At 34.7% G+C, this 144,179-nt stretch overlaps 1 long non-coding RNA gene and 1 pseudogene across 1 annotated transcript; both read left to right on the top strand.

Moving 5' to 3' along the window:
• Positions 27,336 to 27,465, top strand: RNA5SP34 (RNA, 5S ribosomal pseudogene 34; annotated as a pseudogene).
• LINC00559 (long intergenic non-protein coding RNA 559) lies at positions 43,460 to 102,930 on the top strand. Its single transcript, NR_047489.1, has 6 exons — positions 43,460 to 44,404; positions 54,516 to 56,594; positions 56,975 to 57,230; positions 83,915 to 84,050; positions 96,367 to 96,449; positions 102,565 to 102,930. It is a non-coding gene; the product is annotated as a long intergenic non-protein coding RNA 559 (long non-coding RNA).
• Positions 102,931 to 144,179: the final 41,249 nt, after the last annotated feature.

Here is a 144,179-nt window from a genome sequence, read left to right as displayed (position 1 = left end):
ATTTACCTCTGATATGGTTTGCCTGTGTCCCTACCCAAATCTCGTCTTGAATTGTACCTCCAATAATTCCCACATCTTGTGGGAGGGACCCAGTAGGAGACAATTGAATAATGGAAGCGATTTCCCCCCATACTGTTCTCATGGTCGTGAATAAGTCTCATGAGATTTGATGTTTTACAAGGGGTTTCCCCTTTTGCTAGGCTCTCTCTCTTGCCCACTACCATGTAACAAGTCCCTTCGCTCTCTTTTCATCTTCTGTCATGATTGTGAGGCTTCCCTCGCCATATGGAACTGAGTCAATTAAACCTCTTTGCTTTATAAATTACCCGGTCTTGGGTATGCCTTTATTAGCAGCATGAAAACAGACTAATACCTCTTAATGCAAGTATTTTCTAGTTTGATTACCTTATCTTGAATATCTCCATGTAAAATAATCTCATGATTTAATTTTTATCTTTTTTTTTTTTTTTTTTTTTGAGGTGGAATCTCACTCTGTCACCTGGGCTGGAGTGCCGTGGCACAATCTTGGCTCACTGCAACTTCTGCCTCTGCAGTTCAAGTGATTCTCCTGCCTCAGCCACCTGAGTAACTGGGATTGCAGGAATGCACCACCATACCCAACTAAATTTTTTGTATTTTTAGTGGAGATGGGGTTTCACCATGTTCACCAGGCTGGTCTCAAACTCCTGGCTTCAAGTGATCTGCCCTCTTAAGCCCCTCAAAGTACTGGGGTTACAGGAGTGAGCCACCATGTCTGACCCTAATTATTCTTTACATGTGTCACCGCCACTCCTGAAAGTTTCTAGGGGCTGCAAGATAAAGTGTCCTACGTGTTATGGAAAACTCATTCCTGCCCATTCCTGCATTGTATAGGCTACTAAATTTGATCTTATTTCTTTCTACTAGAACTTTACAATTCTTTATGTTTTTTATTTTATTTTGTACATCATCACAAATACTTCACTGACACCTCAGTTTGTGTTTGCCTTCAGATAATTTCTATATAAATGGAGCTTGTGCAAATATGTGTATTTTACACTTTTCTAACTATAATTTACATTTTAGGATTCCATATGCCATATTTCATTCACATTTTTTTTAACTTTTAAGTTCAGGGGTATATGTGCAGGTTTGTTACATAGGCAAACGTGTCAAAGGGGTTTGATGTACAAATTATTTCATCGCCCAGGTATTAAGCCTAGTGTCCATTAGTTATTTTTCCCAATTATCTCCCTTCTGCCACCCTCTACCATATGAAAGTTCCCAGTGTCTGTTATTACCCTCTATGTGTCTATGTTTTCTTATCATTTAGCTCCCAGGTATAAGTAAGAACATGTGGTATTTGGTTTTCTGTTCCTGTGTTACTTTGCTAAGGATTATGCCTCCAGCTCCATCCATGTCCCTGAAAAGGACATATTCCCATTCTTTTTTACGACGCATAGTATTCCGTGGTGTTTATGTACCACATTTTCTTTATCCAGAGTATCACTGATGAGCATTTGGGTTGATTCCATGTCTTTGCTGTTGTGAATAGTGCTGCAATGAACATACACATGCATGTGTCTTTATAACAGAACAATTTACGTTTCTTTGGCTGTATCCCTAGTAATGGGACTTCTGGGTCAAATGGTATTTCTGCTTTTACATCTTTGAGAAATTGCCACATTGTCTTCCATAATAGTTGAACTGATTTACACTCCCACCAGCAGTGAAAAGTGTTCATTTTTCTCCACAACCATGACAGCATCTGTAACTTTTTGGCTTTTTAATACTATTCATCTGGCTGGTGTGGGATGGTATTTCATTGTGGTTTTCATTTGTCTTTCTCTAATGATCAGATATGTTTAGCTTTTTTTCATGATTGCTGGTTGTATGTATGTCTTCTTTTGAGAAGTGTCTGTTTATGTCCTTTGCCCACTTTTTTAATGCGGTTGATTTTTTCTTGTATATTTGTTTAAATTCCTTAGAGATGCTAGATATTAGACCTTTGTCAGATGCATAGTTTGCAAAAATTTTCTTCCATTCTGTAGGTTGTCTGTTTACTCTGTTGATAGTTTCTTTTGCTGTGCAGAAGTTCTTTAGTTTGATTAAATCCCATTTGTCAATTTTTGCTTTTGTTGCAATTACTTTTGGTGTTTTCATCATGAAACCTTTGCTCATGCCTATGTCCTGAATGGTATTGCCTAGGTGGTCTTCCAGGGTTTTTATAGCTTTTGGTTTTACATTTAAGTTTTTAACCCACTTTGCGTTAATTTTTGTAGATGGTGTAAGGAAGAGGTCCAGTTTCAATTTTTTGCATATGGCTAGCCAGTCATCCCAGCACCATTTATTGAATAGGGAACCATTTATTGAATAGGAAAAACTTTTCCCACTCCTTGTTTTTGTCAGATTTGTCGAAGATCAGATAGTTGTATATATGCAGTCTTATTTCTGAGTTCCCTATTCTGTTCCATTGGTTTAATGTGTCTGTCCTTGTGCAAGTACCATGGTGTTTTGGTTACTGTCATAGCCCTGTAGCATAGTTTGAAGTTGGGTAGCGTGATGCCTCTAGCTTCGTTCTTTTGCTTAGGATTGCCTTGGCTATTTGGGCTTTTATTGTTGCATGTGAATTTTAAAATAGTTTTTTTCTAGTTCAGTCTCATTCACAGAAGTTTTATGGTACAACAATTTTGTACAGTACTTCTTAAAATCCCATTTGTAGGAAGGCATTGATATGTAAGACTTACAAATACTTACTTGTTATGTTGTTGATATAATAGTTTTTAAAGGATGACATATTGAGCTCAATAAAACAGCAGCCTTATTCTGAATTTGAGGAAAAATGGAAATAATTAGAATTATTAAGTTATTGTGCAAATGACTTTATTGAGACGTGATTGTTATACAAAATGCTGTACATATTTAATGTATACAACTTGAGTTTGGAGACAAGTCTATACCTGAGAAGTTATCACAATCCATGCTGTAAACGTCTCCTTCACTTCCAAAAGTTTTCTTTCTCTTTATTCATTATTATTATGTTTTGTCATGAGAATACTACATAAGAAGTATTATTTCATTAAAATGTTAAATATATGTTATAGTATTCCTAACTAGAGGCACTAGGCTGTACAGCAGATCTCTAAGACATTCACCTCGATAAAGTGTCCTTTTTAAGGAAAAAATACTGTATTAGTCTGTCCTCACACTGCTAATAAAGATATACCTGAGACTGAGTAATTTATAAGAAAAAAGAAGTTTAATGGGCTCACAGTTTCACATCACTGGGGATACCTCACAATCATGGTGGAAGGTGAAGGAGGAGCAAAAACATGCCTTACATGGCAGCAGGCAAGAGAGCATTTGCAGGTAAACTGCCCTTTATAAAACCATCAGATCTCATAACACATATTCACTATCATAAGAACAGAATAGTAAAAACCTGCCCCCATGATTCAATTACTTCTCACTGAGTCACTCCCATGAAACACGGGGATTTTGGGAGCTACAATTCAAGATGAGATTTGGGTGGCCAATCCATAGCAAGTACCATATGAACTTTCTAAAATATAAATTATTACTAATTTCATTGCATTCTTTTTAATAAGTAAGATAGTTATCCTATATTTAAAACATAAGAATCATAAAAAGCAAGGAACATATTTACATGAAATCCATATTTCTTGCTCAGTTTGTACTGCATATTAATATATAATATTAGAAATCATAGCTATCATTTTATAAAGTAGAAATTAATGTAATAAGATCATTTAAATTTTACATAAGTAGAGACATGACTCTACGAAATTCAGAAAATTTCCAACTCTATTATAATGTATTTTTCTCAATGAAACAATTTGGTAAATATAGAAATATTGTAATATAACATTGTATAGATTAGCAGAAATTAAGATTTCAAGTCATATAAGAAAAGTACTAATGTTTGTGATTTGGAAAATATAGCGTAAACTTATAAACCAAAATGAATATATTCAGTGCTACCTTAATTTTTTTGGTATTTTATGAATGTCTTTTTTTTAAAGTTTTGCAAAATTGTCATTCCATTCATGGAAGTAATTTTTTTCTTAAGTAGCACTCAAGTAGCAAAATTTAATATTTATGTATGTTAAAAATAAGAATGTCAGATGTCAACAGCTGTGATACAATTAGAGGTTTTCTTTTTGTAAGCAATTAACATATGCACATGCACACAAAGACAACTCCTTCTATTAAAAGCATGCTTTCTTACTAATAGTTAATGGCTTACATAACTGAAAAAAAATTCTAAAACTCTTCTCATTTGAATCCTTTCTGAAGGTTAAGTTTGTTTTATTTTATTCATTGTATTTTTTGTTAACTTTCTCTCTTCTAAGGAATAAAGCACTTAATATTTTTTCAATAGAGGTCATCATCACGGAGCACCTCAGGAGGTAAGAAAAGTAATTCATACATTTCTTATACAAACAGACTCTTCAGAGACCTCCCACGGGTACAGCCCAGTTAAAATATGTTTAATTTCATCCTCAGGTGATTTTAGCAGGAAACAATTTCATCTCTACAAAGAGCTAGCAAAGCCATATCTGCAATTTAAAGATAAATTTACAAATACAATCTTACACTGCTCTACATGACACTGTGTGCATTTTAATTTCAAAATCTTAATGGATAAAGTAAACATTATTGCAAATATATTTTAACACAAGTAATCCTTTATGTATTAAGCAATTCCAAATAATATCAGATATTCTAAACAAGTAACTTCTCAGCTCTCCATTGAGAAATATTTCATTGTAAATACTTTACATTACAATAACTACTATTACTAATATTATTGCTACTATTTTAAAAACACACACATTGTCTCTACTAAAACCATAAAAATAAAATTAGCTGGGCGTGGTGGCGGGCACCTGTAGTCCTAGCTACTCTGGAGGCTGAGGTGGGAGAATGGCCTGAACTCGGGAGGCGGAGCTTGCAGTGAGCCCAAATCGTGCCACTGCGCTTCAGCCTGGGCGACAGAGTGAGACTCTGTCTTAAAAAAAAAAAAACTAAAAAAACTAAAAAAACACGCATATATATGTTTAGTATTTACCATCTTCCAAGCACTATTTAAATGCTTTATATGTATTGCATGTATCAATTTTTTTTTAATCCTTTCTCTGCAAACTTTTCGGAAATTTGTCTGCGTCCCAAATCATCAATTTCATGATGGTGTATCCTAGTTCAAGACCGTTTTCATTCATTGTGTATGTTCCTAATAATGCCCTTTCTACTTTTCATATTCTTCAGTTTGAAGATTTTTTAAAAAAAAATTTAAATTATTTTCTTATCTTTTTTTGTTTCCTATTATTTGGAGTCTAGACTTCATGAATTGAAGGTTATAAGATTATGTTACACTTTTCAGAATTCTAGCAGTTGAGTCAGCAAAGAGGACTGAAAGAGTTCCACTTTCAATCCCAGAATTTCACTCAGTTCGCCTTGTCAGAAAATAGCAAAGACTTGGAACCAACCCAAATGTCCAACAACGATAGACTGGATTAAGAAAATGTGGCACATATACACCATGGAATACTATGCAGACATAAAAAATGGTGAGTTCATGTCCTTTGTAGGGACATGGATGAAGTTGGAAACCATCATTCTCAGCAAACTATCGCAAGGACAAAAAACCAAACACGGCATGTTCTCACTCAGAGGTGGGAATTGAACAATGAGAAAACATGGACACAGGAAGGGGAACATCACACTCTGGGGACTGTTGTGGGGTGGGGGGAGGGGGGAGGGATAGCATTTGGAGATATACCTAATGTTAAATGACGAGTTAATGGGTGCAGCACACCAACATGGCACATGTATACATATGTAACTAACCTGCACATTGTGCACATGTACCCTCAAACTTAAAGTATAATAAAAAAAATAAAGAAAGTTTTCTGGACTTTGTTTGATTCTATCTTTTCAGAGTCCTTCTGATTCACTCTTTTTGAAAAATTAATCTCTAATCATCTGCCTGGTTAGGACAGAATCAGTTACTCAGTTATGAGGATTGAGAATGAGATCTGGAGAAATAACTGCTTCTTAAACAAAATTTCACCTAACTCTTTGGGAAAAACAAACAAACAAAACAACTTAGTTTTTCTTTTACATTCAAGATATTACCCCAATTTCTGATAATGGTGTTCTGCCAATCAGTTCGCTTCTTGATATTTCTGTGTTGGATTGATTAACGTTCGTCATATGCTTTTTACTTTCTCTAAGTGCGTCACAGTTTCGTCTCATTTTTGTGCTGTTCTGACAAATTTAGTTGAGTTTTTGAAGGCAGTAGAGATATATTCGGTTTACTGTTTAAATGATTCTCTATACTTTTTTATTTGAAGGAGTTGATCAACCATGCATCTGTAATGTCCTAAAAATATAAAAATTGGATAGTCATCTTCTATTAGCATTATTACTCTTAGAGGCTAATTATGGTCAGGAAAACAAGTTTTGTTTCTGTTACTGTTGCATGTTTGTTTTCTTCTTTTGCTTTGTTTGATTTGATTTTGTTTTGCCCTTATTCTCCATTTAGACACCATTGTTCATTCAGGCTGCTGCTAATTCTTATCTGTACATTCAGTGTCCACAAAGTAAACACTCTCTTCTGTTTTCAAATGTCAACAACTCATTATTAATAACTTACTACAGTGTTACATTTTGTTTCTTCAAGGCACGTGATGGTTAATACTGAGTGTCAATTGACTGGATTGAAGAATGCAAAGTATTGATCATGAGTGTGTCTGTAAGGGTGCTGACAAAGGAGATTAACATTTGAGTCAGTGGGCTGGGAAAGGCACTTAATCTGGGTGGACACCATCCAATCAGCTGCCAGCACAGCCAAAATACAAAGCAGGCAGAAAAAAAACGTGAAAAGGCTAGACTGGCTTAGCCTTCCAGCTTACATCTTTCTCCTGTGCTGGATGCTTCCTGCCCTCAAACACTGGACTCCAGGTTCTTCAGCTTTGGGACTCGGACTGGCTTCCTTGCTCTTCAGCTTGCAGACAGCCTATTGTGGGATTTGTGATTGTGTAAGTTAATACCACTTAATAAACTCCAGGATATTTATATATCCTATTAGTTCTGTCCCTCTAGACAACCCTGACAAATACAGATTTTGGTAAAAGGCGTGTTTCTAGAGGAACAGAATATTAAGGATGAAGTTCTTTTGTTGGTTTTGGGGTTTCTGGAGTTGGCTGCTTAATATGATTAGACCCCAAAATGCTAATGACTCTACTTCTAATAGTATGGAGAACACTGATTTTCCTTGGTGTGAACTGTTTAGAGTTATGCAAAATAAATGCATTTGACACTCCCAACTCACTGCTTATGAGAGGCAAGGAGTTTAGTAACCCTATACATAATACCTTTGACTACAGGTGGAGAACAAATGAACATAATGAAGTTGGTTGGTTGCTCCTAAGCTCACTGGGGAAAGTGATGAAGAAAAATGATGAACTCAGGAATTATAACTCCAGTTTCAGAAGCAGATATTGAGCTTCAAATCTGCTAAGATTGCCATGAGTGAGAGTCTTATCTCCTGTAGAGAAAGAGCTGAAATGGTGGAAAATCAGACACAAGCTCTTATCATGTGAGTGGCTGACCTGCAATGAAAGGTGCATGCACAGCCTCACCAGGTGTCTACTGTTAAAGTGAGGGCATTGATTGAAAAAAAAATGGGACCCTGCTACTTTGAATGTGGACATGAGGGAGGACCCTGATGAAGCTGGGGACACTGAGCTTGTAAACTCTGATGAATCTTTTGATCAGAAGAAACAGCTTCTGCATCCCTAGTAGTGGCAATATCCCCTCCCCAATCCATGCTGCCATCAGCCTTTCCACTTTTGTCTGAGAAGATAAACCCTGTGCTGCCTGAGGCAACAGTGATGGTGTCCCGTGAGGCAGTTGCCAGGAAAGATAATGTTGATTCTCCTCAGGAGCCACCCCCCAAACCCCTGTTGGCTCCTAGACCTATAAATAAAGTCCCGGTGGGCCCCTAGAGGTGAGGTTGAGAGTGTGACCCATGAGAAGATGTGCTACACTCAAAAAGAACTCCTTGAGTTTTCTAATTTATATAAACAGAAATCTGGAGAACAGGCATGGGAATGGATATTAAGGGTGTGGGATAATGGTGGAAGGAATATCAAGTTGGATCACGCTGAGTTTATTGATTTAGGTCCACTAAGTAGGGACTCTGCATTTAATGTTGCAGCTTGGGGAGTTAAAAAAGATTCTAATAGTTTATTTGCTTGGTTAGCTGAAATATGGATTAAAAGATGACCCAGTGTGAGCAAGCTGGGAATGCCTGATCTCCCTTGGTTTAACGTAGAGGAAGGCATCCAATGGCTTAGGGATATTGGGATAGTGGAGTGGATTAGTCACTTTAGATTAGTCATTTCAGCTGGGAAGGTCCAGAAGATATACCCTTGACTAAAGCTTTGCAAAACAGATTTGTGAGTGTAGCACCTGCATCTTTGAAGAGCCCTGTAATAGCTCTTTTCTGTATGTCAGATGTAACAATGGAACTGTAGTCACTCAACTACAAAATTTAAATACAATGGGAATAATTGGATCCCGAGGTGGCAGGGGCCAAGTAGTGACTATCAAAGGCAACTGTCAAAGGCAGTGTGGGTGTGGCTACCTTAATGGATAGCAGAGGCAAGGCAGCCATGAGAGTAGTCTGAGTCATGCAGAGCTTGGCATTGGCTAATTAATCACAGTGTTCCTAGAAGTGAAATTGACAGGAAATCTAAAGCATTCCTACTTAATTTATATCAGGTCAAATGGAAAAAAAGACTAATTTGAATTATAAAAACAGAGAATCATGCCCCCTCAATCAGTTTCCAGACTTGATCCAGTTTATAGAACCAGAACCCCTTGAACGAAGGGGAGGCCTGATCCCCTTGAGGAAGGACCCCACCATACTACTGACAATGTATGCTGTTAATCGTTCTTCCATCCTTCCCCAAGAAGACTTCTGGCCTTTTACCAGGGTAACTGTGCATTGGAGAAAGGGAAATGATCAGACATTTTTGGGACTACTGGACACTGGCTAGAGCTGACATTGATTCTGGAGGAACCAAAACGTCACTGTGGTCCTCCAGTTAAAGCAGGGGCTTATGAAGGTCACATAATTAATGGAGTTTTAGCTTAGGTCCGACTTACAGTGGGTTCAGCAGGTCCCCAGACTTGTCCTCTGATCATTTCCCCAGTGCCAGAATGCATAATTGGAATAGGCATACATAGCAGCTGGCAGAACCCCCACATTGGTTCCCTGACTGGTAGGGTGAAGGTTATTATGGTTAGAAAGGCCAAATAGAAGCCATCAGAGATGCTTCTACCTAGAAAAATTGTAAATCAAAAACAATATCACATCCCTGCAGGGATTACAGAGATTAGTGCCACCATCAAGGACTTGAAAGACACAGGGGTGATGATTTCCACCACATCCCACTTCAACTCTCCCATTTGGCTTGTGCAGAAGACAGTTGGATCATGGAGGATGACAGTGGATTATCATAAGCTTAACCAAATGTTGACTCCAATTGCAGCTGTTGTGCCGCATGTGGTTTCATTGCTTGAACAAATTAACATATCTCCTGGTACCTGGTATGTAGCCATTGACTTGGCGAATGCCTTTTTTTTCCATTTCTGTCTATAAGGCCCACCAGAAGCAATTTGCCTTCAGCAGGCAAGGGCAGCAATATACCTTTACTGTCCTACCTCAGGGGTATATCTTCGGCCTTCTGTCACAGTCTTACAAGGAGAGACTTTGATCACTTTTCACTTCCACAAGATATCACACTGGTCTAATACATTGAAGACATTATTCTGATTGGATCCAGTGAGCAAGACAGGCCCTGGTGTGAAGCTGGAAACCATCATTCTCAGCAAACCATCGCAAGGACAAAAAACCAAACACTGAGCGTTCTCACTCATAGGTGGGAATTGAACAATGAGAACACTTGGACACAGGAAGGGGAACATAGTGTGCATTCTTACTGTCCCACTGATAGGCCATTCCTTTTCTCCCTCCCTCTGCTCAAGCCACCTTATTCCCTAAGAGACAATATTGAACTTAGGCCAATTGATAACCCTATGATGACCTCTAAGTGTTCAAGTAACAGGAAGATCAGTCTGTCTCTCCCATTAAATCAAAAGCTAGAAATGATTGAGCTTAATGAGGAAGGCATGAGATGGGCCAAAAGCTAGGATTCTTGCATCAGATAACCAAGCTCTGAATGTAAATAAGTTATAAAATGAAATTAAAAGTGTTATTCCACGTATGCATTGCAAGAAAGCAAAACAGCCTTATTGGTGACATGAAGAAAGTTTGGTACTCTGGATAGATCAAACCAGGGATAACATTCCCTTAAGCCAAAGCCTAATGAAGAGCAGAATGGTAACTCTTTAATTCTATGAAAGCTGGGAAAGCTGGTGAAGCTGCAGAAGAAAAGTTGGAAACTAACAGAGATTGATTCATGAGGTTTAAGTAAAGAAGCTGCCTCTATAACTTCAAAGTGCAAAGTGAGGCAGCAACTGCAGATGGAAAAGCTGCAGCAAGTTATTCAGAAGCTCTAAATAAGACAATTGATAAATATGGCTATACTTAAGTATAGATAAAACAGCCTTCTATTGGAAATAGGTGCCATCTAGAACTTCCACAGCTGGAAAGAAGGCAATGCCTGGCTTCAAATCTTTAAAGAACAGGCTGATTCTCTTGTTAGGGGCTAATGCAGCTGGTGATCTGAAGTTGAAGCCAGTAGTCATTTACCATTCTGAAAATCCTAGGGCCCTTAAGAATTATGCCAAATCTAATCTGCCTGTGCTCTAGAAATGAAACAAAGCCTGAATTAAAGCACATCTGTTTTCAGCTTGGTTTACTAAATATTTTAAGCCCGATGTTGAGACCTAATGCACAGAAAAAAATATTAATTCCAAAATATGACTGCTCATTGACAATGAATCTGTTCACCCAAGAGCTCTGTTGTAGATGTGCATGGAGGTTAATATTGTTTTCATACCTGCTAACACCATATGCATTCTGCATCCTATGAATCAGGGAGTAATTTTAACTTTCAAGTCTTATTTGATAAATAAATACCTTAAGGTTATAGCTGGCATAGATAGTGATTCCCCTGGTTGATATGAGAAAAGTAAATTGAAAACCTTCTGAAAAGGATTCACCATTCTAGGTGCCATTAAGAACATTCATGATACATTGGAGAAGGTCAAAATATCAACATTAACAGGGGTTTGGAAGAAGATGATTAAAACCCTCATTGATGACTTCGAGAAGTTCAAGATTTCAGTGGAGGAAGTAACTGCAGATGGGGTGGAAATAGCAAGAGAACTAGAGTTAGAAATGGATCCCGAAGATGTGACTGAATTGCTGCAATCTCATGATCAAACTTGAGTAGAATGGGGAGTTGCTTCTTATGGATGAGGAAAGAAAATGTTTCTTGAGATGAAATCTTCCAGTAAAAATGCTGTGAACATTGTTGAAATGACAACAAATAAAATTACATAAACTTAGTTAATAAATCAGTAGCAGAGTCTGGGAGGATTGGCTTCAATTTTGAAAGTTCTATTGCAAGTAAAATGCTGTGGTAAAAGCATCACATGCTACAGATAATTCTTTAGTGAAAGAAATAACCAAGTAAGGAGGCAAACTTCATTATCATCTTGTTTTAAGAAATTGTCACAGCCATTTCAACCTTCAGCCACCACCACCCTGGTCAGTCAGCAGCCATCAGCATCAACAAAAAATTATTACTTACTAAAGGCTCAGATGATTTTTAGCATCTTTTAGCAATAAAGTATTTTTAATCAAGATATATACATCATTTTGTTTAGACAAAACATAATGCTATTGTGCAGTGAATAGATCACAGAATAGTGTAAACATCCCTTTTACGTGCACTGGGAAACCAAAAATTTTATGTGATTTGCTTTATTGCAATATTGAGGTGGTCTGGGGACAAACTCAAAATACCTCTAAGGTATATCCAATATCCTGTACATACTTTCTTTTCTGTTTACTTACAAGATCTAAAAGAAAAATTTTGCAAAACCTTTATACCTTTGTATAATATATATATTTTTGAGACAGAGTCTTGATCTGTTGCCCAGGCTAGAGTGCAGTGGCACTATCTCTGATCACTGCAACCTCCGCCTCCTGGGTTGAAGCGATTATCCTGCCTCAGCCTTCGGAGTAGCTGGGATTACAGGCATGCACCACCATGCCTGGTTATTTTGTATTTTTAGTAGAGATGGGGTTTCATCATGTTGGCCAAGCTGGTCTCGAACTCCTGACCTCAAGAGATCCACCCGCCTTGGCCTCCCAAATTGCTGGGATTACAGGCGTGAGCCACTGCGCCTGGCCCCTGTAATTTTAATGATCCAGGATATTTGACAACTTAAACTTGAGAGAAAATAGATGATCCATTGTACTATCATCTTTTGTATTTCATCCTTTGAGATTTTTAGTTTTATTATGATATAAAGAATGTATTAAACCAAATAAAATTCTGTCTTTTTAATGATCAGGTAATATTTTTACATAGTAACTAAATTCGTATCAATGTAAAACATTGTAGTAGGCTGAATAGTGTCTCTTCAAAATTCATGTTCTCCTGAAACTTCAGAATGCGACCTTATTGGAACATAGGGTCTTTGCAGAGGTAATTAGTTAAAGGCCTCATGATGAAATCATCCTGGATTTGGGTTTGATTCTAAACCCAGTGACCGTATCCTTGTAAGAATAGACGAGTATATAATGAGACTTAAAGAGAAAGCAAGACCAAGTGAAGATGGAGGCAGAGATTGGAGCTGTGCTGCCACAAACCACAGAACACTAGTGACCACCAGAAGTAGATGGGGAAAAAAAGGATTCTCCCCTAGAGTCTTAGAAGGTACTATGGCCCTACTAACACCTTTATTTCAGACTTCTGATCTCCAGAACTGTGAGAGAACAAATTTCTGTTGTTTTAAGGCATCTACCTTATGGTACCTTAATATGGCGGTGCTAGGAAACAGATACAAAATGTGAGCAGAAGAATGAAACACAATATGTTGGAGATTGAGTTCTGCAAAATGCCTTATATGCCTTATTAAACAAATATTTAACCATCAGCTATGTCATAAGTGCTGTTACATATTTGAAAGATAAGTTGCACTAATATGCAATCAAATAATGTTTCTGCTGATAAAGGAATTATAATATAGTAAAAGAGAAAGACAAAAATAATTGCTGTGCAATATGATGAGTAAAATGAAAGAAACTAGATGTGTTTGTTAATTAGAGAAGGACGAGATGGAGCTGTGAATGAGAGAGGTTATAAATTAGAGCAGTAATGACAGGAGATTCAAATACTCCTTGAAGAATCAAAACATGAAACTTCATTAGGTTATTACGAATGAGCTTTTCATATTTAAGAATAGGAGAGTGTTCTTCCGTCTGTGGGCAATAGAGGTATAGGTAGAAAAGGCTACCTGTCAATTTGTACGAACAGTTTTATTTGTTAAGGATTAGTAATTTCAACAATGAGAGGCATATAATATACTGGTATTCTCTAATGTAATGACTAAAAATAAATACACAGTTCCTTTAAAACTGATATGTTCTATGAAATCTTTATAAAAAGTTTCTGAGATGAATACGTTTTACTGGATATTGGATATTTTCAACCATGCTAAAGTAAGCAGTTTTAAATTTAATTAAAAACGAATATATCAATAAGGAGTATCAGCTGAGTATAGAATGTATCAGATAAGTATATAATGAGACTTACAGCAAGACCAAGTGAAGATGGAGGCAGAGACTGGAGCTGTGCTGCCACAAACCACAGAACACTAGCGACCACCAGAACTAGATGGGGAAATTAATTAAATTCAAAATCATATGCATTTAATCTACTCCTATTATCCTGGGATTCTGAATGTTTAATCTAATTCAGTAAAAATACTAATATTGTAATTATAGTGGAGCCAGAAATTTAGCAGTTAGAAATTTGCATAATCTCAAATGGAATAATTTGAAAATTGTTGCATTCAGGAAAACCTGTAGCCTAAACTCTTCAAGATATAAGTGAATTAAAAATGTACAAACTACAGTAATAGGGCAATATAGTTAAAAGTGTAAAAGTAAACGATGCAAGAGAATATATATTAAAAATAGAAAATTAAGGAATGCATATCATAAAAAATTTCATATATTTATAAAGTCATATTATACACATCATGATTATATATTTTAAAGCAATTTAGAAAGACAAGCAAAGAAAAAAACATAAAACACTGAAACACATAATTGATGCTTGAATATTTTAGTAATCATTGACATCATGTGATATCTACTACTCAGAAAAGATACACAAGAGTGAACAACACAAAAATGCGTATTTTAATCTGAAGGCTTGAGGTGAAGAAATAAAATTTATTTTCTCTTTCATTACTCATTATTTTCTATTCCAAGTAATATCCAAATATTTTGTCATCATATTCTTACCTTCTGTTTCTCACACGTGCTTAAAGAGAAAATAATTGTATATAAAATTAGTTTCTTACTAATTTACCTGTTTAATGGATTCATTTTCAGCAAAGGAAGACAGAAACTTACTTTTAATCACTCTTAATCACCTATCTTACGTTAGATGATGTTTAATAAAGTACATTCATATGCATTTGGGCAGAATTTTATTGTACTATAGCTTACACATTGCTTTGTGTTTAATTCCTTACCCATATAATGATCTGATAATCTTATTAGTAAAATTAAAACGTGAATAAACTATCTTTCCTCTCTTCCTTAAGTAATCACATCTCCTGAAGTATAAATTGTGACACTTGATTGTGTCACCAATTCTTGCTTTTTCATTATATTTTTAAAATAATTTGCTGGAGACATGGGGCTAAGGAATTACTACTAAAAATGAATAACTGTCATTTTTATTGATATTTATGTCCGAAAACATACTTTATTTATTTATTTAGAGATGGAGTCTTGCACTGTAGGCTGGGCTGGAGTGCAGTGGCACGACCTTGACCCACTGGAAACTCCGCCTCCCAGGTTCAAGTGATTCTCCTGCCTCAGCCTCCTGAGTTGCTAGGATTACAGGTGCCCACCACCACGCCTGGCTAACTTTTTGTATTTTTAGTACAGACAGGGTTTCACTATGTTGTTCCGGCTGGTCTAGAACTCTTGACCTCCCAATCTGCTCACCTCAGCCTCCGAAAGTGCTGGAATTACAGGCGTGAGCCACCGCACCTGGCTGAAAATATGCTTTTTAAGTATTTTCAATAATTTATTTACTAATTATTTGTTATTAAGTCTAAGTGTTCTACTCCTGACCAAAACAACTGCAACAACAACAACAAAAACTTACAAAAATCTCCATTGTGCCTAACAACATGGTCCTCGAAGCAGTTAATGTGTACCTGGAGAGCCCGACAAGACTAGTAATTGAGTTTTGGTCAGAAAAAAAGAACATTCATATTTATTTAACATTAACCTTTATGCTTTACTACAATTTAATATGCAAGTTGATGAAATAGTTTTCACATAGAACATATATAAGATAATCTTTTTAAATAAGGAATATTCAAGAAATATTGAAGGAAATGTGGAAATTTTAAAATGCAGAGCCAAGTGCTTAAAAATTTGCCTTCATTTGTTTATTTTTCTTCAACATATTTCAGACAAATTTCAAGTCTATTTTTTGGAAGGATATCTTTTTTGTTATAAAATATATTTGGCCCTAGAAATATGCTTAGACTTTGTATGGTATATATATTTTCAACCTTTGACTTTCCAAATTACTGTACAGTTTACTCATGGACAACATGGATTTGAATAATATGGGTACCCTTACATGTAGATTTTTTCCAAGAAATATATTGCCAAATTATTTGAAGATTTGTTACAATTATAGAAAACTTGCAGATGAATCACATAGCCAAGAAATACCATAATACCATAAAAATTAAGAAAAGTTAGGTATGTCACAAATGCAATAAATATATATAGATCCTAGTCTATGTATGTGTTTATCACCTGTTTATGTTATCAGTAAGGAATCCTGTCAAATATTAGTAGTTAAGGTTATTAGTAGTAAAGTTTTGTAGGAGTCAAAAGTTATATACAAATTTTCAAAGGCACGGGGCATGGTGGGGGATGAAAGTCACTAACACTTGTGTTGTTAAAGTGTCAAATGTGTTAATGCAAGTCCCTTTAATTGTTGCAGTATAGTCATTATTGAATTACCAAGATTAAACTTTTCTTTTGAACTTCATTTTTTGTCGGTTTTCATTTAACAATTGTTAAAAATATGTTTGTTAAAACTTACTATTTTACGATTTGTTTTTTTACCTTACTTTTCTATGATGTTACCTCCTTTTTCATTTATACTTTTATTAACTTAGTATTTTTAATATCCCTTTTTTTCTATTTGAATGTCATATTCACACATGAATCATACCTATCAGTTATTCCAGAAATTACAACATGAATTATTAAAGTACAAAAATCTAATGTAATTAGTTATTTTACCTCTTTGAAAAACAACAGGGTACGTTAATAACTTTAACTCAATTTGCCTCTTAAAAATTCGAAGACATTAATGTTATATATTCTTTTTATAGCTTTGGATTTTTATCTGGATTTTTTTCCTGCTTCCCTGGACTTCCTTCTTTATCTTTGGCATTTGACTATTTTAAGCAATAGCTCTCCAAAGCGGACAATTATATATAATGTAGAGAATTTTAGAATTCATAGTAGTCTTGGACAATAATATTATTCCACATACACTGAAATTTTCTACTTTGTCACTATGACAGGAGCATAATTTCTTCTTTTTATTTTTAAAATTTAAGAGTCTTACAGCAATGTAGTTTTCATTTTCTCACTTTCACTGTTGTGGCTTATTATTGTGAGGCTTATACAATTATTATTTTATTTTAAGCAGTGAATTGTCATTTACAGAATCTATGTCTTTACCACTTCTGAGTCTTTTAATTTATGTACTTCAAGTTTCCACCTGTTATCATTTTCTCTAGGATTTCTCTAATGGGTCTAGAGTAGCTTATATTCGCCAGTGCATTAAGCCCTACATCTAAGTAAAAGCTTTTCTGACACTTTGAGTATTCAATAAGGTTGATCCACTCTGGCTGATAGATTTTCAATTTCTCACTAACCTGAGTAAGATCTATTAGTTGCTAAGGTTACAATTGCTGGCTAGTTGCTTTTCTTTTGTAGTTATATCTTGATCAGATGTATGGAGCCTTACCCTGGGTACGAAAATCTTTATCTCTATATGAAGTCTGAAACTTTTTAAAAAAAATTTCCAACCTCTCGTTTATTCTCCCCCGACTGTTCCAGAAACATCAACATTCCCAAAGTCCGTGACATGTTGTGTCAGACCAATAAGACTATCACAATCTTCTTTGTTTTTCTGTTGCTGTATTACGTCTGGAAAGTGTCTCCAGGCAGAAATTCAAGGAGAATTTGTGTTTCAACTTTTGTTTCCTATCTCTTAGGGAACACAATACATTCTTTTTAAATGTCTGACTACAGTTGAATTAAATATTTTTTTCTACTTTTCTAGTTTGTATTTTGTTTGTTTGTTTTGCTAGAGGGCTAGTCTTGTACATATTACTTCATGATTGCCGGACAAGGACTCCTTTCACTTTTGTTTTGAGACGGAGTCTCCCTCTGTCTCCCAGGCTGGAGTGCAGCGGCATGATCTCAGCTCACTGCAACCTCTGCCTCCAGGGATGAAGTGATTCTCCTGCCTCAGCTTCCCAAGTAGATGGGATTACAGGTGCCCACCAACACACCCAGCTAATTTTTGTATTTTTAGTAGAGATGGGGTTTCACTATGTTGGCAAGGCTGGTCTTGAACTCCTGACTTCAGGTGATTTGCCCGCCTCAGCCTCCCAAAGTGCTGGGATTGGAGGCATAAGCCACTGCGCCCAACCCCTTTCACTTATTTTTCAGCAAATTTATGCTGTGATAACTGCTCCATTTTTGCTTTATTCTTATTCCTAATATAAGTCCTTATTATGAGTCCACTATCAGAGGCATTTTCCAGCACACTTTGTTTGACAGGCCCAGGGGTCCTAAATTTCATCCCAGGAGTGCAAGTCTAAGAAGTGTACTCCTTCACATCCCTTGTAAGTTGGATTTCTAGGTATTTTATTCTCTTTGAAGCAACTGTGAATGGGAGTTCACTCATGGTTTGGCTCTCTGTTTGTCTGTTATTGGTGTATAAGAATGCTTGTGATTTTTGCACATTGATTTTGCATCCTGAGACTTTGCTGAAGTTGCTTATCAGCTTAAGGAGATTTTGGGCTGAGACAATGGGGATTTCTAAATATACAATCATGTCATCTGCAAAGAGGGACAATTTGACTTCCTCTTTTCCTAATTGAATACCCTTTATTTCTTTCTCCTGCCTGATTGCCCTGGCCAGAACCTCCAACACTACTGTTGAATAGAAGTGGTGAGAGAGGGCATCTCTGTCTTGTGCCAGTTTTCAAAGGGAATGCTTCCAGTTTTTGCCCATTCAGTATGATATGGGCTGTGGGTCTGTCATAAATAGCTCTTATTATTTTGAGATATGTCCCATCAATACCTAATTTATTGAGAGTTTTTAGCATGAAGGGCTGTTGAATTTTGTCAAAGGCCTTTTCTGCATCTATTGAGATAATCATGTGGTTTTTGTCATTGGTTCTGTTTATATGCTGGATTACGTTTATTGATTTGTGTATGTTGAACCAGCCTTGCATCCCAGGGATGAAGCCCACTTGATCATGGTGGATAAGCTTTTTGATGTGCTGCTGGATTCGGTTTGTCAGTATTTTATTGAGGATTTTTGCACTGATGTTCATCAGGGATATTGGTCTAAAATTCTCTTTTTTTGTTGTGTCTCTGCCAGGCTTTGGCATCAGGATACCACTGCTCAACCAAATAAAAGAAGACACAAACAAACGGAAGACCATTCCATGCTCATGGATAGGAAGAATCAATATCGTGAAAATGGCCATACTGCCCAAGGTAATTTATAGATTCAATGCCATCCCCATCAAGCTACCAATGACTTTCTTCACAGAATTGGAAAAAACTACTTTAAAGTTCATATGGAACCAAAAAAGAGCCCACATTCCCAAGTCAATCCTAAGCCAAAAGAACAAAGCTGGAGGCATCATGCTACCTGACTTTAAACTATACTACAAGGCTACAGTAACCAAAACAGCATGGTACTGGTACCAAAACAGAGATATAGACCAATGGAACAGAACAGAGCCTCAGAAATAATACTACACATCTACAACTTTCTGATCTTTGACAAACCTGACAAAAACAAGCAATGGGGAAAGGATTCCCTATTTAATAAATGGTGCTGGGAAAACTGGCTGGCCATATGTAGAAAGCTGAAACTGGATCCCTTCCTTACACCTTACACAAAAATTAATTCAAGATGGATCAAAGACTTAAATGTTAGACCTAAAACCATAAAAACCCTAGAAGAAAACCTAGGCAATACCATTCAGGACATAGGCATGGGTAAGGACTTCATGTCTAAAACACCAAAAGCAATGGCAACAAAAGCCAAAATTGACAAATGGGATCTAATTAAACTAAAGGGCTTCTGCAGAGCAAAAGAAACTATCATCAGAGTGAACAGGCAACCTACAGAATGGGGGAAAATTTTTGCAATCTACTCATCTGACAAAGGGCTAATATCCAGAATCTACAAAGAACTCAAACAAATTTACAAGAAAAAAACAACCCCATCAAAAAGTGGGTGAATGATGTGAACAGACACTTCTAAAAAGAAGACATTTATGCAGCCAACAGACACATGAAAAAATGCTCATCATAACTGGCCATCAGAGAAATGCAAATCAAAACCACAATGCGATACCATTTCACACCAGTTAGAATGGCGATCATTAAAAAGTCAGGAAACAACAGGTGCTGGAGAGGATGTGGAGAAATGGGAACACTTTTACACTGTTGGTGGGAATGTAAATTACTTCAATCATTGTAGAAGACAGTGTGGCAATTCCTCAAGGATCTAGAACTAGAAATACCATTTTACCCAGCAATCCCATTACTGGGTATATACCCAAAGGATTATAAATCATGTTGCTATAAAAACACATGCACACTTATGTTTATTGCGGCACTATTCACAATAGCAGAGACTTGGAACCAGCCCAAATGTCCATCAATGATAGACTGGATTAAGAAAATATGGCACTTATACACCATGGAGTACTATGCAGCCATAAAAAAAAGATGAGTTCATGTCCTTTGTAGGGACATGGATGAAGCTGGAAATCATCTTTCTCAGCAAACTATCCCCCGGACAAAAAGACAAACACCACATGTTCTCTCTCAGAGATGGGAATTGAACAATGAGAACACTTGGACACAGGAAGGGGAACATGACACACCAGGGCCTGTCGTGGAAGGGGGGAGGGGGGAGGGATAGCATTAGGAGATATACCTAATGTAAATGACGACTTAATGGGTGCAGCACACCAACATGGCTCATGTATACATATGTAACAAACCTGCACGTTGTGCACATGTACCCTAGAACTTAACGTATAATGAAAAAAAAAAAAGTGTACTCCTAGTTTCTCAAACTCTCTGCCATGTATCTTTGACAGGCAAACGACCACAGAGGAAATAAGCCACAAATATGGGCTCTACTTTCTAAACTTCCTTCTCCTTCTAACTAAGAAATTACTTATTATCTTGTTAAATAAGTTGTGTTTTCTACTTTTTTTAAAAAAGTACAAACTTCCTCATTATTTTTAGTAAAAGGGTTGACCTAGTTTATGTGGCTGATTACGGTCAGCAAATATTTTCTGTATATTTCCTCATTAGGAATATGTGTGGACCTCCTCCTCCTAATAGTCATGTTACTCAAATCATCCTTAATATTTCCCATGTTTTTAATTTCTGGCTTACTGGATAATTTCTCAGATCTCTATGCATGTTTATTAATATTTTATATGGATGTATAACCCCTCATTTTTATTAATGTTTTTATTTGAGATATATTTAGAGTCACATGAAGCAAGAAATAATACAGAAAGTTCCCTTGTGATCTTTACCCAGTCTCCCCCAATGGTAACATCTTGCAAAAAGACGAAGATATTGACATTGATACAATAGAAATAAAGAACACAATAAGAATCCCTCATGTTATCTTTTATAACCAACCTACTTTCCTCTAACCTGAACCCCTGTCTAAATTTTGTAATCTATTAATCTATTCTCTACCTCAACAACTTTGCCACTTCAAAGATATTACATAAATGAAATTCTAGAATAAAACCTTTTATGAGTGGTGTTTGTTGCTTAGCATAATTCTCTGGAATGTTATGTGTTATCTGTCCCAGTGATTTTCCTTATTACTGCTGAGAACTCTTCCATGGGATGAATGTACTAAATATTGTTAAACCATTGACCTATTGAAGAGCCTCCAGGTTGTTTCCAGATGTGGGTTATTAATAATAAAGATGCTGTATGCATTCATGTGTAGACTTTGTGTAAAAATGCATTTATTTCTCTCGGATGTATGCCAAGGAGTATAATGCTGGTTTGTACTGTATTTGCATGTTTAGTTTTTTAAAAAACTGCCAAAATATTTTCAGAGCATTTTTGCTATTTAACATTACCATTAGCAAGGTAGGAGTAATGTCATTTCTGCGTGTCCTTGTTAGCATTCGGTGTTGTCAATATTTTTTACTTCATCCATTCTGATGGGTGTAGGGCTATCTTCTGAGGTTTTAATTTGTATTGCTCTAGTGGCTAATAATGTTGAACATCTAATATGCTTACTTGCCATCTTTAGATCTTCTTCATTGAAATGTCTCATTATGGTTTTTTTTCCTATTTTCTAACTGTATTATTTGACTTTTTAGTGTTGAGATTTGAGAATTTTAAAATATATTTTAGACAGCAGTTCTTTGTGGGATGTGAATTAGGAAAATATTTATTTTTTCTAGTCTGCTGTTTGTCAGTTCCTTCTCTTAACAGAGTCTTTCACAAAGTGAAAGTTTTTCATTTTGATGAAGCCCAATTTATCAATGTATCCTTTTAAGGATCATGTTTTTGGTGTAAACTCTAAGCAATATTTGCCTATTTCTGAATCCTGAAAGTGTTTTCATCTTTTTTCTAAAGGTTTCATAGTTTTACTTTGTTGTATAAGTTCATGATAATTTTGAATTAATTTTTGTAAAATATATAAAATGTAGGTCAAGTTTTTAAAAATTTTGTTTTGTTTTATAATTTTGTCCTGCGGATGTCCAATTACTCTGCCACCACTCATTAAAAACTCTATCTTTACGCACTAAATTGCTTTTATTTATCATAATTGGTTGGGCACTTTTGCGTGGGTCTATTTATGGGATCTCTACTATGTTTCGTTGATCTATGTGTCTATTCCCCTAATTATACCATACATTCTTAGTCTGTAGCTGAGTAATAAGTCTTGAAATTGAGTATTGTGACTCCTTCCCATTATCCTTATTTTTAAAAATTATTTAGGCTAGTCTACTTTCCTTGTCTTACTATACAAATTTTTGAATAGTCATATCAATATCTAATGTAAATCTTGCTGGGATGTTGATTGTGATTGTGTTAAACACACATACAACTTTGGGAAATTGCCATCTTTATTTTATGTTAAATCTTTCAATCTGTGAGGCCGTATGTCACTCCATTGATTAAATATTTTCTAATATTTTTCATTACTGTTGTGTATTTTTCATGCAAAAGTCCTGCATGGTTTGGTTAAATGTACAGCTAAGCATTTTATTATATTTTTAGTGATTGTTAATTTTATTTTTTTTTAAATTTAACATCTGTGTTCATTTTAGTATATATAAACAGAATAAATGTTTGTATGCTTATCACTGAGATTTATCAAGATAGTAAGTGATACAATAAAATGTTTTGTTAGTAACAAAACCTAGTCATGCCACCATTAGTGTCTTATAAGTTTTTTTAAAAAGCAATGTATTTTTCTTCTACAATATTTCCTGTTGTTTTCTATTTTTCACTGTCAATATATTTATTTTTACATTAATAACATATTATTTGCTGATCAAAGAGCCAATGCCATTTACTTTTATTAAGATCCTTAGTATTTTAATATATTCTGTTCTCAAGTATCCACTGACTGCTCCATACTGTCCTCTCTTTCAAAATTGCATAGAAATTATATGGAAATAAATAAAATTACAGAGTTAAAAGTGTAGTCTATTAATCCAACCACTTAGCCAGATGTCCATTCATCATTGTATTTATTTATTTATTTCGCTAGTTAACAGGTGTATCAAGCACGTATAATGTGCCCATCATGGTCCAGGTGCTGAGAATGCAATGAAAACAACATAGACAGAAATTCTTGCACCCTGGGAAGTATATACTTTTCATCTTGTCTATGAAGCATAAACTTTAATTTCTACTACATAAAAGGTATTCCTAAAGTTCCATCAAAAGATTTATTTAATTTTCTAACCTACCATGAAGTTACATTTTAATTTTAACTTAAATTTCTCTTCATTTTAATTACTTAATTTCTCTGTTGTGATGTCTCAGTGTGAGAAAACAAGAGTAAATTACAGATCGACCGAGAGCACATTGGCAATTTGTGTTTTTAAAAGACAATTTACCAAATGGATAATAGTAGACTGAAACATTCAAAATAATTTCATGTTATTTTCCTAGTAAAATTATCCACTTCATTTTTTACTTGAAGTAATGAAGATAAACACTTCATTTTTTAAGAGAAATGGTTATTTACCTGAGTGATAGTTTTTGCAGTGAAATTGAATTAGCGTGCCTTTGTTATGTCTCAAGAAAGCAGTTTGAAAAATTGAATACTTTTTCGGAAACCTTTGGGTACTCAAAGGCATTTCAAAAGATGGGGAAGGAGAATTCTAATAACTAGGTACACACAGAGAAGACAATAGAAATGTTAACAGATCAATATAGACTGAAATATGGTTCATAATTAATAATATCAAGATGTTTAATATTAGACTGTTTCCATTTTCATTCAGATTCCATTCATAAAGCATCTCTTTAGAAAAACTGTCATTATTTTATCTCCACCCTACATGAAAGTGTGACTGACAGTGTATAAAAACCTAAAAATGAAAGTCAAAACAATAAAGATATTAGAAGAAAATATGGTGAAATGTCCAATTGGGCATGAAAGTAGTTTCGTTTAGTATTTAAGTTGCAATTCTTTAATGCTAAATTAAAAATAGAGATTAAAATCTTCTGCATATTGATGGAATTTAGTGCAGAGGTGTTTTTAAATCTATGAATGATGAATGATTTCAGATCTCCTTGGCATAAAATATGTTTTCCTTTAGCAAAATAATAATATACATAAAGTGCATGATCAGTGGGTGTTTGCTTTCATATCATTTCCTTCATTACTATTTTGCAAGAAAAATAAAATACATAGGTCCTGAAACCTGCTGAGAAGCTTGTTTTGTCCTGAATATATAACAGTATATTTAGTGCACTATGGCTTCACTATTATTAATAGTACTGTAGAGTGTGTAAGACTTATAGTATCTTCTTAAGTCCTTAACTTACTACCAGGTAGTGCCTTAGGCCACCTGGAGATAAAACTCCCCATGGTGTGATACTACAAAATTTACTATGAACCATCATATTTTAGGAAATACATTACAAAATTCCAAATGCTTGAGATTAAAATGATAAGATGGGAAATCAAAGATAACAAAGGAAATTGTTAGATGCCTTTAGCTGATCTAACAATAATGAACACAATACAACAAAATACTATCAGATAGGATTGAAAATCAGCAGAAGTGATAAATGATGGAGGAAAACTTAGATGAAACTGAGAATTGTGTCTAGGGTAAAATGCTTGCTATTCAGACCAACCAAGTGTGCTGATTAAAATTGTGATAAGTTGGGCATGGTGGCATGCACCTGTAGTTAAAGCTACTTGAGAGGCTGAGGCAGGAGGATCACTTTTACCCAAGAGTTTGAGGCTGCAGTGAGCCATAATCATACCACTGTACTCCAGCCTGAGCAATGGAGCAAGATCCCTTTCTGAAAAATAAAATAACATAAATTATGGGAGCAATTTGGTCCTGCAGTGTTAAAGATAGAGGTAAAAAAAAAAAAGCTAGCATGAATAGTTAAATGATTCAGCATTTCCATTAGTTTCCTATTGCTGCTGTAACAAATTACCACAAATGTAATGGTTTAAAATAACAGAAATCTATTGACTAACGGTTCTGAAAGTCAGAAGTTTAAAATGGATTTGATGTGTCCAAAAACAAAGTGTTAGCAGGACTGCATTTTCTTTGGAAGGCTGTAAGGAAAAATCAATTTCCTTGACTTTTCAGCTTCTAGAGTTACAGCTGTTACATTCCTAGGCTCATGGCACCTTTCTTCATCTTCAAAGACAGCAGCATAGCATCCTCAAATCTCTCTCTTTTTCTATCCCTCTGTTTCTGTGGTACCCTCGCTTTCTCTCTTCTGTGGTCAAATTTTGTTCTGTTTTCCTTTTATAAGGACACATATGATTACATTTAGAGCCCACTGGGATAACACAGGATAGTCTCCTCACCTTGAAAGAATTTAATCACATATGCAAAATTTCCTATGCCACATAAACACACATTTATAGGTTCTGGGGATTAGGATCCAGATATTTTGGGGAGCTATTTTTCAGCCTATCACAATTCCAAGACAAAATCATTTATTTAAGATAAAAACAGATTCTTGTGTCGAAACTAAGGAGAACATGTCTGTTAACCCACACAATGAACACATGACAAAAAATATAAGATCTTTAACTTGGAAAGTATCCACAAAGTAAAAGCCAAAAAATTTAATTAACCTCTTTTATAAAGTTTACCTTGTGATACAATGATTGTGGAATGTCAAAGAACAATGTAGGTTTTAAAAAATCATTTTAAAGGTTTCTGTCTGTGCATATATCATATATATTGCTTATAAGCATATATATTGGCTTAAGTAAGAGAAAGTTTGGTAAGGATTCTTCCAAAACATAAATTTAATAAATTAAGTTAATAATTAAATTAGAGAAGAACTAAAGGTATTCTTTCTAAGGTGATGGCCACATGCTTTTAACATTGGAATGAATGTTGAGCTAAATATTATTTAATGATACTTGGTTTTATTATAAATATAATTGACATTCTCACTCAGGAATGAAAGGAACATGAGCATATTTATTATAAGACTGCATAAACAGAATATAATTTCCAAATTTCCAAATCCTAAAAATATGAGAACTATTTATTTATTGTTCTGTTTTCATTTTAAGTGGAATATTTTGACTTTGTATAAGTCATATTCTCCTGTGCTTGATATGTAACCATGTCTTAGAAGCAACATACTCTAAGGTTAAGGTCTTTTCCTAAGGAAACATTTAGGATAACAATATAATAGACCCACAATTTCAGACACTTTATTGAGATATATTTTCCATATATGCATGTATGTTTTGTGCGTGTCTATCTATAGATGATATTAATATTTTCATTTTTGCTTCTCTTCAATAAAATTACAACCCCAAATTTTACATGACACAACATAGGTGAGTTTGATTCAAGAAAGATTATGTAGAACACCAGTCATTAAATCAATATTTAAGCAAAATTGCCTCTCTGCATCTTGCATAAAAGGATTGACAAGTGGGAATAAAATTGTATGGCTTCATGTCTTTGGTCGTAATTGTTCTAACAACTTGTTACAAAAGTGAAAATAATAGATGAAGATCCCATTATTTTTGTAACTTATATTCTACTGAGGCAAAGGAAAATAAGCAAAGTAAATTACATACATTAGCAAAATAATTGCTGTGAAAGAGAGTGGAGTAAAGAATGAGAAAAGGGATCAGAAATATAACTACTTTGTTGAAATTTTAAACAGTTTGGAGAGGGTAGACTTCATTGAGAAGGTGATATTTGAATAAAATTGTAGATGTCATTAAATATCTGAAGGAAGAGTATTCCAGAGAATAGCCAAGGCAAAGACAGGATATTGTTAGTTGTATCTGAAAAACAGCAAGGAGGTCAATGTAGCTGGAGCTAAAAGAGAATTGTAGGAGATGGTTTATGTTATGTCTTAGTCGTGTGAGCTGCTTTACAAAAGTACCATAGACTGGGAGGCTTAAGCAACAGAAATTTATTGTTCACATTTCTGAAAGCTGAAATCAGTGTGCCAGCATGGTCAAATTCTAGTAAAGACCCTTTTCCAGGATGCAGAATGCTGACATCTCATCTATGGCCTTACCACCCTTATGTGCCTGATGTTGTCTGACCTCAGAAGCTAAGCAGGGTTGGGTCTGGTTAGTACGTGGATGGGAGAATGACTGCACCTCCTTGTGTTCTCACGATAGTGCAAAGAAAGTGAGAGAGCTCTTTGTGGTCCTTTGTGTAAGGGCATGAATCCCGTTCATGAGGGCTCCAACCTCATGACCTAATTACTTCACAAAGCCCCAGATACCATCATATTGGAGAATGGGATTTCAACATGTTAATTTAGGATGCATGTAAACATTCAGTCCATTGAAAAACATAAGTTTTAAGATATACTTATATCATTTTCAGTTTTCCTTATGTAGGATATTATTTTTGGACATATAGGCTATTCAGGCTTTTTGTATGTTTGTATCGTTTTGTTTTTTAGATGGAATCTCTGTTGCCCAGGCTGGAGTGCAGTGGCACAATTTTGGCTCACTGCAACCTCCACCTCCTGGGTTCAAGCAATTCTTCTTCTGGAGCCTCCCAAGTAGCTGGGATTACAGGCATGTGCTGCCATACCCAGCTAATTTTTGTATTTTTTAAGTAGAGATGGTGTTTCGCCATCTTGGCCAGGCTGGTCTTGAACTCCTGACCTCAGGTGATCTGCCTGCCTCGGCCTCTCAAAGTGCTAGGATTACAGGCTTGAGCCACGGCACCCAGCCCACTATTCAGTCTTAAATACTTTTTTTTTTTTTTTTGCTTCTCTGTTCTGTTACTTTAAGTTTCTAGAAAAAAAAGAGTGTCATAACATTTTTTTTTATCCTCAACAGGTAGCATAGAGATGGATGAAAAATACACCTCAATGCATAAGGGTTGCCAAATGGAATAAATGAAAATATAAAACTTACCAGTAAGAACTCAAGGAAAGTATTATCTTTCAATTTGTTTTTTACCAACAGTTTAGCAAGAGCAATCATGTTTCTACATTCTAAATTTAAGCAGAGTCCACTGTTCATTTTCCTCATTGGGATAAAATTACTACAAACTTGACATTACTTAAATGTATTTAATTTATTACATACCTTCCTGAAAAGGAAGGTACACTTGGCTGTGTAATAGTAATTATATTTTAATATCAAAGTAGTTTCTTTTATGGTTCACCAAGTTAAGAGCCAAGTTCAGTAACTCATAGGTAAATACAATCTCTGTCTTAAGTTTATTGAAGTTCTTGTAGATAAAATATTTCTACTTATATACCCACCTAGTATCATTTCTATAATATTTGTTAATAGTAAACTTTTTTCATAAAATATTGTATAACAAATAATAAATTAGTTATTCATATATATTCAACATTGAAGAACAGTTGGTTTTCACAAATTCTGGTTAGAGTAACTTTCTACTCATGAATGCTGTAAAATATTTCATTTCACAATTGCAACAAATTTAACCTTTTTTTTACTTTATCTGCAAACATACCTGAAGCTGAAATTGCATTCAATATGCATTTTAGGTAGAATGTGTGATAAAAAGAACATATAATTTAAACCTAGAAAGAGTTGGATTCAAATGTTTGCTGTACTACTAATTTCTATTTGAAACGGGAATTTGTATATGTGTGTATTTATTTTCACAATGTAAAATAAGAATCATGATAATCAACATATTGGAAAGTTTTGTAGGCTAGCATGACAAAATTGTTTATATAGCACATTTTAAACTAATATTACTGCATTTTCTAACTACGTTTCTATGAAGTTTTCAGTCTGGAAGCTAGAAGAACTTTAATATCCTAATATATATTTAGTGATACACTATTTCTATATTCTTAAATTATTTTAAATAATTGAATACCCTTTAACAATCTACCCAGTTATTAGAATACTTTGTTACTTTGTTTTCTTATTTTGTATCTTAACAAATTATATAGCATGTTTACAAATAATGCTACCCACATAGGTGGTGATTCATTAGTTAGACAAATAGAAACGAAAATTATAACATTTAACAAAGGTCTTACATATTTGAAAGTCTTGGGCTCTTGGGCATTTTGGGAGACAAGGGCTTGCAAATATAAAACTAGAAAAAAATTAAAATGAAGAAAACACTCACGTTCTTAGGTGATATATTTAACTTACTGGTAATTTGCTTTATTTATTTTTTGTGTGAAGGGGGATGAGTAGGACATTTTAAAGTAGGGAATTTTTGGCAGTAATTTCTGACTTTCTAAGCAGTAGATATATTGGATTATTTTGTGTGAGAGCTCATACATCATGAAAACATCTATGGTTCATATAGAACATTATTTAAATTTTCATGATAGAATATATTTTAATAGGACAGTTATTTTGCTCACTTTGAAAGTGATAATAAGCTCCTTATGTTATTTTTAACTCTTACCTTTTGTTTCTGCAATACATGTTGAAAAGATCTTTACATATAATACTATCTTGATAATATAAATACAAATGTGTCATAATGTTCTAAAATGGTACTTTGAAGAAACAACTCAATCAATGTGATACATTATTTTAATGGAATGAAAAAAAATCTGTATGATCATTTTAATTCAAGTTGAAATATCATTTGATAAAATTTAACACCCCTTAATAATAGAAAAACAAACAAAAACCAAACAGAAGCAAAAACAAAAACCTGTCAAAAAAATGGGTAAGGCTGAGAGCAGTGGCTCACACCTTTAATACATCACTTTGGGAGGCTGAGGCAAGTGGATTAATTGTGTCCAGGAGTTTGAGATCAGCCTGGTTCTAACGGTAAAACTGCATCTCTATAAAAAATAAATAAATAAATAATTAGGTGTTTGTGGTGGTGCGTGCCTAGTCCCAGCTCCACGAGGGGCTGAGTAGGGAATATCACTTGAGTCTGGAAGGGTTGAGGCTGTAGTGATCTGAGATCGTGCCACTGCACTCCAGCCTGAGTGACAATGTGAGACCCTGTCTCATAAATGCCCAAAACTAGCAAACCAAACAAACTGGGTACAAAAGGACCATACCTCAACACAATGAAAACCATTTATGACAAGCCAACAGCTAGTATCATTTTGAATTGGTAAAACCAAAAGTCTTTCCTCTAAGATCTGTAACAAGACAAAGATGTCCACTTTCACCACTCCTACTCAACACAGTACTGGAATTCCTAGCTAGAGCAATCAGACAAGAGAAATAAATATAGGGCATCCAAACTGGAAAGAAATAAGTCAAATTATTCTTGTTTGCAGATGATCTTATATTTGTAAAACCCTAAAGACTCCACCGTAAAACTATTAGAACTGAAAAAGAAATTCAGTAAAGTTGCAGGACACGAAGTCAACATAAAAAAATCAGTAGAATTTCTATATGCCAACAGCAACCAATTTGGCAAAAAAATCGAGAAAATAATACTACTTATAATAGCTAGAAATAAAATACCTAGGAATTAACTTTAACCAAATAAGTGAAAGATTTCACAATAAAAACCATAAAATAGTGATGCAAGAAATTGAAGAGGACACAAAAAAATGGAAAGATATTCCATGTTGGAAGAATCAATATTGTTAAAATGCCCATACTACTCAAAGTAATCCACAGATTCAATGCAATCCTTATAGCAAAAACAACTCTTTTTTTTTTTTTCTTTTTGAGATGAAGTCTGGCACCATTGCTGGGGCTGGAGTGCAATGGCGCGATCTGGCTCACTGAAACCTCCGCCTCCCGGGTTCACGCGATTCTCCTGCCTCAGTCGCCTGTGTAGCTGGGATTACAGGCGCACACCACCACACCCAGCTAATTTTTTGTATTTTTAGACGGGGTTTCAATCTGTTGGCCAGACTGGTCTTGAACTCCTGACCTCGTGATCTGCCCGCCTCGGCCTCCCAAAGTTCTGGGATTACAGGCATGAGCCACTGTGCCCTGCCCCAGCAAAAACAATTTTAAAATTTATATAGAACCCTCAAAGACCCAGAATAGCCAAAGCCATCTTGAGCAAAACGAACAAATCTGTGGGAATCACGCTACTTGACTTCAAATTACGCTACAGAGCTAAGTAACCGAAAATCATAGTACGGCCATAAAAACAGAAACATAGACCAATAGAACAGAATAGAACAAATATATTTATATACAGTAAACTCATTTTCAACAAAGGTGCCAATAACATACATTGGGGAGAGTACAGTCCTTTCAATAAATAGTGCTGGGTAAAGAGGTTATTCATATGCAGAAGAATAAAATTATACCCCATCTCTCACCATTTAATCTATTTTGATTTTATTTTATTAAAAAATCCATTTTGATTTTTATTAAAAAATTATTAAAGTTTTTAAATAAAAAATCAAAATCAAAATGTATTTGAGACTTATATCCAAGACCTAAAACTATGAAACTACTAAAACAAAACAGTAGGGAAACTCTCCAGGACATTGGTCTGAGCAAAGGTGACAAAGCAAAAATGGACAAATCAAGTTAAAAAGCTTCTACATCACAAAGAAAACATTAAACAAAGTGAAGAGACAACCCACAGAATGGAAGAAAATATTTGCAAACTATATATCTGACCAAAAGTTTAATAAGTAGAATACATAAGGAGCTCAAACAACTCAACAGGAAAAAAAAATCTAATAAGCCAATTTAAAAATGTGCAAAAGATCTGAATACAGATTTCTCCAAAGAAGACTTATAAATGCCAAGCAGGTATATGAAAAGGGTGTTTAACATCATCAATTATCAAAGAAATGCAAATCAAAACTACAATGAGATATGAACTCACCTTAGTTAAAATAGCTTTTATTCAAAAGACAGACAATTATGAATGCTTGCAAGAATGTGGAGAAAGAGGAACTAATGTGTTGGTGGGAATGTAAATCAGTACAATAACTATGAAGAACACTATTGAGGTTCCTCAAGAAACTAAAAGTTGAACTCCCATGTGATCCAGAAATCCCAATTTAGTTAGATACCTAAAAGAAAGGAAATCAGTATCCCTAAGATACATCTGCATTCCTATGTTTGTTGCAGCACTGTTTACAATAGCTAAGATTTGGAAGCAACCTAAGTGTTCATCAACAGATTAAATCAATGGGTTTACAATGCATAAAAATATAAAAGGATATTTTATATTTATAAATGTTTATCTTGGCAAATCCAAAATTTTCAAATATAAATGAAATAGAATAATTTACATATACAATAGGATTCAAATGCAATATTGTAAATTAAACATTTCCAATATTTTGAATTACGGTAATCATATGTAGAAATTACATAAATTTTCTATGTAAATTCTAGTTGCGTCTAACAAAAATAAGCTCATACTATACATCACAATGCAATATGTTTTTAAAATTATTACATAATTTGTAACAGAAAATTCAAATTTATATATGTATGTATATATATTTAATATATAATTTCTCTATGCATATTATGTGTAAGTTACATCTATATGATTTATGTATTTATAGCATGCATTGTCTTCTAGTGGTTTAAATGAACTCAAGTTTTATTAATATATATTTTGTGTTAGAATGTGAACTTCACAGATTTAGTTTTGTACATTTTACATTGAACACTACTATTAAAAATATTAAAAATATGTTTGTAGACTGCAATTACTAGAAAACTCTATTTTAGATGCAAGCAGAAATGAAACAACAGGCTTCTAGGGGGATTTTCTTAATAATGCTGCATGCTTCTAATATCATATCCTAAAGCCAGGAAAAGCATTATGTTCTCTTTAAATATTGTAAAAATGAAAAACTTTCCAATCTTTAAATTCACACGTGGCTCTCAAAATCCCAAACAAATTCTTTATTATGAAGCATTAAATTCAGATACAAGCATATTTGTAGGGATTCTTGGAAGTAAGATTTTTTTTTCATAATTGAAAATTATCAAGTGTTTTCAACTTACTTTATCATCTGTCCTTCTGCTTTTGACCTACTCTGTTGGTCATTTGGGCTCTGTCGAGAATCTTCCAGAAGGCATCATCATCCTACCAGATGGGGGTCAGCTTGAAAATCCCAATTGCAGCTGTGTTCAAACAGACCATGGCAGACACTGTTGACAAGTCCCCTCTTTTACAAATTTCATGGCATTCTGATGACTCTGACTGCAGCTGCTCTTTGGCTTATACTTTCAAGAAAGATATGTCTCACATCTTTATAACATAATATTATTGTTATAGTCTTCTACATACTATCAAACAGGCATTTTCATTTCTGCACTGATGGCTTTCAAAGTTTTTGTTTTCTAAGCATGTGCATCTTATTCATTTTATAATATTTTATAGTTGCCATTTAACAAAACACACCAAAGAAAATTATGTTTTCATTTCTATGTGCAATTCAAAGCTGAGAGTATGAATCTCAGTTCAAAATTCTCATTTGGTTACATATATTTGATGAATTTTTAAAGATGGAATTTCTCTGGTTTGAAAAATTGATGCCAAAAACTAAAGTATACAATTTCATAATCACATAATTGTGATAATAGACACATTTTAATGGAATGTTTTATAGTTATCTAGAACTACATTAAGCATATAGTTAGGCTATAGTTGTCACATTATTTCTAACTTAGTTACAAAAACAAGATAACAATGAAACAAAGGAAAATAACATGAAGAAGCATATGCTATGTCATAAATTATGTGATATAATGAGTGAAGTAACAATGCTGAGAAAGTTTGATGATGTAAATTCTAAAAAATTATTTCATATATGTATTTTATTGAATCCCATCATATCTGCTCCATTATATTATTTGAGGTTTAATTGTTGTCTTTCTTGAAGATTTTCATATTCTTAGGATGAGACATTTTATTTTCATCATCATAAATATTGCAAATGATCTGGTAAGAGCTGAATGACAATCCTACAGAAGACAATGGCTGAATGTAGCTGTGGAAATCAGTATCAAAGACAAGAAAAGGAATAGGAGTAAGGAGAGAGCCCCAAATCTTAAAACAGAAAGTAAGCATAGATTGATTTCAAATGTGAAAACAGGGATTAGACACAAATGTAGATAGGGAAGTTACATTCACAAAAGTTGTAATATATCCAAGATAGAGTAAGAATTAGAACACATCAAAAAAGACAAAATATGACATATGCAACAAAGAAGGAAGACTGTGGGATGAACCTGTATTATATCTTACCCTGCTTTACTTCTTACCAGCACTTAGAATGTCAACCACCTTCCTGAATATCTGCTTGCCTATCTCCAAATGAAATTATAATATTTTAAAATAGGTTTGTTGTGAAAATTAAATGATAGTTAATATAATGAGCAAGAAAAAAACTAAATATATAGAAACACTACAATGCATATTAGTTAAAATTGTTTAAGTAAATTGGAGATTTCAGTAGGATGCAAGACTCTTCTATGAAAATAATCAAGTTAAATAAAGAAAAATAAAAAGTCCTTCTATCTGTGCATCCATGAAGAAGGGACTGAATAAGCCAGTGCATGGCCCATGATAGTAACTTAATATGTGTTAAATAATAGTTGAACAAATGAATAGTAGGGCCGAATTGCCATAAAAATCTTTGTAAAAATAGAGTACTATCCTGCTTCAGATCCCTCCAGGTTATCTGGGAATATTGAGGATATTGTGGAAGTATGTTTTGTTTTGGATTATTGAGATATATAGATACACCTTGCATTACTGAATGAAAGGCACAGTAACCCAAAATCTTCAGCACCATAACACACCTCATTGAACTATTTATGAGTTCGCATGTTGTGAGTGGCCTCCCACCTCTTTATACCCAAACATTTTGGATTTCTCCTTAAATTTTCAGAGTTGGATGAGGGATGTTGTGTGAAATGTGGTATCTATGTATGTTGGTCCATTTTAGCCACTTGATTCCAAAAACAAAGGAGCATGGATGTTGCATTGCATCTTATGGACAAATGTTAATTATTTCCAAGGCTTGGAATGGCCCTTACAAGTAGCATTCCCATTTCCAGCTTGGTAGAAGGTGTAGATTTTTAAAGGAGAGAGAGAGATATGGACATCAGATCTTACTTGGAGGATCTCTATAGGATCTACACACTATCAGTGTATTTTGAAAATATTCTGTGTATTTTCATATTAAGTATTTCATTGAAGCACTCTAAATTACAAATGTTCAAATGCTGTCTATGTCCTATGTGGTGCTTTTGTAGCTTTTTATTCTTAACATACAATGTGAGAACTAAAATAAACTTGTCGTTTCTTTCTACTTTTCCTATAGACCATGTATGTGTCCCTCACAGACGGATCTGAGATCAACTCCTCCATTTGTTGCCTCTTGCTGGAAGGCAGCCCTTTTGAGTGGGGCCTTTTCAAGACATTTCCAACTTGAGTACTTTGCAGAAGACCCCAATAACCCTCATGAAACGGACCCTTGCCCCATGTTGGTCATCCCATATTGATCCTCCCACCTCTGTTTTTACAGGGAACTGAAGCTCTTCTGACACCTTTCTTTAAAATATACTGGTCACTTAATGTTCTCTATTTAATCAACCTCTTAAATAATCTACAACTATATAAACGTCTCTCCATTCCAGATGTAATGGGTTGAATCCAGCCTTTCCCAAAAGATTTGTTGACATCCTAATGCCCTGTACCTGTAAATGTGATGTTATTTGAAAATAGAATATTCACAGATATAATCAAGTTAAGATGAGGTCATTAGGGTGAACCCTAATCCAATATTACTGGTATTCTAATAAGAAGACAAAAGACATAGACTCATTTGGGCATGGGACTAATTCTGCCCTAGAGCCTTCAGAGACAGCATGACTGTCAACACCTTGATCTCAGGCTTCTTCCCTCCATAGTGGGGAAAGACTAATCTCTGTTGTTTTAACCCATCCACTTTGTGGTACCTTGTTACAATTTTTCTAGTAAACGAATACATGTACCAACTTCTTATTGTCTCTTTCTGGGACACTAGTCCCCTTGCAGATAGTTCACTATACCTATTCGGGCTCCCATATTAGACACACTCCATTCTCTAGACCAGCACTATTCAGTAGAACCTTCTGCAATGAGGAAAACGCTTTAAATCTATGCTATCTAATATGATAGCCAATATCTACATATGGCTATTAACCACTAGAAAATGGACCATTGCAGCTTTATTGGCCAGCACAGTGGCTACAGTATTAGAAAGCACAGTTCTAGAGACTGTAATCATTTCAACCAAATCTGATCATCTCTGCTTATGCTATGCATAGATATCTGCTTATGCTATGCATAAAGGACAAAAGGTATATTGACCCTCCAAGCATTTCTAACAGATGTCCCTCTTTGCCAAGTGTTAATCCACCTCTCTGTCCTTCTACCAGATTTTAAGTACACAATGCTCCATTCCATCTTCAGCTCTTTACCCATCCATACTTATGTTGACGATCTCTCTTCCCTACATTACTTTGCCCCTCTTTATCCTTTAGATATCAGTTTATTGTCACTACTCTGATATCTCAAACTAAACCATATCCATTCATAATATGCTGTCATCTACTACCCTCTTTTATTGTACTTATCAAAGCTAGTTTATCTTTGGTGTAACTGCATTTTTAATGCTTCCCTCAATAAATATAATGCCACATTATCCAAAAAAAATTTCTGTTCTTGGTCCACCATAAAAATGAAACATGCCTGTCATATGGCAGGCATTTTAATTATTGGTTGGGAAAATTAGTGAAGTCATCTTGACATGACATGTAATTAATAATAATTAATATTATTACATTGAATAAGTAATTATCCAACTTTTAAAATCTAGAAAGACATGGTGCTCAGGTTTAAAATGGAATCTAGCTAATTCATCCACTACTGATTGTCACTACAAAAATCTATGCAGATACAGAGAAAGGCACACATCTCAATAGCATTGGAGGCTAAAACACATAAGCAATTAATATCAAAATCTGGGAAGAATTGCCACTAATTAAAAAGCAGATGGAATGGGATTGAGATAAACCCAAACTAGGCATTTGCTTTTGGCATACCCTGGCTTTACTTTACAAAAGACAGACCATATTAAATAGGTATGAAGGTACTTCATGCCTCTTCAACCATCTGTCCACTGACTCTAATATCTGGTGTATTTCTATGTAGAAAACCTGACCTATTTCATTATTCTGTGATGTAGATAACTGCTTTCTCTTCACTTCAAATGTTATATTTGATATTGGATAATCAAAATGTTGCTTTAAATATAATAACTTCATTTAATCAGTTAATTGAAAAACTGATGATAACATTCAGCATTATGGAAATTTGTAGCAATAAACAGTAATTTTGCGGGTATGAAAATATTTTGAGAGAAAGGTACTATATGTGGTCTGTGGTGTAGGGATTACAGAGGAAGAGTAATGGAAACAGTAGTAAAAGTTATGGGTCAATATTTTCTATATGTTCTGCCTATGAAGAGTAAAAAAAGATTCATGAAGTGAGGATGGAAACAAGACACAAGTGAATAGAACAGTGGGTGAAAACTGCTATAAAATGGACATTAGACCAGGAACTACTTACATTTACTGTCAAGATGAAAATATGATTTAAATAATACAGCAGGCATTGAGCTTCTCCATATTCATATTCTCATATTGTTTGTTACTTGGACTTAAGTGACCAGGTAACAAACAATATGAATTTCATGAGACAAAGAGCTTACTATACATTTCATTTCCCCCATGAACCTTTTGTCTTGAACATATTCATCAATTTTGGCAACCCTGGCCTTATTTAATTGTCTTATATTACATGCTCTATTATTCAAAATAAACTGTGATATATAGTAAGTACTTGGACACATGTTTTGAATTCACAAAATTGGCAGTAATGATAAAAGAAAGTTGATCAGAAAAAAACAAGTAATACGTAAAAGGGAAGGGTAAATGAGTCTGAAAGAATCAGAAGACGCAGATACTTCCAAAAGTCATTGGACACTGGAGACTGTCATAGTCAAAATAGTACAGAAGTATTTTATCTCTGTGAAAATGCAGTATGTTGAGAAAGAGAGATGACTGAAGGGAAGAAAGCTTGTGAGTGATCTGAGACACAGCAGAAGCTGGTAGAAACAGCAGAACTGAGAAAACTAGTCTTTAGATTGAAAAGAACTGATTTTGTGGAAAAAAATCAAGTGAATGCTATGAAAGGCAGATTGGAATAGTATTTTTAGAACAGAGAGGAATAGTACAAAGGGAAAATTATGATGAGAAAGAAAATTATATACAAGAACAGGAAACAGGAGCCAGTATGTAGAATATTATTATTCAGATGGGAAAACTCAGAAATAAACAACAACAACAACAAATCAAAACATTCACAATATATGTGGTATGAATCCTTTTCATGTGTAATGAAAACATTGTATGCCGATTACTAGGTTGTAATTAGATAACCATAATCCAAGCAACTATAATAAAAGGCAAATAAACTAGGCACACCCTAGGAATACGACAGATTATAACCATAAAGTAAAAAAATACAAAAATTGAAAATCAGATAAAGTTGCATCCAGAGAGATAAAAAATATTTCTAATTTGAGATTACACTGCGACACCAAATGCTACTAAAGTGGAATTCTGAGGGAAAAATTTTACAGTTTCAAGGGCTAATTTTGCAATTCCCCAATTTCTTATCTTATTCAGTTATAAGAATATTAAAATATATTTTAATGAAAATATCTTCAGATGTAAGACCTCCTGAATGTATATGTTATAAACTCCAGAGTGTCCATTACAGAAATACAACATGAAAACTAAACGTCTACTTTTGAAAATATCCTATTTTCAAATTATCTTCTCTGTTTTTTTCTTTTCTTTGTTGTTATTTCTTTGCTTTCTCTTTTCTGTCTGTTCTTGGAAAGAAAACTAAAATAAACACTGTAAATTTGATGAAATATTATATAATTTGAACGCTGACTGTAAACTTTCTAAAATTATTTGGTGAGTTTTCCATTTATACTGTGCTCTAATTCAGTCTAAATTCCAATCAATGATCATAAAATTTGGCAAAACTACAAGCTGTCCTTATAATCATTACATGTAATACACAAACTTACATGATAAAGTTAACAAGAAAATGTCATAATTTTAGTTTCAGTAAATCATGTTTTAAAAAAGAATAAGAAGAAAGACTCAAAAAGAGGTAAAATTTTGCATATACTCATATATTTACCATTTCTGATGCTTGCTTCTCTTTTCTGGTATCGGAAAAGAAAGTGTCTTGGCAACAGATTTTCTTAGTTTATTTCTATTAAAAAAGTCTTTATTTTGCCTTCAATCATGAATGATATTATCACTGAGAACAGAAGTCTGGGTTGACAGTTTTGTTTTGTGGGGGTTTTTTCCCCCTTTTTGTCTTTGAGCAATTTAAGGATGTCCAATCCTCTTCTGTCCTCCATCACTCTCATTTCAGTCATTAATTGCATTGATGTTTCGTTGTATGTTATAGGTCATCTGTCTTTTACTGCTATCAAAATTCACTCTGTATATCTAACTGACTGGCTTGACTATGCTGTGTCTGGGTGTGGCTGATTCTTGGGGTTTATTTTCATGGTCTTTAAAAATATCTATGTAAAAGTTATGGATTTTACAAGTATGGGTAATTTTCAGCCATGATATCTTTAAGTTCTTTGGTTTTTTTTCTTCTGTCCTATTCTCACAGCCATTCCTGTTTCATGTACTTTTGATCATATGTTACCATCTAACATCACCTTGATACTCTAGTTATTATGATTATTTGTAATATTATTCCTATTATTCATTTTGGAAAACTTATATTGTTCTACCATTGTTTGTTTACTCTTTCTTCTGAAATGTTCATACAGCTATTAAGTTGAGCCAATATATATTTAATTTCATGAGTTTATTTCTCACTTCTAGGGTCTCCGTTTGTTTTTTAAAGTTTATATTTGAGAGAAAATATAAAGTACTTGATTTGGAAAGATAAAAATCTAAACTTTTACTTTCCTGTTTTTCTTTAAAAAAATTGAAATAAAATACATGCTCATGTATGATCTTCAGAAGAGGTTATGAGTGGTTGCTTTTCATACATTGATGTTTTTATGTTGGTAAATTAGAAAAGTCCTTAGCTACATAATCGAAACCACGGACAACTTATTCTAGTAAAATCACCTGGATTCAAAAATGAATACATAAATTCATTATGTACTTTGATATCATGAATCCAGTTATGATTGTCTTCTTGATTCCTCTCAATAACTCCCACCAAATATGAGATTGGAAAGTATCTAACATTTAATAAATCATAATCTAAGGCAATTTCATATGATAATTCAATGGGTTGTAGAAATTTTCTCCTTTCATAGAGGAGAAAGTTATTACTTCATAATTTGAAGCAACATTTTGTTAAGACTATCACACACACACACGCAATTTCTGTGGGTTGAAAACATTAAAAGTTATTTATAGCAGGATTCAGGGCTACCAAGAGTTATAAATAAGTAAATATGAATTATATTTTTCAAGCTTCATTAATCAAGTATTTTTCCAAGAACATTTAATGATGGGCCTAGTATAAACACAGCTTTTCTTTGTTGAAAACTAGTTAACAATCATTTCTCCTCTTATAATACTAAAAATGGAAGAAAAACACATGAATCACTTTCTGAAAAATTACCAATGACTTAAAAACAAGTATTTCCATAATAATAGATATTTTGGTGTCTTTTTTCTGGTTCTGTGGATTGTTTAGCTATTTGAAATGTGTGAATACTTAGTTTTAGTTCATATTCTGAAGACAAAATACCTTACATTTATAGCTTCTTGAGTCTAAAGTAAGAAAACCTTCCAGTAATATTGCATGCGTAACAGTGACATTTATAAGAGAGCATTTAAAAATATCCTCTTTCAACTTGTTGATATTGCATTGTAAGGGTATGAAGCCTGTCACTGTCACAACCATATTTTGATAATGAGAGTGGTAGGAAGAAACACAGTAAGAAGGGCTGAGCTGAAAGCTAAAAATCCCTTGTTTTCTTAAAGTCATAATTAAGCCATTGATTTGGTTGAACTTTGAAATATATTACTTTAGGGCTTTAGAGTTTTCCTAATTTTTTAGGCCATTTTACTTCAGAGTTTCTCTCTTTAAAGTCAAAACAATCAGATAAATTTGACTTTTTAAAAATATTTTGCCAAATAACACAGACCAGCAGAATAAAACAAGGAAAATAGTAGGAAAAAGCAGGAGATTATGCAAAATAGATAGAATTATCAGAGAAAAACTGTGTGGGTCTATCCGTCTGTGTGTGTGTTAGAAAAAAATAAAAAGAAAAGAAAACTATAAGACAAGCCACTTTCTCTTCTCATTCATTAATATGATTGAACAGGCCTGTTTATGACTAGAGTCTTTTGCTAAGGGCTGCAACAAATGCCTAATAGCCTTGAGATAGGACTCTTAGGTATGTTATTATTATTATTATTTTAAAGCTATTCCCCTTCATTGCGCTGTTGGCAGTGGTGTCTAAAGATTACCTCTGTACTTATCACCAAAAATTGGATTCTAAAAATCAGACTTATCTTTGTTCATATTACGGGAATAAAACAAAGGATTGCATGTTGCTTGCACTAGTAAATGTTCACTGTACTTAAGTCCTCTATACTTGATAGTGCCATTCAATTATTTCTTTTTGTCCTCTTTCTATTTAACCAGATAAATCCCTTCTTATATACAAGTAATATTATGAGTATTCATTCATTCACTTAACAGAGGATTTCTTTGGTCTTTGTGTGTGTGTGTGTGTGTGTATATATATATATATATACACACACAAAATAAACATATATATATATACACAAAACATTTATACACACAAAATAAACACATTTGAAAGACATATATATATTTCAATATATATATATATCACATATCCCACACATATATGGGATATGTATGTATATATACATCTTTAAATGTTCAATGAAAGAATATCCTATATGACTTTTAGGTTTTGCAGTCTTAGACTTATGACTTTTTATTGTGTCGGTGTGATATTAATACCTCATACCCTTAACTTTATTAAAATTGACAAACAGGTTTTTCTTCTTTATGGCTTTTTTAAACTTTTACTTAAATTTCCATACAAAGTGTTGGCAAAAAAGGCACAATAATTACGTTGCCATATCCATTCACATAATCTCCATTCTTAGAATGTTCCAGCCCAACATGATATCCTTCAGGATTTGACATCTCAGGGAAGCAAAGGGCTGCATTCATCAGTGAGATATAGAAAATGAAACTTTTAATCAGTAAATTGCACTTCAGTCATCCACTCCATCATTTCTAAAGGGCTGGGCTGCTAATTTACATTTTGGTGTATATAGTATTATGATAAAGCAGCAGATAATGACACTAATTATTATGTGCATAAGGCAGAAGGAATTTACCACTTGCACTAGGAACAAAAATCAAAATACATAATGAGTTTCAGCTCAGAGTTTATAGTCACTTGTGTCCTTCTTGAAGAAGCCAAACTGTTCTTCCACATAGGTAAATTAAATAGCAGCTCTTTTTATTTCATTTAATTAAAATGTTAAAAATAAACATATTTGAAATGGTAAAAACTGAAAAAATACCAAAGCACAGTGAGAATTGTATCTGTTTACTACAGATTTTGCTTTGGCACCCTGCCTGCATAAATTAACTAACCTGCTTTCAGGAAAATTACAAAAGGGTTAGATTATATTACATGCATGATTCCTATAAACGTACACAGTAATTATAATGAAACTGGGGAAACCAGCCACTTTGGCTGATAGTATCAAGTAATATTAAACAAGTGATAATTTTCTTAAGATGAAATTCATATCTGACAATTTAAATTTTTCAGCATGTTATTTTAATATTTGGAAAAAGAAACTTGAAAGATAAATTGTTTTTTTTTTCTTGATTTCAAGTATAAAGTTTAATGCTGTGTAGACTCTTTAAAAAGGTGAAAATAAAACAACGATGTCTAAAATGTTTTGTCTGCAAACAGATTTAACATTGTGTTCAATAATTTGAAGAATAAAGTGAAAATCTTGCTCAGAATGAGAGACAAATACAAGGATTCACTTAAACAGGTATTTTGATGGTTCCACTTATGCATTTGTTTATATGGTGTTTGGGGTTAGATTATGACACCACAAAATTCTTACATTGAAATTCTAACCCCAACTACCACACAGAGTGACCTTATTTGGAAATAGAGTCTTTATGAAGACAATTAAGATGTGGTCATTACAGTGGGCTCTAATACGATTTGACTGGTGTCCTTGTAAGAAGGGGAAATTTGAACATAGACACATACATAGATAGGGAAGGAAATGCGAAGACACACAGAAAGATGACCATCTTACAAGCCAACAAGAGAGGTCTTAAGCAGATCCTCTCACAATCTCAGAAGGCACCAACACTGCCAACATTTCACTCTCTGACTTCCAGCCTCCAGAAGTGTGAGACATAATTTTCTGTTTAAGGCGCCTGATTAATAATAATTTGTTGCAGCAGCCACGGCAAACGGAAACATTTGGGTTTCTAAAGACGGAAGCAGCTGGGCGCGGAGACTCAGGACTGTAATCCCAGCACTTTGGGAGGCCGAGGCAGGCGAATCATGAGGTCAGGAGATCCAGGACCATCCTGGATAACACAGTGAAACCCCATCTCTACTAAAAATACAAAATATTAGCTGGGCATGGTGGCGGGCGCCTGCCTGTAGTCTCAGTTACTCTGGAGGCTGACGCAGGAGAATCACTTAAACCAGGGAGGCGGAGGTTGCAGTGAGCTGAGATCACACCACTGCACTCCAGCTAGCATGACAGAGCGAGACTCCGTCTCAAAAAGAAATAATAATAAAATAAAGAAGGATGCTCTGAAAAGGGAAAGGAGAAAAGGGAGGCATTTGTGGAGTAGGTGCTCATCACTTTCTCAAGGATATTTACAAATGTAATCATATTTACCGCACAGAATCCTCGTAAAAGTGACTTAACTTCCTGACAGAGCATGAGCACCATCATCTCTGACAAACACTCCCTTTCTAGCCTCACGCATTTCAAGGAAATCACTTCTAACTACAAGCAGCCAGAAAAGAGCAGACAGTAAAACACAGGTAAGACAGGCTCAGGCACAGAGGAAGGCAGGGAGGAAGTCTCTTGTGTAACTGCCAAACTTCACCCTCATACAATGGGGCCCCAGTAAAACAGTGGGCCTTAATAAGCACATTCCTTTCTCTGCTGGTGCACTCAGATAGGGAAGCTAAAGGCAGACTCAGGGGATATGCCTGAAGCTGCAGAAAGATGTATGGGAACAGACACACAACTCTCCCTCTCAGATAAGCACAACAAAGAGACACAGAAGCAGTCGAAGTCTCTGATAAACTCTCCCACCCTGAATCCTTAAAAACTCTTAGTCTGTAAGAGAGTGCAGCTTCTGACCTAACTTGGTCAGAAGTCCCTCCCAGGTTTGAAATAAACCTGTTGACTATCGAGCCACCCTTCGTGTTTCTCTCCTCCTTCTTTAGTTCTTACTCTTCCACTTTTAAATAGGAGGAAATTGAGGCACACAGAAGGTGAAAAGAACTAAGGTTCAAGCCCAGAAATGACTAATACCCACGCCTGTGTTCTTCCTGCTTCCATTCTGCATCTGCACTCTATCTTAACACAAAGATTGCAATTCCATTTTATTTCCAAAACTAAATAGTATAAATATTAAGAAGGAATTATAGTTCCAGGACATTTTTTAGGCACATGAAAAGTTTTAGAAACACTACATTACTGTATATATTTGTGACTACTATTTGCTACTATAAATCCATTCTTCCCTAAGTGCTAAGTAAAAAAGATCATTAATAAGAACTTTCCTGTTTATGAGGTTATTCTGATGAAAAAAAAATAGTATACACAGTAAAAGAAAGTTACTATTTCTAAGCCTTTTTCTTGTTTTTGAGATGGCGTTTCACTCTTGTTGCCCAAGCTGGAGTACAATGGCAGGATCTCAGGTCACTGCGAACTCCACCTCCCAGGTTCAAGCGATTCTCCTGCTTCAGCCTCCTTAGTAGCTGGGATTACAGGCATGTGCCACCAGGCCCAGCTAATTTTGTATTTTTAGTAGAGACAGGGTTTCTCCGTGTTGGTCAGGTTGGTCTCAAACTCCTGACCTCAGGTGATCCGCCCACCTTGCCTCCCAAAGTGCTGGGATTACAGGCATGAGCCACCGTGCCCGGCCTTCAAAGACACTTTTAGTGAGATAATGTTGAAGTTGAATTTATCCTTCTAAAATTTATATGTTGAACTCTTACACCCCCAGAGTGATTTATTTTGAATTAAGGTCTTTAGGGAAGTAGTGTAGTCACAAGGCTAGCCCCTCATCTGCTATGCCTATTGTCCCCTTAAAAGAGGAAGAGACCCCAGACAGCTCTCTCTCAGCACAAACACAGAGGGAAGGCTACATGAGCACACAGTGAGAAAGTAAGTCAAAATCCAGGAAAAAAAAAAGGTCTTATCAGAAACCAATCTTGATGGCACCTTGATCTTGGACTTCTAGCTTCCAGAACAGTGCAAAAGTAAATTTCTGTTGTTCATAACAGCCAGTCTGTAGCGACTTGCTATGGTGACCCTAGGAGACAAATGCAGCTAGTTATTATTAACCTGTCATATTTAGAATCGTTTATAGGATAGCTGTGTATATCTATATCTGTATTTGTAGCTCATTCTCTCTGTGCCTTTCTCATGGGCTCTATTGTTGGCTTTCTCTCTGTTCCTTTCTTTCTCCTTGTCAGTCTCTTTTGTCCCTCATGTACTGGTTGCTTCGAAGAGGGAATACAACATAAAAATAGGTAATTTTCAGCTTTTTAGGGTAAAACTATATAGTCATCCCTCCGTATCCAGGGGGAATTGGCCACAGAAACCCTTGTGGATACCAAACTCCACAGATGCTCAAGTCTGTGATATAAAGTGGTGTAGTATTTGCATATAACCTATGCACATCCTTCCATATATTTTATATCATCTTTTGATTATTTATACTTAATACAGTGTAAATGCCATGTAAAGAATTTTTGTCCTGTATGATATGTGAAATAATGGCAAGGAAAACAACAGTGTGTAAATGTTCAGTACAAACACAACCATCCATCTGTTTTTAATAATTTTCATTTGCAATTGGTTGAATCTAGGGATGCTTAACCCACAGATAAAGAGAGCTGACTATAGATACTACAGATACTACAAATGATTAGGAACTTCTTCCGTTCAGGGACTACATTTGGGAATCCTAGCAACAGAAATCCCTAAACCTTAATGGGGAATAGCCTATATGGCAGATAACCCTTCTTTATCTATTGTGGTTTAGAACTCATAGAGGCTGCAAAAACCCATATCTAAAATAAATGTAAGGTGTATCTAGACAGAAGTTCCCAAGACATTCTCAGCAAGCTCTACAAGTTTCAACATAGTCACAACAGAGTGACTGGTGTGTGTTCAACTGTAGCATGAAATGTTTTCTGACAGCCCCACCAACTTTTCTAAACACCAGAAAGATTCAAAGAAGTAGCATTGTGAGCATGTACTGAGAGTGACTGAAGAAGAGGAACATCTGGATTCAAAGACACTGTTAAAAAACAAGACAACAATGACTTGTGTGGCTGTCCTAGCAGATGCCAGCTTGACAACATAATGATTGGGAAGAAGATCAGATGCCTACCTTTTTCCTTTCTCTACATATACACAAGCCTGTTATCAAAAGTGAAACAATAGACTGAGATCCAGTTTCCAGCAACTGAAGAAATAGAAACTACAGACATAGTTGGGCTATAGAGCACTGAAGAAAACTATGTTCCTTGCACAGCTGAGTTTGTTGTTTGAGGGTTGTAGGAGAGAAATGGGGAGAGATTTTGCGTATTAATACAAACTAAGATATTAGTATATGTTCACCTGATACGATCTATTTTCAGATGCTTTTTAATATTTTATGTTTTCAGATCTAAGATCTTTTTTTTTTTGAAATGGAGTCTTGCTCTGTCGCCCAGGCTGGAGTGCAGTGGCGCGATCTGGGCTCATCGCAAGCTCCAACTCCAGGGTTCATGCCATTCTCTTGCCCGCCACCACGCCCAGATAATTTTTTGTATTTTTAGGAGAGATGGGGTTTCACCATGTTAGCCAGAATGGTCTCCATCTCCTACTCTTGTGATCCACCCGCCTCAGCCTCCCAAAGTGCTGGGATTACAGACATGAGCCACCACGCCCGACCCAGATTTAAGATCTTAAATTTAGTGTTTTACATCTTTTACCATATCATCTGGTACTGCTATATCTTATCTCCTTCTTAGTTCTCTTTTAACATTTTTTTCATTGTTTCTTATTTGAATTTCTCCATCATGGTCTCTTGTCATTCTAATTTACTTGCAGATTCATCTTGCTAAACTGGACTTCTGAACACCCTTCTAGACAAAATGTTTAGTGTTTATCCTTTAGCTCTAGGTTTAAGTTTTGTAATGTGTGTCATCTACACTTACCTTTGCATGGTAGCCAACACTAAGTGTCCTGTTGATATTCATGCCACAACCAAACTAGACATATCAGGGGTTCTCAAAACTAGGTTTCTACTTTCACCATTTTGAGAAAGCTGTTCATACATTCCTCATGTCTATTTTTTTTCTTTTTCCTGTTTTAAGGCCTAGTTTTAATCATTTGTTCCTTGTAAAACTTTTCTGATTGACTTCTTGTTCAGGATTTCTCTGACCTCACTGTGTTGGACCTGCCTTCCTTCCTGATCTATCAAATTCAAGTTTTGTATTTTTTTCTTTGTACTATACGTATATTTTCTCTCATCTTTTTTCCCCCAGACAATCAATCTCTTTACTTCTTGCAATTACGTATGATTTACCTTGTAGGTAAATTACCGTGTAGGTTTGGATGATACATTTTATTATAAATACATGTTTTTAAATTCATAGATTAATGTATGAGCAACAATGAAAACATTAACTATTCTTTAAAATATATATCGTATATCACACAACACACTGTGCTTTTTTTCTCCTAAAGTTTTTTAGGCGTATTTTTTAACCTATCTAGTTATATCAACACCATTCTACCCAGCGTGGAAACAAATAATGCCAAGTGGTCATTCCACAGAGAACTGCCATTCTATGAAATTATATCATCAATAATAAGAACATATCATATATCTTTGAACATGATTATTCCTGAGAAGTTTTTCTGCCAAGAAGTTACATTTCATAAAATTTCTGCTTTATTGCTTTAATTGGATAAGAAAACTTTATAGTGTTTTATAATGTCAAAAAGAAACACAAAGCAGTACCTCATTAATACCTCTAGCTTTATGAGCAAATATCTACAAATTCCTGACATTTCCTAGACTTTATCCATAGTTCCTTATTCTACTTTCTACAACTCATTCCCTTTATATTTGCTGAGTCTCCACTCTCCTTTGATAGGCAATCCTTGTTACTCCTGGAGCTTTTTTGTGGCTGACCAAGCTTGCAGTGCTTCTTTAAGCAGGCACATGTTATTGTTAATGGTCTTAGTCTTGAAAGTTGAGTTCAAACTCACCTAATTCACCACATTTAAACTTAGATCAGCTTTTCTTGACTTGTAGTATGGTCTCCTGGAAAATTCCATGTTTTATTCCTTATACTTAGCCTTCAGCATTATTTCTCCAGCTAAGAACTGTAAATTTTTCTCTGAATAGAATTTTTAAAAACCTCCACTAATGCTAGATGTGACAAACCATTCTGATCAGGTCTTAAATGTCAGACTGGAAAATAATGGGTCTATGAAAATGGAGAAACTCTTTTTTTAATTATAGTTTAAGTTCTGAGATACATGTGCAGAATGTGCAGGTTTGTTACATAGGTATACCCATGCCATGTTGGTTTGCTGCACCCATCAACCTGTCAGCTACATTAGGTATTTCTCCTAATGCTGTCCCTCCCCTAGCCCCCCACCCCCTGACAGACCCCAGTGTGTGATGTTCCCCTCCCTGGGTCCCTGTGTTCTCATTGTTTGACTCCCACTTATCAGTGAGAATGTGCGGTGTTTGGTTTTCTGTTCCTGTGTTAGTTTGCTGAGAATGATGGTTTCCAGCCTCATCCATGTCCCTGCAAGGGACATGAATTTATCCTTTTTATGGCTGCATAGTATTCCATGGTGTATATGTGCCACATTATCCTTATCCAGTCTATCACTGATGGGCATTTGGATTGGTTCCAAGTCTTTACTATTGTGAACAGTGCCACAATAAACATACATGTGCATGTGTCTTTATAGTAGAATGATTTATAATCCTTTGGGTATATACCCAGTAATGGGATTGCAGGGTCAAATGGTATTTCTTGTTCTAGATCCTTGAGGAATTGCCACAGTGTCTTCCACAATGGTTGAACTAATTTACACTCCCAACAGTGTAAACGCATTCCTATTTCTCCACATCCTCTCCAGCATCTCGTTTCCTGACGTTTTAATGATCGCCATTCTAACTGGCATGAGATGGTATCTCACTGTGGTTTCAATTTGCATTTCTCTAATGACCAGTGATGATGAGCTTTTTTTTTCATGTTTGTTGGCTGCATAAATGTCTTATTTTGAGAAGTGTCTGTTCATATCCTTCACCCACTTTTTGATGAGGTTGTTTGTTTTTTTCTTGTACATTTGTTTAAGTTCCTTGTAGATTCTGGATATTAGCCCTTTGTTAGATGGATAGATTACAAAAATCTTCTCCCATTCTGTAAGTTGCCTGTTCATTCTGATGGTATTTTCTTTCGCTGTGCAGAAGCTCTTTAATTTCATTAGATCCCAATATATTACAGGTTTAGTTGATCCACATGTTTGTTAAATCTTGATTCTGCCATTCTGTTTAATTCAAACAATTGTAATGTTCTCTCCTTATAGTTTTAGCCACCATTTCCCTGATGATTAATAATGTTGGCGAGTCATAGTGCCTTTGTTGTTGATCTCTTAATACTAATTTTTTTGTCTGTTTTCAATTGGAGTGTTTGACATAATATCATTTTGTTGTGACTGTTTATAAAATTCTGTCTTTCTCCTTTTCTCTCTCTTCCTCTCTCTCACACACACACACACACAAACACACACACACATACACACACAGACACAGACAAAACTAATACATTTTCTGCCAGACTATGGTTAGTTTATTTCGTTTATTTTAGTATTTTTTTAAAAGTAAAAGTTTTTCATATCTACCAAGTCCATATATCATCTTTTTTTCTCATTGTCTGCCTTTTTGTATTCTATATTGCCTAATCCAAAGCCATAAATTATTTTGTCCTTTATTGATTTGTGGAAGTTAGTTTTATAATTTTTGCTCTATAATTACTTAGTGAAACAATCTAAATTAGTTTTTTGTATAATGTGAGATAAAAGATGAGCTACTTTTTTTTTACTGATGGGTGTCTAATTATACAAGCATAATTTTTTAAAAAGGCTTGTTCTTTTTTGAAGTATCCTCTCAGAATTATTAAAGAAAATTGAATATACATATATGGACATGTTTCCCAAATCTATTCTGATCTTTTTATGTATACATCTATATTTAAAGAAACAGCCCACTATGTTGATAAATGTAAATTTAAAATATATCTTGCAACAAGGTAGGTTAAAACTTCTAACTTTGTTTCTTGTAACCAATCTCTCTGAAATTCTGTATAAATTTTAAAATCATCTTTTCATTCTCTCTTATAAATCCAACTATGATTGTAATTGGGAATGTGTTTAATGTATGCATCAACATAATGAGAACTGACATAATCATACATTACTTTCAGGACTATGAACCTGAAATAAGTTTACCCATGTATATTTTCTTGAATTTTTCTCTATAGTTTCTTAGTGTTTATTATATAGCACTTTTATATATGTTGTCAAACTGAAATATTTCATATTTCCAATAGTACTATAAAATATACTTACAATGCTACTATAAAATATTTTTTAAAATTATTTCATTTTTAAAATTTTTCTCAGCAAAGTTTTATGGTTTTTATTATATAGCACGTAAGCATATCTTATTTAATTTAAACATAAATCTTTCCTATTAATAATCCTAATATAAAATATTTTTAAAAATTCATTTCAGCTTTTTATTGTGCATATGTAGAAATACAATCAATTTGGTACCCTATTACCTTGCTAAATTCACATATTAGTTCCAACATCTTTTCTATAAATTCCTTTACAGTGTCTGCATAACTTTCATGGATTCTGTAAGCAAATATAAACTTAATTTACTTTGCAAACATATTTGCCATTTATGTATGGATTTTTTTGTTGTTGTTTATTGCACATGCTAGGACCTCCAGTATAATGTTGAATACATAGGTGCTAAATTTTATCAAATGTTTTGTGTCTTTTGTCATGATTCTACATTTTCTCTCTTTTAGTTTCTTAATATGTTGGATGTTATTGCTTGATTTGCATAACAGTTAAACTTACCTTTTATTACTGAGATAAAATGCAATTTACTTTTATATATTATCCTATTAACATGTTTCTCATTTCAATTTGATAGCTTTTTAAAACAATTTGTGAATCTATGTTCACAAGGAATATTAATATTTAGCTATAATTTGTTTCTTTGATTTTCATCTTGAGGCCTTTCTGCTTGTGACATCTTACTCTATCGAGGTAATATCAGGTTGACACTACTTTTGTAAAACAATCTGGAAAATATTTATTCCTCGTTTATTTTCTGGAAGAGTTTTTCTGAGTTTTGCTGGTATTAATTATTTCTTAAATAGCTGGTGTAATTCACTGTTAAAGTCATACAGGCCTGCAGTTTTATTTATAGGAAATATTTTAAATGATAAATTTAACTTTTTAACTTGTGTAGGTATATGCAGGATACCTTTTTTCTTAATTGAGTTTATAAAGATTTCTTGGAAAGTAAATTTTATACTGTTGTTTCATAAATAACTAGCATGATGAACATGAGGGCTTTGAAGGGTTATATATTCTTATTCTTTTTTCTAAGATAAAAAAAAAACTCTGCCATATATTAGTAATCAGGCTTCTTAATCTTGCAGGCATACACTGTTCTGAAATAGAGCTGCTTCTTTTGGGATAGACTCAGATGTACACTGGCTATTAAAGTGGAAAATATCATTTTCCTTAAGCCAGATTGTAGCTATAAATTGCATTTATATTTTTGAACTGAATTTTACAGAAAATCTTATACATTACTATGTTGTTTGGAAAGTACTTCTTCTGATCTTATTTTCTTTATTTTTACTTTATGAGAACTATCCTCCATTTCAAAACATATTTTTGCTTTTTATAACATCCAATCGACGATACATGTATCCATTTTCTCTTTCTCCGTCTAATCCCTAATATAAAGATTCTTATTCCAATTCAACACTATTGCCTATAACATTTTCTAGGCACTTTTGCATATATTGCATCAAATTTCAGTTAGGTCCCCTTGATCAGTTAAGCAACTCCTCAAATAAGTTCATTTCTTTCACTTGTGAGATCATAACTCTAATCAATGGTTGACAATGCCTGTGCTTTAAACAATGTTCCAATTCATGTTATCTTATCTGTTTACATTATGTAGCCAGTTACTTAATTTTTGCATCTATTTCTATTCTAATGTCTAATTTTGAACATTGATGAAGAAATTGCATTTTCAAAATTCTTCCATTATAAATAAAATTTATTCTACCTGCTTTTCAGCCTCAAAGGTTTTGACGTATCAATACTCACCATTCATGTCCACTTACCAGAGGAATTATTAATTTGTACTAAAGTGTGAACCATATGTCGTGCATACTCATTATCTCTGGACCACAAACTATAATCCATTTCAAGTCTCTTCTCAAGATTATTTTAGTTCTTTTCAACAGGGAGTCTGAAATTACTATTGTATATATTTTTGTTATTGTTAGTTCTTTAACTGTGTGTTTGAGAACATCTCTGATATTCAATTTGGTTTCAGTTATGTTTTTCCTCAGGGTTTTTGTGAATATTATGCAATATATTGATTGATACTTAAATGTAAAAATGTTTGAGTTCCTGGTATAAACTCAAATGCAAATAATGTATTTAATCTTTTATATACCACTGGCTCAAGTTTCTTTTTGTTTACTTGTTTTTCTTCAGAATTTTTGCATTTATATTCAGGAGAGGGATTCACTATATACTCTTCAACTTAATCTATTCTTGTTAGGTTCAATTTTCAAGGTTATACCAGCCCTAAAATATGGGCTAGGAAATGTTCCTTTTTCTTTTAAAAATATGGGTGACTTTGATCAGTGTTTAATTTTTCCTACAAAGAGTATGGAAATTTCACCAGTGAGGAAAACTGTTCTGGTCTGTGGGAACATTTTAAATTGTGGATGTACACACACACACACACACACACACACACAATCTCTTATTATGTCAGTTTTAGAAAGATAAATGTGTGGGTGGTAATTTATGGATTGTCCATTTTTTCCACATTTTAAAATGTTTTGTATTCAGCTGTCCAACATATTCCAGGTTCTATTGGTTTCCGCTTTTGGCAAACATTTCTTGACAGGTACTGATATTCAAAATATCCCACCCATGATCCTACACGAATATCAGCCTTTCTTCCGTTTGTCAGCATCTCATTGTCAATTCTGTTAAAATTCTCAGACTTGTCCCAGCTTCTTTAGAATTTCCCGGTACACTGAGGAGAAAAGAGCTACTTTAAAACTGGTGGGTGCATGGAAGAGAAGAATGCTGCTTAAAATTAGCAGATGTGTTGAGGGCAAAAGCAGCACTCAAGTTTGGACTCCCCTCTCTGCTTCATTTTTTTCCTGAGATCTTAGCCCTAACAGCGCTTTGTGCTTTGATAGATTCTTATGCTTTCCGACATAAATTTTCTGTGTTTGGTTGACATCACCAGGTGTGGTGGTCCCAAATGAGCTAGCCCACTCTGGTGGTCTTGCATATACTACTGTGAGGAAAGCAAAGGGATAATGTTCCCAGCTGCTGCAGTCTAATTCATCTCTATAGTGGTGCTGAACATGCTTCTCATGGTTGTTCCAACTGATAACTGAGTATGACAGAGATTCTCAAGCTAGCCTATTCCTATGAGCTGTGAGAATCCTCAGACAGATGATTTTTCCTGTAGGAATTTCCATTGGCCTTGCCAAATTTTCTTAATACTGCACTGCAATTGAAAAATTTATTTCCTTTCTCCTTTTTTCACAGAGATCAGGATAGAATTGCTGTTTGACATCTCTCCCAACTTCCTTATGCTCTCCGGAGCAGAACACTTCACAGCAGTTATCAATCCCAGGGGGAGGATCCAAACACTTCTTCCTATTGCATCTTGGAACTGGAGTCACTAAGAAAAATGCAACATGGTCAAGCACTGGGTAGAACAACACACTTTACTTACAGAGAGAAGAAACAGAACAAGATAAGCTTAATAGAGTGCTGTGATCCCTTATGGCTAGCACGTCACCCAGGCAGGTCACCCAGGCAGGTGGCTGAGAATGGGCAATTGGCCTACACGCACCCCTGTCGGGCTGAAGCAGAAGAACCCAACCCCTCCTCCATGGAGTCTGAAATAGTAAAAACTGGGTATGTTCCTGAGGACCATTGACTTACGAGCTTAAACGGAACAAAGGAGTGCACCCTGAGCTTATAAGAAAAGATACTTGCATATAAGACAATAGGCCCTGCAGAGGCTATCTGGGCTTTTGATGTTTTGCAATAAAAAATTTCTAGGATCAAGGCCCATTTTTATGCAGTCAACTGGGGGTGGAAAGACCCCACAAACTACCTTTCCCAACAGCCTGTCTTCCTTGTTGAGAAAATTCTCTCAAGGTATTTACCAGCAGTAAGTTGTTTGATCCTCTAGAATGTCTAATGTCATCTTGATGTTGGATTATTGTGTTACCAAGCTAACACAAGTGATGCCAAGAATAGCCTGAGAAATGCAGCAGTAAGATGGGGATTTATGACTGACCCACCCCCTTGCTGGCGGGTGAGAGGATGCCATCTCTGTTGGAAGGTGAGGCTCGAATCATTCTTGGCACAAAGTCCCAGGTCAGTCATCTGCCAGTTGGTGTTAGCCAGTGTCAAAGGACAAGACTACAATACATTTAGTTAATGATATAACTGGCTTTCTTTCATGATTCATGAATTGGGGTAGCATTCTATTCTGTAGAATAAGAGCTTCCCTGAGCTGAGCAGAAAAGGATGGCTTCATAGGCAGAAAAAGACTGAAGAAAGAAATAATGAATGGAAAGTGAATTGCTTGTTCCAGGGTTACTTTCCTTACAGAATTAAAACGAGGGGACTTCCTTATTATGCTAAATTGAATTGACTGGAATCTTGCTTGTTTTTCTTCTTGAAATTTTGCCCATTTCAAAGTTCAGTTTGATTAAGTGGCACTTATCAGGAGTGACTCCATTCTGGTTTGGTCTGGTCTACTGAGGCCTAGTGCAGGAAGGCAGTTCAAGACAATGACCTCCCATAAAATTTGGTTAACATCATGCTTTATTATCAGTCACATGAAAACTGCCTGAATTGTCACAGAATGGAGTGGCAAAGTTGGAGACTACATGTGGATCTAAGAGCTTAGACGCTTAATTATAATAGCTGATCTAGCTACTCCTGCCTCTGAAAGACCAACTTGTCAACCTTTAATATGAATATCCCTTAAAGGAACCTAAAGGACACTTGGTGGTAAATTGACTATATTGAGCTTCTCCCTTCCACGAAGGTCGTGGATACCCATTCTGGTTATAAGTCTGCTTTGCCACCCTTGAGTCTGAGCCAAAATCCTTCACTGGTGCTTATGGTATGCCTGATACACAGCGTAGCTTCTGATCAGGAAACCCTCTTGACAGTGAAGGATGTGAGGGGCAAAGCCCAAACCCATGGGCTTCAATCATTGTATCACACACAGACCCATCCATAAGCAGCTGGTATCACAAGGTGTTGGAAGAGCTTCTAAATGCACCCTCCTCAAGTCTCAGGTGTAAGACAATAATCAAAAAGGATGTGGTATTTCATAGGAAGAAAAAAGTTGTTCATCATTAGAAAGAACAGAAGGTCTTGAAACCAAGGAGGAGAAAAACGAGTAACTCCACTTACTACACTTCCTATTGATTTAATGAAGGATTTGCTTCCCATCTCTGCAAATCTGGGTTCATCAGCTTGAAGGTCCTGTTCCTCAAAGCTGGTGTATTTTGGTGACTAGAAGCAGCAAGTGTCCCAATGGACTACCATTTATGACTACCAGGGAAGTTCAGACTCCTTGTGCCCAAAGTTTACCAGGTGAAAAGAATTGTCACTATACTGGCAGGAATAATTGATCTTGATCAGTAGGAAGAGATAGGGCTGCTTTTAGGGAGGAAACAATCTTTGTGATGTCCAGTTAATTCATTTGAGTTTCTCATAGTAATTCTGTGTTGTACTATGTTTGTGAATAAACATATGCAGCAAACCTAGACCAAGAAGCTTAAGATTATTAAGCATTCAGCAGCCACACAAGAAAAGCCAGTGTGACTTGCCAAGTTACTAGCTGACAGTGAGAAAAAAATTTAATGTATAACAGGGTGGGGGAATGAGTACCAACCAGTTGGAGCCCTGGGGGCATCTGCAGCCTGGGCCTATAATTCATCCTACTAACTTTCCTCTTCTGACTTTCCTCTCAGGAAGAAAGGCCTGCAGATACAATAGAAAAGCCTTCACACAAATCTGCTGGAGAAGTAGATCCGGGTGAAACAGCAGGAAAACTGTCGTAAAAATGCATATCTCAGATCTCCTACTAGTAGGGTCATAAGCAACCCATGACTCCAGCTGCTGAGGTCTAAATCTGTCACTACTTATGCTCGGAGACTATTTCCTGTGGAGGAAGTATTCTTAACCAATTACTGCATTTGGCTGTGATATGAAAGTTGGCTCAGTCCTGTAAGTTTCCAGATTCTTCTAAGAGTGAACTGCATTGTAATCTGAGAATTTATGTTTTCCCTTCCTTTCATTCTTCTCTTTCAAAGGGTTTAGTACTACATTGTAGTTCGATGGTTTTCCAGCCTCCTCTGGTTTCTCAATACACAAAAGTTCTTCCAGTAAATCTTTTACATACATAATGCTTTCTTGGTCTCTGCTTTGTAGAGAACCTGGAGTAATACCTCTTATTCATACAAGCTAAATTTAACAACATAATTTATTTTATTTAAGGTACTAGGGGAACACAAAAGGAAATTTTTAAAATAAACTTTATGAGGAGGATGCTCTGCTAGTACAGTAAAAAAAAAAAAATGAGAAGTGGTTTCATGATGACTAACCAAAGAAAACTCTACTAGCCTCCTCTACAAAGAAGAAGCAAATTATGAGTAATCACAATTTGAATGGATCATCCAAAACAAAGCATGCAAATTCAACAGAGAAGTGATAGGAAACACCTAAGCAAGGAAGGAGGGAGAAGCCTGGAAACCTGTTTGGCTGGGATGGGCTGGAGCCTAGAGAAACTCCCCACTGTGGAGGAAAGGTAAGTGAGAGAACAGACTACTGCAATCTTAGCCATGGTAGAGCCTCTCAAACTTTGCAGGTTCTAAAATAGGGAGCTGCCTGAGACTGTACGATGGCACTTCTCCAGAGAGAAAGCTGACATTGAGTCCCACTCATGCCCCAAGTCCTAAGAAGCTCCAAAAAGGCACTATTTTGAGAACCCAACCATGAACAGACAGCACCTTACACTGGGGCCTAACCACACCTGCAGCTCCACATTCCTGGGGCCCCACTGAGTTCCCTTGCCTGCAGCCACCACCATGGCTGGCTGCTGTCACAAGGGTGGAAGAATGGGGTGTTGGCAGCAAACTTGCCTCCTTGAGCAGCAGAGCCACAATTCATTTTCATGAGCCCACACAGAGTTCCCCACCCATGGCTGCCATCACTGCAGGCTGCTGCCACTGGGGCTAGAGTGCAAGTGAAGCGCACCTTCCCCACCTGCCTGCCACTGACTGCTGCCCACCATCTTCAGTAGCAGGACCTCAGTGTACCCACTGCTACTCTCCACCCAAGCATTCTGCCAGGGTCCTGCAGATAATTTCAGCCCTGCCTACGACATCCAGTACCTACACACACCTTCAGGGGACCTAAGGACAAGCCTGCGCAGCCTGGCTTCACAACCCTCATGCAGGAGCATGATGTCCAGGGACCTGGTAATTGCCAAACCCCTGTCCACCACCATTGGCACCTGAGCACTCCTCCTGGAAGCCTGAGGTTGGGCCTCCCTTACCCTACTGCTACCACCACAGCTGGCACCTACCTGCCTGTACCACATGTAGGCCTGGAGACTGGTCAGCTCAGCTCAATACAAATATCACCAACACCAGCCTTCACTGCTCAGAACCGAGAGGATTGTCCCAATATAGCTATCATCATCTTCCACACCAGGCCTGCTGCCCAGGAGCCGAAGAACCCTCCCACACCCGTGGCCCACAACTGCCACTACTAGCTTCCAAGCAAGCCACCTGGAAGCCGAAGTATTGACCAACCTGGACCAACTTATACCAGTGCCAGTGTACATTGCTCTGGTGCCCAAGAACAGGCATGCTCATCCCACAGATGCCACCATGGGGCCCAAAGACTGGGATACAATTTATCCCTGTCCCCAGCAAAACTTCACCACAGCCTCCACTAATAACCACACCTTCAGTCACTGAGGATAATACAGATACCACTGATGCTGATTTATAGTCAAAGAAATAATATAGAGACTACATGACTGCACAAGTGCAGAACCCTACCCAACCAACTCCATAGATATATCCCCCCCAAAAGTCCTCCCATACTAAAGCCACTCCAAAAAAATCAGAAAAAGCAACTGTTACACCATATTTGCAGATATCAACATAAGGACACATAAAATATAAAACAGCAAGGAAATATGACACCTCCAAAGGGACACAATAATTCTTCAGCAATGGATCGGAACAATAAAAGGATTAAAAGGATTACAACCCAGAAAAAATTTAAAACACTGATTTTAGAGGTGGCAGACCAAAATGCCAAAATAGGACCTTCCAGTGATCATCCCTCCTGCAAGAAGACCAATCTGAACCACTATGCACACAAGATAGCACCTTCATAAAAACCAAAAATCAAGTCAGTAATCATAGTACCTGGTATAACATCATATAAAGGAAAGAGACACTGAAGAAGGTAGGAAAGTCAGTCCTGCATTGCCTACAGTGCCCCTCCTTCACCCCCCCAGCAGTGGCCATATGGCACAAAGAATCTGTTTGCTTGGGGGAAGGAGAGCACAGTGATTATCAGACTTTGCATTAGAATCCAATGCTGCCCTGTCACAGTGGAAATCAACATAGAGCAGAATTGAGCCTGGGCCCATGGAGGGAGGTGAATTGTCCATCCCAATGGTCAGCAATTGAGTTCCAGCTAGCCCCACCTGTGGCCTAAACTGCCTTTCAAATTTATTTTAAACCCCAGACGAAAGTGTTCTGGGGTCATAAATAAATTTGAAAGGCAGTTTAGGTCACAAGGATTGCAATTCCTGGGCAAGTCCTGGTGCCATTCTGGGCTTGGAGCCAGTGGACTTGAGTGCATATCACCTAGTGAAACACCAGCGGGGGTGGCCAAGGGGTGACATCGCCCCTCCCCAATACCAGGCAGCACAGCTCACAGCTCTAGAAAAGTGAAGAGGACTGTGTCTTGCAACTTGAATGCAAGCTCAACTATAGTAAAATAAGGCACTAAGCAGACTCGTAGATAATATGACTAGATAGATCTCTATGAGGAAAACTGCAAAACACTGATTAAAGAAACTGAAGAGGACAGAAACAAATGGAAATTCATCCCAGGCTCATGGAACCTGTATTAGTCTGTTTTCACAGTGCTATAAAGAAATACCCAAGACTGGGTAATTTAGAGAGAAAAGAGTTTTAATTGACTTACAATTCTGCATGTCTGGGGAGGCCTCAGGAAACTTATAATCATGGCAGAAGGTGAAGAGAAAGCAAGTACCTTCTTCACATGACAGCAGGAGGGAGGGGAGAGAGCGAAGGGAGAAGACATGCTTATAAAACTGTGAGAACTGCTTCACTATCATGAGAACTGCATTGGGGAAACCGCCCCCATGATCCCCTGGTCCCTCCCTCAACATGTAGGGATTATGGGGATTACAATTCAAGATGAGATTTGGGTGGGGACAGAGCCAAACCATATCAGAACCAAAGAATGAATACCCTAAAATGACAATACTGCCCAAACAAATCTGCAGACTCAATGCAATATTTATCAAAATATCAATATCATTTTTTATAGAATTAGAAAAAAAAATCCTAAAATTTATGTGGAACCAAGAAAGAGCCCAAATAGTCAAAGCAATTCTGAATTTAAAAATAAAACACAACAAAACAAAGCTGGAGGCATCGCAGTACCTGACTTCAAAATATGTTACAAGGCATAGTGACCAAAACAAGATGGTGCTGGTATAAAAACAGACATGTACACGAATTGAACAGAATAAAGAATCCAGAAATAAACTCATATGTTACAGCCAAATGATTTTTGACAAAGGCACTGATAACATACACTGGGAAAGGACACCCTCCTCAATAAATGGTGCTGGGAAAACTGGAGATCCATATGCAGAAGAATGCAAGTGGACCCCTATCTCATACCATATTTAAAAAGTCAACTCAATACAGATGAATGACTTTAATATTAGACCCATAACTACAAAACTACATTAAGAAAACATTGGGAAAACACTTCAGGACACATGTCTAGACATTTTGTGGCCAAAACCTCAAAAGCACAGAGAACAAAACCAAAAATAGACAAATGGGACAATTTTAAATTAATAAGCTTCTGCACAGCAAAGGAACAACAAAGTGAAGAGAAAACATTTTGAATGAGAGAAAATATTTGCAAACTATTCAAGGGACTAATATTCAGACTATGCAAAGAACTCAAATAACTCAACAGTAAAAAAATAAATAAATAAAAAATAATCCCACTAAAAAGTTTACAAAGGACAAGAATAGAAAATTCTCAAAAGAAGTCATGCAAATTTCCAATAGGTATATGAAAAAATGCTCAACATCATTAATCATCAGGGAAATGCAAATCAAAACTATAATGAGATATCCTCTTAAACAAATTGAAATGGCTATTAGTAAAAACAGAAAAAAAATAATAGATACTGGTTAGGATATGGAAAAAAGGAACTCATATAATCTTGGTGGGGATGTAAATTAGTACAGTAACTATGCAAAACAGTGTGGAGACTTAAAAAAAAAAAAGAACTAAAAATACGACTAGCATATTAACCAGCAATCTCACTACTGGATATTCATTCAAAGGAAAAGAAATCAGTATATTAAAGGGTTACTTGGACTTACATGTTTATTGCAGCACTATTGTCAATAACTGAGATATGGAATCAACCTAAGTGTCCATCAACAAATGAAGAAATAAAATGTCATATATATATGTAATTAAATATTATTTAGTGATATGAATGAAATTATGTCATTTGTAGCAATATTGATGGCACTGGAGGATGGCCCTGGAGGTCATTATGTTAAGTGAAATACACCAGGCAGAGAAAAGTATTTTACATGTTCTAAATCGTAAGTGGGAGCTAAGAAATTTCATCGAATGGAGGTAGAGAATAGAATAATATTAATAGATACCAGAGGCTGGGAAAGATGTGTGTATAGTATGGGAAATGAAGAGAGCTTAGGTGATGGATCCAAATGTACAGCTAGATTGAAGTTAAGTAAGTTCTTATGTTTGAAAGTAGAGTAGGGTGAGTATGGTCAGCAACAATACATTATGTATTTCAAAGTAGCTAGAAGAGAGGACATGAAGGGTACCCAACACATAAAAATGATAAATACTTGAGGTAATGGATACCTCAGAATACTCACATGTATACCACAATATGTAAAATATAGTGTATCAATTGAAAAATGAGAGGTGTACTCTCACATGATAGGGTAAAATAGACAAGATGTAACAGCATATCCAATTGTTTAGAAATAAAGAAATGCATAGGGCATTCAAGAACAGAATGTCATTCTTTGTGGATTTAATTTTTGCTACCAAACTTACATTTTGAAGTAATTCAGAATATATAATACATAATTTAAAAGTTTCATCTTTTAAATTAGTCATCTGATAAAAGATCAACTACAGATAACTAATTTTGTCTTTAATCATTTTAACATTCAAAGTGGCTATTGCTGTTCCGAATTAGGCATAAACAAAATTGTGAAGTAACTAAAATTGGCATTGGATATTATTTTTCAACATGCAAGTGTTCATCTCACTTTTAATTAAAAAAAAATCCATAAAATGCTCAGTGCTGTTAGAATATAAAATCTGAAAATAAAATCTAATATTTATTTAGAATGTGACATAAAAGACTGCTAAATCTCAGTGTTATTCTAGAATTGCTCTTTGCACTTATTTTTAGCCATGGCTTTTAAGTGCAACGAATAATGAACTCATAACTTTGGAGGATTTGATTAGCCCAATGCAGCATGCTGAAAGTAGCTTTTAGAGCACACGGTTTAAATAAAAAGAAAATGCATAAGCTTTTACACTTGACTCCACAATATATTTTAGTTAATTTTATTATAAAAATTCTCCCCATTTATTCTATAAAAATGGTGCTCCAAGATGATATTTTGTTTTATTTTTTATTTTTAAATTGAGATCGGTTCTTGCTCTGTCATCCAGGTTGGAGTGCAGTGTAGCACAATCGCAGCTGACTGTAGCCTCAACTTCTCAGGCTCCAGTGACCCTCCTACCTCAGCCTTCCAAGTAGCTGGGACCACAGGCATGTGTCACCATGCTTGGCTAATTCTTGTATTTTTGGTAGAGATGAGTTCTCACTATGTTGTCCAAGCTGGTCTTGAACTCCTGAGCTCAAGCTATCCACCCATTTGGGCCTCCCAACGTGCCGGAATTACAGGTGTGAGCCACCACACCCAGACTCTAAGATGATATTTTAAAATATCTGTGAAACAGACACAAATTTAAGGGCAAGGCATGAATCACCCATTGTTAAATTCAACATGGCAGATGCATTAACACACTTTTTCAACTCATCCACCCACTATATATTTTATATCAGAACATCACTATGTACCCCACAAATATGTACAATTTTTATTTGCCAATTAAAGTTAAAAGTAAAAGATACAAAAGGCACTAATGAGAATAAATAAATAAACAAATATACAAAAGACAAAAAATAAAAATAAGCAGAGTCTCTTGCTGGTTTTATTAAGACTAGGTGCAGTTGTCATCTGCTCAGACTCCTACTAATAGTGCTCAAATTTGGACTTCAGATATTAGAAAATCTTGAAATTCTTTCTTGCAAGTGCTGTATACAAAACATTTGCATAAATAGTAAACAATTTCCTAGTTACATCTCTCTGAACAGCTGTTAGGGTGACAAGTTAAAACTGAGATTTTTCCAATTTTTACTGAACACTATCAGTTCTGTATTTCCTATTTTTAAAAAATATATTTCTTCAATGTATTAGCCTTCAAAGCTTTATGCCCACAAATGGAACTCAAAAAGGAGGAATTTATACAAACAAAGTAATAGTAGTAGCAGGAACAAGAAGCTTTAGCCATTGATAGCATCAACACTGGATTTTAGACAGACAATTTACAATCAATATTTTAATGTTCAAGCAAGGTTAGTATAAAATAAATATGCCCAAAAAGTGAACTGACCTTTATTTAACATTTTTTATTAGCTATTTCCTAAGTATCAGGTGTTCTTTAGATACTGAGATATTTGAATGAATGAAATTTGAAATGACTCATTTAACGAACTAACCATTGTAATTGATTTTTCCCCATTTTGTTGAACTAACCATTGCAATTGATACAAATCGATTATAAACAAAATAGGGGACAAAAGTAACAGAAGTAAAGCAAGACAACACCAGACACAGTCATGTTACTCTCATCATTTCCCCTTTATTCGGACAGGTGTCCTGGTGTCACTTTAAGAATACATTCTGACATTGACTTTTTGATGCTTTCATAAAAGATAAGCCCAACTTTTTTGTGTTATTCTACAAATGATGGAAAAATTTGCTAGGTCAGCTATAATTTTTCTATTTTAATTAGATTTATTTCTTGCTTGCAGTCTTTTCACAACGGAAACTAAAACTCTGATAATTGTGAAGCCACTTTACTTATAGTATAGGTTTTAGATAGATTCCCTTTATTTCTAGACTGTTTACGTATCTAGTATTCTGTTTCCAGGCAATAACAAACAACTATCCTACAAGAACAGCCCACCTGTTAGCACTGTATAAGAGATTTTGTCCAGTTCTATGCAGGTACCTTTTTAAAAATTAAACCAAATAAAATGTCAATAAGTACACTCAACATTTTTCTTGTCAATTGCTGTTGCATTATGGCAAATCATGCTTTCTAACTTTTCACATTGCACAGTACATTGAACTGCACTCCAAGTGTTTGTTCAAAACTGAAACAGATCCATCAGTGTTTGTAAGCAAGTGGTGATAATCTATTTTCTGGGAACAGGGAAACAATTTGATACTTTGAATTCACAATGCAATGAATTTGAAACTTTGATTTACCATTCCTGGATGTAGTTTTACATCTTTGTTGTTTCTCCTTCCTTAATTTTTGATTCCTTGTAAGTGAAATATTTCTGTCTGCACTGTGAATCAGCATTAAGATTTTTGTTCTCAATAAATTTTACATTATATCTTATCTTTTTTTCATACTTAAAATGGTAGTTTGTTTGGAGTTATCGCTAAATAGTATCTTCCCCAAATAAATGACTGCTATCTACTTATCACAACTCAGCACTTTCTTTTAAGTTAAAAAAAAAAAAGAAAAACAGTTTAATGTCTGGCAAAGTATCTATGCCTATTAAAGGTTTTTGTTTTCTTTTGTTTTTTTCATTCCTTAAATCCAGTTATTTACTCAAATCTGTTATTTTGTGTATCATTATACCTTAGGTTTTATTATTTTTAGTAATATTGTTATCATTTATCATTAATTTGACTAACTGTTCATTTAGGTTTCTGTTGACCTGTTCAATGAGATTTATATATTTTTGATGAATATAAAACTAAGCATTTGAAAACGCTTTATATTGAGATAATTTTTAGACACAGTTGTAAATCTGGCATAGACAGTCTCCATCTACCTTTATTCAACTTCTCTTATATTGTCACCTTTCATATCAACAGAAAAATTATTGAAATTTAGCCTATCCCAAAAGAAACAGCTCTGTTTCAGAACAGTGTATGTCTGCAAGATTAAGAAACCTGATTATTAATATATGGCAGAGAGTATTTTTAATCTTAGAAAAAAGAATAAGAATATATAACCCTTCAAAGGCCCACGTGTTCCATGCTAGATATTTATGAAATAACAACATAAAATTTAGATATTTCTCTTGGTATAGTACTATAAAATAAATTAGAGAATTTATTGTAAGCTCACCAGTGTTTTTTCCATTATATACTTTTCTGTGCTAGTATACAATCCAGAATCACACTTTGCATTTAATTTTCTTAGTTTTCTCCAATCTTGACAGTCCCCAGTATTTTATCTTACCTGACCTTCACACATTTGAAATACACTAGACAGTTATAGAATATCTTTCAGTTTGAATTTGTCTGAATGTTTTCTTTGTATTAAATTGATGGTATACACTATCAGTAAGAATACTATGGAGGTTATCTCTCCTTTTTTTCATTGCCTCAGACCAGGGGATACCTTATGTCTGTACAGGCACACTGTGTTTTCTTGTGCTTTGCTTTATCATGCTTTGCAGATATTGTGGGGTTTTTTTTTCAAGTTTTCTGGCAACCCTGCACACACAAATCTATAGGCACAATTTTTTCAACAGCATTGGCTTACTTCATATTTCTGTGTCACATTTTGGTAATTATCAAAATATTTCAAACTGTTTTATTATTATTATATTTGTTATGTTGATCTGTGATAAGTGATCTTTGATGTTACTATTGTAATTATTTTGGGGTACCACAAATTGTGCCCATATAAAACAATAAAATTAATAAATCATGTTTGTTTTGACTACTCAACTGACCCCCAGATCCCTCACATCTCATCACCTCCTTGGCTCTACCTATTCCCTGAGACACAACAATAGTGAAATCAGGCCAACTAATAAGTCTACAATGGCCTTTAAATGTTCAAGTGAATGGAAGAGTTGTATATCTTTCACTTAAAATCAAAAGCTAGAAATGATTAAACTTAGTGAGGATGGCATGTTGAAACCTGAGGTAGGCCAAAAGCTAGACTTCTTGTGCCAGTTAGAAAAGTTTTAAGTGCAGAGGAAAAGTTATTTAAGGAAATTAAAAGTAATACTCCAGTGAACACATAGATAATAAGAAACAGTTTTATTGTTGATATGGGGAAAGTTTCAGCAGCCTGAATAAAAGATCAAACAAAGCACAACATTTCATTAAGCCTAAGCCCCAAATTTGGCTTTGACTTTGTGATTAAGAACAAGGTACTAACTATCTTCAATTCTATGAATGCTGAGAGAGGCAAGGAAACTACAGAAGAAAAGTTGGAAGCTAACAGAAGTTGGTTCATGAGCTTTCAGAAAAGAAGTCATCTCCACAACATTACCGTGCAGGAAGAAGCAGTAAGCGCTGATGGAAAAGCTGCAACAAGTTGTCCAGAAGATCTAACTAAGATAACTGATCAAGGTGTCTACACTTAACTGATCAAGGTGTCTACACTAAACAACAGATTTTCAGTGTAAACAAAACAGCCTTCTATGGGAAGAAGATGGCATCTAGGCCTTTCATAGCTGAAGAGGAGAAGTCAATGCTTGGCTTCAAAGCTTCAAAGGACAGGCTAATGCAGCTCTTGTTAGGGGCTAATGCAGCTGGGGAATTTGAGTTGAAACCAATACTCATTTACCATTCTAAATATCCTAGCGCTTTTAAGAATTATGCTAAATCTAGTCTGCTTGTGCTCTACAAATAAAATGATAAAGTCTAGATGACAGCACATTTGTTTCCAGCATGGTTTACTGAATATTTTAAGCCTACTGTGTAGACCTAATGCTCAGAAAAAAAGATTACTTTCAACATATTACTTCTCATTGACAATACACCTAAATCATCCAGGAACTCAGAGGGAGGTGTACAAGGAGATTAATGTTGTTTCTCAAGGCTCCTAGTGCAGCATCCATTCTGCAGCCCATGGATCAAGAAGTAATTTCAGCTTTCATTCTCATATAAGAAATACATTTTGTAAGGTACAGCTGCCAAAGATAATGATCCCTCTGATGGATCTGAACAAAATAAATTGAAAACCTTCTGAAAAGGATTCACCATTCTAGATGTCATTAAGATTATTCATAATTCATGGGAGGAGATAAAAATATCAACATTAACAAGGATTTGGCAGAAGTTGATTAACTTTCATGGCTGACATTGAGGTGTTCAAGGCTCAGTGGCAGAAGGAACCGCAGATGTGGTAGAAATTTCAAGAGAACTAAGATTAGAAGTGGAGCGTGAAGATGTAGCTTGATTGGTGCAATCTCATGATACAACTTGAATGGATGAGAAGTTGCTTTTTATGAATGAGCAAAGAAAGTGTTTTCTTGAGATGAAATCTACTTCTGATGAAGATGCTGTGAACATTGTTGAAATGACAACAAAGGACTTAGAATATTACACAAACTTATCGATAAGGCAGCGGCAGAATTTAAGAGGATTGACACCAATTTTGAAAGTTCTACTGTTGGGAAAATGCTATCAAAGAGCATCACATGCTATAAAGTAATCTTTCATCGAAGGAATAGTCAACTGATGTGGCAAAATTTATCATCTTATTTTTAAAAATTGTCAATGTCACCTTCAGCAACCACCACCCTGATCAGTAGCCATCAACATCGAGGCAAGATCCCCAACCAGCAAAATGATTATAACTCGCTGAAGGCTCAGATAATTGTTAGCAATTTTAGCAATAAAGTACTTTTTAATTAATGCAAGTACATTGTCTGTTTAGAAATAATGCTATTGCACACATAATAGACTACAATATAGTGTAAACATAACTTACATATGCACTGAGAAACCACAAAACGTGTGATTTGTTCTTTCATGATATTCACTTTTTTGTTGTGGTTTGGAATCAAATCCATGGTTTCTTCATGGTATGCCTGTATGTATTATTAATGTTGTTATCCATCTCTTGCTTAGCATGGCATCTGCTAGGATATAAAATTACTGTTTTTTTTATCCCCTTGGAATTTATTAAATGTAAGGGGGAGATATTTTGAGACTATGCAAATACGCTGTTTCTGCTTAAACAGTCATCTCCTAAATTTAACATCCATAATTAGATCTTGCCTGCAGCAATTATTCCTGGGTTATTCTAATTGTAGTTTTGCATTTTATTCTACATTTATGAACCAGAATTATTTTGTAAGGAAGAGTTATTACTTCTCCTCCATGTATTTTTGCATCCAGTATTTATTTATATGTGCATAGTTTCATATTTTGAGGATATCCAGGTTAAGTATGATTAACTTTTTTAGCACTCCATTGCTACGTTTGCTCCAAGATTATTTTGTATTTTTCTGCCTCATGCCTGGAATCAATCAGACCCCCTAAGGAACTTGGAATTTTTCACTGAGGAATGACTTTTAAGAACCAACATCTGGACTCTAGGTGTGTTCTTTGCTACTGACCTGTCATTGCTTCTAGTCCCTCTCAAGGATCAAGCTGGGAAATGTGTGGATGTATATTAAGTCATTTATATATATATTATATATATATAATATATATATAGTATATAATATATATTAATATATATATTAAGTCACCTATTAATTTATGTCCTTTGATCTGTATGTGTATGTATATGTTAGTGTATATGTGTATGTGAATGTTATATATATATATAGATACACACGTTAAATATGTATGTATACACAGGTTAAATGTTAAATATATACATATACACATATGCACATAAAATAACATTTGCTCATACTGATATTTCTGACTCCAATCCATTACCACCACAGACTTTATTCTAGTATTTCCCCATTTTCTGATGTTTTTTTTCTCTTTCTTCAGCAGTGACTTCTATTTTCTAAAATATATTTAACTTTTTCTTCAAGCCTGGAATATAAATAGTATAGATTCAGAACCGCTAATGCATATCCCTGTGAGGAATACTAAATTGCCCAATGAAGTACAATGTGTATAGAACGAATTTTTTCATTTTGTTGTCTTTGGCCTTACAACATTTAGTTGAAAAGTTGTTTTCAAAATTTACTCAAGCCAGCTCCTTTTTTCCTATCCCTTTCAGTAGTTATATGATTTATTTTTAATAGAGTTAGATTCATTTATCACAGTCTACATTTCCTCTTTCTTCCCACATCCTGATAAATCTTTTTAAATGCTCCATTCAGTAAAATTCACACTTTGTAGAGTACACTTCTGTGGATTTTGAAAAATGAAATTAGTTGCATATTCACAACTATAATTCCATATGAAATGTAATATTACCCATAAAATTCCTTTGCTATACCCCTCCATGGTAAATCCATCTCCCCTCCTCCCCAGACCCTGGCAAGAACAGATTTCTTTTCAATACCCATTGTTTTGTTTTTACTCACATTTCATATAAAGGAATCACATAGTATGTTGTCTTCTGAGTCTGACTTCTTTCACTTAGGACAATGCATATATGATTTGTAATGGTTAATATTGTCAACTTGATTGGATTGAAGGATGCAAAGTGTTGTTCCTCATTGTGTCTATGAAGGTGTTGCCAAAGGAGATTAACATTTGAGTCAGTGGACTAGGACAGGCGGACCCACCTTCAATCTGAGTGGGTACCCTTAATCAGCTGCCAGTATAGCTAAAATAAAGCAGGCAGGAGAAGGCGGAAGAGCAGGCTTCCTGAATCTTCCAGCCTCCATCTTTCTCCTGTGCTGAATGCTTCCTGCCCTCAAACATCAGACTGCAAGATGATTCAACTCTGATGTTACAAAAATTGATAGATCGATGCTATTTATTGCTAAGCAATATTTCATTACATGAGTGTACCAGAGTTTGTATATTCATTTGACTCATTTTCCTTGATCTTGTATTTGTGGTTTTGTGTCATTACTTTCAAGAAATTAGGTATATTAAATGGATTGACAATGTTGCATGACTTTTGAATGGTCTCTTTTGGTAGTTTTTCACTAATTTTTCTCTTTATGTTTCTGTTTGAATAATTTCTATGGATCTAAGTTCAGTGAATCTTTTATGAATTTTGTCATGTTTACAGATGAGCATATCACAAATATTTCTAGTCCTCTTACTGTTTAACATGTCTAGCATTTCCCTTTCATTCTTTGTTATAATTGTAATCTCTGATAAAATTATCCACTTGCATATTGCTCACCCTTTCCAAAATAATTTCAAAAAATTTAGTACATTATTAATACTAGTCAGTTTCTATATCTTTGTCATAACTGAGTATGGTTTTGATGGTTGCTTTGTCTCTTTTAAGTGTGTTTTCCTTATCATTTTATAAGCCTTGCAATTTTTCTTAAATCCAGGCATTCTTTTCAGGACAGTAGGTATGAGTTAAGTAGCTCTTATGACCATGATTCCGTCTAATAGATCTTTATTGTGAGCATTTGAGTTAATCTAGGTAAGAATTGTACTAGGGTGTGAAGGTCGTTGTTACTGTGGCTACATTACTATGCCTTTAGTGCAATGTCTGTTCATAGAAAAAATGAATTTTTTTAAGTATGCCAACTGTTCTTACTCATAAAACGGAACAAAAAATAATTGCGTATGAATGGCAAAAATATAGTTAATAATCCTATAATACTTTTCTTTCTCTGATATGGTTTGGATTTGTGTCCCTGCTCAAATCTCATGCCGAATTTTAATCCCCAAAGTTGAAGGAGGGTCATGGTGGGAGCTGACTGGATCATGAGGGCAGATTTCCTCTTTGCTGTTCTTGTGAGAGTGAGTTCTCACGAGATTTGGTTGTTTAAAAGTGTGTGGCACTTCCTCCTTCACTCTCTTCCTCCTGCTCTGGCCACATAAGACGTGCCTGCTTCCCTTTTCATTATGACTGAAAGTTTCTCAAGGCCTCTCCAGCCATGCTTCCTTTACAGCCTGTGGAACAAAGAGCCAAAAATCTCTTTTCTTTATAAATTACCCAGTCTCAGGTATTTCTTTATAGTAGTGTGAAAACGAATTAATACATTCTTAAGAAAAGTCAATCCTAAATCTCAATACACACATTGCTTTAACTATGAAAACACAACTTTCAAGTATGCCTTGCACATATAAGTTTTGTTATGTGTTTATTTGAAATTGCATTAAGAAGCCTTAAAATCATCTTAAAAATCAAGAACTATTAGATAATAAACAAAAGTAAGATAACATATGCTCTAACTCAAATCATGAGTAAATCTCAATGATAGGATTTGTGTAAATTTGTTATTATACTTATATTGAACATAAAATAACTATAATAACATTAAGTAAGACACCTCTTTCCTTATACATTATCATTGTTTTAAAATGTATAATCCTAAGTTATTATTGTCCTGATATTAATAATTTTATAAAGTTTACTTGTATTAACTTTTAATGTTAAATCACATTGCATCATAATTGAATGCAAAATTGAATTATCAGAAGAAAAACAGAAATACTGACCCCCAAAATAAATTTATTCTCAGTCTTTATAACCACTCTGCTTAAGATGACTAATAAATGTATTTATATTCATTAAGGCTGGTTATGATAGCATGTGCCTATAGTCCCAGTTACTCAGGAGGCTGAAATGGGAGGATTTTTTGAGCCCAAGAGTTTGAGGACAGCCTGGGCAACATAATGAGACCCCATCTATTACAAAAATAAAATTTTATTAAAAAGTAGTTATATTAATAATAAAAATTATTTTTAAACTTAGAATTTGATTCACATGATATTAAAGAGTCACATTAAAGAATCTAAAGTATATTTTTCACCATTCATAACTTATGAAAAGAAAGCAATAATAAAATAGTTCTCTGACATTTATTTATTAATTGTTTATCACTAATATATACCATACTGAGTCTTTGGATTAAATCATCCATGCTAAAAAAGTGTGGCATAAAATATTTTCACTTTAAACACTTATAAAATTGTAAGATTAGCAAGTATCTACATTTGCTGTTTCTATGATTAATACCTTCATAAATATAAACTCTGTTTATATCAAAACTCTTGATTCAGAAGAAGAGACTTCTTGTCCAAATTTTATCAAAATATAAGCCAAAATATAGGCCAGTGGAAAAATGTTTGAGAAAAAATGAAACAATGAAATAGTTTGAAATTGATAAAAATATGTATTTACCTGAAAATATGGCTTCAGGCTTTGCCACTTTGAATTTAATTTGCAGTTTTAGGAGTAGCACATAAAAGTGAAATGAAGAAGAAAATTCTTCAAAAATACTTATCAGTGAATCACATTTATACAGCAAAATTTTCAAAAGCTTTGTTCAATAAGCTATTGTTTAAGAAAAATTAAAATTGTTTTGATTCACAATTCTACTCCAGCAAGTAAAGTTGCATATTATTAACATCGTCTTCACATTTTATAAAAGTAAAATTATTGCTCAATGCAGTGCATTATATTTACCTAGTGCAATAGTTTGAATACAATTTGGCATCACCAAAACTCATGGTCCCCAGTGTGGCAAAACTGGCAGGTGGTTCCTTTAAGAGGTGATTAGATCATTAAGGTAGATTAATGCCTTTTTCATGGGAATGAGTTTTCTCTCTGGTGGGACTGAGTTAGTCACTAGGAGAGCAGTTTATTATAAAGTGAGGCTGCCTCTCCTAGTTGTTCTCCTTGCACCTGCCTGCTTCCTCATGAGCTTCTCTACAGCATTATGACCCAGCATAAGGCTCTCACCAGAAGCCAACCAGGTAAGGCTGCCAGGTCTTAGACCTTCCAGCCAGCAGAATTTGAGCTAAATAATCCTCTTTCTTTTATGAATTACCCAGTCTCAGGTATCGTGTTATAGCAACAAAATGTAGACCAAGACACCTGGCATAGCTCTTGCACATACTCAGTTCCCTGAAAGGACATGTGTATTTACATTTTAATTATATTTAGATTCACAATTTGTGAATGATTCCCTCACAAATACACGAACATTATTTATATGCCTTTTTCATACTTCCCAGATGAAATCATAGATGTTTAGTAAACTACCATATCTGACTTAGTAATGCCTTAAGAACAACTTTTATCATTGCACACTATTTTACCCAGCGGAATACGTGTGTGTGTGTGTGTGTGTGTGTGTGTGTGTATAATTTATTTTCAATTACTTAATTTTGAATATTTTGTCCTTTGAAAGTTTGGCTGTTATTGTTTATCATGGTGGTTGATGTATATCCATGGTTAACTTTTTAATAGGTCATTAAATTTATCTTCATATCACTTTCAAATTTTTATTATAGGTAAATACATTTTTGTAAATGAAATTTATGTGACCATATACAGACTACACATACAATAATTGCACTTTCAGCCCACTTGTTTTATTGTGCTGACACTATACTTTTTCTTTCTTTCTTTTATTTGGAGCTAAATTAATTTTACTAGTTTATTAAAATAACGATAATCTATGGTTATTAAATATTTGTCTTTATTACATAGTTTGCCGATACGTAAGATGTTTCATTCTTGACTAGGGTAATAACCTTTAGTTACAATAACATTTCTCTTAAAAAATACTATTAAATATCTACAGATTGTTTTATGCACAATTTGTAGACAACTATTTCTAATAAATTAGGATCAATAAGCACTGGGTATCAGGCTATAATTTAAACCTCACTGACGTGTTCATTCATATGCCCATAACTCCATGAGCTGAGAAACAAGAATGTCTCATTTCCCTTGTATTTTTAGACTGCACAGGATGCTCGGCATATTAAGCATAAATAGTGGTTGAAAACATATTTACTAGTTATTGGATAAACTTTTCTCTCTCTATTCAACCTCTAACTTGCTTCATGTATTTTGGGAATAAGCTTGGTTTATCTGATTTTCAATTTATTCACTGATAAAGAAGTTTTATAAAATGCAAAGTAATTAGAAGAGCATCTTTTGTTCTAATTAAACTTTAGCAATCCAGTATATGAAATATAAATAATGGTTTTAGTTGAATTCAGGAACAATCACAGCACTTTAATCTCTTGGCTTCTTTCTTCTCAATGAAAATAATCTGGCTTCATCCCAGTTTACTCAGTCATTCACACATCCTCAAGAGAAGTCGAAGGACAGCTCACTCGATTACAGAAGGCCTGTCTTCCCCCTTACAGTGGTTATGATACAGCCCCTGGCACAAATATTAAAACCACAGTGTTGCAAACTTTCTGTCTTACATCTACAGGGGACGATTGGGTTCCACATTTGGGCAATATATAGTTTGCCAGTATCCTTAACCCCATCACTAGGCATCAGCATGGACCCCAGAAACATATTCTCCCCTATATCCCATCAATTACATCCTTATCACCTCTATTTGCCTTGTATTTGCCAGGGTTGATCTCATGATGCCTTATTTACAGATATATAAGTCATTACCCAGTCTCGTATCTCTTACCTCTCAGTTCCACAGGAGGCCTCAGACTCTTGAATCAGCTATTATTTCCTATACTCCACCCCCCCCCCTTTACCACCTCTTATTTCTCACTACCAGTTATCATTCCTCTGTCCTGATCCTTTTCGCTGGGCTCTCTGAATTTCATGGTTCATCAGCAGCAAAATTTTCAGTATCCATATCTTAACGTGTATTTTGTATTGTTGTTGCTATAACAGAATACTTGAGACTGGGTAATTTATAAAGAAAAGAGGGGTTTATTTAGCACATGGTTCTGAAGACCGAGAAGCTCAAGATCAGGTGAGGGACTCCAGCTTGGTTATAACAGGGCAGAGAAGCAGACGTGAGCACATGCAGAGTCCAAATACAGCAGGCTGGCTCCCTTTATAACAACCTATCTTGTATTAACTAATCCAGTCTATCAGAGTAGGAGTGACAACCCACCCACTCCCACAAGATGGCATTAATCTATTAATCTGTTTCTAAGGCATCTGCCTTCATAACCCAACACTTCCCACTAGGCCCCACCTCCCAACACGATCATACTGGCAATTAAATTTCAGCATGAGTTTGGTGGAAACAAACCACATCCAAACCATACCAATCCTCAACCTCTTATATTTCATTGATTGTTTTCGTTTTTTAAAAAAATCTAGATTCCACAGGGACTCTGTTTCCTATTCAGCCTCTGTTGCTTTTGCCCTATGGTAACACATGGATGTATTTAGGCATGAAAATGGAGCAGTGATCAAGAGGTCTTTAACATTCCCCTCATCTTGACAAAATTTTGGATAAGTTTTCTCTTTTCTTAAATCATTTACTTTAGAAAACTTGTAATTGCAAACTGTTTCTGGCCTTTGTGATGTAAAAACCTCTTGCCAGATTTACTATCCAGAATTGTCTTTCTCAAAGTACTAGGGGCCATTATTTTGAAGGGTAAACTTGAAGGAAGACGGGTTCCCTGTCTCCATGGTAAAGTAGGAGCCAAACTTTGGTGGGTGCCTTGATCCAAGTGGTAAAATCACCTCCTCTCATAAAACAAATTTTACTTTTCCTTTTAGTAAAACCAATTAATTAGCACAGATGGCCAGAATCTCTCCACCTCAGCTCTTGGATCTCTTATCCCTTTTCTGCTCTCCCTCCTATTGCTGCTAATAGTATCATAATAAAATCAATTTCTGTTTACTCATCTTGTCGAGTGCAGTTTTTCTTTGCCCATAGGTAACCTCTGTGATTCACATTGCCACTTTTATAGTTTTATCCTCACACAGCCAGATCCTCAGAGTATTAGTCAGGATTATCTAGAGAAGTAGGACCAATGAGGGATAAAGGAATTGGCTCATGTGTTATGAAGGCCCAGAAATCCCACAACCTGCCATCTATAAGCTGGAGAACTAGAAACACCAGGGTTGTAATTCAGTCCAAGACTGAGGGCCTGAGAACCAGGAGTTCCAAAATCTGAGCGTAGGAAAAGATGAATGTCCTAGATAAGAGAGAGGTTATTTGTTCTTTCTCCACCTTTTTGATCTATTTGAGCCTTCAATAGATTGGATGATGCCAGTCTATTGTGAGATGGTAAGGATGGAACTTCTTTATTCAGTCTACTGATGCAAATGTTAATCTCTTCAGAAACACCCTCACAGACACACCCAAAATGTTTTACCTTCTATGTGGGCATTCCTTAGCCCAATGAAGTTGATGCTTAAGCCATCACATTCAACTTTAATCCTCACATTATCAATTTATATATGAACTGTTTCAGTCAGCCACTTATCCCAGGTTATACTTTTTTTTTTCTTTTTTTACTGATTTTAACAAGTGCTTTACTGTCACTTTTTCCATAGAATTATTTCTAATTCTCGGTAATTTAAATAAATGTTGATGGACAACTCATGGGCCTTTCAGTACTTTGCGATGTTTTACTTCAATAATATTGTCGTCAGCCATACCTCAGTTTCATTTCCATTCAAACTTTAGCTTTACCAATAAATGAAACCTCCTGATAGCATTAACTTCTGTGCCCTGCTCTCTGACTGCTACCTTCTTTTGTTTTGGACGACCTTTGATACTGCTAGATTTTCATGGTAGCTTTCTGTCTGTAGTTTTTCTTTTTCCTACTTACTTTTTCCTACTTACTTGAGTTATGGTCTATGGCCAATCCTTAAAACATTCCCTTACATACAGTCTAAAACAACTTGATTTCTGTTAGGTTTTCCTACTTGTTTGGAAAAATACTAATGCTATTTAAATCAACTCTTCATCCCTTCTGTAACTATTCCATTGAACTTGAATGTGGCTAGAGAATAACACACAACTTTACTGGGAAGTCTCGCTTTACATTTATAATGATAAATTTAAAATGATACATCTGCTTTTGTTAAGAAAACATAATGTATTTTCCTAGTCCATTTAATTTTTCCTATCCCTTAGAAAACTCCCAAGCATTCTACTTTCTCTTTACATTTCCAAGGTATTATCTTCCGTCCATGTTTTCACCTGATGGCCTTACATTAATCTTTACTTAGAAAATTAAAGCAATTAAAAATGAATGTCTATAGAGTCCCACCACTACATCTAATAACCTAGCAGCATCTATGCTCTTCTATTTTATAGATAAAATGTCATATTTTAGAAAATCCAACACACACAATTTATAAGATAGTCTTATTGTATGTCACTTAAGGAAATAAAATAAAATATTGTCAATTATACTATAACACACCATCAATTGTACAATAAATTTAAACATGACATATTAAAGTAAGAAACAAGTAGAGACATTTTACAATGAATAAAATTGAGAAAAATCTGCTTCTATTTATAGGCCATTTATCCACTTACAACATTCTCTCTGCTCTGCATAAAAGCTAATTACAAAATTTCTTCTCACTTCTCATACATTACTATGTTCTCCTCTACAACACATCATTGCAATCAGTATTCAAAGATGCTGGTATTATCCCCAAGCATAAAGCATAAACAAAAATCTATGCTTGTTTACAATGCCTCTACTCTAATTCTATTTTAAAATCTCTGCAGTCAGGCCTTTGCCCCAAAAATCCACCAAAATGCTCTTGTCATGTTAATGACATCCATATGGCTAAATCTAATGGTTCTCAATCCTCATCTTACATAATATACCAGGAATGTATGACATAGTTATTCATTTCCTACTTCTTTCTTCACTTGACTTCCAAGACATTACACTCTTGATTTTGCTCCTCTCCCACTGGTTGCTTTTTCTCAGATTGCCTTGATGGTTTCTTCTCTTGTTTCTCAGCTTTAGAGTGCCCAGAGACACATGCATTAAATTTATTCATTCATTCAGATAGATAGATAGAGAGATAGAGATATAGATAGATAGATGATAGATAGATACATATATAGAGGTTTATCTATAGATAGATATAGATATAGATGTAGGTAGATAGAGGTTTATCTATACTATCTATATCGATATCATCTATATCTATCTATATCTATATCTATACCTATATCTATACCTATATCTATATCTATATCTATATCTATATCTATATCTATATCTATATATCTACCCATCTTTGTAAATTGACTTTTGGGGGGTACAGTTTTATGAGTTTTAACAACTGCATAGGTCATGTAACACAACCACAATCAAGATACAAAACAGTTCACTCACCCTGAACTGAATTTTTGTTTTTCTCTTTTGTAGTTACATGCTCTCCCAACCCCTAATTCCTGGAAATTATTGACCTATTCTCCATACATACAGTTTTACTTTTTCCGAGTTATCTTGAAAATGCAATAATAGAACATGTAACCTTTTGGATCTGCTTTTTGTTGCTTAGCATAAAGCATTTCATATTTATTGATGTTGTGGGTTTTTTTAAATCAGTAATTTGATCATTTGAATTCCTAACCAATATTCCAATGTATAGTTACCTCAAAGCTTAAGTATTTGCTGTTTGAAGGTTATACATTTGCATTATTTTCAGGTTCTAATTACCGGGAATAATTCTATTATAAATATTTACAGTTTAGTTCACAAACACATCTTCATTTCCTTAGGGTAAACAGCAAAGAACAAAGTCACTGGGTCTCAAGACAAAAGTCATCTTAACTTGCTAAGTAGCTGCCACAGTGTTTTCCGAAGAAGTTATACCACCTCACCAAGAATATTAGAAAGTTCTAGCTGCTCTACAATTTTACCCGCACTTAACACTCATGTCTAAGTTCCATCTCACATGGTGCTTTCTGAAAAATTATCACAAAATAGACACCTTCCGATATCACTAACTATATAAACATTTAAGAAAATGTCAATGGAATACTAAGTATAATCTTCAATTGACTCTTAGCTGTGCCAGCAATTTTTAAAAATTGTTTATGTCTCACTTCAACACATTCTTTCTAAAAAAATGGACTAACATTATTTCTTGAATAAGTTTGCTTTGTATTTTTTTTGTTTGCCACTCATCACATTTGAGATGATGAAATGCTTGAATAAATTTCTTAAATGTCATAGCTCCTTGGAGACTATTTTCACTGCATAAATAGAATTTCTACATAAATTCCATTTTGGTACACTTTTCTTTTGTCCATTTCTTATATATGCTTCACTTGTGAGAATATTATTTTCTACCAATGAGGAGAACTGGAAGATTGTAATAAAATGACCTTATGTTTAAAAGTATTTTTGTTTTGTATCAGTACTTGTTGAGTCTCACAGTTGATTAAAACATTTTTTCTCAATACATTAACAAACTAAAGAAGTGAAGATTAAATTCACAGTTGTTGTACTTTGCCCAACCTTAGCTATGGTCTCCAGGCTTCAGGTTAACACAATTATTTGCAGAATTCTGAAAGACTTTAGTGTCCCAGTAGAGTTTTAATTCCGCACAAGTTTTCTAATAAGAGTTTATGTATACTTGATAATTTCCTATATTGCAATACAACTCAGAGAAATCTACCAATTCCTTTTAGGAATATGGTTTGAGGTTGACATCATAGAAATTTCCAAGTAATTCCTATCTAGTCTTTCCTTCTCATAAGGTGTTACCATTGCTACTTTTAAGACTAACTTGTAATAGACAATTCCGTTTTAATTTATTAAAAGCCGTCATCAAAAGAGCCATTTCAACATTGTAGTAAATACTTGTAACTTTTATGTTCAAGGTTTATATGGTAGGTTAAACACAGACTTTGGAGATAGACACTTTTCTTCAAGTCAGGTCTTCTTGTAGTGAAAGATATTGACTTGAATGTAATTCCTCAGTCTCTTTATCTTTTTAATAAAACTATTAAGTGAACAGTAAACATTGTGTATATTTGTGGTGTGTAGCATGATTTTCTCTTGTATGTATACATTGTGGAATGGCTAAAGCAAGCTATTTAAGCTACACATTACCTTACGAACTTATCGTTTTTTATGAGTGTAATAAAAACATTTCGAGCTTTCATGAAAGATAAGATACTGAAAAAAGCAGAAGAAAAGAAGCAAAACACGTATAAGGGAGTTCTAATAAGGCTAGTAGTGAATTTCTCGGCAGAATCCTTTCAGGCCATGAGAGAGAAGGATAATATATTCAGAATTCTGAAGGGGGAAAATTATCGATCAAGAATGCTGTTTCCAGCAAATCTGTTTTCCAGAAATGAAAAAGAAATAAAAACTTTCCCAGATTAACAAAACCTGATGGAGCTCATCAGCAGTAGACCTATTTCAAAAGAAATGTTAAAGGGAGTTCTTCAAACTGAAAGATAATGATGTGAATGAGTAACATAAAAATATAGGAAAGTAAAAAACTCACTGGTAAAATTAAATACATCGTCAAATTCAGAATATTCTAATACTGTAATGGTGGTGTCCACATCACTTATATCTTTAGTATGAAGGTCAAAAGACAAAACTATTGAAAATAATAACAACTAGAATAATTTGTTAAGGTCTATATCATATACAATGGTGTAAATTGTACATCAAAAGTGTAAAATATAGAGGGGTGGAGTAAAAATATACAGTAATTTTATATAGTTTGATTTAAATTGCTATAAGGTAAAAATAGTCTATTATAAACTATAAGTTATTTAACTAAAACTCATGGTAACCACAGAGTTTCTTTATCTTTAACATGAGATTAGCAGAATGCCTACCTCAATACATTAAGGTAAGAATTAAATGTGAAAATCCATTTCATACAGCTGACACCACACACATTGTAAATCTTTTAATACATCTTAACTATATCTACTAATATGACCCAAATTTTTTGGTATTACCATCAAGTCCACACTAGGGTCATGTTCTGACCCTTGTTCATTCATGAGTATGCATAAGTGAATGTGTCTACACAGCGTTGATTGGATTTTCTCATATTTAATCAGCTGTTTTTCTTTCTTCTCAATCACTCTGCCTTTTTGTATTTTCTTAGTATCTTTCTTTTCTACTTGTTTACACTTTCTTAACTTCTGGCTTTTGTATTAACAGCATTTATAGTATTTATTTAACAGTACTATAAATTCACATGGTAAACTATAAAGTTTATATGTATTGCATTTCCGGAATTTCAGTTATTTGTAAAACAAAATAATTAATGGAACTCCTGGAAATACAAACATTAATATTCACATTCAAGAAACTAAATTGCATTAAAGTAGAATATTGATGCTTCTTGACTTACAATGAGGTTATGTCATGATAAACCCATCATAATTCAAAAATGTTTTAAGTCAAATCATTGTAAGTCCATATGTTTCTCAATATATGATGAGATTAGTTCCAGAAAACCCAACACAAATGTAAAAAATCAAAAGTTGAACCATTGTATATTGGGGACTGACTGTATGTGCAAAGTGAATCACTATCAGATACATCATAAACTGTTAAACTCAAAAGCAACAAGTATAAAAGAATGCAAGTAAAAGGAATCAATGATAAAATTAACAGCTGACTGTTGACACCTGCTGGAGCCAGTAGACAGTGGCTGTTAACTAAGAATTTTATATCCACCAAATCTATTTTTAAATTAATCAAAATTAGAAAATTCACAGGGAAAATAATTTAGAGAATGTGTTGCTACCAGACTCTCCTTACAAAATAAATTTTTTTAATTTATAAGGATAAAACCAAGTGACCCTAAACAGTATTCAAATACACACACACACACACACACACACACACACACACACACACACACAGAGAGACACCCACCCAAGAATGCTGGTGAAGGTGGCCGGGCGCGGTGGCTCACGCCTGTAATCCCAGCACTTTGGGAGGCCGAGGCGGGTGGATCACAAGGTCAGGAGATCGAGACCATCCTGGCTAACACAGTGAAACCCCATCTCTATTAAAAATAGTTAGCTTGGCGTGGTGGCGGGCGCCTGTAGTCCCAGCTACTCGGGAGGCTGAGGCAGGAGAATGGCGTGAACCCGGGAGGTGGAGCTTGCAGCGAGACGAGATCGCGCCACTGCACTCCAGCCTGGGCGACAAAGCGAGACTCTACCTCAAAAAAAAAAAAAGAATGCTGGTGAAGGTAATTGTGCGCTTACTAATGACAGCATGAAAACACTTATGTCTTCTCCTCTTGGCTGATTCAAAAGCAATTGTATAGAGCCTAAGAAATGACCCCCTCCATATATGGTAATGACCCAAGTCCGCAAAATGGGAAACAGACAGTCTCTCTCACAAATGTTGTTGAGAAACTGAATATTCACATGTAAAATAAAGAAGTTGGAACATTGAATTACATAATATAAAAAAATTAATTCATGTCAAAATCAATTAAAACCCTACATGTAAAAACTGAAACTATAAAACTACTAGAAGAGATTACAGGGGAAAGCTGAAGGAAAATTCACTCTACCAACTATTATTTGTTTATTTGACACCAAAATCATAGACAATATAGGCAAAAATAAACAAATGGTACCACATTAAACTTGAAACTTCTGTGCATCAAAAGATATACCTAAAATTAAAATCACAACCTATATAATGAGAAAAATATTTTGTATCATATATGATAAGGAATTAATATTCAGAATATATACATGATTCCTATAGCTCGACAACAATGAGAAAATGTGAAAAAAAATTTAAAAGGCTAAATGTCTTGAATAAATAGTTTACCAAAGAGGTTATGCAAATTACTAACAAGCATATGAACTGCTGATCAATATTACTAATCATTAGAGAAATGCAAATCAAAATTAAAATTGGGTATCACTTCATGCTCATTGAAATGGCCACTATAAAAACAAAATAAAACAAAACAGAAAATAGCAAATGTTTGCAAGAGCACTGGAGGAATCGGATCCTTGTGTACTGCTGATTGAAATGTAAAATGGTGCAGCCATTATGAAAAATAGAACAGAGATTCCTAAAACAAATTAAAAATAAAGTTACAATATGACCTTGCATTTATACTTCTAGGTATATATCTAAAAAATTGAAAGCATGATCTTGAAAATATATTTTTACATCCAGTTTTCTAACAGGAATATTCACATTGGTCAACGTAGAAGCAACTTAAGTGTCCATTAACAGACATTAACAGAATAATAAATAAAGAAAATTTGGTATATCACTTGCATTGGTTATTCAGTGTTTAAAAGGAAAAATAATTCTGACACATGCAACAACATAAATGAACCTTGAACACATTTGCTAAGTGAAACACGCCAATCAAAAAAAACAAATTCTACATAATCTCACTTCTGTGAGGTAACTAAAATAGACTCCTGGAGACAGAGTATAGTGATGGTTGTTAGGAGCTATGAAGATTGGGAAATCGGGATTGTTTATTTGTATAGGGTTTCAGCACTGTGAGATGAAATTTTCTAGATTCTTGTTAACAATAATATAAATGTACTTATCATTACAGAACTATCCAGAGGGAAATTGTTAATATGGTAAATTTTATGTAATCTATTTGTTATCATAACTTTCTAAAATATCATTTAGGCTGGATGGAGGCTGAGGCAAATGTCACAGATGATGGAGACATGACCAGGGTGATGGGAATGGCGTTGAAGAGAAGTTGCCTGGCTTGATATGTAGTTGAAAAGTAGAACTTACAGGACTTGCTAATAGTCTACAGGTGAGGAACAGAAAAAGCTAACTTCCAATCAAAAGTCCTGAATAATTGAGTAGATGATGGTAAGAAAAGGTGAAAAACAGGTAAGGAAAAAACTGGCAGAAAACAAAGTTGTATAAAATAATATGTATATTGTTGCACTGTTAGGTCTGTAACATATGAAAACGTAATATATTTTTAAAATATAACACAAGAAGTGGGGAACAAAACCGTATTGGAGTAATAAAATGACATTAGATAACAACTCAGATCCATAGGAACCAAAACAATAAATTAGCCAGATAGTAAATAAGGTTTATGTAACAAACTTTATAAATATATACTTATTCTACTTTATCCTTATGAGATCTTTAAAAGGCATAAAGTACAGATTTACAATTACAAATAATATTGTTGAGTTTGTAAAACATATAGATGTAATGTGTATAAAAATAATAGATAAAAGGGGGAAAGGAGAATATATCTATACAGGAGTAATAGTTACATTAACCATTTATAGCTATAAGTTAGTATAAATCTCAAATAGAGTCTAATAAGAAAATTATGTATATAGTAAACTTTAAAACAAATATTAAGAGGCAATTATTAAAAAGTCAAGAAAGAACAGATGCTGGAGAGGCTGTGGAGAAATAGAAATGCTTTTACACTGTTGATAGGAACGACAATTAGTTCACCACTGTGCAAGACAGTGTGGTGATTCCTCAAAAACCTGGAACCAGAAATACCATTTGACCCGCAATCCCATTACTGGGTATATACCCAAGGGAATATAAATCATTCTATTATACAAGATACATGCACATATATTCATTGCAGCATTATTCACAATAGCAAAGACATGGAATCAACCCAAATGCCCACCAATGATAGACTGGATTAAAAAATATGGTACACGGCCCCGCGTGGTGGCTGACGCTCGTAATCCCAGCACTTTGGGAGGCCGAGGCGGGCGGATCACGGGGTCAGGAGATCGAGACCATCCTGGCTAATACGGTGAAACCCCGTCTCTACTAAAAATACAAAAAAATTAGCCAGGCGTGGTAGCGGGCGCCTGTAGTCCCAACTACTAGGGAGGCTGAGGCAGGAGAATGGCATGAACCCGGGAGGTGGAGCTTGCAGTGAGCCGAGATCACGCCACTGCACTCAAGTCTGGGTGACAGAGCGAGACTCCCTCTCAAAAAAAAAAAAAAAAAATGTGATACATATACACCATGTAATACTGTGCAGCCACAAAAAAGAGTAAGATCATGTCCTTTGCAGGGACATGGATGGAGCTGGAAGCCCTTATCCTCAGCAAACTAATGCAGGAACAGAAAACCAAACACAGCATGTTCTCACTTATAAGTAGAGGCCGGACAATGAGAATACATGGACGCAGGGAGAGGAACAACACACTCTGGGGCCTATCAGAGGGTCAGTGGACTGGGGGAGGGAGAGCATCACGATAAATAGTTAATGCATGTGGGGCTTAATATACCTAGGTGATGGATTGATAAGTGCAGCCAATCACTATGGCACATGTTTACCTATGTAACATGCCTGCATGTCCTCCACATGTATTCCAGAACTTAAAATAAAATTAATTTTTTTTTTTTGAGACGGAGTCTCGCTCTGTTGCCCAGGCTGGAGTGCAGTGGTGTGATCTCGGCTCACTGCAAGCTCTGCCTCTCAGGCTCACGCCATTTTCCTGCCTCAGCCTCCTAAGTAGCTGGGACTACAGGCACCCGCCACCACGCCTGGCTAATTTTTTGTATTTTTAATAGAGACGGGGTTTCACCGTGTTAGCCAGAATGGTCTCGATCTCCTGACCTCATGATCCGCCTGCCTCAGCCTCCAAAGTGCTGGGATTACAGGCGTGAGCCACTGTGCCCGGCCTAAATTAAAATTTTTAAAAAAGAGTATAATTCCTCCTCAAAATAAAAATAAGAAGGATGAAAGGGAACTTTTGAAGGTGATGGATATGTTTTTAGAATAGATTTTAATAGTGGTTTCACAGATATGTACTTATCTACAAACTCATAAACTTATGAGCCTTTAAAATATATTTAATGATACATTAAATACAAAAAGCTTTTTGTATGTCAATCATATATTAATAAAATGTTTTAAAAATAATATAACCCCCACAATAGCAAAAATAGCAATTAAATAAATTAAATGATACACAAGAAAATTCACTGAGTTCAAGAGGATGCAGTAAAGGAGCAATTGAGGAATAAAAATGAATAGATGAGATAGAAAACAAAACATAAAATGGCATATGTTTTAAATGATATCCATTGAAATATTAAATGGGAATGAATTTAAAAATACAGTTAAAAGGCAGAGATTGTAAAATAAATTTTTAAAAAGATTCAACATGATGTATACAAGAAACACATTCTATATTCACAGATACAAATGGTTAAATAATTAAGATGGAAAAAAGGATGTATGAGGCAAACTGTAACAATAAAAATGTTAGAGTAACTACACTAATGCCAAACAAAATAAACTTTAAAAAAGGTGAATGGAAATATAAACAAAGATATTTTAGAATAATTAAAGAATCAATCCATTAAAAAGACGTAACAATGATAAACATATATGTTCTTAACAACACAATCCCCGCAAATACATGAAGCAAAACCTGACAGAATTAATTGGTGGTGGAAATATCCAATTCAACAATAACTGCTGGTGATGTCTATACTCAATTTTCAGTAATAGATAGATCAACTAAACAGAGATCAACAAGAAGATAAGACATTTGAATAATACTATGAATCAACTACATCTAAAAATATTTGTAGAACAGTATCCCAAAACAGATTAATGGCTTTTTTTCTGATGTGCATATGGAATATTCTCATAAGCAGACCATACACTAGGCCATAAAACACAACTCAATAAATTTAAAATAATGAAAATTATGTAAAGCATGCTCTTTAACCACAATGAAATAAAATTTGAATTAATAACAAAAATAAATTTGGGAAACTCAAAAATATGTGACAATTAAACACAACCTACTACTGAATAACTACTGGATAAAGAAAATCAGAAGAGGAAATGGAAAATACTTTGATGTTAACTAAAACAAAAAGACAATATACTCAAACTTATAAGTGGAAGCTAATACGTTGTTCAGAGAAAAGTTGATAGCTATAAACACATATCAATCAAAAATACCTCAAATCAATAGCAATAACTTCTGCCTAGGACAATGAAAAAATAAGAGCAAACTAAACAGAATAAGTAGAATAAGTTAAATAATAAAGATTAGAGCAGAAATAAATGACAAAGAAAATAGAAAACTGTAGAGAAAATTAATAATACCTCAAGTCTCTAGCTACCATTCATCACCATAGTTCAGACAGCAAACAGAAAAGTGACATGAGGAGTGGTGGAGACTGACAGCATGGGGTTTCTATTCCATATTGTTTTTCATGATCAAATAGACTGAATTGTGCATTACATAGAGAGTAATTTCACCATGCTCACGCTCTTAGCTCATGTCCTTATACCAGTGCTTGAATTATTATAACAACCAAGAAAGGACACAGGGAATGGTGGAGAGAAAAAAAAAAAACAATGTATCTTTTAAGAATAGAAGGAGAATACAAAAATAACCTCAGGGATAAAATTGTTACCTTGACAAATTTAAATTTATAGAAAACAAGAGGTCTCCAATACTTCATTAAAGAGAGGCAGTAGTATATATGGAAGGCAGAATTATTTTACAGATTTTTGGGTAAGGTACTTTATACTGAGCTCACATTATCTTTGACGCTGAAAATAATGCAGATAATTTTTCATCTTTTATATAGATAAATTAAGTTCAAATCCAGGCGATATCTTAACCCATCCCTCCTAAATATAATTTAAAAATTGTTAGTGAAACATCAATTTAAACAAAATAAAAATTTTATTGTATATTGGATGTTACCCATAAAAATCTAGCATGAATCTAATTTTCTTTCCTATCAACTTTTCATTCTTATTAACTGGCCTGTCATTTCAAACAGCCATTTTTCCTCTAGTATACTGGAACAAACATCAGGTTTGTATGCAAAATAGTAACATTAGAATTCTTATTCTCTCCCTTAATAACATTGCAAATTAGTTTTTCAAATATTTTTATAGCCTTGTTTTCTTCTACAAAATATGAATATCAGACCCTAAGTTGTTTCTTATAAATACCCTATGAAGTGTGCTAAAATTTGAATTGCCTTTATTAATAGTAAGTATTGAGGTAACTGTTCTTTTTAAAGAATATGTAATTCTATGACTCCTTCAGTTTTCTTTTAAAAATTCCTCTATATACCACTTGGTACCCATTACTTTTAATGGCAAAAACAGCAATTATAAACAATCATGATCTTTCCAAGTTAAGAGTGCTATGTATGAGCAGTGTGTTCCCAGGATAAAATTTAATAAGAATTCATCCTACAATACAAGCTTTTCAAGTGATGTGTTCTGTGCTGGGAGTGCATTGCAGAGAAGGCAGCATGTCAGAGTATCTTCAGGAACTGGAAGGGCCTAGGTTTACTAATCAATCTCTCTACTTTCTATCTTGTGACACTGGACATCCTGAAACCTCATTTGATTTAAAGACAGACTCTCTATGGTGTAGTTACTTTGAAATAAAGTGACATAACTTGTAACTTCTTCTTAAGGAAGGTCAATTTTTTATGTGAACAGAGAGTAGATAATTACAATTGTATTTTAGTAATTACCCAAAACATATATATGCATCATGGAATAAGTCTTATATACCAGTCTTATTTACCAAGTCATAAACATGTAGCATAGCTCTTCTGCTTTAGAACAGATAATAATTTATTAAAATATTTGTAACACTGTAAAAAATGTTTGTATCCCTTAAAAGAGATTATTTGTCTTTAGAAAATGGGGCATGCTCATGCCTTAAAAATATGTTTAACAGATAGATACTTATTATATGTATTCTATAACAAACAAAAATTCATTTCATAATATACGACTACCATAAAAAACAACCACTTTAAAAATATTTCCTCCAGGCTGAGCACACGGTGGCTCATGCCTGTAATCCCAGCCCTTTAGGAGGCCCAGGCAGGAGGATCACCTGAGGTCAGAGGTTCGAGACCAACCTGGCCTAAATGGCAAAACCCAATCTCTGCTAAAAATACAAAAAATAGCCAGGTATGGTGATGCATGCCTATGATCCCAGCTACTCAGGAGGCTGAGGCAGGAGAATCACTTGAACCTGGGAGGCAGAGGTTGCTGTGAGCCGACATGGTGTCACTGCACTGCACTCCAGCCTGGGCAACAGAGCCATACACTGTCCCCCCTCTCCCTCCCCTCCTCAAAAAAATTTCTGATTATATTGTTGTTTACTGCTAATGAGAAAAATCCATGTATTTTATACTGCTTTAACATCCAAACAACTCTGTAAGATATTTTTTCATTTAATTTGTAGTATGTTATTTCTTTATATATTACAATATTACAAAGATTAAAATTCACTTTTGTTGTTGTTGTTGAGGCCAGGTTTTGCTCTGTCACTCAGGCTGGAGTGCAGTGGCGTGATCTCAGCCCACTGCAACCTCTGCCTCCCAGGTTCAAGCGATTCTCGTGCCTCAGCCTCCTCAGTAGCTGGGACTACTGGCACCCACCACCACACTTGGGTAATTTTTGTATTTTTATTAGAGACAGGTTTCACCATGTTGCCCAGGCTGATGAGTGGGCAACAGTGCTGAGCTCCAGTGATCCACCTGCCTCGGCCTTCCAAAGTGCTGGGATTACAGATATGAGCCACTGCGCTCAGCCCTAAATTCACTTTTTCTTGTTTTTATTTCTATTTCGTTTTTATATATGTCCAGAATGACAGGACAATATTTAGAAGAGATTGGAAACAACCACCACCACCACCACCAAATGATCAATCCACACATTTATATACTCAGTTATACTCTTAAATGCCTTGGATTATTTATTTATTTATTTATTTATTTATTTATTTGACGGAGTCTGGCTCTGTCACCCAGGCTGGAGTGCAGTGGGACGATCTCGGCTCACTGCAAGCTCCGCCTCCCTGATTCACGCCATTCTCCTGCCTCAGCCTCCTGAGTAGCTGGGACTACAGGTGCCCGCCACCACGCCCGGCTAATTTTCTGTATTTTTTTTTAGTAGAGACGGGGTTTCACCGTGTTAGCCAGGATGGTCTCGATCTCCTGACCTCGTGATCGGCCCGCCTTGGCCTCCCAAAGTGCTGGGATTACAGGCCTGAGCCACCACGCCCACGCCTTGGGTTATTGAAAGATTTTGTTAACGTTAATTAAGTGTTTCAAAGATGATGGTACATGATATTAAAATAAGCATTCCTTTGCAAAATATTGATTTGAAGGTTAGGAATATGAGCTACTCTGAGAGTCATTTAAAAGTTGATCTAATTAATATTTATTCCCACTTTAATTTTATGTATTTCTAAATTGCTAAGAATTACATTAACCAACACATTTGTCTATTAGTCACCTCTTTCCCCTGCCGTTCTGAAAATATGCTACAGACATTCTATTAGGGGACAGCTCCAGTAACAGAAGGTGGAACAGATGGCTTATTTCCAATTTTATTTTTCCAATAATAAAAGGGCTTTCATTGTTGTTAACATCTAAAGTTCATTCAAGAAGATACCTACTATGACAGATTTTTTTAAAGAAAAAACGTACTAGCTAATTAGCTAAGAAAGAAGCTTTGCATTTTGTGACAGAAGCTTTTTCTATTGACTTTAATCAAAAGAAAAATTAAACTGATAGAAATTTGCCTTTTAAGTTGAAAAATCTTTTGTTTTTCCCAGTTTAGCAATAAAAAATAAGGCAAAAATAGAAAAATAATGACAGCAAAGAAGAGGGAAGGTGAAAAATGATGAAGTCCAGAAATAAGAAATATTTTTTAGTTTTATTTTCAAAATGTAATGATTTATGGAGAAGATAATCTATCCTCAAAGAAATACAATTTATATTTGTTACCATGAAGGTTTTATATTTTAACTTCATCTTTTTTCTTTCTGAATCTGTTTATTTTTAAATTTGTTTTAAATCAGAATTTAATATACACACATTTTATTCTCAAAAAATATATGTGGGCCAGGCACAGTGGCTAATGCCTGTAATCTCAGAACTTTGGGAGGCTGAGGCAGGCGGATCACTTGAGTTCAGGAGTCTGAGAGCAGCTTGGGCAAGATGGTGAGACCCTGTCTCTACAAAATATTAGGAAATTAGCCATGCACGGCAGTGCACGCCTATAGAACCAGATGCTTGGGAGGCTGAGATGGGAGGATCCCTTAAGCCCAGAAGTTAGAGGCTACTGTGAGCCTTGCTTGGGCCAATGCAGTCAAGTCTGGGTGACAGAGCGAGGCACTGTCTCAAAAATAAATAAAAATTATATATATATGTGAATTTCGATTCCATTCTTTTGCAAATTGGTCAGTCTTGGTATAGGAAATGAAATATAATAATATAATAATATGATATTTAAGACAAGAACATACATAGAAAAAGACTATATAAAGGAGACTAAGTAGAAGCAAATAACAGGGTGAGAGTAAATGATATTCTGGGTCAGTTTTAACTCAGTGGCTGGGGTATTGACAACATTATATGTGAAGAAATAACTGGATAGCTAAGATCCAATTGCAATGAAAAAGAACAAAGAAAACTGTGTTAGGTTGTGTATTTATGCACTGACCAGGTGAAGAGGCAGTGAGATATAGTGTTTGATGTGCATGGTCTCCTAACTTGGGTTAAAGTCCAAACCCTGATTCTTCCCCTTAACAATGTTATATTGGCTTCAGTCAGCTGTTAACTCAATTGTGCGTGCCTGTGGGATTATAACTCCAGTTTTGCCTTTTGAAACTCCAGTATCTCCCAGTACTTATGCAAATACACAATATCTGAATAGTGCTCCCGAGAAAAGATCTACTGTCATTGACCTGTGACATTGAGGGAAGATCAAGTATACAATCCAACTCAGTGGTTCTCAACCAGGGGTGATTTTCTCCCCTAGTGCATATTTGACAATTTCAATATGTTGCAATATTAGTGGATGTCACACCGTAAGAGGGCAACTGGTGTTAGCGTTACTGACCTCTAATGGGGAGGAAGCAGGAGTGGTGCTGAATGTATGCTACAGCTTCCCAGAACAAAGAAATATCCAGTGTGTACATAGCACTGACATAGGTCAGTTTTATAAGAGTTGAGTATTTGCACATACAATTTTTGAGCCACAAAATAGGAAAATGGAAGTAGTGCATTTAAAAAGTCATATTGTATTTGTAATGATAAAAGTCTTAAAATCTAATATCAAAAAGTTATTGTTAAATATCAAGAATATGTTATATTAAGCTCCAGAATCAGATATTTTTAACCAACAAATATGCTAATAATAATGATTTTCTGCTGGCATGATGAGGTTGAGTAGGTGTAATTTTAATTTGCTAAAGTATAAAATTTGAAGATAAAAGTAATCTATATCTGTCTAAAACAACATCAGAACATTCTAGATTCCACAAGTCAGTATTTGACAAGCATGAGCCATTTATTTCTTTATGTTGTGCAATACCTAATGGCTGTAGCTAGTTACATCATATCCACTTTCTCAGCACAATATTTATTCAGTAAAAAGGCGATAAGTGAGAATACAATTTTTAATTTGGTGATAATCAGTCTATATTTACTTAATATATAACTCTAACCCAGATAAAACCCAGATAGAACTTTTAGTAAAACAACTCAGAAATGTAAATTTCCTTAATAAAAAAATCCATAAATAACATACAATAGGCAATCATGTGCAGACTAATTATCATGGTTTGTTTCAGAGGCTATATATGAATTTAATGGTTTTGCTGCCAGATGTGTTCAACACACCCATAACACAGACATAACGTGCTTTGCCTCATTGAGTGCCCAAGATGTTTAGATGTTTTCATTCTTGAAATGTAATGGAGTACTTTTAAAAAGGCATAACAAAAAAGAAAATAACAGTAGTTGTTTAGTAAATTGGAGATATTTTATAAGCAGAGACATTGTAGCCTTGTATCCCCTATGCTTATTTCAATAACTTACACATTCTAGTTAAATGTTTGTTAAAAAATAACTAGGTACAAATTTCAACTTAGGTAAATATTTAATATTTATTATTTTGATCACATTTTATTAAGCATTTATATTGCAATTATATCCATTAAATAGCTAATGTTTGTATCTTCCGTTTATCAAGGATTTTATAAAGCATTTTCTTGTACATTAACCTAATTTGACCTCATAACATAAATAATGTCTGTTTCCATTTAATTAATAAAAAATTTTGAATGAATTAGACTTATTTACAAAACCACATTATAGAGCAAAATAAAGGAAATTTAAAAAAAAAAAAAAAAAAGAAGGGGAGAAGGAAAGCAGGACCAAAAAAAAGGAAGGAAGGAAGGAGGAAAAAAGGAAGGAAGGAAGGAGGAAAAAAGGAAGGAAGGAAGGAAGGAAAGAGAGGGAAGGAGGAAAGAAGAAAGGAAGAGGGATGGAGACAGAGAGGGAAGAAAGGAAGGTAGGAAGGAGAAAAGAAGAAAAGAAAGATAACATTGTTTTTAAAATCAGGGTTGAATGTGGGTGTTGCTCCTAATCTGCTGAAGCCAAGTTTCATTAGGAATTCAATATATTAATTAAACACAGGGAAGAGTAAATGGTACACTGCAAAGTCATACTGTATATATTTATTAAAAATACATTTATTTATCAAGACATCTACTTTTATATTCATGTGCTGAGTAGACAAAGACACTGCTGCCACAGGTTGGTATCAATGTTGTGTACCTAAAATAAATGTTCTCTCTCTGAATGGTGTAAAAAATGTGTGTGGGGTGTGTGTGTGTGTGTGTGTGTGTGTGTGTGTGTGATATAATACATAAATATATTTTCCCATAGAACTTTGTCATCAAAATCCCCAAAATAGAGAAAAAATGTACTATAAAAATTACTACAAAAATGTGTAAAAAGTTAAGGTAAATTTAAAACAATAAAAGAAGTTTAAAAACAGTTGGTGGGTTGTTCGCAAAGCTCCTTTGCATTCTCCTTTGCAATGTGATTTGCCTGCTCTTCTCATCAATGGTAGAGACTATTTCCTCAACCCTCGAATTCTGAACGTGTCTTGTGACTTGTCTAGGTCAATAGAGCATGGAGGAAGTGAGATTTTGACCATCCAAAGCCTAAGTCTCAAGAAGCTTTGTGGTTTTCCACTGTGCTCTTTTGAAACACAGTCCTAATGTGGCCATTTAAAGGAGCACAATCTAGTGCAATCCAGCCTACTGGAGGATATAAGATCTGTAGACTCTCAAGCCAGCAGCAAGTGACACTTCCAGGCACGTGAGTGCCAGTCTTGAATCATTAAGTTCAAGTTTCAAGGCACCAGATGAATGCAGCCTCACAAGTGATTACAGAGAAGACAGCAAAAGTACTTTTCTGCTGACCCTAGCTCAAATTGCCAGCCCACTCGTGTGCGAACAATTGAAAATACTGCTGTTTTAATCTAGTAAATTTGAGGATGGTTCCTTATACAGCAATAGGTAACTGACACATAGAGTTTCCTGAGGAAGTAATGTCTGCTAGACATGGAAACCCTGTGGTGAAGTAGTATGGAAAGTTACTGAGGACAGAAGGGAGATCAGATTCTCTAGAAGATACTGTAGGTTGTTTGTTGGAAGCTGCAAGTATTTTATTATTTCTGGAGCAAAGCTATGTATAGGAAGAAGTGTGGCCCAAGACTTTATCCGAAAGATCATATAATTTTGAGGATTTTAAATTTTATAAAGGTGCAATGGAGCATTACTGAAATATTTTTTAAAGGGGTGTAAACCTTATTTTAATTTTAACATGATCACTCCAGTAACTAAATCTGCAAACACATTTTGAGAAAAAAACATGCACACCGGCCATTGGGGCAGATATTTTAATGGTTTAGCAAAAGGGGATGGAGAAGCAAAGTAGAAGCTTAATAATAATTTATTTAAAGAAAGAAAAAAGATTTAATTTAGTTTGGGATTAGTTCCATTGATATTAAAGACATTTTATATGTGAAAAAATGATTACAACTGTGATCCACACAAAATTGTAAAGATTCTCATTTCAATAGAAAATCTTACATAAAAAATCAGAGGCCATATCTTATATAATGGATAAGGTAAAATAATAAATTAAAACAAGATAAAGACTAGCACATATATTTAAATTGATGGTATTTTGAAATGTACATAATATAGTTTAAAAGGAAATGTAATATTATCCGAAGACTTATAATCTAAAAGTCATAATTTCCTGTTCAAACGGTTTGTAGATTTTTAGTTTCATGAAGAACAATGTTGAAGTATAAGGAAAAAATGTTTTTATTTAAAATCACCACAAGCAATAGTGAGAAGTAGCTTTTGATTTTTTTCTATCAGACAGAGTTCTGTGCAATTTTTCATTGTAAATAAATAGCTGGAATAGGAGCATAGAAAATATTATTCATCTCTATACCCAAATGTAAAATAAAGGGTACTGAGATACATTGGAGGAGACTGAAAATGCCACTGCATTATAAATAAATGAAAGCCTAGAGTTTCTATTGTCTTTCATTCAATACAATGGTAATAGCCAACATTAAATACGTGTTACTACTATCAGAAGTGGGAAAAATTAACATACTCTCTGATACTTTCCAGTAAATATTTTAGAATACATCATCCTTCCTATTGTCCTGTATTCAATAAAGTAAAATTAAGGGATATAAATGATTATTTTCCAAAAGTAGGTTTTATTCTGTGTTGGTCTTCTTTTAACAAAGGTTTTGCCTGCTGTCAGAACAACTGAAGATTCTAACAGCTGTGTGGCTGACACATTCATAGAGTGTGGCTGTAGAATGGCTGGCAACTCTTATACAAGTTATTAAGTAAATCTTTCAACGAGCTCTAACTTTTCTTGATGTGATCCAATGCATTTAAAATTAAAAAATATGCTTTTTAGGAAACAGTACACTTATAATCTTTTGGTGATGAATTTAACCATAATAATGTTTCATTGCAAAACATAGACAAATCTTGGAATGATTTTTTTCCTTAAATAATAAATCAGTTTTTCCTTATCCTAGTTTTTCAGACTGACTACAAGTATTGGACAGGAAATGATTTATATAAATGAAATGTTGCCTATAAAAGAATTTTTGTCAAAAAATTCACAGTTATAAACCATATGTATTTTTTCTAGTTCACTTTTACTCAAAGCCCCTGAAAATATGAATGAGAAAATAACTGTTCCTCTTACTTTCACAGAACCAGCCATCATGCCAAAGTGACTTTCAGCATTGAACTACACCTCACAATACCTGCATTCTCTTTTTTACTACAACTTGCTGGTAAGACATTGAGCATCTCACTTAATAATTTTATTTGTGAGCTTAATAGAGATATACATTATTTAGTTTACCTATGTGATGTGCTTCCAGGGACAGAAAAAAATGCAAAGTTCATTCAGAAAATAATTCCATACCGATAGTGTTCCAATGATTGAAAGCCAAATTATGTATTCAATGCTATTTGTATGAGGTCAACACCTGAACATATTATTAGACATTAAAGTATTTATTCTAATACTTGCTCAGATTATCTAGACTTAAATGCAAAAGTATTGACTTACGCCCCTAGCAAAAAATTCCTGAGATTAACAAATAAAGACAAATTCATGAGATTAACAAATAAATACAAATTCATGAAATGGAGCACTGACTGTAGACTCAGACAAAATTGCTGAGGTTATGATAGAAATGTGTGTGTATGGAAAGATAGCTAAAGAAAATTGCTGCAAAGAATCTCATTTCTGCATAATTAGGCTTTAATCACTGAAAAACAGGAAGATTGAAACTTTTTCCCTTTATTCACTGTTTTTATAATATCTGGTACAGGATCTGACACCTCTCTCTCTCTCTAGTCTCTCTGCTTCCCTCTCTCTCTCACCCCCTTCCTCCTCTGTCTCTTTACACACACACACACACACACACACACATGCCCGTGTGAAGGCATACATTACAATTTTGACTATGAGCAATTTTGGAAAAGATACACGACACAAAACATAAATAAAAAGTAATCAAAATATTTTTTGAGGTATTTGTTTGGAAGTAAAAAAACTACTCCCAGACACCTTTTAATCTTTGTGTCCACAAATAACCATTAATAACATTTTATTCTGTTATTAAATAACCATTAGTAACAATAATATTTTTAGAAATATTTCTTAAAATAGGCATTATTTTTAAATGCCCTTAAAGATGTAAGATATGATATGTTAAGAGGCATTGCTTTTTATACTCTCATATGTGTTTCTTTAATGCTAACCTGTTATTGGCAATTAGATTTCACAAAGATAATGAAGTTAATCTGGGATTAAAAAAGGTTTATTGTCAGCCTCTCCTTCTATGACTCATTCTTTTAATACCAACTTAAGACAATAACATTAACATATTATCTACCATGTCCTACATACTATTCCAATAGCTTTTCAAATACTGAATGATTTAATCATTTAATAAACTTTTGATTTTTATAAGGGTTTTAGAGATAAAGAAACTCATTTTACAGAAAAAGAAAATAAGAAAATGAAAGCAATTTATGTTCCAGAAAGTCACATGCTAGTTAATGGTAGGACTGGTGCAATTCTCCTAGCTGTGTTTTCACTCACCACTCTACACTACCTCATCTGCTTACGCATGGATGATGTGATTTTATTATCACATGCACTGAGAGTTCTAACATACAACTAGCTAAACTAAATACTTCCATAAAAATACGCAGTAATTATTTTAAAGTCATTTAAAAATATATTGCCAGTGAATCAAGTGTTTTAGAATGCATACACAAAGCTACAAAAAAATACTTCATATAGATACTTGTATTACCTGAATCATACTGATCACTCATTATTCAGCCATCTAAATACTCAAACGCACTACCATCAATAGTCTGGTTCATTTATTTTTAATAATATTAAGATACATAATGTGGTGTTATTTTAAATGGAGTTGGAAGTAGAATTTACTCATTTTTCCTGACATGGGAAATACGATCACTAGATCAAACTGTACTATCAATGAGCTGAATATTTGGAGAACATTATTTGTCTCTTTGTAAAATCAATTCATATGACCTGCTCTAATTGTTTTTATGCAAATGTTGCATAACATTTCCATGTTATGAAGGCCTGCTTCTTATTTTAGTTTGTCCTGGAACAAACTATAAAAATTAAGTGCAAGACAAATATTTCACCAAATCATTCTCATTCCATTCTCATTAGTTTATAGAATTTGCATGCTTTTTATCAAATTACATTTTCTGTGTTTTACTTTCTCTTATTTTCCTTTTGACTTGTTTTTGTCATTTATTCATTTTAATCTCTTGCGTTATACATACATTCTACTGCATTATGCACATACACATGCATATATAAGCTACTTATTAACTATAAACTATTTGTAAACATAGTTACAAATAATACTGAATAATAGAGAAATATACAGGTGTACTAATTTGTTCTCACACACTAATAAACATATGTCCAAGACTGGGTAGTTTATAAAGGAAAGAAGTTTAATGGACTCACAGTTCCACATGGCTGGAGAGGCCTCACAATCATGGTGGAAGACAAAGGAGGAGCAAAGGCACATCTTACATGGCAGCAGGCAACAGAGTGTGTGCAGGGGAACTGCCCTTTGTAAAGCCATCAGATCTCAAGAGACTTATTCACTATCATGAGAACAGCATGGGAAAAACCTGCCCCCATGATTCAATTACCTCCCACTGGGTCCCTCCCACAACATGTGGGGATTATGGGAGCTAAAATTGAAGATGAGATTTGGGTGGGGACACAACCAAACCATATCAAAAGGTAAATGAATTAAATAGCATTATAAAGGTATTAGGGCTTTATTTTTCATTTAGAATGTCATAAACACTTTCACATAAATTTATGTAATTTGGGTATATGAAACTTTCAATACTTGCCTAATCTACCATTAAAAATCTGTACCACAGTTAACTATTTCTGACACAGTGGTACATCATTCAGAATTCATGCCATTCAATCTTTATAGAACAGTAGCCTCAGAATATCTATAGGTGGCAAACAATGTTTCCATTGGTGGTCTTGCTTACATGCTCCCTTGTCAGTAGTATTTATTCTGAATCTGCTCAGTGTTCTCCAAATTGCTCACCAGCTTCTGTGTTTAACTCAGTAGGTTTCTAACAGCAGTTATTGATTTATGTGTATTTCACAGAATGAATTTAACATTCTAGATTTATTGTTAGTTAACACAAAAGCAAATATTCCTCAAAATTTTCCTCTCAAAGTCTGACATTCAGAAGCCCCTCACTCCATGGAGGCGCACAAACTTTCATGATGCAAAAAAAACTTTTTATTTTTGTCAGAACCCAAATTCTCTCCCTTTATTACAGGGAGATTGTTGGTTAGGTAAATGTTTTGAGCAGCATAATGACATGAAGGATAAGTCTCTCCTAGGGCCATGTTTAATAAAAAACAGCTATACAATGTTCTGTCAGTCAGGTACTGGCTGTAATTTTGAAAGGAAATTTTTCTCAGACAAAGACAAAAGTTATATTTTACTCATAGTAGTGAAAATTTACTAGAGAGTGGTGAAAAATGTTATAGGTCAGGAAAAATAAGACAGTGAGATAAAAATAAAGATATATAATGGATAGGTAAATTTAATTTTTGCTTTTGAATTTATGCAATTAGAATACTGTGTCTGTGTTCCTATGAAAACTTCACTAGTGTCTCCATGTCTACTTTGAGACATATATCCATATATTAATATTACCTCAGTGTGACGACAGAACAATAGCAAGACTGCTGTTTTGTGGACATCTGTAGCTCTGTGGCACTATTATTTCTTGGATATGAAGATTATCTCATATTCTTCTCCAAGTGTTTCCTCTTGGAGCTCAAAAATAATTAAGCAAATAGACACCTTTGAAAAATTCAATGAGGCTTATTATGCAAGGAAAATATTGTTTCTATTTGTATTTCCTTAAACTTTATATTCAATTTGCAATTCTCACTGTACTTATAAAAGAAATACGTTTTTTGATAAAATTAAGACCACTTAAGTCTTCACTTGTTCTTTGGTTTATGCTCAATTAACTTGTAAATTTGACAGATTAAATTTTTCTAAACATCTATGACTATTTATAAACTTCATAAAATAATCAAGACACTTCAGATTACAATTACAAATTCAATTGCCTAATTCTTTCAAGCACTTCAAAACACTTAATATGTGAGACTTTAAGAGCCAGTATGCAATTTGCTGAATTCCATCTGCCTGCCAGGGAGACCACTGATGTGCCACAAGGTTAAGAATTTGTGAATTTAAAACCATAGGTAGAGATGTTGGAGAGCAGAGCTTGAAGACATAGACCTGAATGAGGATAAATTATTTTAATTTGTGCCATAGATAATGCTAAGACAGAAGTGATATTACAATGGCTGTAGGATGTTTGTAGACTTGATCCGATGTTCCTCTCTACAAGTTTCCAAGGATAACTAATATATCAAAAATAAAGACATATTGAAATTATACACATAAATCATATATATGAGTGTGTATATATGTATATATGTGTATACATGTGCTAGGTTGTTACCAATTATTAACAAATGTCTTATCACTTGGATATATTATAATTACGTATTTTTAATTTTTATGTTCCGTTAATGAAGTTTCAACTGTTTAGTGCAATAGCTATCATAGTGATAAGTTTCTAAAATTACCTTGAAAATTTGGTGTTATGCATCTTAAAATTCTAAAGCAATATTTATTGCTGAAATAACTAGTTTTTTCAATTTTGCTTTATCAACTGGATTTCTCAGGATTCTGTTACCTATATAAACTGATTTTAAAAAGAAACTGGTTATGTTCCATGTGAAAAGATGAGATATGTAGAAGGATGTTGACTATATTTAAAGTATAAAATAATCCATTTGTAATAATATAATTATTACATACACGAGCATACATAAACACATATACAAATGCTACAGTTTGAAACATTTTGAAATTGTAACTCCTCTAGATTGTCTACATTGTATTGGTTTGCACTATTTTATGACTAATAACAACAATATGGGATGGCAAAGGTTTTTAAGTGCTTTCTAGTTTCTAGGCACTACCCTAAGCATCTTCTCCGTTACTGGCTAGGGTTATTTTTCATTTTTAAAATTGTTTCACAAACATTGTACGTGGTCTTTGAAATTATTTAATTTAGATTTATTGTGATGTTAATATTTTTATTCTCTTGTTTCATATTTCAAGTGAAAAGGAAGTTATCTGGTCTATTATTATTGTAGTGCAACTAAAAGCTTTTATTTTACGTTGCATTCGTGAATCATAATAATTACAATGTGACTGCTCATATTTTTTTTCACTTTGAAATCTTTGGATTTGTCATGATTTAAATCATCTAAGACTCTCCATATTTTCCCAAACTCTGAAAAAACTTCAAAATTAAAAATTCACAAAGTGCTGCCCTCAATGCCTTTTTAGAGAAAGCTTTCTGGATATATATATTTCAAGTATATTTCATCTTTATTGGTTTGTTCTTATTTTCTTTCTTGAATCTGTTGTGAAAATATTCCATATATTTATTTAAATATTCATATTAATGTTCATAAACTATTTACATTTAAAATTTTTAACTGTTCTTCATAATTTGATTATTATCCTGTCTCTTCAGTATCACTAAATAAATATTGTTGCTTTTTCTACCCCAGTTGTTTTCAGCAGATGTGTTCATTTCTAATTTTTAAGATATGTTTGTGTTAATTTTATTGTTTTTTTCTTGTTTCTAACTCAAATCATTTATCTTTTAATTTTTATAATTAATTTATCCCTTAAATGTATTATAAACAACACTATATTCAGTTCAACTGATAACTGGATAAATGAATCACCTGGCATACGAATTTATTTAGTCTAATTTAGATTTCTTGGAATATTTATCACATTTTATATAATTATTCATAGAATGTTTACCTACCTCAACGGACCTTAAACTCACACATATATATAGTTATATATGATATCCCTATAGTTGGGATATATTTATAGTTGGGATATATCCTAACTATAAATTGTACATATATATCCCATTCAGCATTATGTTCCCTTTGCCTAGCAACATGTCTGGCATGTAAAACTTATCCAATAAATGTTAGTTAAAATGGATCTAGTCTATCTACTAGTCATGTATATTGGCATATTTTTATCTTATAAAGTTATATTTAACTCCACAGTTAAAAAGAGTTTCTTTATTATTCTTCCACTAGCATTGGAACTAATTTATCCATTTCAGTATAACTCTAATTGGCATATGATAGTAAACTGTTCTATAATAACTGTTACATAAGAAATTGTTTTAGTATAAATTATCTTCTTCTAATAGCTTTTTTTTTTCCCGCAGCAGATTTCTTTTTTTTTTTTTTTTCTGGTAGCAGAAATCCCCATTTGATGCCAATTCCTCATCATCATAAGGGAATGTAATCAAGGATTCTTTCCTAATAATGTGAATAGATGTGCAGTGACTGACAGAGGTGGTACAGCGGGTTTATTCTTCTTATGGCAGTGATCTTCTGACTGTAACCCAAGGGTGAAAGCTCATGCACTCTTAGCAACAAGTAAATTGTACGAACATGCCCCAGATATTTCTTCATTTATTTGTAAATTATATACAGTTTAGTCTATTCTGAAAATATACAGTTTTTTAAAAATTGTAAAACAAATATGTTTTTCTTTACTGTGTAAAATTAAATATCACTGAGAGTAAAAATATTTATTTGGCCAATTTCGTTCACTTGGGAACTTCAGCACTCGCTGATCATTAGAGTTATCCTGATTTTTTCCTTCTTGAGTACTGATGTTGAGCTAGTCCTTTGTTAGTCCCCTTATTTTATCAATAAATATTTTTCTTAGTATCAGTTACTGTTGCTTGCAACTGGAGAAAATTAATAGGGAATATAAAATTAGTAAAATTAGTATTAAAGTACAGATAAGATGCCCTCAAGGACATGTGTAGTATTGGGCCAAGATGAAGAAAAAGCCAGAGATTCCTACTATCACAGACATATTCAAAGGATTGAAGGAATGCTTAGAACACTGAAAAGGGTACTTGGTTCTACACATATTAGTCAATTTGAGGAAGAGATTGCATGACTCTGCTGGCACTCACCAAATGCTCATACGCTCCCATGGCCTTCCATTATAAGTTGCTCCTTGTCACAAACTTCACTTAAAGTAAACATACAAAATAAAATTTAAAAAAGGAATAAAAAATGTTTGCGTCTTTGTTTCATTTTTTTCTGCCTATAGTCAGTTAACTTGTCTCTGTGGGAAATAATTTAAATTTATTTTTTCAAAATTACCTAATTTTTCAAGGGATTGTATTGTAAAATAGATCCAGCTTTATCCATTCTCTCAATTGTGCCTTATGTCAGATTTATTTAATTTATATCTATTTATAAACAAGACCAATTTACCACCTGCAAAAATCCATGCAGAAATGATTCTCCTGTGGCTGGAGGTACTGTGATTTGTGTTTTAAATAATTTCATATGTAACCTAAATCTCTTATAAAATTCATCTTTACCTTCCTGTCTGTTACGAAACCATGCTGTGCTTTGTTGAAATAGGTGAGCATGCACGTTGATCACCATTTTTAATCATATCATAATTCTTATATTCTAATAATCATAAATTACATTTTCTCTTTGCAGATGATTACATTTTATGTGAGGTTCTTTAAAGCAATGTAACATTAGTGGTTAATATATTTCAGAAGCTCCAATGAGTTCTTAGAAATCTGTTCTCTGAATTTTAAACAATGGAATAGATATATCATAATTTCTATTGCTACAGGTTCTAAAACAAGACAAAACTACAAGCAACTGTTGTTTTCAGGATCAATCATTTACATAATTATATAAATTATAACTTCCATATCCTTTGAATCTTGCTTATTTAAATTTGTATATTTCAGACATCTTGCCCTTGTTTTTCATTGTTGTGATGTTGGTTTTAATAATACTAGCTTAGCTTTGTCACTCGATAACTGCATTTGTGTTGCTCCCCATCAAGTTAATTTTCTCTCCTATAAGCCTAAGTCTTCAGAAAACAGAAACAAAGTGTACCCACTTCTCAGACTGAGCTCATTTCGTGCTGTTTTGTTTTTTTCCCGTTTGAATTAGTCACTGTTGTGTGAAGACTCTAAAATCTCTGTTTCACCCATTATATTATTTTTTAGGATATTAAAATAAAATTTCAGAAACATTTTACTTTCTCATGACTAAGATATATGTAAATGTTTTGAGGTAAAAATCATTGCCCAAAAGTATGAATTTACATTACTTCTGCTATATATCACAAATAAGACAAGATTGTCCTATTGACAGTTTGCTTTATTTATTATTATTATTTACTAATAACTCCTAAAGATCACAAGCCAGACATTTGCATTGTTGTTTATAAAGCTAATAGTCTTATTCCCTAGTCTTTTTCATGTTTGATTATACTCTGTCAACCCTTTTCTTAAATTTTGTTTCTGTTTCTTGCATAAAAAAAGGATTTCCCCTTGTATGGTAAATATAAATTTTGGAAGACTTGAAAATAAATTCAAAGTGAATACAAAATAAGTTGAATTTAATCTTTAAAGTTTTAAAAAATATACAATGGTCTTTTCGATTATTAAAACATAACACTTTCTAATTGTTTCTGATCACTTTTGGTAAAAGAAAATATCATTTGAGGCTGTTACTTCTGAGGTGGAAGGTAGGAAGAAAAGTGATCTTTTCAATTAATATTGTAATGTATTCACCTTAACAAGTGCAAAAATTTCTCATATAATCAAACTCCAATTAAAATATTATCAGATTCCTTAAAATAATCATAATTATAAAATAGTAAATTGACAATGACCAGAATGAGGTATTTATTGCCATGTAAATCTAGTTATTTTCAGGAGGAAAATTATCATACATAATTTATAGTTGAAGAAATTGGAAAATACGAGCAAGGCTGAAATGTCAGTAAATCACAGTATGATATTAAAAAATATTTCTTACCCTAAAACATGTAAAATTTTAAAGTGTTTGCCCATAACAGTAAAGAAGAAAGTGAGATTCTTAAACCGAAATCTGTTTTTTGACTTAGTTAGTGCTGAATACATACATGCTTTTGTATACATTTTTGTAGTTTATATTCATTTTTGTTTAATAACTTTTGCTTGTTAAAATGTATATGTAAGAATCATACAGTTTTTTGAGAAACATGGATGGAATTTCACAGCTGATTGAGATGAAGCTGTATCTTTAACTTTATGCAAAGAAAATATATGATTCTTTTCCTCTGATCCACAATTTTATGATTTTAATTGACCCCGAAACAGGTAAAATTTCTTTTCCCAAATCTTTCTGAAAAAATTTAGTAACAGAGAAAATTTACATTATAGAAGTTAATCTGAATCTGATACTTGTCTAATCAGATAATTTTATAAAACATCACTGCTAAAAGTAGAATAGAGAGGGCTGTTTGTCCAAAAGCCTTATCAATATGTTAAATATATTTAAACAGATAATGAGTTTACTGATGTATCATATTGTATTGACAAAATACTTTTGTGTAATGAAAAAGACTGCCAACAGAAACAGTGTTGACTTACCTACTGTCAGTTCCTCACTTTGTACCACTTCCAGATCCTAACAGTTCCATATTAAAAGAACAGACACTGAAAAGTCATTAAAGAATATGGACTGTTGAAGATGTATTAAGCAAGTTAGTAGAAATAATCACTCAGCAAAAAAGAAGAGGCATGTGGTAATGTGAGGAGGGGAATATGTATGTATATGAATATATATTTTGCATTTATTTACAAAGAAAGAGTGAAATAGAATAAAGAAAATTATCTATGATTACCTATTGATGTTCCTTGAAAGATTTTATCCTTTATTTGAAATTCTAAAACTCTAATAATTATTTTATAACCTGTTACATCATTTTCCATTCTTCCCTAAGGATAAATACGTTTGCTTTCTAAATAAATTATGAGCATCTTGAATAACAGGGCTATATTCTATTATTCTTTCATTATCTCAATTTACTTTGCACGGTGTTTGATTATTTTTGGATAGACAGAAACATAGATAGATGACATAATAACTTAGGTTTCTGTATTTTATATGCTATAGCATAAATTCAGAAATCTTGTACAGGTACATATGTGTACTTGAAAATATTCAGCTGTGGGAAATAGCACATGAATAGAAAAAGGAACTTGTTGTTAAGATTGTTACTGATACCACTATTGTCTGCTGACATCATATCATATACTCAAATTGTTCCATAACTGCAGCATGAGAATGTTTAAATTCCAAATCAAATTAGTTTTAATTCAAAAATGAGAAGCACAGACATTTCCTTAGGTCTCTGTAAATTATTCATTAATTTATCATGCATTTTCTGAATGTTTCTGCGCAATGTTTGTGTTTTAAGTCAGACTAAATTTAATTTTTTTGTGAGGTGGCAATGAGTTTTTAAAAAGGTGTTGGCAAATTACAAAAAAAAAAGCCTGAGTTAAGATAAAGAATAGATTTAGAAAAGATATTTTGGAATAACTATTTGAAAACACACATAAAGAAAATAAATATTTATATTAGTTTACAAATGGCCTTTATATCTCATTAAGTATAGAGTGAGTGGCCTTAGATGTGTATAGAAGGGAGTGATGAATTTTGGTAGAGCATTATGGCCTATTACTTTGTACCCAAAAACACAGTGGCCACAGCTATACTACTACCACTCTATACACACACACACACACACACACACACACAACTATAAATATATACATACACATATATGTACACACTGCTACTATATATTTCTCATGAAATAATAGCAATATATATTATATATTAATATATAATAGCAAACTGTGTACATATATGTGTATGTGAACATATAAAAGATATATGAAATATATACATGCATAGTAGCAAATAGTGCACATATATGTGTATGTACCTATGGAAGATATGTGAAATATGCTGACATATACCATAAAATATATATGCTCTTACAAATAGTTCATGTATCATAAAACATATATGAAATACCTATATGTATATATAGTAGCAAATAGGTACTACCTGTGTTCATATCATTAGCCTCCTATACTTGAGACTTTACTGAATGATGAAATGCATTTGCCATGCTTGTCCACCTTCAGAATCCTAATACACTCTAAAACTATTTGAAAGATATGGACAAGTATAGTTAGCACCTGTGTATGGTGGTAGCATAAATTATATTCACATTCAGCTCTGAAGTGCAAGAGAATCAAACTACTTTATTTATAATTGATTCATTTTTCAAAAGCTGTAAAGAACTGGAAGGCAGTTTCATTCAATATAGTTTATCCAATTTAATTATGTTTATAACCCTATAAGTAACACTCAGTCCTTCTGGGTAAAAATGTTCATATTCCCTGAGTTTCACCCACATTGCTGTTTACAGATCTACTCCATGGAGCCTGATGGTTCCTTGATAATGGGGGAGATTAGGACTCACATTTTCTCATGATTTTGTTTTTCTGGACTCTACGTGGTGCCATTTGGTTCTACATGGTGTGTCTTCTGAATCCTGTTTTTCTGGTACTGACCAGTGTGACAGCTCTAGATGAAGTTTGTAGTAGGTGTGAAACATGATCTGTGATTACTCAGCGTGGTTGGAACCCTGTCATGCTTCCTGGTTGATGTAGCTTACTTTTCTTATACTAAGGCCACTGTGCCCCTGAAATTGGCTCTATCGTCCCAGGCCCATGGGGGCTCACCCTGTTCCCTTGGCTGAGTGCTGCTTCTGTATCTCCCAGTATACTCTGGAATACTACCCAATGAGACTTTCATCTGTTTTGGTGTTACACACAAAACACAGAGTAAGAAAGAAGCTGAGCAAAGCTAAATTTCAAGGCCTCTTTCATGCAGCCCATCCCAAGCTGTGCTGCAAATTTCCTTTGATATAACTGACACTTTGTTTTGGGAGGCTATTTCATGTTGTCAAATAAAATTTAATTAATTAATTTGATAGATTTGAAGATTTTCATTTATTACTTAAATTTTTAAAATATAATTGCATATTATATATGTGTGTAATAATATATATTATTATATAAGTAATCTTCCATATTCATTTTATTTGTACATCTAGCCAAAAAAATGTGACAAAAATTAAGGTAAGAAAGAAATAATAAAATGAAAAAAAAGCACTTTAAAACATACAGAGACTTTTCTTTAAAGTCTACATTCAAAATGGTACTTTCTCTTCAATTAACACTAAAGCATTTAGACAGTCTAATGCTGAGAAAAATGTAGCTCATAATGTTAATCTATTTAATTGAGCTTACAGTAATAATTGAAAATACATGACTATGTTATGTTTCTGTCTCTAGGTCCACTTAGGAGGGTAACAATCTCTTGATCCGTTTACTATAATTTAGTAAGAAAGTAATTTAAAAGTTTGCACAGAACAGTTGTCCTGGATGTATTCACCCATTCTAAAGGAAGTTGAAAGGAACACCTAGCTGAACCTGCGTTTATTAGAATACAGCGAGTAAAACTACAGCTTTTGTCAATGTGCACTGTGGCTTTTGCCTTCTAGCAAGGAAAAGGATCAGTATTCCAGATGAACACCATGGATCATCAAGTCAAACCCCTTGTCAACAAAATAAATTCAAATGAAAGCTTATGTGACTTTTGGAAAAAGTAGAAAATATTCTGAAAGCTGCAAAAGACATACAATCTAAATCAAGATGATACATAGTTCCATATTTAGCAAATTCATTTCATTCTAAATTTACACTTTACTGACTGTAAAATACATCAGACACCAGAAAATTGCACATCTTATTTAATAAACCAAAGAAAAACAAACACACATAATTTCTAGAAGAATATATACATCATGGACACGTCAGAAGATAAAAATCACATTTCCTAGTGATAAATACATTATAAACTGGTAATTGAGATATTATAAACTACACATTCTAGACAAACTCCATTATATTTCATGTATTTTATTGACAATTAAGATGTGAAAATGAATGCAATTTTAATCTGGTGGTAGGATACCATTAGTTTGTTCTCCTGATACAGAGCAAGAGAAGACTTGGGAACAGGTAGCTATTGTGGGCAGGGGATAGTATTAAGAAGTTAGAGTAAAGGGACTGGGAAACTGATATAGGTATGACAAGGAACCCAAACTGGCATTACATTTCCAGATAATTGTCAGAAAGAGGTCAATCCTGCTGAGGACTCTCTGAAGAAGGATGTGGAACAAAACTTAGAATTGTCCTTCTGGGAGACTGGAGACTGGAACATCTATTCACTGACCACCATTCTCTATTAATGAAGGCCGCCCCAGGAGCATCAGCTTCCCTGCACTTCAAGGATATACTTGCATTGATTAAGCTCTTAGGGTGTCAAAGAAAGCCTGAGGCAGAAAGCTGAGATGTTGGAAGATATCTGTGGAATTAGGTAGTGTCCATCACAGCTAATGTGAATGTTAAAAGCTGAGCCTTGTGGTTGAGACTCTGGATATCAGTCATGACTATCACACATAATCCTACAATCTCCCATTCCATTTATGAGAAATAACATTGTATATTTGGATATTTATATTCAGGCAATAAAACAGTAGGCAACTGTAGAAGATTAAGGTCATTTGGAAGCCTTTCTTACCTAGTCAGAATCTGAAATGAATAATGCTAAAACTGGATTATCAGGAAAAAAGTAATTTGTGGAATACATTCACAAACTGTATTTTTGGTTCTCATATTCTCCTAAAAGCAGCATGTACAAATGAACATGCTCTATGGATAGGATGTTGACTACTGTGACTGAATAATTTAGAATAATAAAAAATTTATACAGTAATTGCTAGAGTAAAGGCACTTTCTACCTATCAGGAAAATCACATAATATCATGAGATAAATCATTATAAACAAATGTCTTAATGTAAATGCTAATACTTGGTAAGTTTCAATATAATGTATTCATTTCCAACTTGAGTTTTGTAATTACTTGCTACATAACAAACATTTTAAACATAAACAATGCAAATAGTGAAATGTATTTGAATATAGTAAAATAGTTTTTTGAAATATTATAGATTATGTTTGTCATTTCATATCCATTGCCTTATAGTTTCTGTTCTCTCTCTCAGTGTGTGTGTGTTTGTGTGTGTGTAAAATATCATCGTATGACTTGCTGATACTCAGCTTCGAAAAAATGATACATCAATAATATGGCACTTCGGCAGGTGCTTTGAATTAAAGGAAATTAAATAGCCATTAGAAATAAGGCTCAAAACCAAGTTCACTCTCTGACCCTCCCCTGCCCCCCTTTCTCTTGATTCTTTTTATTTTATGAAGCACCAAAATACTGAGAGTTATCCTCTCTGGAATTTCCTTATTTGACTAGGGAAGATTTTCTCCAAGAGAAATGCAATTGTCTTAAGAACCTCTCCTAAGGGTCTCATCAAATAAACAGAAAATTTAACCACAGGAGAAGAAGAGAAACAAGGAGTTATCACCATGCCTAGACAAACTTTTATTTTTGTCTTTTGAGGGGCCCTCCCAGAGATTTCCCTGGAGGCTTTCTCTGCATAAGACAAATTTTGTTCACAGTGAAGTTCAGCCCTTTACTTTCCCACCACCTTTGCTGGAACTCAGAGGGATTTTGACCCAGAGTTTTTTGGACTCATTCATTTTCCCTGAAAATCATATACTCCTACACATCCACCTCTAGTTCCCTATGAAGAAGGACATATAAGCATCGGGACTACAGTAGGTTAGTGAGTAGTCATTTTGTAATTCTCTTGTGCTCACGCACATTACATTTTTTATTGTTTTTTCTTTTTCCTCCTGTTTATCTGCAGTGAGTCTTCAGAGGGCAAAGGAGAAACTCTCTTCCTGACCCCACATCAAAATAAATAAATAAATATGTATATTTATTTATCTCTCTCTATATATATATACATATGCATATATAATCAATATATATAATTTTATTTGGTTGTTTTTTAATTATAGCAAATAAAATATTTGGGGAATGGGAACACTTGTTAATCAAATTATTATCACCATCAAGTTAACAGTTAAGTTCATAGTGTGATTTCAGGGAATGTCTTAGAAATAGTTTTCTTCGAATTTCCATAGTGCACGAATCCTGTTGATTCTAGGTTTTATTTGAAATGTAATCACAGGAAGAGCATAGTGTTAAACCTTTAGAATTGAGTGTGCTACTTATTGCATCAATTTAATGCAATGAGCCCATTGAATGTCAGGCCTTGGCAGAGTTGAAGATTAAAATAAGCGTAGATGAGGCCCCTCTGAAAGAAAAAAAAATGATTCATATAAATGGCATTTTGTATATGATTATCTGAATAGTCAGGAGGGAAAATAAGAGTTCCAAATCAAGATAATTGTGTTATTTGGAAAGTATTACAGATCACTACATGCAACAGATCAAACCAGTGAGAATATTTCATAGGAAATGCAATAAAATATTAATTTGGTAAAAGGAACAGAGTACATAATGAAACAGAGCAGATGAATGCAAAATGATGGAGATGAAAGTAAGCATTAAGTGCAGACAAGTTGTTAGGCAAACCAGTTGGGAGAAAGAGAAAGATAAAGGAAATTTTCACTTGGGCAAGCCTGGTGAAAGATTATCTGATGGACAAGGGCTGAAACAAAGCAAAGCTTTCCATTGGCAGATCTTGCTCTCTTAAGAATCCTAATGGCACTTAGTTTCTATGTCATATATTTTGCCATTAAAGGTTACATTACTTGAACTTTAAACTATTTCATAAATACATGTCTTATTTTCCAAAGCAGAAGGCTATTGTTTTTTAAGAGTGTTCAGGAAGTATTCTAATGCTTTTCTATACAATAAGATGCAAGTCTGAAGCTGTTGGTGTCCATCTCTCTACATTATGAAGAAAGCCTTCCTTCTAGCTGTTCTGAAAAGAGAATCAGGAGTTAGCAGCAGAGTTAATTCTGATACATCATTTGAGAACCTGGATGAAGTCATATTTGAAGACCACACTACCCTTTTTTTTTTTAGGTATGTGAGTTAATATTTTTTTATTGTATAGCTTGAGTGTCAGTAAGTCAGTGTTATAAAATAATAATCTTTATTAAATGTGTTTAGATATTTGAATTTTATAACTCTTTTGTGTTTATTTTAACTAGTGACAGACTTATTTAACATTCTAACTTAGTTTGCATAGCTTTTTATTGTTTGGTCATGTTTGTTTTATAAAATATTCAGAAATCATTTAATATAAAGGAAGCATAATCAGTAACTGACAAACATAAGATTAATTAATCTTCCCCCCAAAAATAAGAAAAACTAATCATCAAAAAAGCTAAGAAAAGTTAATATCTGGTATCATTTCAGAAGTGTGAATTACATGATTTGGTACCAACATTCTCTTGGGATTCTGGCTCAGGTTTGAAATGTCAGCAGGGGTTTATCCATTTTGCTAGGTTGCTTGCTGTGCTTAAATTCCTTCTCTCTGTAGTCGTCTTTAATATTCACTAGGCTAATTCAAATGCTTTGCATTCTAAAACAATGGAAATAGTGAAATGCTAGACCATCCTACTGGAGATTACTGAACATGTTCTACACGTATTTCTCTAAAGAATCCAAGGAAAGAAAACATGAATTAGTATCATGGCTTTTTTAAAAAGGTGGCTATATTTTTTAATACAAAATTTAATGCAATTTATAATGTCTACATACATTTGATTAGAAAAAATATGATCACATGACTTTCTTTTTATTCATTGGCCATTCTTTTCAAGGTCAAATATAATTTTGAATAATCCATAACCAATTACATCAACAATAGGTTATGAAAAATAGTTATAGTTAAGTCCACTATGAAAGGATTTGCATTTCTATTATTAAACAAAAATCTTTCTTAAATAAGGGTATGAAGACTATAAAAAGAGCAAAACTAATACAATTAGCATATAATTTTAATTATGAAGTTTGTCAGATTACAGTATTCTGCTATTATTTATAAAAGGTTGTTACAGAGCTACCAAAGCAAGCAGTCATAAATTTCAGGAAACCAACTTCTATGAAAGGCATATCTTGCATCTTGCACATTTCTTGTGTTTGCATAATCACAGCATATTGTATTATAATTACAAATGTAATAGGTAGGAAAGTAACTGTGTTAGTTTGTTTCTCTACAAATTCAATCATTCATTCAAGCTAGATTCTTAAAGCTCAACAGTACAGCTCGCAGAACGAAAGTAGAAATTAATGCTGAACATATAGGCATTGCAGGGACATAAAATGTCATTAAAGATTAGGTGAGATATATATCTTTCCACTACAGAGGTCTGTCATAGTTATCCTTAATTTTGAAGACCTCAGGACTCTACCAGCTATGATTCATTAACTTCATTTTATATCAAGTATAATAAATCACCTCAAATTCAAGTAGAGTCTTGAATAATATGTTTTATCATAGAACTCCATAAATCATGTTCTGAGTGGAGGGCCCTTATCCTTGTTAACCACAACAGGCAAAACAAAGCTTAGTTTACTTTCCAAGGGGAAATCCTGAAATTCCCCCAATTATAAAACAATTCTTTGTTTGACAGACTTTCAAATATAATTTCAGATCATTTTTCAACTCAAAACTAGAAACAGAAGAAAAGCTGGAGCAAGATGACTGAATTCAACTTTCTAGCAATTATCCCCTGAAGAAACCCCAAATTGAACAAATATTTACACAAGAAAGCACCCTTATAACCAAAAAGTAAGGTGAGCAATCACAATACCTGGTTTTATCATAATAACAAAGAAAAAGGCATTGAAGAAGGTAGGAAGGAGAGCCATGAATTACCTACACCACTCCTGCCCCAACTCCAGGCAGCATAGCAGAGAGAAAGAAACTACGCTTGGGAGAGGGAGAGCAAAATGAATATGGGAATTTCCGTTGAAATTAAGTGCTTCTCTGTCACTGTCTCAACACCAGGAAGAATTTTGCTGGTGCCCACAGAGGGAGCAGTTAAACCACCACTGGTCCAGAAGAGAATCCTTTACCCCAGCTGGAGGAACCTGAATCTCAGCTATCTTCACCACTGAACGACTAAAGAGGTCTAGCGCCACAAATAAATTTGAGCAGCAGGCCACGGAGATTGTAGTCCTTGGGCAAGCCTTGGCACTGTGCTAGTCTCATAGGCAGTGGGCTTAGGATGCAACCCAGTTTGACACCAACCTTGGCGGTGTCTACACTGCCAACATCAGTGCTATGAGAGTGCCGGGATTGCCCTTCCCCAAATCCAGGCAGTGCAGTGTGAGGAGAGACTTGTTCTGCCTAGAGGAAGGCGAAGGAAGAGGACTTTGTCTTTCAACTTGGGTAAAAGCTCAGTCACAGTAAAACAAAGCACCGGGCAGATTTCTTAAGCCTCGAATTCCAGGCTTTTGCTCCCAGAAGTTGTTTTGAGACCCAACTTGGGCCAGAAGATAATCTGCTGCATTGGTGAGATGGAAACAGTCACAGCAGGATTTACAACCTGCTGACTAAAACAGCTTTAGGCCTGTAATAAACATCAGTGACAGCCAGGCAGCAGCAGACTGAGGCCTTGGGTGAGCCCGAGTACTGTGCTGGTGAAAGACTGTGGGCTTCAAATGCAACCCAGCATGGTGCCAGCTGTGGTGGCCATGGTAGTGCCCACATTACCCCTCCCCCAACTCCAGGTGGCACAGTGTAGTGAGAAACTTGTTCTGTTTGGGGGAAAGTGAGGGAAGGAAGTAAGAAAATTTACTTGGGAACCCAAGTAAAGGAAAGACAATGGGGAAAATGCATTGAAGGCATTTCAGAGACTTTTATGGCAGCCCCTCCCATCACAGGCCCAGAGGCCTAGAAGGAAAGAATGGATTTGTGGGCCAGACTTAGGGTTCTGCTGCCTTGCTTAACCTCAGGATACTGCTCCTTGCATCCCAGCCACTCCACCTCCAGCCATGGCTAAAATGGTCCCAGATAAGTCTCAGGCTGCTGTTCCAGAGGATGCAAGCCATAAGCCTTGCTGGCTTCCGTGTGGTGTTAAGCCAGCAAGTGTGCAGAGGGCAATAGTTGAGGCTTGGGGCCCTCCACCTAGATTCCAGGGGATGTATGGGAATGCCTGGATATCCAGGCAGAAGTCTGCTGTAGGGGTGGAGCCCTCATGGACAACCTCTACTAGGGCAATGCAGAGGGGAAACATGGTGTTGAAGCCCCCACACAGAGTCCCCACTGGGGCACTGACTAGTGGAGCTCTGAGAAGAGGCCACCATCCTCCAGAACCCAGAATGGTAGGTCCATCGATAGCTTGCATCATGCACCTAGAAAAGCTGTAGGCACTCAAAGCCAGCCTATGAAAGCAGCTGAGGGGGCCATATCCTGCAGAAACACAGGGGTAGAGATGCCCAAGCCCTTGGGAGGTCACCTTTGCACCAGTGTGGCCTATATGTGAGACATGAATTCAAAGAAAATTATTTTGAAGCTTTAAGATTTAATGACTGCCTTTCTGGGTTTCTGGCTTGCATGGGGCCTGTAGCCCCTTTTTTATGGCCAATTTATCCCTCTTTGAATGAATTTATTTACCCAATACCTGTATCCCCACTGTATCTTGGAAGTAGCTAACTTGCTTTTGAATTTGCAGGTCCATAGGCAGAAGTGACTTGCCTTGTCTCACATGAGACTTCGGACTACAGACTTTTGAGTTAATACTAAAATGAGTTAAGAATTGGGAAACCATTGAGAAGGGAGGATTGTATTGTTAGAAGGACATGAGATTTGAGAAGGACCAGGGGTGGAATGATATGGCTTGGATTTGTGTTCCCACCCAAATGTCATGTTGAATTGTAATCCCCACATGTCAGGGGAGGGACCTGATGGGAGGTGATTGGATCATGGGGATGGACTTCCCCCTTGCTGTTCTTATGATAGTGAGTGAGTTTTCATGAAATCTGACTAATTTAAAATCTGTAGAACCTCCCTGCTCTCTCCCTTTTTCTGCAGCTCCCACCCTGTAAGACATACCCACTTCCCCTTCATCTTCCGCCATGATGGAAAGTTTCTGAGGCCTCCCCAGCTGTGCTTTCTGTACAGCCTGTGGAACCATGAGTCAATTAAACTTCTTTTCTTTATAAATTACCCAGTCTCATGTATCTCTCTGTAGCAACGCAAGAATGATCAAATACACCTAGAAAGACACATATAGACTAAAAATAAAAGGTGGAAAAAGATATTCCAGGAAAGTGAAAGCAAAAAGAGCAGATGTGTCTATAATTATATATGATAAAATAGATTTCATGACAAAATCCATGAAAAGGGAAAAATATGTCATTTATAATGCTAAATGTGTCATTTCAGTAAGAGAATATAATAATTGTAAATGCATATGCACTTGTACACCCAGACATATAAATTAAACATTATTAGAGCCAATGATAGATCACAATACAATGACAGTAGGGAACCTCAATACCTCACTTTCAGCATTGGGCAGAACATCAAGACCAAAAATTAACAAAGACACAACAGACTGAATCTGCATTCTGGAACAAATGGACCTAATAGATATTTACAGAACATTTCATCCAATCAGTGTACAATACACATTATTTTCATCACACTTAACTTTGTCATGGACAGACGATATGTTAGGTCACAAAACAGCTCTCAGAAAAATCAAGAGATGTTGAAATCATATCAAGTTTCTATTCTGACCACAATGGAATAGAACTAGAAATCAATAACAAGAGGAACTTTGAAAATTATACAAATACATAGAAATTAAATATACTCTTGAACAATCAATTAAGAAAAAAATTTTAAAATTGTAGAAACAAGTGAAAATGGAAGCACAAAATACTAAAACTTATGGGATACAGCAAAAGATGTACTGAGAGAAGTTTATAGTAATAAATGCTTACATCAAAAACAGAAAATCTTCAAATAAACAACCTAACGATGTAACTTAAAGAACTTGAAAAGCAAAAGTAAACCAAATCCAAAATTAATAGAAGAAAAGAAATAATATCAGAGCAAAAATAAATAAAATTAAGACTAGAGAAATACAAAAGATCAATGAAACAAAAAGTTTTTTGAGATTAACAAAATCAACAAACCTTAAGCCTTACTAACTAAAAAGAAGTAAGGGAAAAATACCCAAATAAGTTAAATCAGATGAGAAAAAGAAACATGAAAACTGATACCTCAGAAATGCAAAGGACCATTACAGAATATAATGAAAAACCTTATGCCCCAAATTGGAAAACATAGAAGAGACAGATAAATTCCTAGACAGATACAATCTACCAAGATTGTACCATAAGCACACCCAGTAATGAGATAGAAGTAGTAATAGAAAGTCCCCGAATAAAACGAAAGTCCCAGACCTACTGACTTCACTGCTGAATTCTACCAAATATTTAAAAAAGAACTAACGCCAATTATTTTCAAAGAAGTGAAGGAAGGAATACATCCAAGTTCATCCCACAGGATAATATTACCTTGATACCAAAACCAGAAAAAGACATAACAAAAAAAGAAAACCACAGGCCACTATCTCCGATGAACATAGATGCAAAAATCTACAACAAAATACTAGTAAACCAAATTCAACAACATATTAAAAAGATCATTTATCATGATTAAATGAAACTCACCCAAGCGATTCAAGGATGATTCTCAACATACACAAATCAAATAAATGTGTTAAAACATATCTTTACTATCAAAAACGAACACTATATGAAAATTTCAATTGATGCTGAAAAAGCATTTGATAAAACGCAACATTTATCAAAAACAGCATAAAATAAAATCCAACATCCCTTCATGATAGAAACTTTTGAAAAATTGGTTATAGAAGGGACATATGTCAACAGTGATAAAAGCCATATATGACAGTCCCTCAGCTGCTATCAAATTTAAAATTGAATAACTGAAAGCCTTTCCTCTATTATCTGGAACAAGACAGGATGCCCATTTTCACCACTTTTATTCAACATACTACTGGAAGCCCTAGCAAGAGTGAATAAACAAAAGGAAGAATTAAAGGGCATCTAAACTGGAAAAGAAGTCAAATTGCAGATAATGTTATCTTATATTTAAAACAACTTTACTGGAAAACTTTCCAGTTTCCATCTTTATTGGATGGAATAAAACTAATGAATGACTTTGGTAATCAATGTACAAAAATAGTAGCATTTTTATATTCCAGCAGTGAACAATCAGAAAAAAAAAGAATTAATCCCATTTACAAAAGGTCTTACCTTTTGAGATCTTACTAGAGAAGTCTTTGCCCTGACCAATGTCCTGGAAACTTTCTCTAAAGTTTTCTTATAGTTTCATAGTTTCAGGTCTTAGATCTAATATTTTAATCTTTGTTGTTTTGATTTTTGGATAAGGTGAAATGTACGGATGTAGTTTCATTCTTACAGATATCTAGTTTTCCCAGCACCATTTGTTGAAGAGACTTTTCCCAATGTATGTTCTTGGCTCCTTTGTAAAAAATGAGTTAACTGTAAAAGCATAGATTTGTTTCTGGATTCTCTATTCTGATACATTGGTCTATATGTCTTTTTATGCCAGAATCATGTTGATTTGGTTACTATAGCTTCGCAGTATAGTTTGAAGTCAGGTAATGTGAAGCATCCAGTTTTGTCTTTTTCACTCGGGATAGCCTTGGCCACCACGCCCAGCCATGATATGGTATCTTAATATCACTCTGCCTTATATAATGAAAATTGAACTATTTATGCCTTCATTGCCTGTTTATATGAGTCACCGCTAGGACTCCAGAGCTCTCAAATCATTCCCTGCACCACATTCTATAACCTCCATGTAGCTCTGTATATTTATTTTGTAATCCCGTTTTCCATCCCCCTCTAGCCCTTGAAATCTTCCCAGTGTGCTCTCTAGAAAGGAAGGTTTGTTGACAGTTATGTTATATACTCTCACTATTTACAATACTCCTATTCTTTTTGCTCTATCTGAAATCAGGACTTCCTCTAAAATGCTGCATCTCTTGCAAGTATTATAAGTGGTTACTGATTTTTCCCAGTCTATCTTTTCATGTAAATCCAGATTCTAATGAGTATTAATTTGAATTATTTTTGTCTACTACCCTTTACTCTTTTCCAAAGGATTTATTAATACAAACATTGCCAAGCCCAATCCTTATTAAATGTGCTGTTGACTTATTCTGCATCAACAAAATAAAAATAAAAGAGTGAAAATAATAAACGACATGGTGACTAGTCTCACTTTAAAAATATGGACCATTTGCCTCTAGCTGGCTCTCCCATGTAAATGCATTGAAATACCTGAGACCTTCTACACATCCCAAGGTGTGTGCATTAAAATCACCCGGGCAACTTTTTAAAAATTGCAATGTTTAGACCTACCCCAAACCAATTAATTCATAATTGCACATGTGCTTGTTAAAGCTCCACAGGCACTTTTGGTATGCAGCCATGCTTGAGAACCACTAATCTAAGCCATTTGCTAACCATATTCTTGGGTGAATATTTAATATCTTTCATTTTATATCTTCCATTCTCTTCAAACTTTCAATACTTCCTTTCCTTTCTTTCTTCACAGAATCAGTTATTAGAAACATTTTACCACTTTCACTCCATGTCAGCCCACTTATATGGGTGAAGCCTACAAACATTGCCTTCTTTTCTAGGTATCTTGATTTTTTTCCCTTATATTCTACAGTTATCTGCTGATACTCTTTAGCAAGCCCCGGCTGCAGAAATTCTGTTCTCTCTTTTTGCATCATCAGTTTTCTATCTCTTCAGAGTAAAGTCTACCAACATACTAATGATGCACTTTATTTCCTCTTAAAATAAAGGAAGGACACAAAACTTTGTTCTTGACTACAAATCCGTCTTCAAATTCCTAGTTCTCTATTTATTGTTTGCTCCAGCCATGCTGTCCTCATCGTTTCTTGAACATTTCAACATGTTCTCATATTTGGGACCTTGGATATTCTTTCCACAGATATCCTCATGGTATGCTTTTATAACTTACTCAAGTATGTGCACAAATGACCAAGATTCATGCCCCAAATGACTACCCTACTCTCTTCTTTCCCATGGTTGTACCATGTTTCTTTGTAGCAATCCTTGCCATCAAAAATAATATATTATATATATAATGCATTCCAGATTTGGAGAGTACAACTGATTAGTTCAGGGATTTTTATTTAATTTTTGACTCTCAGTGGCCATGTCTTCTCTGCTATCACCTTTGTTTATGCCAACATTATATTTGTAGTTATTAGTTGTTCTATTTGCTTTTATTATTTTCCCTTTTTTACCCAGTTACCCCAATATGGCAATCAGACTGATGTCTTTAAATTACAAATTATATCAGACTATGCTTCTGTCCAATATCTATACAATTTCTTCCAAGTCATTCAGAGTAAAATCCAGTCTCTAGAATATACTGTAAGATCTACATAATTGCCCCCTTAAGTACCAGTCTGCTTGGGCTGTTGTGTTAGTTCGTTTTCACATGCGGAAAAAGACATACCCGAGACTGGGAAGAAAAAATAGGTTTGATGGACCTACAGTTCCACATGGCTAGGAAAGCCTCACAATCATGGTGGAAGGCAAGGAGGAGCAAATCACATCTTACATGTATGGCAGCAGGCAAAAAGAGAGCTTGTGCAGGGAAACTCCCATTTTTTAAAACCATCAGATCTTGTGAAACTCATTCACTATCACGAGAAACAGTTCAGGAAAGACCTGCCCCATAATTCAATCACATCCCACAAGGTTCCTCCCACAACACGTGGGAATTGTGGGAATGACAATACAAGATGGGATTTCATGGGAACAGAGCTAAACCATATCAGCTGCCATAACAAAATTACCATGGACTGGGTGTTGTAGACAACAGAAATTTATTTTCTCACTTTTCTGGAAATGGGGACATCTAAGATGATTCAGTTTCTTGTGAGAACTCTTTCTAGCTTGCAGATGGCCTCACTGTGTTCTCAGGAGAGAAACGGAGAGATCATCCTCTTCTCATTGGATTAGGGACACATCCTCATGACTTCATTAAACCTTAATTACCTCCTAAAATTCCTACCTCCAAATTTAGTCATATTGAGGATTGGAGCTTCAACATGTAAGTTTAAGGGGAACACAATTCCATCTACAGCCCATTGTTACCAAAATGACCTCAGTGCCTTTTACAGTAATCCCCCGTTATCCACAGAGAATTCCAAGGTTTCTGGTGGATTGCTGATGACAGATAATACTAAACCCTATATATGTATTTTTTTCTATACATTCATACGTATGATAAAGTAAGATAGGTACAGTAAGAAATTAACAACTATAAATAAAACAAAATATACTGTAATAAAAGTTATGTAAATGTGATCTTTTTTTCTCAAAATATCTGAATATCTTCTGACTACTGTTGATAGTGGGTAGCTAAAACCATGTAAAGCAAAACCCCAGATAAGGAGGGACTACTGTTCTCTCTCTCTTGCCTACTCCTGTCTGTCCTTGACCATGGCCAGAAGCTCTCTACCTCAAGGTTTTTGACTCTGCAATTTTCTCTTTGCCCTCAGAAGTCTGCAGATAAACTTCTTTCTTAAACAAATATCACCTACTAAGTGATACTTTCTTAATCTCCCTGTTCGAAATTGCAAACCCCCTTTCCTAACAACTCCTATTTCTCCTTCATGTTTCATTTTTCTCTGTGGCATTTCCTAACATCTAACGCACACTATAGTTTCCTTTTTAACATAGTTATCGCGTGTCTTTAGAAAAGTATTAAGTTCAACTAAGGACATTTTTTTTAGTTCAAGACTTTTCTAAAAGTCAAGAAGTAGAAAAGTCCTTGTCTTTCAGAAGGTACTTCTGAAAGAATATAATGCTATGCTAACTTTTAATAAAATACATACAATTTTCCTATTATGAACACCATAATCACTGACATGATTAGGCTGTGTCCCCAATCAAATCTCATCTTGAATTGTAGCTCCCATGATCCCCACATGTCATAGAAGGGACCCCGTGGGAGGTAATTGAGTCATGGGGCAGGTTTTTCCCGTGTGGTTCTTGTGATAGTGAATAAGTCTCAGGAGATCTGATGGTTTTATAAAGGGAAGTTCCCTTGCACAGTCTCCCTTGCCTGCCACCATATAAGACATCCCTTTGCTCCTCTTTCACCTCCTGACATGATTGTGAGGCCTGCCCAGCCATGTGAAACTGTGAGTCCATTAAACTTCATTTTCTTTATAAATTACCCAGTCTTGAGTATTCCTTCATAGAAGTATGAAGATGGACTAATACAATCACATAGTATGAACTTTTTATGTTTGGATTCTTGTTCTTAACATTATTATTCCGACATTAATCTATTCTATGATGTTAAGAATGGCAACAGATTATTCATTTGTGTCTTTCATTTGTCCATTCTACTGCAGATGAACATTTGAGTTATTTCAGTTTCTGCCTTTAATGGATAATGCTTTAGCTGACATATTTCACCTGGTTTTGAGGCCTGCTGAATATATTTCTACTGTTTATTTACCTACGGGGTTATTAGGCCATAGATTTTTGTATATTTTATCTTTAATAGATAATGCCACATATTTTCCCAAATTGGTTCTAATAATATTCACTCTTTCCAGTACTGTATGAGGGTTTCAGTTGCTCCTTGTCATCACTTGATATTTTACAATTTTACATTTTGCATTAGTAATGAATAAAATAGTGGAATCTCATTACCCTACTAGGTAATGATGTTGATCCCCTTTATAAACTTTTCAGTCACTCAAAATTCTTTTTATTAAAGCCCCCATTTTTACTCATATTTAACAAAAACTTAGATTATTTTCTCATTGATTTCTAAGATTATTTTATATATTACATCAGGAATAGATTTTATTTATTATGTGATGTAGGAATTTAAACCATAATATGGTTATATATCCTTGGATAAACAAACCAGCACCTTTCTCAATTGATTGCTGGCCAAGAAATATGCATAAACCTCCTTCCACAATTCTAGAGAATATGTGAAAACAAGAGCAGAGTAGCTTCTTCAGCTAGCATCTCTGCTCCTTTTTCACATTCTAAAAAAAGAATTGCTGTTTTCTCTTTCATAGTGTGTCATATACTCTGGAGTGCTGCTTTTCGTATCATTTATCTATGCTCTGCAGCCCTTCTGGTCATTTGTAAGAGAAATCTGATACATCGTACAACTCCCTACCTCTTTCCCAATTGACACCATCTTCCCTTATATAGTCGTTCAGCCTCAAGTATTTCCCATTAAATTAAATATAAATATCAGTTTTATGTTATGCATCCTCCATAATATACTCATATGTTTTCTAAGAGGAGAGAAAAGAAACAATTATCTTTACTAAAATTATTGAAAACATGAAATTTCAAAAATTACAATGGCTTCTTAATAAAGGCAAAGTTTTTATAACAGGTTTATTACTGTATATTTCAGTGAGTTTCCTAATGCCTTATAATTAATACATTAGTTCATTCTCATATTGATATAAAGAACTACCTGACACTGGGTAATTTATGAAGAAGAGAGGCTTAATTGACTCAGAGTTCTGCAAGCTTAACAGGAAGCATGAATGAAAGGGCTCAAGAAACTTACAATCATGGAGGAAGCGAAAGCAGGCACCTTCTTCACATGGGTGCAGGAGAGAGAGAGAGAGAAGGGGGAAGTGCCACACACTTTTAAACTATCAGATATCATGAGAACTCACTCACTATCATCAGAACAGAAAGAGGAAAGTCTTCCATGATTCAGTCACCTCCCACCAGGTCCCTCTCCTGACATATGAGAATTACAACTCCAGTGAGATTTGGGTGAGGACATACAGCCAAACCATATAAATTACTAACTATTGTGCATTTAATAAAGTAACAAATATTTATCACTTTTCATGTATAATAGTGTTATTATGTTTGTGTTTCTAAATACGTCATTGGAACTGCATTCTACATAAATGCTGCAGTGTTCAGGTATAAAGCCATCCTGATTTTAAATCTCAAGGCCAGAGTTTTCCTCTCTTCTGGTGAGAGAGGAATACTGGGCTCTGAATTAGTTTTAAGATATTTTATGTAAAGGATATTCTTTAATGCGGCTAATGAACATCATTTTTTGTGTGTGTTATACATTGGTTCATTTAAATCCATGCCTTCAGCATTAGCAAAACTTGGAGAAGCAACTTAATGACCTGGATACTGAAATTAATTAATAATATAGCCACAGATTTTTAATGACTTGGAATACTAAAAAGTAATTCACTAAGTATTTCATATATATTAAAACTTTTAATAATTAAAAAACTATAACTAGGGCTAAATCCATTCATACCTCATGTTAAAACATGATTTTCCTCATAATAGGATATCAATATTTTATTCCTACTGAATGTGATAAGCATTTAAAAATATCATTTTACAGCACTTTAGGCAATGATTTTTTAAACCATAAACTTGGAGTAATCTGATATATGCACATATCATTATGATCCCTTCTCAAAAATTCATAAAATATGAAATTGATTTATATTTTAGAATTTTGTATCACCCACTAAACTGTTTAATTCCAATTGAGAGTTGCTCAATGTGTTTTTTTATAAATCAAAATTAGTTATTCCTATGAGACAGTAATTATTGGCAGGGAATTCATTCCAAGTTCCCCAGTGGATGCCTGAAACCACGGAGAGTAACCATCCCAATTGCTGTCAATCAGAAAATATTTCTGATCATGTCTTCTACTCACAAATGTAATGTCTTTTTCATACTAACTAAACACATATTATGTACTGTGGCCACAACTTTACCAGGTTAAGTTGCAAGAGCAAAACTGACACAAATTTCTTTTTCCATCTTTACAATTTCATGGATAAAAGATTGTCTTTTCCATAGATGTTAGCAACCTTTGAATATGATGTTTTTCTCTTTTCTCATTAAGTCAATAACTTTCATTTTTTCCACTTAAAGAATGCACGTATGGCTTCTGCTTGGGATATCAAAATTACTCTTGTGCTTTGGGGCCATTATTAAGTTAAATAAAGATTATCTAAACACAAGGACTGCAGTACCAGAAAAGTTAACCTGAGAACCAAGATGGCTACTAAGTGACTAAAGTGATGGGCAGTGTCTACAGCATGGATCTGCTAAACAAAAGTTTGATTTATGTCCCAGGCAGGACTGAGTTGAATGGCATGAGATTTCATCATGCTACACAGAATGGTGCACAATTTAAAATGTATGAATATTTCTGAAATTTTTCATTTAATGTTTTTGCATCATGGTTGTCTTGGATAACTGAAACCATGAAAAACCAAACAGCTGATATGCGGGAACTACTGTAGATATGCAGGTGGTGGGGGTAATAAACTATCTTAAGCCAAAACTTATGTTTGGACCTATATGGTTAAAATAGGAATAAGCCAATTTAGTATCCCTTTTAAAAGGGACTGATTTCTTTTTCCTAAAAGAAAAAGTGTAAGGCAAACTTGACACAGTTAATAGAAACATTTTTGTTCTTAGCAAGATGATTAATTTTGACCACATCAACATTGACATCTCCAGTTTATCTCTAGGAACAGCTACTAATATAATCATATCCATATCCAATTAAGGGCAGGTTGAGATGAGGAGTGTATTGAAAACTAAATGCACTTAAGTTATTAGGATATAAATTCTTTTTATTTGAATAGATACTGTTTACTTTTCACACAATAGGATTTACAACCAGAACTTTCAGTTTACAGAAGTGTTTCTTTTTATCCAGAGATATTGGAAAAGAGGCACACGCAGACCAGCACACATCATGAGCAACAAAAAGAACATATTCTAGAATTAAGCAAACAAACAAACAAAAACACTAGAGTACATGGAGGTCAAGGAACATTTAAATCAAATTAAACCAGCTTTTTCCAATAACTTTCTGTGGTAGATACTCAAGATTTCTTTGGAATTTAAGGAAAAAGCAATGTCATATTCCGCAACGTTAAATGTCAAATCCGAATACGCTAATACATTTAATTCATTGTGTAGAATATCTAATTCTCAATATCTTACTCTGTTCTAGTAAAAGGTGATTCAGAATTGGGCTTTGAAATTTAGGCATTGACGATAAAACCTTATCAAAAGTAAATTATAATAAAGGTAGACTTTCCTGAAGATCAAAGGAAATAAAGGAATAAAGAAACACTTGAACCTGATCCTGTGAGTATGAAAGTGGTAAGCAAATGGGTTGGTATTATCTCAATATGTTTAAAACTTGAAGCATGCTCTTGATAAAAACAAGTTATTAATGTTTCTTAACTAAGCAATCCTTATACATTAGCAAAAGATAGAAGCCATGGATGAAAATTCTAAATGCAGTTTTCTCCTTCCATTATTCCAGCGAACAATGCAAAACAAGACTGTACCACTTTACCTTTGGAAGCCTTCAAATAGTAATACTAGCTAGCAGGGATAATTTAGAAAAATGCTTTGTGCTAATGCTAGATTACTTTTACATTATTCGTACTTGCTATGTATAAGGAAATCAATAATTACAAATCTTTCAGGAAAAAACTAGAATTGCTTTAAAAATACCTCATAAAGCATGATTTAAAAAATCAAACAAGGCCAGGTACAGTGGCTCATGTCTATAATCCCAGCACTTCAGGAGGCTGAGGCAGCGTAATCAATTGAGCCTAGGAGTGCAAGAGCAGCCTGAGAAACACAGCAAGACTATGACTCTATAAATAATAATAATAAAGTAATCATAATAAAAAGACTTCCGCTCCCTCAGCTCTCTTGCACTACCCAAGGCCAGGACTTGAGTGAGGCACTTGCCTCAGGTGCAAAATCAAGGGAGATTGGATCAAGAAGCTCATAAAGCATAATAAATACAAAAATAACCAAACAAATAATAAACTTTTTATATTAAGATGATAAAGCAATTAAAAATCGATTTTTTCAAAAATGGAGGTAAAACATAAAATATATACTATATTTATTTTGTTTCACTTTAGCTATGTAAAGAATGCTTGTATGAGATGCCTCTGGTTGATATAGATACAAAAAAGCAGATTTCATTTTGTAAATACAGTGATTGAATTTGGGAAGATTTTTCTTTAAGAATTCAGGATTCCTCTTGTTGCCTATCCAAAGAAATAATTCTTACATCAACTTTCTAGAAGTACACTAATGCAGATAATATTTCTGTCCTTACCGGCTAATCAAATTTAATCAAGGAACATTATTAAAATGTTCTTGAATATATATCATTATAGAAAATTGATAAAGAAATCTCAGATTATTCAAAGCACCTAAATAGGATGACTCTAGATATTAGTGGCACTGGGGGCTTTTATACAAAAATGAGAACACTTTCCCCCAATTAGAATACATTTCCTTTTCAAGCACACATAAAACATTCAAAAACGTAGACCATATTCAAAGACAAAGAAAAAAAATCTGAACTAATTTTAAACACTAGAAATCATATAAACTGTATTATGCGGCCATAATATAATTAAAGTAGAAATTTAAAAAATATATATGGAGAAGTTCTCAAAACTTTGAAAATTAGTTTACCCACACAAATAATGTAAGAAATGACTGGGTGTGATGGCTTATGCCTGTAATCCTAGCACTTTTGGAGGCCAAGGTGGGCAGATCACCGGAGCTCAGGAGTTTGAGACTAGCCTGGGCAACATGGCAAAACTCCATCTCTTCTAAAAGTACAAAAAAATTAGCCAGGCATGGTGGCAGGTGCGTGTAAACCCACCCACTCAGGAGGCTGAGGCACAAGAATCCCTTGAACCCAGGAGGTGGAGGTTACAGTACGCTGAGATGGTGCCACTGCACTCCAGCCTGGGAGACAGAGAGAGACTCTGTCTCAAAAAAAGAAAAAAAAAAAAAAGAAAGAAAATGAATTCTCAAGAAAATTAAAACATTTTGAGCTCATAAGACAGTATTTCAAAAATTGTATGATGCAGTTAAAATAGTATTCACAAGGAAATGTGCAGTCTATATTACAAATCTAAAGTTAATAATCAGGGTTTCTAAGTTAATAAAATAGAAAAATAAAATTAAAAATAAACCCAAAGAAAGCGGAAGAAATAATAAAGATCAAAGTAAAAATCAATGAAAAAGAAAATTTAAAGATGTAGAGAAAAATAAAGAAAATCTAAAGTTGGTTCTGTTATTTGAAGAATCAATAAAACTGATAAATCTCCAGCCAGTCTGATGGGGGGAAAAAAAAAAAAAAGAAAACAAGTGACAGGAAGTACTCTTTGGTACTCTTTGCCAATATCAAGAACAAAAGAAGTAATAGCACTCTAGTATTACAGATATTAAAAGAATGATAAGGAAATAATAAAACAACTTTATGCCCATGAATCCAAAAACTTAGATTAAATTGACAAATTTCTTGTAAGACATAATCTCACAAAACTGAAAACTTGAATAGCACTATACTTATTAAATAAATTAAATTTTTAGTTTAAAATTTTTGTTTAAAATTCAGTTCAGGACTCAGATGATTTTACTAGTGAATATGAGAAAATAATACCTATTTCACACAGTTTATTTCAAAAAACAAAGATGAAAATACTTCTCAAAGTATTTACTGTAATATCAAAAACAGACGAAGGCATTACAAGCAAAGAAAACCATAAATATTACTGGTGAACTTAGATTAAAAAATTCTCAACAAGATATTAACAAATTGAACATAACAATGTATATAAAGCATAATCAATCAAGACCAAGTGGAATTTGACCTCAGGAATGCCAGATTGTCAACATTTGGAAGTAGATTAATGTATTTCACCATAATTGGCTAAATACGAAAAATACTGTTGACTATCGCGATAATGGAGAAAACTTATTTAAGAATATTTAATGCTCTTTTATTATAAAAATACTCAGTAAACTAGAAAGAGAAAGGAACTTTCTTTACCTGATAAATGGCCTCTACAAGAAACCATAGGGCTAACATTATATTTAATGGTCAAAGACTGAATGTGTTGCCCTATGATTGGAATAAAAGCAAAAACGTCCCCTCTTACCACTCCATGATACTTGAACTCCTAGCCAGTGCATAGGAAATAGATGGAATGCAGACTAGATACAACTACATACAATTGTCTCTATTTTTGGATGACACACTTGTATATATAAAAGTACTAAAAAGAAGTTCCACTGAAATGCTATAAGAACGAATAAAAGAGTTTAGAAATGTCATTGGAGACAAAATCAACATGCAAATATCAATTGTGCTTTTTTTATAGTCGTAAAAATCACATAACATTAGCTCTACCCTCTTAGTAAATATTTAATTGTCTAGTACAGTACAATATTGCTAACTGTAAGTGCAATGTTGTATAGTAAATCTCCAGAACTTTCTAATCTTTCATTACTAAAACTTTATAACTATTGTCAAAGAATCTTTAGAGTGTCACCTTGCCAGCCAGAAACCTCTGTGGCTGGTGGCGCCCCTGCTTGAGTTTTGCTGATGCCCACTGGGCTCATTCCACCCACTCAGCCTGGCAGGCTGGGCTCGGCTCAGGCTACTGGCCCCCATCCCATGACCACCAAGGGTGAGCCGGGAGCCAAGTGGCTCCTGAAAACTTGGTGCAGAGCGGTGAGGGGAGTGTGAGTGAGAGAGTCAAGGGTCCAGCCACTGCACACAGCAGTGCACTGGCTGCTGCCGTGGGGCGGGCAGCTCCAGGCACCAGCACAGGTGCCGGTTCCCTGTAAAGCTGCAGTTGCACCAGGCCTACTGCAAGCAGCTTCTGCCACGAGAACCAGTGTCTAGAGGAGAGGAATGCAGTGGCGCCTGAAAACTCAGAGACAACAGCAACCGTGGAGCCCCAAGGGGTCGGGGGCGGGGTGTGTTACAACTCTCTTGTTCCTGCCACCCACAGTGTGATGAATTGGGGCAGAGGCGTATTTCAGCCCGTTTGTGTTACAGCTTGTTCAGTCTCACTGCCCTGCTTTGGCCTGTGGCTCCTGGTCTGGCCTGACAACTGCTTTCCATCATGTGGGGTGGCCACCCAACCCTGGAGGAGGGTGGGAGGACTATAGTGAAACAGCTTTGGCTCAGGGAATCCTAAGGTCTGGGCCTCCAGAAGGGTCGCCACTCTTCACTCCTGCAGTCCAATGAATGAGAGTGTATCACTGCCCACAGATCAGTAAGCCAGCCAGTAAATTGTTACAGCCCTTTTTGCACCTGCTGTTTGGTGGGTCCCGAGTTCTTGCCCGGTATCTAGGAAGAATGAGGTTACCCAAACAACTGGAGGCTGAGCAAGTTGGAGAAGAGTTTCATTCAGCAGCAGAACAACTCTCAGGGTAGAGGAGATTGGAAGTGGGTAGCTCTACCCGCAGGGGAGTAGTCTTAACATGTGTCTAGGTTTGTCTGAATCTGGGGTTTTTAAGGGCTCAGAATGGAGGCAGTGCATGCTGATTGGTCCATGGGTGGGCCCAGAAAAAGCACCATCTGACTGTCCAAAAGATATAAAGGAAGTTTCCATTCTGAGTCATGGACTCCCCGCAGAACTGGCAACCCAGACCCCAGGCTTCAGGCAGTCCCTGGATTGAAGGTCGGGCCTCACCAGGATCCCATCCCTTCCTGCCTAGGAACCTGTCTGCCTCCCACCACCATCACTATTAAAAATCAACTTCTCACTTACTTTTCCCCCAGCACCTAGAAACCAACATTCTACCTGCTGCTTTTATGAGTTTCAGTATTTGCATACCTCATGTAACCAGAAGCTTGCAATGTTTGTCCTAATGTGACTGGGCTATTTCACAAAACATAATGTTTAAAGATTCATTCATGTGGTAACATATTACAGGCTTTTGTACTTTTTATGACTGAATAGTATTCTAGTGTTTGCATATAATTTTTTTTATCCATTCCCCTCTCAGTGGACATTTACATTGTTTCTACTTCTTTGATATTATGACTAATGCTGCAAAGAATATGAGAGTGCAAATGTCTCTTCAAGATTCGGCTTTCAATTATTTTGGTTGATTACTCAGACGTGGAATTGCTTGATCATATTGGAGTTACACTGTTAATTTTTTTACAAATCTCCATAATATTTTCCATATTGCCTACACCATTTTACATTCTTACTAACAGTGCAGAAGTTTTCCAATATCTTCACAACCTTAATAACACTGGCTATTTTTGTTTTGTTTTAAATATGGACTGCCGTGATAGATGTGAGGTAATATCTTATGGTTTGATTTACAATTTTATGATAATTGGTGATGTTGAACTTACTTCATATATCTCTTGATCATATATATGTCTTTTTTGAAAAAAATGTCTATTCAATTCATTTGCTCATTTTTCAGTTATTTGATGGGGTTATGTTTTTTTTTTTACTGAGTTGTAGTAAGTCCTTATGCATTTTGGATATTAATCTCTTAACAGATACATAATTTGCAATTATTTTCTCCAAGTACACAGATGAGTTTTTCAGTTTGTTTATTGTTTACTGTGCAGAAGCTTTTTAGTATAATGCAATCTCACTTACCTATTTTAGCTTTTGTGACTTGTGCTTTTAGTGTCAAATCTAGTAAATCACTGACAAGACTAATATCACAAACCTTTCCATGTATGTTTCCTTTCAGGAGTTTTACCATTTAAAGTCTGTTGTTTAAGTCTTCAATCTAGTCTGAACTGATTTTTGAGCATAAGAGAAAAGTTTCAATTTTATTATTTTTTATGTGGGTATCCAGTTTTCACAATACTATTTGTTGAAGGTACTCTCCTTTCCTCTTTGTGTATTCTTGGCACCTTTGCTAAAATCAGTTGACCATATATATGTGTGAATTTACTTCTGGGCTCTCTATTCTGTTCTGTTAATCTATGTGTCTGTCATTAATGCCAGTAACATACTAGTTTAATTACTGTAGCTTTGTAATATGTTCTCAAACCAGGAAACATAAATCCTCTGGCTTTGTTCTTTTTCAAGATTATTTTGGCTATTCTATACGTTGTAGCTTCATATAAATGTTGAGATTCTTATCTCTTTCTGTAAAAAATGCTCTTTGCATTTTGATGGGAATTGTATTAAATGTGTAGATCACTTTGGGTAGTATGGACATTTAATAATATTAAATCTTCCAATCCATGAACACGAGATATCTTTTTATTTATTTGTATCTTTTTCCATTTCTTTCATTAAAGTATAATAATGTTTACTGTCCATGTCTTTTGCCTCCTTGATTAAGTTTATTTCTAAATATTTTATTCTTTTTGATGCTGTTGTAAATGGGATTATCATAATAGTTTTTTTTTAAGTTCTTTTCTGTTAATATATAGAAACATAACTGACTTTTGTATGCTGGTTTTGTATCCTGCAGCTTTATTGAATGAATCCATTTATAGTGTAGCTTTATAATCTTATTGAGTCCCTTGTGTACTTCAGCTTTTCTTTTTTCTTTTTTTTTTTTTTTTTTTTTTTTTTTTTTGAGATGGAGTCTCACTCTGTTGCCCAGGCTGGAGTGCAGTAGTGCAGTCTCGGTTCACTGCAACCTCTGCTTCCTGGGTTCAAGCGACTCTTGTGCCTCAGCCTCCCAAGTAGCTGGGACTACAGGTGCATGCCACCACGCCTGACTAATTTTTGTATTTTTAGTAAAGACTGGGTTTTACTATGTTGACCAGGCTGGTCTTCAAGTCATCCACCCGCCTTGGCCTCTCAAAGTGCCGGGATTACAGTCATGAGGAACCAAACCCACCCTCATTAATTTTCAAGATTGTTTTGTCGTTCTAATCCCATTGAATTTTTATATAGATTTTAGAATCAATATATCAATCTCTATAAAAGTGCCCGCCTGATTATATTACAATCATAGCTATTGCATTGAATCTGTAAATCCAATTTGGAAAAATTTTCATCACATCAATATTAGTTTTTCAGTCTGTGAACACAATAGAGCTCTCAATTTATTTAGTTTTTTTTTTCTTTTCTTTCTGTCAAGAGTGTTTCTTAGTTTTCAACACAAATATGCTGTAATGTTGAATTCATACCCAACTATTTTATTTTTGGTGCTATATTATGTGATAATTAAAAAAAATTCCAATTCCTCATTGTTAGTATATGAAAACAAAATTGATGTTTGGGACATCAGCAAGATGGCCAAACGGGAAGTTCTAAATATTCCTTCCCATGAAGACACCAATTCCATTTGTGAGAAGACCAAAAACATTTTTTTTTGAGATGAAGCCTCATTCTGTTACCCAGGTTGGAGGGCAGTGGTACAATCTCGGCTCACTGCAACCTCCACCTCCCGGGTTCAAGCAATTCTCCTGCCTCAGTCTCCTGAGTAGCTGAGAATACAGGTGTCCACCACCACGCCCAGCTAATTTTTGTATTTTTAGTAGAGACAGAGTTTCACAACGTTGGCCAGACTGGTCTTGAACTCTTGACTTCAGGCAATCTGCCCACCTTGCCCTCCCAAAGTGGTGGGATTACAGGTGTGAGCCACTGTGCCCAGCCCCAATAACTATTTAAAAGGCTCCTGCACCCCAGCTAGTGTGAAACAAGCTTCATCAAAGGTGGTAGAGAAACTTTTGCCATCCTCACACCATAGTCCTTTCCTCTAATGCAGAACCACATGTTCAAAAGAATTCGGACCTCCTAGCTTCTCCTAGGGAAGTGAAACTAAAGACTAGACTATACATTCAACATTCTGATTTTAAGTGGAAGGGATCCAAGGAACTGGACTTTGTCTCATCTGACGCAGAGTACTGATCAGACCCTGCACACCCTGAGTGCCTGGGGACCACTGAGAATATGAAGAGCTAGATGTTGTGCATATCCTCCAGTAGACACATAGAACAGAGAATGGAGGATTACACACCACAGAAGCTCGCAGAAAGGAAAGAAAAGAGTGGAGCACGTGTTCAATGTTCTGGCTTTTGAGGAACTGCCGAAGGGACTAATTTCTGTCTAGCCCAACTCACAAAGTTGATGGGAATCTAGCACATTCTAAATGCCTGAATGCTACTAAAAACAAACACACAAAAAGTTTTGTGGCATGTTGTTTGTATAATTTTGTTCTCACACTGCTGTAAAGAACTGCCAGAGACTAGGTAATTTATGAAGGAAAGGGGTTTAATTGACTCACAGTTCATGGCTGGGGAGGCCTCAGGCAACTTAAAATCATGGTGGAAGGGGAAACAAACACATTCTTCACATGATAGCAGGAAGGAGAAGTGCCAAGCAAAGAGGAAAAAGTCCCTTATAAAACCAGCAGATCATGTGAGAACTCACTCACTATCACAAGAACAGTAGCATGCATGTAAACGCCCTCATGATTCAATTACCTCCCACTGGGTCCTTCCCACAGCATGTGGGGATTATGGGAACTACAATTCAAGATGAGATTTGGGAAGGGACACAAAGCCAAACCATGTCATTCTGCCCTGACCCCTCCCAAATCTCATGTCCTCACTTTTCAAAACACAATACTGCTTTCCCAACAGGGAAAGTCTTAATTCATTCCAACATTAACCCAAAAGTCAAAGTCTACAGTCTTATCTGAGACAAGGCAAGTCTTTTCTGCCTATGAGCCTTTAAAATCAAAAGCAAGTTTGCTACTTCCTAGACACAATGGGGTTACAGACATTTGGTAAGTAAACCCATTCCAAATAGGAGAAATTGGCCAAAACTAAGGGGCCACTGGCCTTATGCAAGTCCAAAATCTAGTGGGGAAGTCAAATCTTAAAGCTCCAAAATGATCTTCTTTGACTCCATGTCTCAGATCCAAGTCACACCAATGCAAGAGGTGGGCTCCCATAGCCTTGGACAGCTTTACCCCTGTAACTTTGCAGAGAACAGCCCCATCTTGGCTGCCTTCAGGGGCTGACATTGAATGTCTGTGGCTTTTCCAGGTGTAAGATGCAAATGGTTGGTAAATCTACCATTCTGGGGTCTGAAGGATGGTGGACCTTTTCTCATGGCTCCACTAGGCAATGCCACAGTAGGGATTCTGGGATCCAATCCCACATTTCCCTTCCACTCTACATTGCCCTAGCAGAGGTTCCCCATGAGGGCTGTGCCCCTACAGCAAACTTCTGTCTGGACATCTAGGCATTTTCATATGTTTTTTAAAATCTAGGCAGAGGTTGCCAAACCTCAATTCTTGACTTCTGTGCACCCATAGGCTCAATACCACATGGAAACTGCCAAGGCTTAGGGCTTGCACATTCTGAAGGCATGGCCTGACCTGTATGTTGTCCCCTTTTAGCCACAGCTGGAATGCATGGTACCAAGTCCTGAGGTGGCACAAAGCAGCAAGGCCCTGAGCCTGGCCCAGGAAACCATTTTTTCCTCCTAGGCCTCCAGGTCAATAATGAGAGCAGCTGCCATGAAAACCTCTGTAATGCCTTGGAGAAATTTTCCCCATTGCCTTGATGATTAACATTTGGCTCCTTGTTCCTTAGGCAAATTTCTGCATCCAGCTTGAATTTCTTCACAGAAAATGAGTTTTTTTCTGTGCATCATCAGGCTACAAATTTTTTGAATTTTTTTGCTCTGCTTCCTTTTTAAACATAAGCTCTAATTCCAAAGCATGTCTTTGTGAATACATAAAACTGAATGCTTTTAACAGCACGCAGGTCACATCTTGAATGCTTTGCTGCTTAGAAATTTCTTCCACCATATACCCTAAATCATCTGTCTCAAGTATAAAGTTCCACAGATCTCTAAGGCAGGGGCAAAATGGTGACAGTCTCTTTGCTAAAACATAGCAAATGTACCTTTATTTCAATTCCCAACAAGTTCCTCATCTCCATCTGAGACCACCTCAACCTAGACTTCATTGTCTATATTCCTATCAGCATTTTGATAAGAGCCATTCAACAAGTCTCTAGGAAGTTCCAAACTTTCCCATATTTTCCTGTCTTCTTCTGAGTCCCCCAAACTGTTCGAACCTCTGCCTGTTACTCAGTTCCAAAGTCACTTTCAAATTTTTGGTTATTTTTAGAGCAGCAACCCACTACCTGATACCAATTTATTGTATTAGTCAATCCTCAGGCTGCTATAAAGAACTGCCTGTGTCTGGGTAATTTATAAAGGAAAGTGGTTTAATTGACTCACAGTTCCACATGACTTGGGAGGCCTCAGGAAACTTACAATCATGGCAGAAGGAGAAGCAAACATGTCCTTCTTCACATGATGGCAGGAAAGAGAAGTGCTGAGCAAAGCAGGAAATGCCCATTATAAAACTGTCAGATCTTGTGAGAACTCACTCACTATCATGAGGATAGCAGCATGGGAGTAACTGCCCCTGTGATTCGATTACCTCCCACTGGATCCTTCCCATGACAAGTAGGAATTATGGGAACTGCAATTCAAGACATAATTTGGGTGGGGACACAGCCAAGCCATATCGCTGCTGCTTCAGAGGACCCACATTACAGCAGACAGAAAGCTCGCATGATCAAGAAAAGCTGAAATATACAAACTACTCATTAGGATTATAGAGCTATAGTAATGAAGCTCCATAGTGTGGCATTGGCACTAAAGACTTCTCGATTTAAGCAAGAGTGTAAGGAACATAGAACTAAACCAAACCAATATAGACAAGTGATATTTGGCAATGGTACTAAAACAATTCAATAGAGAAAAAAAAAATCATTCAAATCCATGATGACAGACAAATTAACCCCAAATTTAAAATAATTTTTTATCCCTATTTAACAAGTTTATTGTGAGAGTTAACAAGGGGATGGATTTTTTTTTTTTTACTTTTGATTTGAATTTTAGGTTTGGGGGTGCATGTGCAGGTTTGTTACAAGACTATATTGTATGATACTGAAACTAGAGGTACCTGAACCCATCTGCCAGGTAGTGAGCACAGTATTCAATAGGTAGGTTTTCAACACTTGCCCTATCAGTTCCCTCTCCTCTCTGTTAGTCCCCTGTGTCTATTGTTTCCATCCATATGTCCATGTATACCCAACGTTTAATTGCATCTCACCTATACAGAAATAAAAAATAGATGTCTTAAGTGTAAAATAAAAACAGCAAAACAGCACAACTTATAAAAGAAAAAAGTAAAATCTAGAATTATTAAAATCAAAAAATGTTTTTTGGTACACACAGACACAAAGATGGGCAAAATAAGCAATAAGGATTCCAGAAGGAGAGAGGAAAGATAGAGACAAAGTTTGAAAACTACCTGTCATGTACTATTTTTACTACTTGGAAACGACATAGTTAAAAAACCATATCTGCATCATTCAATACACCCATGTAACAACCTGCACATGTAGTCATTGAATCTAAAATAAAATAAAATAAAAAATTGTGTTTGCTCTGTAAAGATATTATTTAAAAAAACTCCCAGACTAAGAAAAAATATTTATAAATCAAAATTTTAAAAAACTCTGAAAATTGAAAAATGTGAAAAAAATGAAAAACATTGGTAAAAAGTCTGAACAGACACCTTACCAAAACAGAAATTCAGATGGAAAGAAAACATTTGAAATATGCTCAAAAATGCAAATATAAAACCAAATGAGCTAAGGTGTTACCACTGCCTATCTTAAATGCATACCAAAAAAATCTAGCAATAGGAAGTACTGATGAGGATGATAAGTAATTGAAACTCTCATACACTGCTGGTGGACATTATTTTGAAGAGCTAGAAATTTTTAAAAAATTACACATTCACTTACTGTATGACCCAGAAATCTCACTCCCATGTGTCTACTCAAGATAAATGAAAACTTACGGTGACACACAAACCTCTAGGTGAATGTTTCTGGCAGCATTATTCAGGATTACCAGAAATCATTAATAATATATACTTCAATTGGTGAATGAATAAATTGTGGTATCCATACAGTGTGGTACTACTAAACAATAAAAAGGGATAAACTTGATTCACGCAACAACATGAATGAAGCTGAAATTCATTTTGCTAAGTGAAAATGCAAGCCAAAAAGCTATTTATTATCCATTTTATTCACACAACACTCTGTAAAAGGCAAAGTTTTATTGTGGAAAATAGATCAATGTTTACAAGAGTTCAGAGTGGGAGAGGAGTTGTCTCTAAAGATGTAGTACCATGTAGCATAATACCTGTTTTCTATTGCTCCTATAACAAGTTATCACAAAATTAGTGTCTTAAGAAAGAATAAATTTATTATCTTATTATCTTACCATTTTGTATGTTAGAAGCAGAAGAAGTTTGTATGTTAGAAGTAGAAGATAATACTATCTTACTATCTTACCATTTTGTATGTTAGAAGTCTGAAACGGATGTCATTGTGCTACCTATCCACTGAGAGAAGCTGGATAGAGAGAAACCCAGTATCTATAAGCACACCTAATGCCTAGCCACTGGTTTCTAAAATCTTCTTCACTGAAAGAACACAAGGATTCTTGGAGAACCTGTTGATTCCAGTGTACTATAAGATGAGTCCAAAGCATCTGATGTTGCCAGAAATAAATGATAAATAAAATAATAAACTGTGGAAGCATATTACAAAAAAGGCACAGGCATCAAACTGAAAGGAATTCCAATGGCCAAAGTTGGAATAATTTGGTCACACCATAAGTAAGCGTAGTATTGTGTTATAACGCCCCAAAATTAAATAAGTATTCACAATTTTATAGTGATATATGTGAATAACCAACTAAGTAAGTGAAGGAATATTTCTTTCTTACACAGAACAGAGCCCTCAGAAATAATACCACACATCTACAACCATCTGATCTTTGACAAACCTGACAAAAACAAGCAATGGGGAAAGGATTCCCTATTTAATGAATGGTGCTGAGAAAACTGGCTAGCCATATGTAGAAAGCTGAAACTGGACCCCTTCCTTACACCTTATAAAAAAATTAATTCAAGATGGATTAAAGACTTAAATGTTAGACCTAAGACCATAAAAACCCTAGAAGAAAACCTAGGCAATACCATTCAGGACATAGGCATGGGCAAGGACTTCAAGTCTAAAATACCAAAAGTAATGGCAACAAAAGCCAAAATTGACAAATTGGATCTAATTAAATTAAAGAGCTTCTGCACAGCAAAAGAAACTACCATCAGAGTGAACAGGCAACCTACAAAATGGGAGAAAATTTTTGCAATGGGAGAAAATTTTTGCAATCTACTCATCTGACAAAGGGCTAATATACAGAATCTACAAAGAACTCAAATAAATTTACAAGAAAAAAACAAACAACCCCATCAAAAAGTGGGTGAAGGGTATGAACAGACACTTCTAAAAAGAAGACATTTATGCAGCCAATGGACACATGAAAAAAATGCTCATCATCACTGGCCATCAGAGAAATGCAAATCAAAGCCACGCTGAGATACCATCTCATACCAGTTAGAATGGCGATCATTAAAAAGTCAGGAAACAACAGGTGCTGGAGAGGATGTGGAGAAATAGGAACATTTTTACACTGTTGGTGGGACTGTAAACTAGTTCAACCATTGTGGAAGTCAGTGTAGTGTTTCCTCAAGGATCTAGAACTAGAAATACCATTAGACCCAGCCATCCCATTACTGGGAATATACCCAAAGGATTATAAATCATGCTGCTATAAAGACACATGCACACGTATGTTTATTGTGGCACTATTCACAATAGCAAAGACTTGAAACCAACTCAAATGTCCATCAATGATAGACTGGATTAAGAAAATGTGGCACATATACACCATGGAATCTATGCAGCCATAAAAAAGGATGACTTCATGTCCTTTGTAGGGACATGGATGAAGCTGGAAGCCATCATTCTCAGAAAACTACTGCAGGGACAAAAAACCAAACACCACATGTTCTCACTCATAGGTGGGAATTGAACAATGAGAACACTTGTACACAGGGTGGGGAACATCACAGACCAGGGCCTGTCATGGGGTGGGGGGAGGGGGGAGGGAGAGCATTAAGAGATATACCTAATGTAAATGACGAGTTAATGGGTGCAGCACACCAACATGGCACATGTATACATATGTAACAAACCTGTACGTTGTGCACATGTACCCTAGAACTTAAAGTATAATAATAAAAAAGAAGATTTTTAACTAACAATTGTAGGGGGAACCAGGGAAATAGAAAATCACCATTAGAAAACTACAGTAATAATTGCTGCCTGCAGGAAAGACTGATGGATGCTAAAATTAGCAGGAAAAAGTTGAACAAAATCCCAACATATGCATAGACTCTAGATTTATTTTCCAAACATTTAGCAAATACAAAGAGAAAAATAGTGAGCCTACAGTGACAAATTCTGGCAAACATCACTTTACTGAGTGATCAATGTTAGTACCACCAGTTTTTATATTATGCACCCCATGATATGCTGCGATTGAAAAGGGCGTATCACCTTTGGGGCATTCTTCTCAATAATGTAAGTTCAATATAACCGTAAGAAAATACCAGGCAAATTCAAATACAGCAACAATCTGTAAAATAACTGACTACTTCTCTTCAAAAGTGTTAATGCAATTTTAAAAAAACAGAGAAATGATAAATAACTATCACAGTTACAGAATTCTATGAAGAAGTGAACACTAAATGTAATGTAGCATCCCAAAGCAAAGAAATGACAGTCACAAAAAATCTGGTGAAACCTCCTAAAATTCTGTACTTTTATCAATAGTATTGATCCATGGTTAATCTAGTTTTGACAAATGTTCTACAATTCCGTAAGATGATAGGAAATAGATAGTTTTGTGAAGGACATATAGAAATTCATTATACTATTCTTGTGAAACTATTTTGTCAGTCTAAAATTACCTTTTAAAAAAGGAACTACTAAATTAAAGCTGCTAATATTGAGGGATAAAACAAACAAATTCCAAACACTTTAGCTATATGTTTAAACTTTACTTTTCGAAGAGAGATTAATACTACATTTTACAAAATCTAATAGTAAAAATAAGACTAGAAATATATATATATATATATATATATATATATATATATATATATATATATATATTTTTTTTTTTTTTTTTTTTTTTTTTTTTTTTTTTTTTTGTGAGACGGAATCTTGCTCTGTCACCCAGGCTGGAGTGGAGTGGCGTGATCTCGGCTCACTGCAAGCTCCATCTCCCGGGTTCACGCCATTCTCCTGCCTCAGCCTCCCGAGCAGCTGGGACTACAGGCGCCCGCCACTGCGCTCGGCTAATTTTTTTTTTTTTTTGTATTTTTAGTAGAGACGGGGTTTCACCGTGGTCTCGATCTCCTGACCTCGTGATCCACCTGCCTCGGCCTCCCAAAGTGCTGGGATTACAGGCGTGAGCCACCGCGCCCAGCTAATAGTAGAAATATTTTAAATTTCTAGTAATTATTTTGTATTTGTACAGTGTCTTAGGAGGGTAGCTGATCTCTTCAGAAACAGATAAAAAACTGATGAGTTAATGAAACTAATTCTTTTTCTTCTGATTGCTATCTAGCTTTCTGAAACCTATAAATCTATAAAAGCTGATACAATCCTACAGGAAACAAAAAGATAGATACTAGTATTAATAACTAATGCTAAAATGAAAGGATAAGACCTATAGCCAACTGTATTAGTGATTTTTCTGTCACATCATTTATATAAAATAATGAATTTGCTAACCAACTTTATAATGTCTTTCAGCTCATCTTATAGCATGCGTGGCAGCCTTCATAAACACCAGCACTAGACAGCTCACATTAGATTCTCACAAACAATTAACAAAGGTTATTGGAAAAATAATATTTGGTGGGCATTTTTCCTGTGGTGCCATTAGTTTTCAACTTAATCGTAGTGTTTCTATCTAATCTAAGCGTGACACCCATGAAATAACACAGGTAGCATTAGGATGATGGGGGCCGTTAGGTCCTTTTAGTTAGAACAGTTTATTTCTTGCACTTCAGCTTCTTTTGTCACTCTGGCGTTTTCAACTGCAGAAGATTTGTCTGTGAGAGAGGAAAGTTTGAATCTGATCTGGCTCTGCCTTTCTTAACAATGTGCTTGAAAGTGACATAAAACTTTTCAAGTTCGAAGAAATACCCATTAAAAAAAAAACAGCAAAATAGCTTTTCTCTCACAATGAATGCTTTAAACTTCCTCCCTGTGGGGAGAAAAGGCAGCTTTAAAGAAAAAAACATAATAATCCCTGCATTATTGAAAATGCATCAGTCTCCCTCGGCTTCATTGTCAGTTTCCACCATTGTGTGTTGAGAGACAGCTCTGTCAGATTTGAGTCTTGTGGTTATCTGGTGGAGTTGATATGGCAATTGAAAATGTCATCCTGATGGGAACTAGACAGATATAATCTCATTTTATTTGAAGGAAATCAAGCTATGCCATAAAGGAGTTTATCAGTGAGTCTTAATTAAGGCTCAGATAAATTATTAGTGTTATAAATATAAAATTATTATTTTTTTCCAAAGAAAATGTATAGTTAATTGGGTCACTTTACAGTGAAATGCTTAACTGGAAATTAAATTTGTGGAATTGCTTTTCTTTTCTCTAGTGAAGAAGGTGTCAAAGTATATCATAAATGACAAGGCACTGGAATGGTAGAGATGTGTAGTAAACTATTGGAGAACTGTTCTCCATTTTCCTTAGCCTACCCCACTTTCATGTTGTTCCTTACCACATTGCTACAGGGCTAGACCATATGACAGGTTTTGGTCAATAGGATAATAGCAACCATGATGCAAGGTGAAAAGTAAATAATGTTTGTACAATGCAACTTTGCTTCTCTTGCTGCTGTTGAAACCCCTTCAACTGCCACTACGTGAAGAAGACCAAACTGTACATATAATAAGAGAAACACATGGTTCATTTTTTATCATTCTGGCTAATGGTCAGCCAAACTCAAAAAGCAAAGGTGCTCAGATGAATGGAGTAATACCAGTGACCCTAGACAAAACCAAAAGAAGAGATGTTGCAACACAAGATGCCCAGGTGAGTCCTCTTAATTATGAGCTAAATAAATGCTTATTATTTTAAGCCAATAAATATTTTTATGTTGCTAAATCTACCACAGTACAAGATACTTTGGAATCACTTGCAAAGTCTTTCTTAGAGTAATGTAATACCCTGAAGCACGCAGAAAGAAAAATATAGAGTGAATAGCACATTGCATTGAGACAAGATTATATAATCAGGCAATTTGTGCCTGGCCAATTCAAAAGGAAAATTGTGAGAGCCCTAGGAATTATGTCCAAGAGAGCAAAAGGGCCATGTTTACTGCCCTATGTGTTAGTAGATGATCCATGAATTTCATAGATTGTGATGCCATCTCACATAATGACAGTTAGTTGTATAACTCTGCTAGACCATTTGTATTTTTAGTAGAGACGGAGTTTCGCCATATTGGTCAGACTGGTCTCGAACTCCTGACCTCAGGTGATGAGGTGATCAGTTTCCAATATTTTTATATGTAACAAAATAAACCATAAAGTTAATAGGCAAATCTCATTTGCATCTTGATTAAAACAAACTAGTTGCAAAGAAACTTTTTTTAATCAATCAGCAAAATATTGAAACTGAGCAGGCAATAGTGATATTAAATTAAATTTTCTTAAGTGTGATACCAGGATTGTGATATCATTAAAAAGTCATTATCTGTTAAAGATGTGTAATAAGGCATTTTTTTAGTGAAATGATTTGTTTTCTTAGATTTCCTTTAAAATACTCTAGACTCCCACCTCCTTTAAAAAGGGGGAAAGAGATGAAAAAAAATGGCTGTTAGTGATTATCAATGCAGAATTAAGGATACTCATGCTCATTATGTTATCATCTACTTTTATATATGCTTTTTAAAAGTTTACATTTTAAAAATTAAAAATTATGATTCTATCATTACTTTTCATAAGTTATGGCATTATCAGCCTGATGAAATTTCTTTTTTCTCCTCATTGGAGTTGAAAAAGAGACTCCAACAGTTCTCTGAACAAAGACGTCCTAGCATT

Source organism: Homo sapiens, chromosome 13, assembly GCF_000001405.40.
Source record: "Homo sapiens chromosome 13, GRCh38.p14 Primary Assembly".
NCBI classification, from domain to species: Eukaryota; Metazoa; Chordata; class Mammalia; order Primates; family Hominidae; genus Homo; species Homo sapiens.
This window is presented reverse-complemented; position numbering and strand designations above follow the sequence as displayed.